This window comes from Pongo pygmaeus, chromosome 17, assembly GCF_028885625.2.
Source record: "Pongo pygmaeus isolate AG05252 chromosome 17, NHGRI_mPonPyg2-v2.0_pri, whole genome shotgun sequence".
Lineage (NCBI taxonomy): Eukaryota > Metazoa > Chordata > Mammalia > Primates > Hominidae > Pongo > Pongo pygmaeus.
The window spans coordinates 76,731,284-76,875,462 of NC_072390.2; the positions used below are offsets into that span (position 1 = coordinate 76,731,284).

Sequence of the window (144,179 nt, forward strand, 5' to 3'; positions counted from 1 at the left end):
ACAGCATTTTATTTAGCTTGAAATTCTGTGGGTCAGCAGGGATTTTCTTCTGGAATGGCTAAGCTAAATCTGTCCAGCACTCTCATGCACTATGGCCAACTGGTGAGATGGCCTCACTCAGATTATTGGCAATAGGCAGGCTGATTGGTCCAGGGTCTTCAACTGAGATGAATCATCTCTGCTCCAGATGGCATCTTTTAAAAATTTTTTTGATTTTTAATTTTTGTGTGCACATAGTATGTGTACATATTTATGGGGTACATGAGATGTTTTGATACAGGCATGCAATGCATAATAATCACATCATGGAAAATGGGTTATTCATCCTCTCAAGCATTTATCCTTTGTGTTACAAACAACTCAGTTATACTCTTTTAGTTATTTTTAAATGTACAATTAAGTTATTATTCACTATAGTTACCCTGTTGTGCTATCAAACAGTAGGTCTTATTCATTCTTTCTATTTTTGTGTGCGCCCATTAACCATCTCCATGTTTCCCCAACCACCCACTACCCTTCCTAGCCTCTGGTAACCATTCTTCTACTCTCTATGTCCATGAGTTCAATTGTTTTGATTTTTAGATCCCACCAATAAGTGAGAACATGTGACGTTTGTCTTTCTGTGCCTGGCTTATTTCACTTAACAGAATGCTCTCCAGTTCCATCCATGTTGTTGCAAATGACAGGATGTTCTTTTTATGGCTGAATAGTACTCCATTGTATATATGTACCACATTTTCTTTATCCATTCATCTGTTGATGAACGCCTAGTTTGCTTCCAAATCTTGGCTATTGTGAATAGTTTGTTCTAACAAACATGGGAATGTAGATATCTCTTCCATATACTGATTATTTTCTTTTAGTTATATACTCAGCAATGGTATTGTTGGATCTTGTGGTAGCTCTATTTTTAGGTTTTTGAGGCACCTCCAACTGTCTCCATAGTGGTTATACTACTTTACATTTCCACCAACAGTGTACGAGGGTTTTCTTTTTTTCACATCTTCACCAGCATTTGTTATTGCCTGTCTTTTGGACATAAGCCATTTTAACTGGGGTGAGATGCTATGTCATTGCAGTTTTGATTTGCATTTCTCTAATGATCAGTGATGTTGATCACCTTTTCAAATGCCTGTTTCCTGTTTGTATGTCTTTTGAGTAATGTCTATTCAAATCTTTTGCCCATTTTTTGATCAGATTATTAGATTTTCCCTGTAGAGTTGTTTGAGTTCCTTATATATTCTGGTTAATCCCTGGTCAGATGGGTAGTTTGCAAATATTTTCTCCTATTCTGTGGGTTGTCTCTTCACTTTATTGATTGGTTCTTTTACTGTGCAGTAGCTTTTTAACTTGATGTGATCTCATTTGTCCATTTTTCTTTTGGTTGCCCATGCTCGTGGGGTATTACTCAGGAAATATTTGCCCAGACCAATGTCCTGGAGATTTTCTCCAATGTTTTCTTGCAGTAGTTTCACAGTATGAAATCTTAGATTTAACTCTATAATCCATTTTGATTTGATTTTTGTATATGCCAAGAGATAGTGGTCTACTTTCATTCTTCTGCGTATGGATATCCAGTTTTCCCAGCACCATTTATTGAAGAGACTGTCTTTTCCCCAGTGTATGTTCTTGGCACCTTTGTTGAAAATGAGTTCACTGTAGGTGTATGAATTTGTTTCAAGGTTCTCTATTCTGTTCCATTGGCCTATGTATCTGTTTTTATGCCAGTACCATGCTGTTTTGGTTATTATAGCTCTGTAGTATAATTTGAAGTCAAGTAGTACGATTCTTCCAGTTTTGTTCTTTTTGCTTAGGATATTTTTGGCTATAGAGAATAGAGAATGCAGAAACAAATCCTAAATTTTGGGATTTTTTTTCTAGTTCTGTGAAGAATGTCATTGGTATTTTGATAGGGACTGCATTGGATCTGTAGTTTGCTTTGAGTAGTGTGGACATTTTAACAGTATTGATTCTTCCAATTCATGAACATGAAATATTTTTCCATTTTTTGGTGTCCTCTTTAATTTCTTTCATTGGCATTTTACAGTTTTCATTATAGAGATCTAGATGTTTAATTTTTGTAGCTATTGTAAATAGGATTACTTTTAAAATTTCTTTTTCACATTGTTCACTGTTGGCATACAGAAATGCTAATAACTTTTGTATGTTGATTTTGTATCCTGCAACTTTACTAATTTTTTTAATCAGTCATATTAGTTTTTTTGTAGAGTCTTTAGGTTTTTCTAAGTATCAGATTATATCATCTGCAAACAAGTGTAATTTGATGTCTTCCTTTCCCATGTGGATGCCTTTTATTTCTTTCTCTTGTCTGATTGCTCTAGCTAGGACTGGCAGTACTATGCTGAATAACAGCGGTGGAAGTAAGCATCCTTGTTTTGTTCTAGATCTTAGAGAAAAGGCTTTCAGTTTCTCCCCATTCAGTGTAATATTAGCTGTGGGTCTGTCATATATGGCTTTTATTACTTTGAGGTATGTACCTTCTATACCCAGTTTTTTTTAAGGTTTTTATCATGAAGGTCCATGCGGCCTCTTATCCTCCAGTAAGCTAGCCTGGGATTCTTCACATAGTAGTCTAAGAGTTCCAAAAAAACAGAAAGAAAGAGCAGGTCCTAACATTCAGTGGGACTACTTTTCTAGTTTCCAATTGTGTCATGTTTGCTACTGTACCATCAGTCAGAGCAACTCATGTGGCCAAACCCAGAGTTAGTGTGGGAGGGTGCTACCCAAGGACAGAAAAGGAAATTATCATGGCCAGATGCACAAACAATCTACTCCAGAATCCCATTGCTAGGGTATAGATTTTTTAGGGGAGAATTCCCCAGAAATTGCTCTTTTATAGGAGAAGTTCCCAGTTTGGTCCTGGGCCCCATATACACTGAGTTCTCATTGTTCCTGGTGAATATAGTCCAGGGAAGATGGCACCTTTCAGCATCACCATCCTTCATGCAGTTCCAGGATCTGGAGGGGCACACCCCCTGCATACCCTAGACCATATTAGTTCCACCTCAGAAACCTAGGCTTTCCTATATTAAAATGGCTTTATAAATTGTATATATACCCCTAATTTCCAAGGAGACTAAGTCACTATGTTTTTAAAAGAAGAGAAATATATTTGTGATACTATTGTGAATGTCCCTATCCCAGGACTCAAACACAAACTGTCTTCTTCTTTCTTCAGCCAAAAGTATGAGTGAGTCATGGTTAGAACCATTTGTAGGGAACTGGAGATGCAGAATCCATGGGAACTGGGTCAAATAAGGAGCTCAGGAAAAAGAGGCAACTAAACCTCCTGGGCAGACTCAGATTGGTGCTCCTGCCTCAAAGACAAGAGGAGGCATAATCAGGTGAAGAAGGCCAGCAGAGTCTCTTCTAGTATCTACATCTCCTTGTTTGGAATTTAAAATTCATTTAATAAATTTTCCTTATCTGGGCTTTGGATATAGAATATAATTGCCACTAATCACTCTCTATCCACGTACAGGAGGTAGCTTAGTCTAGCTGTTAGGAGATTAGGCTCTTGCAAACAGAATCCGTTCAAGTGCTGCTTCTGCCGTGTTTTACCTGCATTTCCTTGAACAAAATGGCCTGTGCAGGCCTCAGTTTCTCCATCTGTATTAGTCAGGGATCTTCAGAGAAACAGAACTAATAGTAGATAGATAGATAAGTAGATAGATAGAGATACAGATAGCTCTAGAGAGAAAAAAAGAGACAAAGAGAGAAAGAGAGATTGATGTCTTTTAAGAAATTGGCTCACACAGTTGTGGGATGTGGCAAGTCTGAAATCTGCAGGACAGTCTAGCAGGTGAGAAGTGAGGATAAGAGTTGATGTTGCCAGTCTTGAGTTTGAGTTCCACAGGGCAGCATGCTAGAAACTCAAGGCAAGGTTTGTATGTTACAGTATTGAGGAAAGTTTCTGCTTCCTCAAGGAACCTCAATCTTTGCTCTTAAGTTCAATTCAACTGGTTGGATGAGGCCCACCCACATGATGGAGAGTAATTTGCTTTACTCAAAGTGTACTAATTTAAATGTCAATCACATCCACAAAATACCTTCTCAGTGATATCTAGACTGCATTTGACAAAACAACTGGGTACCATAGTCTAGCCAAGTCAACACATAAAATTAACTGTCACACTATCGTTAAGGGGAAGAAAAATAGTACCTGTATCATAAAATTAGGAAGCCACAAGGCACACAAAGCAATGAAGATGGCTCCCAGCATTAATCCTAGTCATTATCACTGTTGCCCATCCCCTATAGTTACAGTAAAGGATGCTTGTCCATGAAAATTTGGGGTGAACGGAAGGTTTGGTGGACCTACAGCAGGCAGGCTGTCTTATTCCGTGTACAACTCAAGCAGAGCATTTGGGGTTAGTTTTAAATTGATGTTTGTTTTCAAAAGAAAAGGGACTTAAAAACAGCCCTGTTCCTTTAAGACTGAACTATTTCTTCAGAGACCCATCACCTAGCAACAGGAAGATAATATCTCTCTCTTCCAACAGGTAAACCTCCAGCTTATCTAAATGAAATTTCAGGCTACCTGCCACACTCCTAAAAAACTATCACTTTAAGGGGATCAAATTGTACAAGCTAAACAAAGTCAGATTTGAATGTGCTACTTTTCAAATGGTAGGCTAATGAGATTTTCATTGGGAAAAGAGATACGAAGCTTTACAGCTCATAATTTAAGGAGCTTTACTCCATTGGCATTCACTGAATCTCACAAAAGAAGTCTTCAATAAAATTCCGATTTGACTTCTGTCTGGGGATCAAAGATAAATGTTAAAGCAGAAACAAAGTGTAAATTGGAAGAAAATAATGAATTATCTAGACTTTTCACCAGGTTGAGTTATCTTTTATTCCTCCCTCCCTCTTCCCGGACCCTCCCCTGCCACAGTCATCACAAATGCCATCCATTCTGCCTCTCATTTCATGCCTTTCCATTTCACTGCCACTGCCCTTTTCAGGGCTCCTAATTGGTCTCTCTGACCAGACTGTCCTGATCTAATCTACCCTTCGCATAGTTGGCCAGTGTATTCATTGCAAGACACAGCCTTTCCTCATTCCACCTCTCTGCTCAAAAGTTTCAATAGCTACTATTGCTTGATTTCAACAAAGTTCAAACTCTTTTGCCTGGCATTTAAGACTTCTTGTGTGCTTATCCCAAATTTTCCTTCTAAGCTTATTTGTACCTTTTTTTATCCTCTAAGTCCAGCCAAGCACAAACTTCTTGTCCTCCCTAAATGCATTCTTAAGTTTTTTTTTTAACACACTGCCTCTGTTTATACCAAAACCTCTTTGAATGTCCTCTCCCTGAATCCAAGTAATTCTGCATACAGTAAAATTAGAGTCAAATGCCACTAGTGAGGCCACTTCCTCCAAGAAGCCTCCGTTAATCTCCCTTCTCCTAAGTAGAAGCAGACTCTTGTCTTCCAGTTACACCTTTGTCGTGATATTTATCAGATTTAGACAAGTCAACAGGGCACAATGGTTAAAAGCACAGCTTTCTAGCTGCGTTACCTTGGACAAATCACTCACCATCTTTAAGTCACATCTTATGTTTGTTTGTTTTGAAAAAGGAGGTACCCAGTGGTTGTGAAAGTTAAATAAGTTAAATCGTGGAAAGTATTTAGCCCAGAGCCTGGCAAGTAGCTGACAGTAAATATTAATTCTTATCGTTAAAGAAAATCACATTTAACTTGTATTATAGTCCCTTTGTATATTCCCCATCTCCTTTCTTCATTCTAAAATTCCTTCCTTTGGGGGCAAAATTGATACGATAATCCCATCTTGTCTCACTCCCCACAGTGCCTTCCATACATGAGGACTAAAAAACATTTTAAGTGAAAAAAAAATTTATTCAAAATCACACTAATTGGTGCCACGCAAAGCAAGGACTTCCTGTATTTGACTTTACTAGAAAGTATTAAACTACACAGGGTCAAGACATTGAAACTCAATTTTTGCAACATTTTATTTAGTTTCACATTTTTTCTTTAAATTTCAAGAATGTTTTTCCTATTAATATAAATTACTGTGACTTCTCAATAACAATGAACTTCATTTACCCTGTCTTAAAATTTCTGTTTGTCACAGCCTCCCTTCTTCATCTCTGAGCCACCATTCTTCCTAACACATAAGTCATTATCAGTTACAGAGTTATAATCATAATTAAACATTGATTCACTGAAAATGCTATAGCATGAACTTACACAGCTGCTATCTTCTTTTGGTAAAAATGCCTTTATCATCTTAGGAAGAGCCTCCTTGTGCAAAAATAATCAAGCCAATCCAGAAGCTATGAATACCTCCCCCAGGACTGAAGGATGAATTTGCATGAGTCCATCACACTTTCTGCCCTTTAAACAAGGACAGGTATTGGCAAAAGGATGAGACATGATAATTTAATGCCATCAGATATGGAAAATGCCTTGACTTCCCAAGAGATGAAGTCCATTTCTTCATCTATGCTCTAGCCATTGATAATCTAGCCAGTCTGCACTCATGAGTCATCTTTGTTCTTAAAGACAATCCCAAACCTATTGATTTATTATTGACAACAACCCAACCTATGCTTGGTGCAAAACAAACAAACAAACAAACAAAATACACGTCTTAAGGTATGGTCCACGCACTTGAGGGTCTTACAATCTAGCTGGGGTCATGAGACAGATATATATTCATTGACTATGTCTTCAGAAACAGAAATAGAGAGTGAGGCAAAATAATTAAATTTTCCTTTTTAGAAAATATGGAACTTTCTGGCATGCCTACATTACATCATAAAAAATAATGTGATAAGAACCAAGAATGGTGTAGACATAATAACTACTATAGGAATGAAGAGATACCAAGGAAGGAAGTTGAAAGACGGAAACGTTCTACTGAGAAGGTGAGATAAAGGAAAGGTAAGGCCAGGTGCAGGGGCTCATGCCTGTAATCCTAACACTTTGGGAGGCCAAGGCAGGAGGATTGCTTGAGGCCAGGAGTTCAAGACCAGCCTGGGCAGCAAAGTGAGAACTCCACCTCTACAAAAAATGTATTAAAACAAAAAGGGAAAGGTAAGACTTAAATCTGATATGGGGAACTGAAATGGCCACAGGGGCCAACCAGAGAGCATAAACAAATGAGACTAAGTACAGGACAGAAATATTAATTCTGCACGTCCAGGGCAGATGGGGAAGAACCACTACCCACTCTATGATACCGGTAACACACATCTTCTGATTTTTCAAGAAAAGTTAGAAATCCAGATATTTGTAAGAAATAGCCAGATTTTAAAATATTGGCAACTAAGAGAAACACGTTTGTAGGTCAAATGAAACACAGTTTCTGGCTGGATGGGACTACCGCTTTGCAGCTCTGACCCAGGTCAGCTAAATGAGCAACTTTTCCTCTCACCCAACACTTTGCATTTCAAATGACTTCAGTTTTAGTGTATGCAGAATATATTTAACCCCAGTTACCCTGATATAGACACAGTGCATTTACTCTGGATAATTCCCTAATTTTAAAGAGGAAACTTAAGATATGTTTTTCCCTGCCACATGATTTTGCTGTCAACAGTAATTGTTCTGAGCCTTTGGTGCACTGGTAAGAGCTGGTGAAAAAGGCCTTGCCCTGATTAATTAAACTCTGTTTGCTGAGAGCAAGTGTCAGTCTCTATTACACTTCCCACCTCTTTGGCTGCCTCAGGAGGAAGCTTTGGTCTTATAAAACTGCTAGCATTCCTTCTTATTTACTTTTTATCTTAATTTTTTTTTTTCTTTTTGAGATGGAGTCTCGCTCTGTTGCCCAGCCTGGAGTGCAGTGGCACAATCTCAGCTCACTGCAACCTCTGCCTCCCAGGTTCCAGCTATTCTCCCACCTCAGCCTCTGGAATAGGTGGGATTACAGGCGTATGCCACCACACCCAGCTAATTTTTGTATTTTTAGTAGAAATGGGGTTTCACCATGTTGGCCAGGCTGGTCTCGAACTCCTGACCTCAGGTGATCCACCCGCGTCAACCTCCGAAAGTGCTGAGATTACAGGCATGAGCCACCGCGCTCGACCTATTTTCATTTTTTTTATTGTGGAAAAATAGAAATAATATTTTCCATTTTCACCATTTTTGAGAGTTAGTGCCAAGTCAGTGGCATTAAGTATATTCACAGTGTTGTGCAACCATCACTACCATCAATTTCCAGAACTTTTTCATCATTCCAAACAAAAACTTGGTACCCACTACACAATAACTTCCTATTTCCCCTCCCCTAGTCCCTGGTAACCTCTATTCTACTTTCTATGTCTACGAATTTGCCTACACTAGAAACATCATAGAAGTGCAATCATTCAACATTTGTCCTTCTGTGCCTGGCCTATTTCACTCAGCATGTTTTCAAGGTCATCCATGTTGTAGCATGTATCCCACTTTTTAAAAATATTGTTCTTTTCTCCCGTATTTCCTTCACCATTTTCTCTATTTTAGTTGTAAATACATACAAAAGGAATAATGCTTTTGGCATTAAAACTGCCTAATTACACATTGTTCAAAGCTTTAATTCTCTGAAAAGGAAAGGATATTGATTTATCCAAATCTGTGGTTTTCAGACAGCTTGGATTTTAACCTTGCCACCATTAGCTACCTATAAGGCCCTAGGAAAGTTATTTAACCTTTTTGTGACTTAGCACTCTCATCTGAAAAACCAGGATAATAATAATTCTAATAGCCAATGTCATACATAACGTGCATATACATGTACATGGTAGCATGCATTTGTTCAGAAAACTTAATTTCATTCCATTTCAGGGACTGGTTATAGGATAGAGAACTATTGATCTTTGTAAATATGTAAGTATATTTCAGTACTCTATATAATTTATTTAAATTAGCCCTTATTAGTTAATCCAGACAATTTGCTAACCAGAGACTGAAGATTGATAAGGGATTATTAATGGTAAGGATAAGAGCTACCCAAGTCCAGGCACATTTCCCCGTAAGACATACAGTGGCCTCATTTTCAGCCTTCACACTGAAAGTTGGAAACAGAGGACACTACACAGCAGACTCACAGGGACAACTCTCAGTAGGGAAGTTGACAAAAATATTTGGAAAGAAAGAAGGAAAAGAGGCAGGGAGGAACAGAAGAAGGAAGGTTGGGGAGGAAGAATCCAGCCTGGTGTGGTGGCCTACACCTGTAATCCCAACACTTTGGGAGGCTGAGGTGGGAGGATCGCTTGAACCCCTGAGTTCGAGACCAGCCTGTGCAACATAGTGAGACTCTGTCTCTACAAAAAAATCTAAAAATTATCTAGGCATGGTGGTGGGGGCCTATGATCCCAGCTACTCATGAGGCTGAGGCAGGAGGATCACTTGAGCCCAGGGGTCGAGGCTGTGATGAGCCATGTTTGCACCACTGCACTCCAGCCTGGGCAACAGAGTCAGACCTTGTCTCAAAAAAAAAAAAAACAAAAACAAAAACCAACCAAACAAACAAACAAAAAGGAATCCAAGCAGAACAAGCTGCAGCCATTCAACGTAGGTGCAGAAATTCTGACTTGCCTTTCAATGGCCCCTGAGAGCATCAACTTTTCTGATAGCCAAGGACCAAACAAGGTGGTGTGGACAGAAGGAAAAAATGTGTAAGTAAGATCCTATCCCTCTTTACAGGCAGATCACAATCTAGTAGTGGACAGAGACACATAAGCCAATGAATGCTAAGATGATAAACACAAGAATACAAATCCTTAACGTACTAGGGAACCACAGAGGAGGGACAGCTGAGGTCTCTCTTGTAGGGTCAAGAAAGCTTCCTGGTGCATATGACATCTGTGCTGGATTTTGAAAATTGAAAGAGAGTTTCCCAGTCGACCAGACTGACAGGCAGGGAGAAACAGCATATGGACAAATGCATCCAGGGAACATTTAAAATAGTTTAACACTGCTGGAGCTTAGAAATAGACTGGAGGGATATGTAGATAGGAGGAGTTTCATAAGGAACCTGGGTGTTGTTATGCTAAGCTACCTGGACCCTTGTCTTATTGATGACAGGGAGCCAGAAAAGGGTTTAATGAGAAGGGCATGCTCCGAGATCTGTGGTCTTTGAAGGAACACACAGCTTTAGTAAAGAGTGGGTGGTAGAGACAGAGCAGAAGACAGGGCCATTAGTCAGGAGGAGATTGAAAATTCCTGATGAACATCTAAATCAGGGCGGTGGCCATAAAGAAATAAAAGAAAAATAAACAAATACAGTGTTTCTTTTATTAGTCTTTATAGTCATTCATTTAACAGGCATTTAATGAGCATTCACTGTTAAGGAAAGCATTTCATTAATATATGATACTTTTCAGCTTTTTGAAGCATTTTTGCAAGCTTCATTATATTTCTTGATGCCAGAGTAATTATGTCAGGCAAGAAGAATAGGTTTTATCATCCCCATTTTGCAGATGAAGAAACTGAGGTTCAGAGGGATGAACTCATTTTTCCCAAGGTTAATACAGATAACAAACTGAAAAGTATGAGTTAGACCCAAATCTGCTTGCTGTGGTCCAGGTTTCCTTCCACCATCACACCATGGAATTATCAGCTCAAAACAATTTCCTGGCCAGGTGTGGTGGAGCCACACCTGTAATCCCAGCACACTGGAAGGCCAAGGCAGGAGGATCATTTGTGGTCAGGAGTTTGAGACCAGTCTGGTCAGCACACACAGTGAGACTCTGTCTCTACAAAAAATAAAAAAATTAGCCAGGTGTGGTGGCACACACCTGTAGTCCCAGCTACTCAGGAGGCTGAGGTGGGAGGATTACTGGAGCCCATGGATTGATGAGCTGTGTTTGCACCACTGCACTCCAGCCTGGGTGACAGAGCAAGACCCTGTGTCAAAAAAACAAACAAATCTCCCCTCCCCACAATTTTCCTACTTATGCATCCCCAGAAAATAAAAGTTTGCTCAACAATATGCTATCAGTCATGGGAATGAAAAATTTTAAAGAAAGTTGAAAGTTTTAGCAGACTGTAGGAGTCTCAGAGTTATTGATCTAGACACAAATGGCCTGGCAAATGGGAAGAAATGCAGGAGTCCCTCTGGTTTGCTTTTTAAATAAACAGTGAATCCACTTGCACAGACACATGGCTCTGGCACAGTGAATGAGGATTTATAAGGTGCTTGACAGGATGCCTTTACCTCCTCTCTGCTGCCTGGGTAAAATTTCTGCTTTAGATGGAAAGGCTAATAGGGCTGTGAAGATCTGTCTCCATCACTAAGAAAACCAAAAAGCATCTGGTGACCTATTTAGGCTTAATTTGCCTTTAGGCTTCTCTGACATCATGAGAAGTGTGTTGTTGTTCGGCACATTAATATACACTAATTTTGTTTGGCGTCTCCATTCTCCTGCACCCCAAATATGAGTGCATTCAAAAGGCCAAGGTCACATCTTCCCCCTCTTGCTAAGCACATCATTTATTTGTTGCTCCCAGACCTACTTGTTGAAAAACATTTTCCATTCAGAGTTAAATCTGGCTGATTCTGCCAATGTATTTACATGACTGGGTCTGCATTTATTGCTATAAAAAGGGATTAGTCCTGCTGTAATAATATTTTCCATTTAAAGAGCACTTTGGGCTGAGAGGCCCATTCAAAGCCTCATTGTTCTGAGGCTGTCTTTTTAAAAAATCAGCCGCTTTATCCCATCGAACTTTGACTGTGAAGAAAACAAAAGGCCTTTGACCCACCTGGTAGAGGGAATGAACTTAAAGAAGGGTATGTTGGCAGTTTGTTTCCAGAATCCCTTTGAGAGAAGCTGCCCAAATCCACATTTGGATCCAAACTAGTTAACCAAATTTGTGGGAAAAGACTGGCTAGAGAAAAAGCATAGTAGAACTGGAAAGCACCTTAGAAATCACCAAGAGGAGTGATTTTCACATTTCCTTTTTCCAGCAGAACTCCTTTTCCCAGACAAAATGTATGCTGGATTGGGTGGAGTGCCCACAGCCTTCCCTAGTCATTCCCTGGTGGCTCCTAGGACTCTCAGGGAATATCCTTTGAAAACTTGGGTGACCTTGTCATCTTTCATATAAGAAAAGGGAGGTCCAGAGAGCTAGGTGGCTTGCTCAAAGACTGACAGCAAGTGACAGGAACAGCGTGGTATCCCCAAGGTCTCCTCAGCCCAGGAAGGACTGAAAAGGAGGACCAACAACAGCATTCTGGTTTTATTTCTATTGTTTCAATATCAGTGCTTTTCTCCAAAATGGGAATCTTCAGATGATCTTCAACTCTGATTCCCTTCAACAAGGGAAGAGTTTTGTCCCTTCCTGGCCTCTCTTTAGTGTGGACTAGCATCTTTCCCTTTTTCTCCTTGAATCCAGGTTGAAACTACTAGAGACCTTTGGAGGACACACAATCATCTGCCCCAGAGCCTTTCCCTTATTGAATCATAAAACAAATAGCCCTCCAGGGGAAGAGCCCAGGCCTTTGCAAGGCAGGTGGCAGGTGCCCCTGGCCTCCCATTGCCCTAACGCTGCCCCATGAGGCTCCTCTCTGATTACTCCTCTCTAACCCTCGGGCTTAGTAACACTTCTCTTGTGCATGTCAGTAAAAAGACAAGCAGTGTGAGCCTAAAATGCCCAGATCCAAGAAAACTATAAGACCAACTTGCTTAACCAAGCATTTCTAGAAGGGAAGAGTCCTTTTGACTAATGTTTTTAGACTGTTTGCTTACTCTTCATCTATCACCAGTTCTTGTTTGCCAGTCTCAAGCAGATCATTTATATGTGCCCAGAATCCCTGGGTAGTGGGCAAGCTGTAAGAATCAATGGAATAAATAAATTAGTTCCTAAGCTTCTCAAATAAATCCAGTTGAATTAGATGTATCTAAAATCACTCAGTCTTGAAGAGTAAAGTGGAGATGGTAATGAAATGAGAAACAGGCTGTTTATTTGAGGAAAAAGTAAGAAAAGGGGGAAAAAGCTCACCAAAGGCATGAAAAATTCAAGGAAGTCATATGTGCACAGAGAATCCGTCACTGTTATTTTGGGGGCTTTGTCTCCCAACTGCCTTTTCCTCAGCCTCAATTCAGCTTACCTCTCTAGAACCTCCCATTGAGATTTGAATGCAGGCCTTCTCAAGTAGAGTCAGTTGGTTATTTGATAAATACTGTATATTCCCAGAGAAAAGGGAAGGTTGTTTTCCCTCAAGATCTCACCCTCAGAAAGGAAGAGGTAGCCCTCATTTACATCGTCTTTGCCCTTTCTAGTATGAGGTTCAGATGCTTTGAACAACAAAGTTCTACCTGGGTTAGACACATGGGCTAGAAACACCTACACGTGTGAGCACACACACATGTAGTAATGCTTTGCTGAGACCTCCCAATATGCCAGGAACTGTCCTAAGTCTTTTATTTGCCTTAATTGTTTTAATCCTCACAACAACCCTCTAAATCAGCTACTATTACTATCCTGATTGTAATATGAGGAAACTGCTAGTTTTATTTTACTTTATTTATTTTTATTTTTTTATTTTTTGAGACAGAGTCTCATTCTGTCACCCAGGCTGGCGTGCAGTGGTGCCATCTCAACTCACTACAACCTCTGCCTCCCAGGTTCAAGTGTTTCTCCTGCCTTAGCCTCCTGAATAGCTGAGATTACAAGCACCCACCACCATGCCCAGCTAATTTTTGTATTTTTAGTGGAGACGGGGTTTCGCCATGTTGGCCAGGCTGCTCTCGAACTTCTGACCTCAGATGATCGGCCCGCCTTGGCCTCCCAAAGTGCTAGGATTACAGGTGTGAGGCACCGTGCCAGGCCAGAAACTGCTAGGTTTAGATCCTTATACAGGTCACCTGATATAATTGGTATTTTAAAAAGGCAAATAGAAAAACGTAAGATTTAAAACCTGTTGTACAATGAAGGTGAATTATATTTAAAGTGAATATTTCACATCTACATCTATAAAAGTTTACATCTTCAAGCTGGCCTAAATCATATTTTGCTTTGTTTGTTAGGTCTTCTCACTGGGAAGATAAAGTATCACCTTGTAATTTGGATTATTTTACGCTTTGGCATATGCCATATTTACTGAGCACCTACTATGTAGAGAATACTGCTTTGGCAACTGTTGGGAAAACCAATGATGTATATCTGATCTTGCTTTTGATCTAGTTACAGTCAAGACTAACACATGCTCACACACACTCAGATCTTTCCCCTCCCAGTGCCAGGATGGGGTGAGGCAAGGGAGACCCCCGAAGGAGTGAGAGCCCCTTAAAATGTTCCACCCTAGGCGCCTTGCCTGCCTCGCCCCAGCCCTGCCCCCTGCCTCTTAAACCCATACTAAGCAAGCACCATAATTGATACAACAGAATGGAGTGTAATCATGTATTCAAATTAATGGACTATGGGGAAAATGCACAGCATCTGTAGATGGTCAAAGTAATAGGGCAGATAGAGACTTGACATTAGTTAATTCTGATTAACAACCCAGTTGCCAAGCCAGTCAGCCTTGAGCATGAACGTTTTGAGGAAGAGGAAATGATTTTATTTCAGGAAGACAGCCGAACAGAAACAGCTCATTAAAATGGGTTTGATGGGCGGGAAAGAGAAAGCGAACTATTCCCCACAGCAATTGCAAGACTCTAAGTGCAGAAAATGATGAGATCTGCCAAGAAAAGAGACCCAACCACCCCGAATATTCCAAAACCATTGGTGCATCCGAAGCCTAATGTTACTCAATTGTCTCAGCAGACAATATGACTCAGACATTCATTCATCCAGCAAATATTTACTGAGCAGCAATTACTCTCCTAGGTGCCGCAGGATGCAGTGGTGAGTGGCAAGAATGGATAGATGCAGTCTGTCAATGACATTCCAGGCAGGAGCAGCGGGATCTCTGCTGCCAGTGGTGCCGACTTCAAAATCTCTCATAGGACGTCTTCCCCATTTCACCCCACATTCACTAATTCTGCTTCTCGGCAAAATTTACTATTTAGTCTCTCCTACATTTTGTAAGCAAAACATCACTTACATAAACAGAAGTCATTGTAAAATCAATAACCATTTCCATATAAATATACAAAACTATCAATATCTTCTTTGTGAAGGGCTGGAGAAGCTAGACTGAAACTTAAGGAGGTACAAACATTTTACATAGGAATGAATTTTACCTCTCCAAATGTGGGTGATGAGGCAACAGTATGGGATTTTTAAAAAGTAGACAATTTCTTGGTTGTCTGACATAAAGCTACGAAGAAGGTGTGATTTGTCCTAAATGGTTGGGGCAGGGGTATAATTTAATAGGAAACTTAACCAATGCACAGTGGGATCTCATGTGTTTAAAGTACATAAAAACTGATAGAAATTTATAGAACATGGATAGTTCTTGTCTTGACTATATCCTGAGCATATTTGAAAGTAAATATTATAACTAGTGATTTTATTCCATGAAATTTTATTTCTATTAAAATGATGTTTTATGAAATGGAAAATTGCTTTGTTTCTCGTTTATATGTATTGCCCATGTTCATAAATTCCTTTTTTGTTTGCCTAATCTTCTAGGGAGTGGTTCTCAATGCATGGCCCTCTGCCCACTTGGGAGGGCCAATAGGTTCTATTAACAGGTTGCCCACCAATCCCAAAACTTCTTAAATGCCTGAATGAGATCAACTCTTTAATAACTGCCTACAGATGATCTGCTAAATTTTGCGTTTTTTGAACCAAATGAGTGCTTTTCAGAGCTTAGAGAGTTTAGCGATTGCTCCAATTCTGTATTTTGCTAATTCAATATTTTCCCAACATTGCTAGGCTCCTACTGCATGTGCAAATAGTTGAAATTCCTACAATTTGTGGGAGGGATATTTATTATCAGTACTGTCTTGAATTGATCATGTTTTTCTTAATTGCTGTTCTTCTTGCTTAATAGCAAATTATTGTTGGTTTTGCTCATCATTATCAGTTTAGTTTGTTGTGGGTTATTTTTAACCCCACAATATGCAGTAATGAATATTTATAAATTTTTAGGCTATAATTTTCTAAAACTAGACTCTGATATGTATGCACTGCATTTAAGTATGATTCATCCATACCCTTATTGCTAAAGCAGATGTATACATATTTCCCCCATAATTTGCTCATGTGAGAAAATTTCATTGGTAATGTGTGCAGTACATTTTAGCTTGCAAATTACTTACAATATACCATCAAGGTAAATCTAATATAAGTGTTGCGTTATTTTATGTTTACATGATATTGTTTTAAAATAAAAAACAAACCATGAGCTAATGGTTCAATCTTCTTATGTAAATATGAGCACTTAATTTATAGGTTGGTGGGTTGGTTTGCTTTGGGGCAGCCTTTGATTATCACTTCAACCCAGAAATGAAAGGAGTAAGTCAAAATAGTGAATTATCATTCAAGGTCAGTATTCCCCCAACTGTGTTCTACTAGACATCAATAGACATTCTGCAAATGATGGATTCTTTACTCAAATAAATTGGGAGAAAGTGATACATATTATGTTCCCATTTTAGAGATTTCCAGGGCCCCTTAGCATATTGTGATGGTTAATTTTATGTGTCAATTTGGTTAGACCATAATACTAAAATATTTGGTTAAGCACCTTTCTGAATGTTGCTGTGAAGACATTTTATAGATACCATTAACATTTAAATCAGTAGACTTTGAGTAAAACAGACTGCCCTCCATTATGTGTGTGGGCCTCATGCAATCAGTTGAAGACCTTAAGAGAAAAAAGACTGACCTCCCCCAAAGAAAGGGGAATTCTTCCAACAGGCTGCCTTCGGGCTCAAGCTGCAGCGTTATTTTTTCCCTGGGTCTCCAGCTTGATGACCTACCCTGCAGATTTTAGACTTGCCACAATCCACAATCATGTGAACTAACTCCTTAAAATCTCTCTCTCTCCCCTTCCCCATCCCCACCCCCAACACACACACAATTGGTTCTGTTTCTCTAAAGAACCCTGACTAATCTACATATTAAAGGCTCTAAAAAGTTATGCAATTAAAAAAAAAAAAAAACCTTTTTAAACCAGTATTTTCCCAGCTTATTTAATCACAAAACATTTTTCATAAAATACCTACTGTTAATAATATCTCAAAACACAGCTTGGAAAATGCCCTTTTCAAGACTATACCTTAGACAGAGGTTTATTTTCAGCCTGTGTCAGCAATATTGGAGTCTGAATCTGTCTAATTCAGAAACTAGTGACACAAATATTGGAATAAAAGGTTCTGTGCATTGTTTTCTTCTGCACAGACCATAGGCAGAAGAAAATAATTACATGTTATATGAACATGATGAAGCAAATGTCCATTGCAGAGCCAGTTTCACATGTAATTATGTCTTATGAAAAAGTATCTACCTATAAAATCAATCCTATAGCTGTGCTTTTGCAAAATGCTCTTCTTTGGGTATCTTAGTCTGTTTGGGCTGCTATAACAAAATACTACAAACTGGGTGACTTATAAGCAAAAATGTATTTCTCATGGTTCTGGCAGCTGAGAAGTCCAAGATCAAAGTGCTGAGAGATGTGGTGTCTGTCTGGTGAGGGCCCGTTTCCTGGTTCACAGATGGTGACGTCTAGCTGTGTGTTCACATGGCGGAAGGGGCAAAGCAGCTCCCTTGGGTCCCTTTTATAAGGTCATCAGTCCCATTCATGAGAGCCCTACCCTCATGACCTAATCACCTCACCAAAGTCCTCACCTTCTAATAACATTATCTTGGAGTTTAGCATTTCAGCAAATGAATTTGGAGGGGGACACAACATACAGACCATCGCAATGGATATTCCTGGGGACTGGGATGTCACACTGAAACATCATCAGTTGCAGTGTAATTGGCACAAGACAATGTACAAACAGCAGGGAGGCTAACAAGAGAAGTCAACTTACCCCAGAGAGACATCTCCATGCCCTATGCCTCCTTTTTCTCTTGTGATCCCTTCTTGAGTGTGTTTCCAGAAATGTTCCTCACTGATCCCAATTCATCCCTGAGCTCTTATCCTAGAAGTCACTTTTTCCAAAATGCCTTTTCTGACTCTGCTCCCACCCCAAACCCATCAGGCAAGCCTTCCATCTGTCTTCCTTGTTACATGCATTCAAATCCCCTGCACCTCTGCACTGGACCTGGACATTGTTTATTACCAATGCCTGTCTTTCCTACAAGACTCTAAGGTCCACGTGAAGTCAGGGTTCAGAACATGATAACCGCAATGTGTGGCACCTTGGCATACTGAGTATTTTAAGCTGAAGGAAATTGAGAAAGCTTAAAAAGCAGGAAGGTCTCTCTGACCTTCTCCACCCTCTTTCTCTTGAACTGGGCCATAGAAACTAGAATTCCACCTACCCCTTCTTCTCTGAAGCGGACCTTAAAACCTAGGAAGCTCACGCTCTGATTTTCTTCCTCCTTTCTCCCCTGAAGATCCCTGTGTAACAGATGTGTCACCCTATAACCAGAGAAAAGAAATGGCATGCAGGGATGCCAGGAGGAATCTGAACAAACAGGTCCTACTAAGTTCCCCCCAACCCCCAGTTTATTACCATAAGATCAGAGCCTTTTGTCCTCCAATTATACTTCTGCATGACTGTCCATAAAAATAATTTCTTCTGAGTCTTTGGGTCTTATTTCTGAAGGCTCCCATGTCACATAAAACTTATACTAAATAAATGTGTTATGCATTTCTCTTATTAATGGGTATCAGCCATAAACCTTGTGATGGGTGAGAAAAGAAGTTTCTTTTTCCCCTACACGGTCAGGGACTGTTCCTACCTTGCTCATCTCAGCAGCCATAGTGCCTGGCCGTCATGGAAACTCTCAGTGAAGTAACAAAAGGTTGAAAGGGCTTTCCTTCTCCCTAATTTTCCTCATGATTCCATAGAAATAATCTTTCTTGGCCGGGTGCAGTGGCTCACATCTGCAATCCCAGCACTTTGGGAGGTCAAGATGGGCGGATCACCTGATGTCGGGAGTTTGAGACCAGCCTGACCAACATGGAGAAACCCCCTTCCTACTAAAAAAAATACAAAATTAGCCAGGTGTGGTGGTGCATGCCTGTAATCCCAGCTACTCGGGAGGCTGAGTCAGGAGAATCACTTGGACCGAGGAGGCAGAAGTTGCAGTCAGCCGAGATTGCACCATTGGAATCCAGCCTGGGCAACAAGAGCGAACTCCATCTCAAAAAAAAAAAAAAAAAAAAAAAAAGAAGAAGAAGAAGAAGTAATCCCAAACCAGAGTGTTTTCCTGATCCCTCTTTAAAGATCTTCACCCTCTTAACCTTGAAAAAAATCTAGGCCAAGAGTCCATGAAATGTTCACATATGCACGTGTATACACACATATGCCCACGCACACGTCTATACATTGATTTACTCTTGCAAGTAATAAAAACAAATAGGTGTGTGCCAACACAATAGTGTAAAGAGGGGATTCAAGGAGCAGTAGTTTTGGGGAGTGAGAAAGACTGAATCCAATTACAGCTGTGTCATTATATGGGTCAAGTAAGATTATGCAAAAGTTTTCAAATCTATAAAAAGAAAAGAAGAGATTCAGTCTTGATTCTAGAAACCCTTCCCCTTCTCCCTTGCCATTTACGCAGCCTAGTGCTACATTGTGTACACTGAAAATCGGTTTCTCTTCCAAGAATTATCTCTGAAAACAAAAGCATTAAGAAAAATAATGTATTGGCAGGTAGACAGGCTTTCATTTCAGGAAATTTGGCGGAGTGTTGGAGGGCTGTGTGTGTGGAAGGCCTGAGGGTGAGGATGGCATGCAGTGAATGCCAGACCTGGTTACCCTCTCTCTCTGCACCTTCATATCCCTCTGCCTGATCTTCAGCTACTCACACACATTCCTCCTCTGCAGGGATCCTGGAGCTGGCATGACCTCATCCTCTCCTTCCAGGCCCACATCCAGAGGCAGAAAACCTGTGCCACCACCAGTAGTGTCATCTGAAGAGGTTGCCAGTGTGTCTATTCCCAGGCAAGATGTACCTATAGGGCTTTCCCAAGACCCCCTCTCCTTTGCTGTGTCCCCATCAGGTCTACAGGTGAGTCTTGATAACATAAGACTATAGATACCATTGGCTCTTGGCATGAAGGAGTTAAGACCTGGAGAAGTCAGTGTATCTAAATGCCTTCCTTAAATGCCTCTCTGCCTTCTTCCAATCAAGTCCTTGTGTAGCTGATAGAGAGGTTCAAGCATGAGTAACCAACTCTAACAAAGAAATTCCTACCCACCCACCCACCTCTGCCCCAAGCTACTTGAAACCAGGGAAATTCACAGATCAGAAAAGTTTAAATATGCCAAATAAATTTTGCACATTTAAAAATACAGACTAATACAATACTCCTTGCTTTTTTGGTATAAGAAGTGGGTATTGAATCACAGTAATGTCTCTTATTTATTTATTTAGGAGACAAGGTCTCACTCTGTCACCCAGGCTGGAGTGCAGTGGCACAATCAGGCTCACTGTAGCCTCAAACTCCTAGGCTCAAGCAACTTCTAGGCTCAGCCTCATGAGTAAACTAGGACTACAGGTGTGCACCACCATGCCTGGCTAATTTCCTCATTAATTTTTGTAGACATAGGGGTCCCACTATGTTGCCCAGGCTGGTCTCAAACTCCTGGCCTCAAGTTATCCTTCAGCCTTGGCCTCCCAAAAAGCTGGGATTACAGGCATGAGCCACTGTGCCTGGCCACATCTCACTTCTAAAACTATGGGGATTACTTTATACTTTCCCAGAAAGCCAGAGCATGCTTACACCTGCACCCATGCATATCAGGTCATTGACAGCCCTTAATTAGGAGTAGGCTACCTGCTAAACTAAATTGAAATTCATTGATATGATCCAGTTATCAAAAGATAGGATGCTTTTTATCAAAAAAGTCTCTCCAAAATAACCCTATTCATGAGAACATTTAATTGAAGGACACCTTTCCAGGCTCAGGGCCAAGAGGCCAAGTCACTCTACCCGACTTCACAGGGGCTGCATGAAGTTGTTCTGTATACGGTGCAACAAGTTGTTCTGTATATGGTTCACTTGGGACCTGGGGCATGCAGCACAATTTCTAAACAGTGGAAGATAAAGGAAGGGCCACCAGAAGCCATGAAAACCCAAGTTGCAAAGACAAGCTTGGGCTTACTCATTAAAGATGTGTTCTTTGGCCTCTCGGAGGAGCTACTTGAAAGTCACCTCCACTTAAAATCCTTGGCTCAGGATCTTCTTACTGCTTTATCACCGAAGTCTACTAAAATCCTTAGAATAACTGATGATGAAAATCTCAGCCAATTTTTTTTCTTTTCCTGGGGTTAGGAGTAGGGAAAAAACCAATACGTGAGTCTATTTGAAATCATTTTATGAATTTTAATCATAGCAAATGTGTTTTTACAGTAGTCATAAAATCAACATTACCACATATACAAAGGACAAGACACCAGTTTGGCATACAAAAATACCATATATTAAAATTGGGTTCATTGGAAAACTCAGGACTGGCTAAGACACCATCTATAACAGAGAGAGCAAGCAAGAATGCTTTTAAGACATTCAGATTTATAAACAGCAGCTTGATATCCCCTTTACGAAGTCAATATTTGGCAACATTTGGACAATATTTTCTACACAGCCCAGCAGCTCATTTATCTGTAGGGCTATTTGGCCCTTAAAAAAAAAAAAAAACAAAAAAGCTCCTAAAATAAATAATCCACATAATTGTAAATGAAACGCATCAAGGATTTGAGTTAATAGCCTCTGAGCAGCATTAATATAGCCATTAGACTGGAGTATTTGTTATCAAGAGGGCCAGGGAACCCACCGCTGAAGCCGTAGGGTGGGAGGAACCCTGGGTCGCAGCTACATGGCTTATGTTGGGAGTTTGTAACAGCCCCAAGCTGAAACCAGCTTCTACACCTATGACTGTTGAGTGAGGCAAACACAAACAAGTGGTGAAATGAAAAAATATATGACAGCAACCAGGATATATAAAGTGAAATATTCTTGAACTCATTTTCCCAACAGTACTGACGTACTCAAGTCAGGATAGATCCACAGGAACAGGCCTTGCATTCCATGGTTAAGAGGATTCTAGAGTCTGTCTGCAGTGACGTGGCAACCAACTCTAGAGCGGACTCTGAAATTGCCTAGTGTGCTAACAATCCAAACCACGAGCATAGAATAGGGTGACAGGGAAAATGGTGCCTCCTTGGACCCTCATCAGCTGAGCACATTACCCCACATGTCTTCAACTGAAGCATCCTGAATTGAACTTGGTAGTCCGTACTGGAATGACAGATTGTGCTTGACTAAGTTGTCCTAGCTGTCCTGTGCTTCTTTCTCCAGCTTGTTTCTGCCATGTCTGGCCTTCAGCTCCTATATGTCTTGTTTTGCAGCTATAGTCTTCCTTTATTAAGCATTTTCTCCCTCTGTGGGTATATCTGCCTGTCCCTTGACATAGACCCAACACTTCACATCTCCCTTTCCCTCTCCCTCTCCCTCTACTTAATAGTTGGGTTGTCCCTCAACCCAGAAAATCCTATGAGGATTTGTAAATGAAATCTTCATAGGATTTTCCTAAAGCACAGTGTAAGGTACCAGCTACTGTGTTCTCCCACTATTTAACAGAGGTATCAACTAGATCCCCTTTAAGAGGCATTTGTCATCTCTATTTCCTTCTGTTTACAGCCCATGCTCTTCCACCACTATTATATCCAACTGCCTACTTCTGGATTTTCAAAAAGCAAATGTTGAATTAAAAATGGACCATCCCTTTGGAAAACTCCTGTTAGAATAACCAAATAACTCACACCCCAAGGAGATTACAGAAGACTTTCACATGGGCTACTAGCCCTACAGCCCATGGAAATAAATTTAGAGCAGTGTTCTAGAACAAAGACAGCTACAGGGAAGCACTCCCACGAAAACAAAGAAATGCATGCTGTTGCAGACTTCAAGAGGTCCCTCAGTACTCTGCCCCAAATATTACTGATTGTCCCTAAAAATATCATAGTATGAATAATATAAAAAACCTTAGATTAGAATAATAAAATATAGCTAATGAGATGAGTGTTTCAAGCACCACTACATCATAGGTGAGATATATATAGTAGGATACCCCAGGCAGTAAATCCTGAAAAAAAAAAAAAAAGTCATTGGCTCGACTGAGCAAGAAAATTTGTGCAGAAAAATGGGAACCAAATTGCAGGGGTTTGGGAATAATGGTGCACTCGCCCTAACCACCTGAGCAGATCCAAAAAATAAGGTATTTGGAAGAAATTAAATGCCCCACCTGCTTATGTTCTTCAATGATCAATGGCTTTCCAAAATGTATACAGTAGAACCTACCTCTTCATATATTTGAAAAGTTTCAAGTGTTTACATAGACACTCCCAAAGGTAGTTAGTTTGACATAATATATGCAGCCCATAGCAACAGTTAAGAAATTAGCATCTAATCCAATATTGTATAACTCACAAATTGGAAAACATGACTAATCAGTTTTTTACTGATTTTTAACTCCAATTACAGCTAAATCATGGTGTGTGTGTGTGTGTGTGTGTGTGTGTGTGTGTGTGTGTGTAGTAAGTCAGCTGTGTCAGAAAAATCAATGGCTTGAATTTCCACTTATCTTTTAGAAGCGTTTCATATTGGCTGGGTGCAGTGGTCCATGCCTGTAATCCCAGCACTTTGGGAGGCCGAGGCGGGTGGATCACCTGAAGTCAGAAGTTGGAGACCAGCCTGACCAACATGGAAAAACCCCGTCTCTACTTTAAAAAATACAATATTAGCTGGGCATGGTGGCGCATGCCTATAATCCCAGCTATTCGGGAGGTTGAGGCAGGAGAATAGCTTGAACCTGGGAGGCGGAGGTTGCAATGAGCTGAGATCATGCCATTGCACTCTGGCCTGGGCAACAAGAGCAAAACTCCATCGCATAAATAAATAAATAAATAAATAAGTGTCTCATGTTGAACAAAATCCAGCAACTGAACATCGTTGCTTTTTAAATAAACTACTACTTTCAAAACAGCTACTGAATTATCTTGACTATCTTATGCTTCTCAATAGTTTCTGTTCTGGTAAGAATTACCTTGTAGGTGACAATTTACTGAGAATGATGGAAATGTCAAGGAACAGCTTCTCTATCTAGGTCAGGGATGACAGACTGACTACCTGACACTTCTTATGTGGAAACAAAATGCTGACTGGTGGGCAGCATCATTTTTCTGAGAAAAGATAGAAATTGAAGTCTTTTGTGTATCACTCCTTTTGCACCGATAACTTTTGAACTTCTATCTTCCTATTAAAGCTAAAGAAAGATTACTATCTTGGCAAAAAAAAAAAAAATTAAATGATTTTTAAAGGCAAGCTAAGAAGGAAAGTCTTGCACATTGATGAGTTCCAGAAAAAAAAAATCAACCCATTTCTGCTAGAATGAAGTAAATGTATTTTGTACACATTCCATTTGGAAAACAACGAAAAGCAGACTAACCAATTTTGAAACAACATAAGTTTTCAAATAAAGGGATGGGAACTCTTCAAATCAAAATCTAGACTGGAATAAATACCAGATTATCAGTAAGACTCTGGTCTTTATAGGAAAATATATCTCAAACTGAATTTTCTGCTTCCTTTTATTTAGCTAAAAAATAATTATTGTAGCTTTAGTAACCTTCAAGTCTTTAAATTTCATGGGCAATATTTTTTACTGTTAAAAAAAGTGCTTTTGTGCAAAGCTTCAAATTTTCAACTCTTTCAGGGATAACTGAAATTTTTGCTTAAAAAAGAAAGACATTAAAACAATGTCAAATCTCATTCTAAAAATAGTACCTACATTTTAGTTTGGCATCTGAAAAATGATGCCCACATATGCCCACACCAAATACAATGACAAGCTGGCCGACTTCAAGGACAAACAAAACCAGTCTGAACACTGCAAAACATGCTTGCTCTTATATTTGCACCTTACTAATACAGCAATGAAGTTTGGATAAGATATTGGAAGTGAACAGGGATTTCATTAGGCTTTTTTTTTTTTTCCTGTAACATTTACTTTTTGGCCACAAGACCCTAGACACAATTTCACAGTACAGGTCATGCATAGCTTGCAAGTCAAACGTTTTACAGCTACTGTCTAACTACTATTTTTGGACAATAGGTTAACATGCAGCTAATGATCCCAGAAAAGGGGCTTAATAAAGCATTCTTTAAGCTTCACTGATCATTCCTTGGCCTAAAATCTATAAGCAACAGTTCCAAAGGGCAACAATGAATTTTTACTGTCATACTTGAGATCACATACTTTTTAAGCCCAGAAAGGAATGTTTTGCCTTTTGCCAACTGCATGTCACTAGCCCACAAACTCTCATCTTAGCCTCACTGTTACTCCATTAATACCTTGATGCTGGATTCCCAAGCGCTATCACCCAGAACTGCGTCGTTCAATATGGCAGCCACCAGACACATAGGGCTATTTAAATTTCAGCTAATTAAAATTAAATAAAATTTGAAATCCAGTTCTTCCCTTGTAGTAACCCCATTTTAACTGCCTAAAAGTCAACGTGCCTGGTGGCTACCGTACCAGATGGCACAGGTTTTCGAGCATTTCCATCATCACAGAAAGCCCTATTGAACAGTGCCAATCTAGAAGATCTCACAGGTTATACCATCACATGGTTTAACCTTCAAGGGACCCAATCTGTAAGCCGTGCAAAAAATTAAACTTAAGTCTATTTTTAAAGAAAATATCTTAGAGCTTTCTGATCATTAAGTATGACTGGAACCAAAAACCAAGTTGCCTTTTCATCACAACTTATGCCCCAAGTCATTATACAAAATTTTTCCAAAGACAATGCTTCTTAGTAGCATTCTTGGCTCTACTTAACATATTAAGCATTCTCTTCCTTATTTCAAGATCATTAATAAAGATGAAAATTCATGCTTCTTATAGTTTACTATTTACACAACACTCACTGTCCTTTACATACAAGTGGGGTGGGAGATTTGGACACCAATGTTTTACAATTTTAAAAATTCAAACCACATGGTTTGATAGTTGTCTTTCAACATCTATACTCATCCCTAAGTCAACCCTCCTTTCATTTTCCCAGAGAGGTAGATGCTAACTAAAATGAGTACATAAACCTACAAAAAAATTCTTTAAAGCAATAGTTGACTCAGTAAAGGGTATTCATCAACCCTAGAAAGGATCATAGCCAGATAGAGATGTAGACAGACCTAGGATGGAGCAAGAAGACACTGCAGTGCGAAGTTCATATCCCCCCTTTTCTGCAGAATTACAAAATGGACTCATCTACAAAATGAAGCCACCGGAAGCTGCTTTCAGCTCTTTCTGTGCTTTCCAGTTGTGACTTTTCATTAATGTGCAGGTATGAATCCTGGCCTCTTGTGTCAGTGGACTTTGGTCACATGGGTAGATGTGTTTGTTAAGGGTCATTGGTAAATGCCAGAAGAGGCCACAGCAATGGGATGCCAAGCAACATTAAAACATCATTAAGCCTATAAAATTCTATCTGGCAGACTGAGATTCTCTCTCTCTCTCTCACACACACACACACACACACACACACACACACACACACACACACACACAAGAATGCACACCCTAACAAACAGGTACACAAATAACTGCAAGCAGATCCATTTAAACAATTTAAACAATGTTTCTTAGGTCAGTAAGACTCACAAAAACAAATCTGATTTTGATTGTTATTGTTAAATTTAAGGTCAAGAATCTACCATACAGCCGATTAATTTTGCACTGCTTAATGGCAACTCTAGCACGGGATTGTTTTTAAGTAAAAGTTCTATGGACATTTTTACTCTACAGATTTGCACTAAGAAATACAGGACACTATCATCACACACATTAGTGTCTATATCTAACCTACTTTAACAAGTAGAACTCTATCACGTACTACACTACAGGGTCAGTCATTTCATACTGTACAGAAACATATGCAGATATCACTCACAAAATTAATCTGAATATGGCATAGCTTAAAATTGCAAGGGCAAAGTCTATTCAAAATGTAGCATTCTTAATGCAACACTTCTGTGGTGTGTGTGTGTGTGTGTGTGTCTGTGTGTGTGTCTGTGTTTTCCTCCAAGAGAAATAGAAATTAGGTCAGACATGCATTATGGCAGCCTGGGAGAGTTTGAGAAACTGACACTAACCCAACAGTATATTATGTTATGTAATAGAGGATAGTATTCAGCTAATATGATACCTAAATTATTAATACCAAATAAATCCTAGATTATTTGTTGTATAATGCCCAAGAGCTTACACAATAAAATGGCATTTTAACCTAATTTCTATTTTGAGCTTTCAAATACATTTCCTAAAGGTTTTATGACAAATTTGAAAAATCAGAGCTCACAATTTTATGTTGAATTCTCATGCCAATTAGCAGTATTAGCTTTGTATTCTAGCCATTATATTTTTGTTTTATTTCACATTAATTCCATCACTTTTATATGCATATTTTGTGCTGCTTGAAGATAACAGGTAGCATGTAAATAAATTAAATTGTCTTGACCTCACAGGGCTATTTTCTAGCTTTGCTTTTTGGAATTAGCCCTGCTTGTCTTTCCTTCACTTCCCCCCACCCTCCTTACCATTTTCAGGGATTCAGTGGAACATAAAAACAGTTATATTTATAAGTGGAGTCCTTGTCACATACCACTTGCTTCATGAATTCCATAAAAGAAGTTAGATGAGAACTGTAAAGCTCACAGCTATTTCTGAATGCACATGCACCCAGGGATAGGAATTTATCACTTACTTCTAGCAGATCTTTCTTCATGAGCATCTATAGATCATTACACATTCAAGAATATTTGACAGTTTATGAGGGGCTGGTCCACTTATATTGGGAATTTGAACTGTTAGTTTACCTTGCCACCTTTCTTGGTAAAAACGTGTTAAAACACAGGAGATCTTCTCTCATATCAACAAGAGGAAACTGGAATTCTAACTGGCTTAACTCTTGTGGAAGAGCATCTTTCAAAAAAGAATCACAGACCATCTATTAAAATGCCCACCCGGGTTGACCATCAGTCACAACACTCGTGGCCAGCGCAAGACTCCAAAACCAGGAGAAAAGACGCTCTTCTGTTACTCTCCATTTGCCTCTTACAAAATGCAGGACTTAAATACACAGAAGAGGAGCGAGTGTTGCAGGTGATGTGTAGGAGACTACTCGCTCGGTCAAGATGTCCGTGAAGTGGCCACTGCTTCAGAGACTTGACTCATTCACGCCCAGTGAAGTCTTAATCCCAGGATTCTTCAGCAAAGACTCAAACACCTGAGGTAAATCAAATTAGACACACATACATACACACACAAATACACGATATTTACATTTGAAATTCTTATTTTGTGAGATGGCTTGAGGAAAATCGGCATACAGGTTTCCCATGGGATTAGACATTTCTCATGATTTCTCGGTTTATTGCTCCCCTGTTGAGCTTTCAGTTCCATAAACACGTAGCGAGCTCTAATTACAAGTGAAGAAAATGAAGGTTCATGACAAAACACAACACATTGGAGACACTTGTTCAAATATTTTCTCCAAATAAAATGACTGTCCATTTTGACTTATTTTGTTTTGGTGCCATTCAAAATGTATAAAAAGCCTTAGCAACTAAATGAAGACTAGGTTTCAATAAAAAGAAAAAAAATAAAATAAAGAAGCCAGCAGTGCATGTCTTCACTGAATTTTTACAAGGATTCGCAGGTTTAATTCTACTTGTCTATAGAGCATCTTTGCTTGAATCTACCGCATTTAGAGAAGGTCACATTGTATGCACTTGTACAGTTTAACGTCTAAGTAGAATATGTCTATCTTGTAACATGATTTTGAAAAATCATAAATTACAGTCCATTGAATACATGATTATGAGGATGCATGCAATCATCTTCCAAGCTGTTGCCATCAACACTCAGAACAATTCACCTGGTATCTTGTTGAGACCTCACCTTCTGCCCTTTGTGTCTGTCTTGGGGTAATCAAGAGGCAACCCAGAGGACAGTGCTCAGCACCAAATGGTCAGTGTCGCCCCCCATCTTCTCACCGGGATCTCATCATCAACCTGCTCAACCCCTAAGTTGGCACCCACAAGAGACTTCCCTGCAGCCCTCTTCAGCCACAGGATATCACAGTGAAGCGCTTAGAAATGCAAGACATGTTGTGAAGCACGATGCCAAGGAGAAAGACCAAGACGCAAGCCACCAAGATGACAGTGCACACCCCCGACCAGGTGGAGCTTTTCACCACGCCCCGCCTGTCCTGCTCCTCCTCCACCGCCTCCTGGGGAGCCCCGCCTTGCAGAGGCTGCTGTTCAGCAGGGATGGTCACCACGGTGACAGACTTCTGCTGGCTCCCGGGCAGCAGGCGGCAGCCCATGTCTCCGGGCAGCAGCGCACGCTCCTTGGAGATGGGCAGGGGCAGCATGTAGCACCCATTGCTGGGAAGTTTGATGAAGACCGGGGTGTGTTCAGAAGTGTGTGGAATGGCGATGACAGCCAGGACCTCCGGGTCATCAGGAAGCTGCGACACGGAGAAGCCAGGGGGCAGCTTGGTGACACCGCGGCACCAGGGGCACCGCACATCCTTCTGGCTGGTCCTCATCTGCTGGAGGCACACTGAACAGCAGGTGTGCTTGCAATCCAGCAACTTGGGCCTGCGCCGAGGGCTGTAGTAATTGAAACAGATCTGACATTCTAGCAGAGAGTCCTGGGACAGCGTCTCCATGGTAGACTGTGAGCAAGAAGGGCAAGGCCAAGGGGAAGGGGAAGGAGCTGCTTCTCAGAGGCCACCGCCCTGTGTCTTTGCAGTGCAGGTGATGGCGAGCTCACAGGCATCCAGTACTCGCAGGTGTGTTCATTTCTGAGAGAGACAAATAATGCAAACAATCTTAATTATTTCAAAGAAGTTGAGATGTCAACATATCTAATGGATTTATACCATCTCTCAAAAGTCTTGACACTGGGCCAAAAGCCTAAAAATTTACCATTCTTGAGACTACAGGATTCCCATAACGCCCAGCGAAAGGTGAATGAAAGTTGTCTCAGAGAGCATGTCATGGCAAATACTTTGTTCGTTTCTAAAAAAATGAACAACTCCAATAGTTGTAGACGACGCGTCCGTATTTCATAAAGAGGGAGTCTTTTGTTTCTGTTTTGTACATTTCAGCAAACTTTGGGTCATCCTTCTAAAATATACTGGAGAAACTCTCCCGCTTCCAGTAAGTTCATAGCATTTCCCAGCAGTAAATTTCTCTCCTTAGATCCTCTGACCTTTTTTCCTGACTCTACTTACCCACTTGTAAGTCTTAATTGCAAGATTTAGGCAACTTCACGAACCTAGGTACTTCCTATAACTAGCTCGCTCAGTTTACATATATGGATTAGGATTGTTCCCCTTCACAGAGAAGTAAAGTGACACTGCAGAAGAAGCACACGAAGGCATCTTTCATCTTTCCCAACAAATCATTTGAAGAGAACAAAACAAAAAACCCCAAACAGCAACGAAACCAAAAGCAGCAGTGAACCTTAAGGCAGTGTGGATCACAAAGGCACACTCATCACAAAGGCATCACTGACATTTTCCAGTCAGTTCTTTTTGTTTCATTACTACTTAGGCTTGTACCAAGTAACACAACTAAAAACAAGTACGATTGACCCATGAACAACACAGGTTTGAACCACATGGATCCACTTAAGTACGAATTTTTTGAATAGATACAGTCAGCCCTTTCTATGAGTGGGTTCTGCATCTGCGACCAAATGACATCAAAAATACAGCGTTCTCAGGATGCAAAGCCCCTGTATACTGAGGGCCATCTTTTTATATTCTTGGGTTTTATAGCACCAACTGTGGGCCTTGAGTATTTGCAGGTTTTGGTATACATGGGGGTCCTGGAACCAATGCCCTCAGATAGAGAGATGACTGAACCATTAATTCACTAACTGAAATCAAATATTCTATAATTAAAGGTTGTCAGGGAAGTCTGGCAAGCATTCCTCATTGTAAAAAAAAAAAAAAAAAAAAAATGTTTGCATTCTGGTATGGAGGTGAGGCAGAGAAGCTTAGTTCAACTTCACTGAAGTTTGGGAATGTCCTCTAATGCTCCCTGGCATTTCAATAAAGGCTGCCTGACTCAGTTTCCCATTGAAAGCATCCAAATTATGTGTTCCTGGATGGAGCCATGATGACTCTAGAAAGAATTACTCAACCACTATTGCAGAAAAAATTGCTAGTCCTAGAACCCCACCAACACCTAGAGATGGGAGCTATAACAAATAGATAAGCTCCTTCACATTTTTCTTAAAAGGGACCTTTCTTTTTCCTTTCTAATTTCCTTTGTGAAATTAAGAAAGCACCCCCCCCATCATGATATATAATGTGTTAACAATCAAAATTAAGAATGCACCAAAAACCAACCTGGCCGGCATGGGGTCTCACACCTGCAATCCCAGCACTTTGGGAGGCCAAGGAGGGGGAATCGTTTGAGCTCAGGAGTTTGAGACCAGCCTGGGCAACATGGTGAAACCCTGTCTCTACGAAAAATACAAAAACTAGCCAGGCATGGTGGCAAGCACCTCTAGTCCCGGCTACTCAGTAGGCTGAGGTGGGAGGACCACCTGAGCCTGGGAGGTTGAGGCTGCAGTGAGCCGTGTTTGCACCACTGCCCTCCAGCCTGGATGACAGAGTGAGACCCTGTCTCAAACAAAACAAAAACAAACAAACAAAAAAAAAACGAGAAAAAGCAAACCAGTTCAAAGACAGAAATAACCACTGTTAAAAACTAGTAACAATCAAAAGATCAACATACTTTAAAATATATTACCTATATTAAAAGCACTTAAGTTACTGAAAGTGAAATACAGTAATGTAGCATTCAGAAAGTTCATATCAGGATCAACTACATAGCTATCCACTAATTCAAAAAATATTTATGGAATATCTATTATGCACAAAGCACAATGCAAAATACTGTAGGATATAAATCAGACCCTGATTCTACCCGAAAACAACTTAAACTTAGGTAAGAAGGAACACATGAATATATTTTTTTCTTTCATTCACTCATTCAAATTTTCATTGAATATCTACTATGTGTCAAGCATGATGTTTCTTTTTGTCCCTTGTAACTAAGATCTTGTCATTGCCCATAAGAAAGTCCTGGCCTAGAGATGGGAGTGCTAAGTACTTAGACAATTGTAACATAAATACAAGGTACCCTAAGGGAGCCGAAGGAATCAGAGGGAGTTTAGTGAAAAATCTGGATTATGGAATTAGACACATAAACTCAGGGGACAGGCTATTTTCAGGTTATGGAATGAGCATGAGCAAAGGAAAGAAGGTGAGCGATTACAGAATTATTTCCTATTCTACCTGGGACACTGGCTAGAGGATTGTTTCTAATACTAGAGTAACTTACAGAAGTCTTCTCTAAGAGTTTGATCATTTTAGCCCTTACGGTCTCTGATACAAATGTCTTTTAAAGAAATAAAACTCTCAGAGAACCTGCAAGCACTCTCCCCAGACCCAATCTGGGATAGCAGATCCCACAGGAAGGTGAGAAATGAGCTTAGTCAGGCACAGGCCACAGACTGTGGACTGTGGGCAGCCCCCAGTGCCAGGCCAAGTATTCAGGAGTTTAGAGTGAGCAATGGGAAAACACCAGAAAGGTTGAGAGTAGCAGAACAATTCATTCAAGGGAAGACTGGAAAGACCTATTGGGAGGCTATTACATTAGGCAAGAGTTAATGAGTAGCTGAAGTGAATAGTGATGATTAGGACGGAATGACGAAATGTGAGAAGAGGTTCACAGAATTCCAGCAGGATCTTGCAGGGTACTGCAATGAGGTTGTACAGTGAAAGAAGCCAAAAATGAAGCCTTTAGAGGAAGGTAGCGTCATTATGAGAAATAGGGATCACGAAGAGAAATACAGTGAGTTCTGTTCAGGCCATATTCCATTGGAGGTGCTGGGGAAGGTATTTAAGTTATTCAGGAAAATATTAAAGAGTCAAAGAGAAGGTCAGGCACAGTGGCTCACGCCTGTAATCCCAGCACTTTGGGAGGCCAAGGCAGGTGAATCACTTGAGGCCAGGAGTTTGAGACCAGCCTAGCCAACATAACGAGACGCTGTCTCTACTAAATATAAAAAAATTAGCTGGGTGTGGTGGTGCACACCTGTAATCGCAGCTACTCAGGAGGCTGAGGCAGGAGAATCGCTTAAACCCGGGAGGCAGAGATTGCAGTGAGGCAACATTGTGCCACTGCACTCCAGCCTGAATGACAGAGTGGGACGCTATCGCAAAAAAAAAAAAAAAAAAAGAGTCCAGCTGGGCATGGTGGCTCACGCCTGTAATCCTAGCACTTTGGGAGGCCGAGGCAGGCGGATCACGAGGTCAGGAGGTCGAGACCATCCTGGCTAATATGGTGAAACCCCGTCTCTACTAAAAATACAAAAAATTAGCAGGGCATGGTGGCGGACGCCTGTAGTCCCAGCTACTCGTGAGGCTGAGGCAGGAGAATGGCGTGAACCCGGGAGGTGGAGCTTGCAGTGAGCCGAGATCGTGCCACTGCCCTCCAGCCTGGGAGACAGAGCGAGACTCCATCTCACAAAAAAAAAAAAAAAAAAAGAGTCAAAGAAAGTAGGATAAAATTCTTCTATAATTTTATACCCAAAGTAATACATTTTTTTTTCTTAAAACAAAATACAGGGTTCGTTGGTGAATCCTGCTCTATCTCTCTCCAGGTTAAAGCGCGCAGACAGCGATCGGGTGAGACTACGATTGACTCTACTGAGATGTAGCTGTGCCTGTGGGGAAGGATTGCTCACGTTGAGCTATGGGTGGGTAGGAAAAATAAACTTGAGGCAGGGTACAAAATTTTACAGACTCCTGCAATTTTATGAATTTGGAGAGACTTTTCCTTAACAGGAAAACCCTCAATTGCAAATGAGGTTGGGGACAAAAATGTTTCATGACATTATATCAAAACAGTGACCACCGATTTATGTATTAACCTTCTTTCTTTCCATACTATTTACCTTAACTTCTACATCACAATGTGGGAAGTAGCTCAGCAGAGTGGGAAGAATGGAGGTTTGGGACTCAAAGAACCTTGGGCTCAAAGCCTAGCTCTGTCACTAACCAGCTGTGATACCAGGCCAAAGTCATTTACCTTCTCTGAGCCTGCTTTCTCCCTGGCCAAGCAGGGATGATGGAGTTGTGGCTGAAGGTCAAGTGAGCTCAGGGGATCCACATACTTCCACACAGTGAAAGGTTCAGAGAGGATAATGCTTGTTCTCCACTTCCTCTCCACTCAGTCTAGTGCTCTGCACTGAGGCACAGATCTGTCCAGAGGCACTTCCTGGCTATCAAAGAGCTGCCACTTGGAACAGCTTGGGAGGAGGCATGCAAGTATTCTTCCTGGCCCTGCCCCAAGACCTGCGTACCATCATTTGTCAACAAAACCAATACGCAATTTTATTCATGAATTTATGTTCCAAGTAATGTTCCCTTAATTTGTGTTAAGCTCCCTTAAAATTAGATTATCCTATTCAATTTCCAACTCTATCCAAGTAAGTTCTAGGCCTTACAACTCAAGCTGAACACAAAAACAGAATGGGAAAACAGTTCCTATTTTCCATGCTCAGCCACTTAAGCCATTTTGACAGCAGCCTCTCTGATTTATGCACTGATTTGTTCTACATGCAGCCAGCCTGTACTGCATTCCAGTTTATTTTCTGGAGCATAATTAGTAATGATGATGATTCGTTAGGTAAAGAGAAGGAAGTTTATGAGGCTATGGAGTGAAGCTAATGATGGATCATTCTTTCCCCTTTCATCATAAAGTCTAAAGATATGCGTCAACTATAGAAGAAAGAATGGAAACAAAGTCCATGTAAACCAGAAAAGAAATTCAGAGTTCCCTGTCAAGTGTGTTATAATAAACACATATCAGTGATTACTTTAGGGCAGGGGTCTCCAACCCCCAGGCCACCAATGAGTACCAGTCTACAACCTATAAGGAACCAGGCTACACAGCAGAAGGTCAGCAGCTGGTGAGAGATAATTACCGCCTGAGCTCCACCTCCCATCAGATCAGCGATGGCATTAGATTCTCATAGGAGCACAAACGCTATTGTGAACTTCACATGCAAGGGATCTAGATTGCACACTCTTTATGAGGATCTAACTAACGCCTGATGATCTGAGGTGGAACAGTTTCATCCTGAAACCATCGCTCCCTACCCATCCATCCTGTGGAAAAATTGTCTTCCACAAAACCCATCCCTGGTGCCAAAAATGTTGGGGACTGCTGCTTCAGAGACCTGTGTTTGGCCTTGTTTTCCTTACAGGAAGAGCGAGATGTGATACTCCAAGAAAATACTCATTAAGATTTAAAGGGAAAGAGTACTTCAGTAGAATGCATAAGAACAAGTATATAAGAAAATATATGAGGACAATTTTTAAATGTCACCACAATTTATTTGAAAAAAACTTAAAATCAAGATCAAAGAGAAAAACAGACCACAAAGAGAAGAATAGTGGCCCAGGGAGCGCATTCTCAAAAAATAGATGACTCCCAAGATAGAACTTATTTCAAACATAACCTCATAAAACAGTACATAGTTACATAAATAATATTAATTGAACAATATATAGATAAACAAAAGGGGTCTTTGTGTTGTTGTTGCTGTTGTTATTTTGAGGCCATAGATATTTGGTGCTTTTGAAAGTCCTTTACAATAACGATTTACTTTCACAAAATAAAATTTCTTTTTAAAAACTATACATAATTTTATACATCTTTTGAAAAGGTACAGGTGTGAAAAAGTGTGCCCAGTCATTTGGTAGGTGGTAAAATAGCAAAGATCTCCAACATTGAATTTTTATAATCCCAGTTGCTTTTAGAAGTCTAGGCATATGAGCCCGAGGATAAAAAAAGCCAGTGAAGTAGATAATCCAGATAGTTTTACTCTGCTTACACTCTTAAAGAGTCTTCATACATTCTGCAACAGTGGGGTTAATTATGAAGCCTCTCTGTGGAATTGTGGCCTGAGCTGATATTGATTACATCTGGCTGACCTTGAAGTGTTCCATTTGATAGTCTCCATGAGGACCTTAAATTTAATGGTTGTGTTGAGAAAAAACTCAAATGCAGAGATTAAACTAGGCACTACATTCCTTTTCTTTTCCTATTGAAATAGCATATCCTTCTGATACAGGCCATCTACTTAAATCTTCAACAAAATATAAATATTTGAAATGGGATTAAACAAAATAATCACAATTCCATTTCATCTGGTATTTCAGCCGGCTTGCCAGCCACTTAGTTATATTGGATCTTAGCAAACGCTCCAATTAGTGGCAAGAATGGGAATGCCCAGTGACAGATGTGTCATTGACTTTTTGTCCTCTGGTAGCAAAGAGCAATCCTTCCAGGACACAACTGCTGCATACATGCATAGTCCAATTGATGTAACTACAGTCATTGTTTTAATGGAGCAGGACTTTGACAAATCTCAACTGAGAATTCCATTGGCTCGAGCTCTAATATTTGCAGTTTCCTCCTATGAGCATCCTGGTTTGCTGTATTTGATGAAGCAAAGAATCCAGAAAGTGAAAATTGTCGTTTAAACATGTTTTTTGTTTTTTTGAGACAGACTCTCACTCACCCAGGCTGGAATGCAGTGGTGCAATCTTGGCTCACCGCAGCCTCCGCTTCTTGGGTTCAAGCTATTCTCCTGCCTCAGCCTCCTGAGCAGCTGGGATTACAGGTGTGCACCACCACACCCAGCTAATTTTTTTTGTATTTTTAGTAGAGATGGGGTTTTGCCATATTGGCCAGGCTGGTCTCGAACTCCTGACTTCAACTGATCTGCTCGTCTCAGCCTCCCAAAGTGCTGGGATTACAGGCGTGAGCCATCACGCCCAGCCTTTTGGTTATTTAAGATGTTTAAATATTTAAACAGGGAATAGGGCAGGCGATGCTGACAGTGCTGGAGGCCAACTGGCCCAAGTGGCGGAGGCAGGCAGGATGGGACAGAGAGAATAATACTGGCTGAACCAGACAAAAGCAGCACACCATCCAGAAGGTCAAGGTCACCCCAGGGACTCACTACACAACTGAAGGCCTGGCCCTGCCAGCACAGCCCACTAGGACAACTGCGGGCCCAATTGGCCTGGCTGCAGCCTAGGTGCTGTCCCTGTCTGGATGTGCCATGGAGCCAAGGGCATCCTGTGCCAGGGGACTCTGCTAGGGCATGTGCCAATTCTGTCACTACAAAACTCAACTAACCAAGCGCCATGGTCACCAGAGAGGTATTTACCCAGCCCCAGGTGCATTTTGTTTATGTCAAATTAACAAACAATGAATGAATTTGACCCCTCCATGGTTTGGTGATGCATATTTAAAAATCAAAGTATATTGGAATCTAGACATTTTTAGGAATTAAAGCCACATGTCAGTATTGCAATGAGAGATGATAACTACTGGTTTTTGTTTGGATATCTGCCAATCATTACTATTAGGAATCAGGAGATAAGGATTCTAGCTCTTATTCTGTCGTTACATAGATAGGTTACCTTAAGCAAATAACCTCTAGATGAGCCTCCTATTTCCTCCCCTGACAAATGAGGACTCTGGATTAGATGGTCCCCTAAAGCACCTTCTAGTAAAAATATTCTATGACCTAAATAATTGCTGAAAACACTGCTGGATTTCCAACTGCATGGAAGTACTGCCAGGCCACTTATTCTATGCTTCTCATCCCTAACAGATCATTTACAAATATTATCTGTTAGTGATCCGGCAAGAATGTGCATTTATGTGAGATGGGGGAGTGGACATATAAACTACTTAGAAATTCTCCCTTGATGCCTTCAACTTAATGAGTGCATCTAGCTAGAGCCCATATCCTAACAGAAAATGCTACAACTTCAACTTTTTAGCAACTATCAAAAGAAAAACTCCTTCAAGTCTAATCAGCAGCCTTCCCAGATCAAGAAAGATATTCCTATTACCCAAATTTGTTACCAGATGAAGGGGGTCCCAACTCTACCTTGAAAAGAAGCTGCACAGTTTTCTGGCTTGTGCAGGAAGCCAAGGTTAGCGCCGGCATTCATCAAACACATGGCTTTATCTTCATATGTTCTGATCACTCAGTGACAGTCAAGAAAAAGTTGCTCATGGTCATTAAAGCAGGAAAGAGCTATAAAAGACTGTCAGGAGATCCCCAGGCTCCCTGGAAAGAGGGAGTGATAAAAAGACGCTGACAGACAGACAGACAGGCAGGTAGAGCAAATAAAGATGATCAATTACCCTGACTGCTAGAATTCTGAATAGAGTTGAAATAACTGACAAATCAAGCACACAGGGAAAGCCAAAGAGATGAAAAAACAAAAATCCTACTAAGTCTTACCAGCTGCGGAACAGCTACAAAGCACACAGTGGTGAGTAAGCAGATATTTATTGTGAACTCACCTTGTGTACTATTCAAGGCACTGGGGTTGCCATGGCAAACAAAAGTCCTACCCTCAAGGAGCCTGGATGTACAACCAGAAGGAAAGAACCATATAAAGAGAACCATGGGAAAGAGAGAAGGGTAGACAGAGCACTGGAAGGAGACTCTTCTTCAACTGAGCACGTATGTCCAATTGATCATATACAGGGATTAAATAGAACCTTTAAACAGAACTATCATTGCCTGTCAGAGCCAGAAAGGACATTTGGAATTTAAGGAGCGGGCAAGGTGGCCCACTGTTCTTTCCACTCCAGAGATACTGGAGAGAGAAGAAAACTCAGGGGAAGGACAGTGGCATTTCCTCTATTTGATTAAACATCACAACTGACGCTGTCAGCATCATACAGGCAGACTCCAATCACAAACCTCAAGAGATGCAAGCTATTAAGATGATAACTTAAGGTCTGGAGGCAGCTGCAGACCAGGGAAGCACGCAGTCATCACTGGAGGTGAAGGGAGGGTTTGAGGGCTGAGAGCTGTGCCTCAGGGACTGCAACGGCCTCCAAGTAGCCAGGCTCCCTTGGAGAGCAAAGGCCTCTCTCTGCTACAGCCCTCCAGTGCCCCTACTCTTCATGTCCAAGATATACAGGGCCCCCAAAGGCCCAAAGTTCCCATGTACAAATTTACATTTTAATAAAATGAACTACACATGTTCCCTACTCCTAATTTTTTTTTACCAACCACAAATTCCAGAACAAATTGAAACCTTAAGTCAATTTGTTGGCTTTTTAAAATATTTTCCCATTATATTTTAACTACGTCAGGGACCCACAATCTTTTCCTGGAAAGGGGCAGGTAGTATATCCAGCTTCTAGGCTTTGCGGATCCTACAGTCTCTTTCACAGATACTCAACTCTGCCATCAAAGTGTGAAAGCAGTCATAGACAGTATCTCAAGGAATGAGCAAGGCTATGTTCTGTGGGGACCCACTGGAAACCCCAGAGTTGGTATAAAGACTATTTTAAGCTGGAGGCATTTGAGACTCAATAGATGCAGATAAGGGCATCCCCCAAAAGCAGAAACTTCTGAGAAATGAGAACTGCCATAAATTCCTTCTTTAGGGCAGGTCTATTTTCCAGGAGAGAAACAAAGAGAAACCCACCATAAATCCCCTCTCCAGGATAGTTTCATGGCCACAAAGAAGAAAGAAAGACCACTCACACATGCAAACACACATCTTATCACAAAAACATTCTTATCTCCCGTTTGAACTCCTAAAAACCCATTTGTCTTTCCTAAAGATACCTATTTGTTCTTCCCATAGAGGCCTTTCTCAACCCCCTCCCTTTCGCCTACTAAGTTAGGTATGTAATCCTTACATTCATCTGGGCACATGTATGCACATATAAACTTTTTCTCCTCTTTACATGTTTTTGGTTAACTTTCATTTGCATGTCCGTGATACTGAACCTAACACAAGAACTTTTCCTCCCCAACAGTTCTAATAAAACTGCATTTAGTAAAACAGGCTATTATTTGTTGACCACAGATCTACATCATTTTCCATTAGCCCTTCCCTGATTCTCTTAAGTTTGTATATTACTCTGGAGACACCTACCTCTAAATCAGCTTGTTGCTCTAACAGTGGTTACCTTACCTGAGTTTTCTGTCAAGCTCCAGAATGCAAACTGTTTTCAAAATTATTGTGCATTCTATTTTGGAGATAATAAGGCTTACAGATGCAACTTTGTTTTTAAATAACTGTTTCCAGACAACCAGAAAGAGCTGAGCAAAGAACATAAACAATGGCCATCATTTACCATTATTGAGAACATACAGGAAGGGGTCAAAGCTTTCTTCATTCTTTGAAATATGGATCTATTATTTCAACAATATGGGCAATGACACCAAAAGTCATAATGATAGCTCCAGATTAAAGGTAATTCCTTATTTGATGAAACTTCACAAAGACATGATGATAAATTCCTCCTTATAGTCTGAACTTTGGCCATAATTCCCGTGTTCCTTTGCATAGCTATAGCAGGCCACAAAGTAGCTGAATAAATTTCGATTTGGCCAGGTTAATCTCACTCTACACAGCAGTATCGTATGGTGATTCACCTTGACCATCAAGAAGGGACATTGAATAAATTGCCCAAACACATTCAGTATTCCTTCAAAATACTAAAGAACATGTATGATTTATGATGAGTAGAACTTCATTAATTTGAGGTACCCTAAGGCTGGAAGGAGGTGCAAGGAGGGAAAATCTTGGCTCAATGAAAAAACAAACAACAACAACAAAAACCTACCTAATTGTTAAGACTCATTTACTTTCACACATTAAAAAATATATATTTCTTTAAATTTCCTCACATTTCCCAGAGAACATTCTAGATTAACACTTGGAAAGAATGGTAAAGTAAAAGGCCAGTGGGTTTTATAGATATCTCTTTAAATAAGTCTATTCGAAAGCCATTCAGAACATTATTTTCTTTGAGCACAGAGTGTTTATTGCTGCAATTTCTCTACCTACCCTCAATATTGATGATTCATCGCACGAGTTAAGCCTTACACTGAAGTTGCAAAGAATTCCTAAAGGCATTGGTACTAAAATTAAGCACTACAGAGAGTCAGCTGTCAGTCTGCTCATTACTTCTGCTTTTTCTTACTTCCAGCTGCAGCAACTCAATGAGGGTTGATTATCCATTTAGGCAAGGTAAGAAGGAAAAAAAAAAGTACAAACCTTGAAACTAGATATGGAACAGCGGTGCAACCCGACACCATCCATCATTAATCCACCTTTTCTAACCTAACAAAAAAATCCAGAAGATTTCTCCTCTTGCTTTCTTAAATTTATTTTGTAGTCAACTTTAAGGCAAAGTGTATCAGCAATAAAATGCACATATTTTCAGTGTACAGTTCAACCAGTTTTGACAAATGTACTCACCTGTGTAACCACTATGCCAATCAAGATATTTCTGCCACCCCAAAAGGTCCCCTTGGGCCTCGTGCAGTTCATCCATCTGCCCCTATCTCTGCCACTAATAGCCACTGCTCTGCTTTCCAGAGAATTTGAATTTGTGTTTTTTCTTCCTTCCTTTCTTTTTTAAGAGATGGAGTCTTGCTATGTTGCCCAAGCTAGTACAGTGATTATTCACAAGCATGATCATAGCTCACTGCATCCTTGAACTCCTGGCCTCAAGCAATCTTCCTGCCTTAGCCTCCCAAGTAGCTGGGACTACAGATGCACACCACCATGCCCAGCTACTTTTCCAAAAAACATTTTTTTTGTAGAGACGGGATCTTGCCATGTTGCCCAGGCTGGAGTGCAGTGACACAATCATAGCTCACTGCAGCCACCAAGTCATGGCCTCAAGTGATCCTTCCACCCCAGCCTCCAGAGTAGCTGGGACTACAGGTGTACACCATTGCACTGGCAAATTTGTGTATTTAAAACCCAATCCATAGGTATTGGTTTAGAAAAAAAAAAAAGTGGTAATATTCTCAGTGTACTTTAGTGTGTTTCTAGAAACAAAGTTTTCATCTAACTTCACATTCGTATTTCCCAGAGAAAGCCATAGAGTAACAAATACTACCATTAACATAGGCACATTCAAACACATAATGAGTGTAAGGCACTACTCTAGGTCTGGGGAATCTGAAGAGAAAAAGATAGGGCCCTCTCCTGCTAAGGCCGGTGGGGAATACAGGCAGCCATGCTCGACATAAAGAAACTGCAGTCGTGTGATTGATACTTCACGCGGGAGTATCAGGTTGAACTGAAAGAAGGAGCACCTATGTATGTCTGGGGCAGCCAGGAAGGATTTTTCAAGAAAAAGTACCATTTCAATGTCAAGGGTGAGGACTCAGCAGACACAAAGGCACAGAGACCAAGACGAGGGGAGGCAGTGCCCAGGGTGGTTACGGGTAGGGACCCTGGGACCTCCAGTAAGTAAAATCCCCCTGCAATAGCGTTGTTAAGATTAACATGCATTCATACATGTTGAGCATGTAGGGCAGCACACGGCAGGTGGTTTAGCTCTTCTCCTAGTGAATATCACTGTAAGGGGAGGCGGGAAGGAGACACAGGGCACAGCCTGGAGGATTGACCTGCCCAGTGGTGTGCGGTATGACAGTTCTCAGGATGACTAATCAGCCCGGCCAGAGGAGGCACAGACCCAGAGACAGATGGGGGTTAAGGTCCACTCTGCCGGCCCCAGCGCTCTAAAGCAGGGGTGGTCCCAAGGACCAGAGCGGCTGTCCCTGCAGCCGGGATGGGCCAGGTCACTAGGGGGCAGCAGAAGCAGAGAGCAAAACAAGGCCCAGGGAGAGAGGAGAGAGGGGAGTGAGAGTGAGAGAGAGAGAGATATCAGGGGAGGAAGAGAGAGAGAGAGATAAGGAGAGAGAGAGAGAAAGAGAGAGAGACATCGTAGGGCGGTTGAAGGGGAGTGAAGAGGGGAAGACCAGGAGGTGAAGGGAGAAGAAGCAGGATGCCATCCAAACCTTTCCCCTCCTCTTCCAATCCAAAGCAAGGGGTGCTGAGAAAGGCCAGGCCTCCATGAGTAGCTGGAAGTGGAAGTTCTTATGTTGTGAGAAGAAGTGAGAATCTGAGGAATGGAAGAGAAAGGCCGGTCCCCTCCTATTCTGTAATCTGGGTTTTGTCCTGTAGGCTGTGGGGCTTGTGAAGACTTCAGGGGGGCAAGCGTAACCATTATAACGGCGTTAGTATTGCTATTAATATTCTTACTATTTTAGCCATTTGAAAGTGTACAATTCAGTGGCTTTAAGTCACCATCATGTGTAGCTATCATTCCCATCTATTTCCAGAGTGCTTCTTTTTTTTTGAGACAGAGTCTCACTCTGTCGCCCAGGCTGGAGTGCAGTGGTGCGATCTTGGCTCACTACAACCTTCGCTTCCCGGGTTCCAGCAATTCTCCTGCCTCAGACTCCCGGGTAGCTGGGACTACAGGCACATGCCACTGTAGTCTGGCTAATTTTTTGTATATTTAGTAGAGATGGGGGGTGTCTCGCTATTTGGCCAGGCTGGTCTTGAACTCCTGACCTCAAATGATCCACCCACCTCATCCTCCCAAAGTGCTGGGATTACAGGTGAGAGCCACAGTGCCCGGCCCTTTCCAGAGCTTTTTTATCATCCCAAACAGAACTCCATACTCATTCAACAACCGCTCCCCATTTCTCCCGCCCCCAGCCTCTGCTAACCTGTCACTTTTCCGGCACTATGAATTTGCCTGTTCCAGGTACCTCATAAGAGTGGGATTGTACACTATTTGTCCTTTAACCATTGTCCTAATATTTGTCTGGCTTATTTCACTAATCATGTCTTCAAGGTCCACCCACATTGTAACATGTATCAGAATATCCTTTTTATGGCTGAGTAATATTCAATTGTGTATTATTTTTTCTTTTTAAGCCACTCTGACAGTAGAGTGAGACATGAATTGGCAGAGGCTGAACTAAAGGAAAGAGGGGCAAGGCCGGAATGCAGGTAGGGATGAAGGAGGAGGAAGAAGGCTTGGAGACTAGCTGGAAGTACAAAGAGCTGAGAGTGAAGGAGGAGTATAGAGAAGATCCCTGATTTCTCAGTGAGGCAACTGGATGGAAGAAGCATTTTTGAGGGGCACAGCTGTGACAAAGGTCAGTGAAGAGAGTGGCATCTGAAGGTTACAGAGATGGCCAATACTCTCCTGAATCTTGAGATTTTGTACCTAGCAAAGTCCTGACTTGTATGTGTAATTTAGACAACTATTGGGAAACTAGCTTTACCCTATAATTTTATTTATATGAAGTTATATTTCACCAAGTCTATTATTAAACAATAAAGCAATAGGTATTTCCATTAACAGGCCTTCTAGAAAGAAACAAAGGATGTGGAAGAGACTATGAATCACAAATATTTATGTTTATAGAGATTAAACCTTAACAGCACTCAAATTCTTCTCATCTCTGAAGAGCTGCAGCTAAGTACTTAGAAGCGGTTCTGTGCACCAGGCTGGAGCTGGTCCTTAGGTCCTCAGATCACCACTGTCTCTAGTCCACAGCCACTTCTCGTCTTGTAAATCCCTCCCACTCTAAACCCTGGGCTGTGATTACAGAATCAGCTCAGGGAAATGCTCGGATTCATCATCTTTCCCTTTGCTGCTTATTTAGCTTGAGCTCCTTCCTCCTCTCTAAGTGGACACATTTTACAGACTAATGAAAGCTTGCCCAGCACAGTAGATGGCACACACTGAGCACTAATTTATTCAATAACGCCAGGATGAAAATGCATCCTGCTCTTACTGTCTCCCTTATTATCTCCATAATAAGAATATTCAACTTTCTAAGGAGCCAGGAACTGAAATGTGAGCTTATGGATTATTCACACTTTTATATCCAAGACTACGCACAAAGTATTTAAGATGTAAGATTAAAAAAATAAGCAATTTAGATAGAACACAATGCTCACTTCCTACTGTCACTAACTACCCTCAAAGCAGAACAAACAAACAAACAAAAACCACTGTAAATACAATTTCTATGTCGGATAGAAAGCAATAATTCATTTAATTAAAAATTTTACATGTTAATGACTTCTATTTTAAAAAGTGTCCTGTCAAATGGTAAAAACTTAAAGTCCTGTCATCAATAAGAAACAATTTACTTCCAGAACATTTTTAAAAATTATGTAACCTATTTAAAATGTAAATAATATTATAAATATAGTATTATGTGTGGGGAGGTGTGGGTGTGTGTAGGGGTGTGTGTCTTGATCTGTAATCATACTCACACATATAGGCCAAATAAAATCCAATTCATTTTCTTGAAACTAAGAGACACAGTTCCTAAGCCTTGAACTGGTTTTGTTAGAGTCATTGCAGTTGTCCTTCATAACATCAAATGTATTCAGTTTTAGGGGAAGTAAAATATTCAAGTCACATTTGTAAACTGTTGAGAGCCACTATACATCTGAATTAATCGATAATGACCAACACTTACTAGTAGTTTCTACCAATGCAAAAGGATATATTTTTGATTGGGGTGAATTCATTCTAAAGCATTTCAGATGTGCACAAGTAGGAAAGTCTGTACTGCTGTTATTCATAGTATATAGATTTTTGTTTTTGTTTTAAGTGCACATGTATATATGTACTACCTAACTAAAACTACTTTAAAAATAAAAACGTCTATTTTTACAATATAAAATATTTATTTGTCCTAAGCTAGTCATTTTAGTTAAAGTAATTAAGTTTCATTTGGTAAAAACTGCTATCTTAATTCAGTAAGACAAAAATATTTCCCAAATAGCTATGCATACCCTGTAGAATTAAGCCTGTTTAATCCACAAATAACTTCTTGAGTTTCAGCTTTCATTTCCTTTGTGAAAAAAATTCTCAATAACTTATCTTTCTCAGGATAGTCATGAAAAGTATCTAAAATCAATAAGGTAATATTTTTTAATTACCCAAATTCTACCTATGAATTAAAAAAACAGCCTGATTTAACAGGCATGCATTTTATAAGCAGAAAATCATTACAAGAGTCTTCTGGGCCAGCAAATAAAATTGACAGGATTTTAAAAGCCACCTGTGTTTAGAGCCCACCATATTATTAGGTCTTGCCAGATACAAAGAACATGGTTACAATCACCAAATAGTAATTAGATGATAATACATCTCGTCGGTCGGCATATCATTACCTTCCCTCCACACAGGGATATTGCTATAGCTTTTGTCAGTCTGTTCCCATTTTCTAAGTACCTATAACATGGAAAATCTGTATCTGCTTAATTCAAGATATTTGTCGAAGCAGAAGAAACAGTAAGGCATATATTAATTCAGTCACTGTGCCAGTTAAGGGACGGCAGTGTGCTTTCTTCCGTTCCTCAGCCTGTATCTCTACTAAAATTCACTGACTTCTACCAACAGAAAATTACTGTTTCCTTATTTTATGCATATTCTGACACCTTTCCTGAAGATGTAGCAATGATAGGAGTAAAACAACAAATACAGATTTAAATAAAGACAGATTTCTCACAAACCATTAGCCGATGTAGGTCGCAAGAATCAGATTAAATTGGTTTATTGAGACAGCCAGTCTATTTCAGAAAATAATTCTCTAACAAATACTCTCAAGTTATTGAGTAACTTAAAATAAAACAAGGTCAAATTTAACCTATATTAGAAAGAAGGTGGAGGTAGCAAAGCCTCAAAGAATCCAAATTTAAGGTGATTCACAATGCCTCACTGCTATAGCTGCAAATCCAATTCCAGCTTCTGCCAAGAACTCCTGTCCTTCAAATGATCGTTTTAATTGTCGAAACTCCTCTGCGTTTCCCTCTAATGGAATATCAATGAAACCACAGAACCACAGACACACACAAACACGATTTCCTGAGGAAGTGATTCCAGGGCTAACATAACTGAACACGAGGGCCGTCTGTTAGTCTCGTCTGTTTGTTTTTCTTTAGCTGATGGGAAACATTACAAGAGCTCTCAGGGCCAAAGGGACTATGCATTTTAAAAATGTCATCCATCCCTGAAGCTGGATTATAATAAGCAGATAAAGAGACAAAAGCAATGTGACAACAATTTGAAGAGATTTTTCTTTCTGTCCATAGATCTAGAATGGGGTGATACATCACCTCAGGTGACCTCTCTCAATTATAGCTACTTTCATAATCTGGTTGCCATTTGGGCTTTAAAAAAAAAAAGTTTTATCCACAAGATAAAATATCAGATATGCTAAGAATACCAACTCCTTTAATTATGTGTGGTTAGCAAAAGCTAATGCAAAACTGCTCTTTTCCACAAATCAGCAAGTCGTCATTCATTCAATCAACCATCCAATGCTTTATTAAGCACCTACTATGTACCAGAAACAGAAGCAAAAGATGTGACCCCTGGTTAGTTGTCCAGTCTTATTTTTGTTATGTCCTGGCTTGAATCCCACACTCCAGCCACTCTGAGTCACTTGCACATCTCTAAAAGCAACGTGCCTTTCTCATCTCTAAGCCGTTCTTTCTCTTAGCTTGGGATGCTGTCCTTTTGGTCTGGAACCAAAAAAGAGAAGGACAGCATCCCAAGCTAAGAGAAAGAATGGCTTACAGATGAGGCACATTGCTTTCAGCCCGAATGTCTATCACCTCCTCCAAGAAGCTTTCCCGTTCCCCTCCAGCTGGCTTAGACACCACTTCTATGTTCTCCTAGGAACCTTTCTAGAATGATTATATTTTGTGTCCTTGTGTCTCCCACACCAAAAAGTGAGTTCCTTAAAGGGCAGGTACCTACACACACACCCAGCATCTAGCCAACTGATGGACTCTATTGACCCTTATTTACCTTCATCTCCCTCGGCTACAAAGAAGACCCCAAGGACAGGGATCTGGTCTGTCTTGTGTTCTTTCTGCAGTACCTAGGCAATGACTGGCACTCAGTAAGTGCTCAATAAATGCTTGTAGAAGGGTTGAAAACTAACTGAAATTAGGTCATTTAAAAAAAATTAAGCATATCTGGCTACCAGTATTTGCAGGCAATTCAGAAATCATGAGTATAGTAAGATTCATACATTATCAGTATGCTTTTATTATATCTCCTCACAGAATGGTAAATTAGTTAAAAGAAAGAGTTACTAGGTAGGTAACTAAACTTAGATGTTAAACTAGTACTTCTACAAAATAATCTGAATCCATGCTTCATAATGTCCACTGAAAACCTGATAAATCAGCGTCTGGGGGTAGGGTCCCACTGCAAAGATCTGCAAAAAGGCAAGGTTCCCTGGGTGATTCCAATGTCAATTGAGGGTTGAGAGTCACTGATAATTTCTCACTCTAACCAAAAAGGGTTCTAACAATTTGCCCCAAAATAGGCACTCTCAAACACTGCTAAATGGGAGAACAAAATGGTAGCAGGGAAATGTGGCATTATCTAATAAAGCTACATATGATTTAACTTTTGACCCAGCAAAAGTATTTGTAAATATTCATTCTGAAAATACAGCTCCATAGCACAAAATAGCATATTTACAAAGTAATTCATTTCACCATTATTTGCAATAGGAAAAAGATCTAAATTCCTATCCATAGGAATCTGACTAAACTATGTCTCCACCTGATGGAGTAGTATGTGTTTGTAAAACAAGAATGAGAATGAATGGCTTTGGAATAGGAGCCAGGTTATATCATTACGTGAAAGAGTTCACCTTATTTCAGGTGAAAGAGTGAGAATATATATTTGTTTATTTTTACAAAATAAACACAGAAAGGACAAATCGATTAAGGGAAAGGGTCATGAATAAGGAGGCAGGTGGGAACAGAGAGGAAAGGCATGGGAGACCTCTCTCAATATGGCTTTTTTGAATTTTTGACTTTTGATCCATGTAAATACATTACATATCAAAAATAATAAATTAAAAAGGATAAACAAAATCAAACCCTAAAATTAAATACAAACAGAAACAAGTAAACTGGATACAGCTCAACAACAGAACCACATTCAAATCCCTTTTGAATACAAGCACTCCATACACCTTTAGTGGGGTACATTCTTTAATAATAATAACTGTAAAGCAGTCTTGAACTTTAGCTAGTTGGTTAGTTGTTGGTATCGGTATTGATACTAGTATAGTAGCAATTCTGAAACTATTTTGTATAGACCATATGCTAAAACAAATAAGCAACTAGATTGATATTGTCAGAAAACAAGGCCAAGGCTTTCTCACTGTGGAAGGAGAGACAAAAATTTTAGAATGGGAGAACGTGAGAAGGAACATAGTTGTACTGAATTTAAATTGGAACCATCAGATTACACCCATGATTTAAAATAATACATAAATTTCTAAGCCTTGTCAACCGAAAGGCCTAGAAACAGTGACAGTCTAGTAACAATGAGCACACTTAGTTCCTAGATCTTGGTGTCTAAATAGCATTTCTCACTAAAAAGAAGCTGACATCTTTGGAGAAATGGTTGATTCCAGGTCTGGGGCAGGGAAAATACAAAGTGAGCCTGGAATGTCCTTTTATGCCATCAAGTGGGGACATGGGGATATGTCAAAAGGCCCCAGGAGCCAGCTCACAGTGGAGTGGCCAAATTTGGAAACATTTGAATATTAAAAAAAAAAAAGTGCTATAGACCGAATGTCTATAGACCAAAATTCGTATGTTGAAACCCTAATCCCCAATGTGATGACATTTGGAGGTAGGGCCTTTGGGAGGTAATTAGGTTTAGATGAGGTCATGAGGGTAAAGCCCTAAGACGGGATTAGTGCCCTTATAAGAAGAAGAAAAGATCAGCGCCCTCTCTCTCTCCTGCCAAGTGAGGATACAGCAAGAAAGTGGCTTTCTGCAAACCAGAAAGAAGGTTCCCACCCTAATCTGACCATGGTCAGCACCTTGATCTTAGACTTCCCAGCTTGCAGAACTATGAGAAATAAATGCTTGTTCAACCCACCCAGTCAATGTTGTTTTGTTATGGCAGCCCAAGCTAGCTAAGACAGATGGTAATGTTTTATAAGACACTGAATTTAAAAAAAAAATCCTTGACTCCATAGTAACACTCAAAGGGGGAAACATACAGAAAAAGAAGGGGAAAGAAAGGCAGGAATAGAGGGGGATTACGATTGACTAAACTTTTTGAAAGCCACCATTTTACCATCTCCAATGTAATGACCAATTTAGGCATAAATCATCAACAGATGCTAAAACCATTGGATTAAGGGCTTTGAAAGACAGGATATTTACATGTCTCAAAATATCAGCTCACAGATTGCTTACTAAATGATAAAGAGAGTTATCTTTACAGATATCACCTTAACCAAAGATCAGCTTTAGCACCCACAATAATGGAAGACCTGACATCATGCTTCCCAAGGTGAAGCAATGGGAAGAAGGCAACATCCCTCATGAAGTATCATGCCTAAATGTTCATCTTGCATCCAGTCATGACAGGGATGATGAGACATGTAGGACTAGTACTGGCTCCTCAAAACTGTCAATGTCATGGAAAGGAAAACAAAAAGCAAAGAGATTGTTCTAGATTTTAAGAGACTAAGGAGATGAGGAAACCAAATTTAATTCATGAACCACAATGAGATCCAGGATTGAGTGGGGAAAATGCCCACAGTGATACAAGGCATTTTAAAATATGAACTGCATATTAGATGATATTGAATTAATGTGAATTTCTTAGGTGTGATAATGGTGCGATTATGTAAGAGAATGTCCTTATTATCAGGAGATATTTACTGGAAGTATTCCAGGGTAAAAGGTCATGATGTCTGCCAATGAGATGAAATGTTAAGACTGCTGACTCTGTACCAGTCTCTCCACATTTCTGCATATTTTACATTTTTCAAAGTATTTTTTTTAATTACTATGGACTTATCTGCATCCCCATATAACAAAATCCCTCATACAGATCTCCATTCCACTTTCTCAGTTGTTCCTTTTATTTCTAAGATTCTTGATAAGAGAAAGCCTCAAAAAAGGGATAGCAAGCCTCTTATGCTTCTAGAAAAGCTGCCAATAGCCCTTTAAACAACTTGTGTGAGGATCCACAAAAATAACGCTTCCTAACTTAGTGCTGTTCTTGATATAATTTCTATTTTGCACAGACAAAGTGTCTAGCAGAGTTCCTGGCTCACAGTACCCAAATGCACTCTTTCCTTCAGACTTTGCAGGGATGGCCCACAAGGTCCTGGGGATCTGGATCCAACAAAACCCAAGCCTCATCTCCTGCCCTCCTGTCTTCACCAAGGCTCCACACACTCTTCAACCTCTGATTTCTCACCTCTGGGCCAGTCTTTGAAGAAACACACACATGGTTCCTCTGACTTGAAGGCTTCCTGCCCCTACATACAAAGGTAGAGGTTCTTTCCCTCCCAAACCCTCAGCTCTTTATCAGTCCCTATTAAACAATACCCAAGCTGCATTATAATTACTTGTTCATTCACCATTCTCACCCCCATCAGACTTTGTTTCCTCTAGAGCAAGAAACACATGTTCATTATCTTTGCAAACAGCAGCATCCAAAGCACATACTAGGCATTCATATCCTTCGGTGAATTAAATTAATATGAAACACAAACAATCCTAATTCAATTTCAGACTCCTCTTTTGGCTTTTCATTTGCTTTGGCGTGTTCAAGGGACCAAAGTAGCAATCACACAAGACTCCAGAGACCAGCCCTGTAATCAGAGATGGAGGAGTCATACTTACATCCTCCCATTTTGGATCTGCACTTCCAGCCAGCCAAATTTTCATCAACATTAGCAGAAATGAATCTCAAAGAACCAAGATTCAATGAAATGGACCTCAGTGTGAGCTAAACCAACCTCCTTTTCTAGAATGAACAGTCATCATTCCTCTGAAGTCCCTGGCAATCCTCCAACTTGGTCCCAAAGCATCTATAGATAGCCACAGATGGTCCCCAGACAGCACTAACATTCACGGCCAGGAAGAGAAGGAAGAGCTGCTTTTATCAGGATGGCACTAGAGGGCCGACAAAGATTGATGCACCTCCCTCCGCTGTTCAAAGTGCGACTGCAGGCCCAGCTTTCACCTCCACGTTCAGATCTATCAAAGTCTTCATCCAGCCTTTTTGCATGACTTGACTCCTTGACGCCCTCCTTTTGTCAGCTGATGCTTCTTGACCCTAAACTGGCTACAGCACATCCCACCTGCCCTCTCATCCTCCTTGTCCCTGGAGAACCTGCTTCTCTGCTGACAATATTAGAAACTGCCCATTCACTCTCACCTTCCTTACACTTCTCCAATCCAAGCTGAACTTGGCCGGCATCTTCTACAACTTCAGTAAACATAATGTTCATCAGATCCCACTTTGTGGCCAAAAAAAAAAAAAAAAGTACTAATAACTTTCCCTCCTTGAATGATTTGATAGTAAGCTGCACGCCTGAGGTCCCGTTATCCCCATATGCTCCAAGTATTTTCTACATAACTGCAGTACAGTCATTAAAATCAGGAAATCTACTTTGGTATACTACCACAGATCTCATCCACATTTCACCCAGTGTTCCTCTAATAATGCAAAGGGATAGAGCCTAAGAAAACAGGTTGCATTTACTTGTCATAATCCTTTAGTCTTCCTCAATCTGCAAAAGTTCCTAGTCTTTCCTTGACTTTCATAACATTCACAGTTTTAAAGATTTCCATAAGTTATTAATATTTCATAGAATATCCCTCAGTTTGGGTTTGTGTGATGTTTTCTCATGAATGGATTCAGGTTTACCTTGGTTTTTACTTTGGAGAGGAGGAGCTATTACAGAAGCAATGCTATAATGTTCCCACTCCATCCTAGCAGGTGGTTGTGTTGTAGTAATTTTGATCACCTGTCCCTCCTTGGATTCTCCTCCTCTTTTTACATTTAAGAAGTATTTTGTGGGCTGGGCACGGTGGCTCACCCCTGTAATCCCAGCACTTTGGGAGGCTGAGGCAGGTGGATCACAAGGTCGAGAGATCGAGATCATCCTAGCTAACACAGTGAAACCCTGTCTCTACTAAAAATACAAGAAACTTGCTGCGCGTGGTGGCAGGTGCCTGTAGTCCCAGCTACTCGGGAGGCTGAGGCAGGAGAATGGAGTGAACCCGGGAGGCAGAGCTTGCAGTGGGCCGAGATCACACCACTGCACTCCAGCCTGGGCGGCAAAAAAAAAAAGAAGTATTTTGTGGAGCAATACCCTGACTATGTAAATATCCTATTCTTTATCAAACTTCTGCCCACTAATATATCGTTCTTAAAAATGTCTCGCCTAATGGGCAAGGACTTCATGTCTAAAACACCAAAAGCAAAGGCAACAAAAGCCAAAATTGAGAAATGGGATCTAATTAAACTAAAGAACTTCTGCACAGCAAAAGCAACTATCATCAGAGTGAGCAGGCAACCTACAGAATGGGAGAAAATTTTTGCAATCTACCCATCTGACAAAGGGCTAATATCCAGAATCTACAAAGAACTTAAACAAATTTACAAGAAAAAATTAAACAACCCCATCAAAAAGTGGGCAAAGGATATGAACAGACACTTCCCAAAAGAAGACATTTATGCAGCCAACAGACACATGAAAAAAATGCTCATCATCACTGGCCATCAAAGAAATGCAAATCAAAACCGCAATGAGATACCATCTCACACCAGTTAGAATGGCAATCATTAAAAAAGTCAGGAAACAACAGGTGCTGGAGAGGATGTGGAGAAATAGGAACACTTTTACACTGTTGGTGGGACTGTAAACTAGTTCAACCATTGTGGAAGACAGTGTGGTGATTCCTCAAGGATCTAGAACTAGAAATACCATTTGACCCAGCAATCCCATTACTGGATACATACCCAAAGGATTATAAATCATGCTGCTATATAGACACATGCACACGTATGTTTATTGCAGCACTATTCACAATAACAAAGACTTGGAACCAACCCAAATGTCCATCAATGATAGACTGGATTAAGAAAATGTGGCACATATACACCATGGAATACTATGCAGCCATAAAAAAGGATGAGTTCATGTCCTTTGTAGGGACATGGATGAAGGTGGAAACCATCATTCTCAGCAAACTATCACAAGGACAGAAAACAAAACACTGCATGTTCTCACTCATAGGTGGGAATTGAACAATGAGAACACTTGGACACAGGGTGGGGAACACCACGCACTGGGGCCTGTCATGGGGTGGGGGGAGGGGGGAGGGATAGCATTAGGAGATATACCTAATGTAAATGATGAGTTAATGGGTGCAGCATACCAACATGGCACATGTATACATATGTAACAAACCTGCATGTTGTGCACATGTACCCTAGAACTTAAAGTGTAATAATAATTTAAAAATAAAGAAAAAAAGTCTCGCCTAAATTAATTATAACTATAATTGCCAAATGATTTTTTAAATCCCAGCCTTTCTTCCACATTTATTAGTTGGCATTCTAGTGAAGTTAGGACATTCTCACTTGTTTCCTATATATTTATAGTAATATGGACTCATAGATTTCATATTATTCAGTAAGTTATGATCTATTACACTATCTTTATTCTGATGCTGAAACTGTCCCAGGTTTCAGGCCAAGGTGCTTGGCCAGGGCAACCACCTCCAAGCTGGCTCCTGTGTGCTTTTGATATGTCCCCATCATTCTTTGAGCACTGCCTTACTTTGTGACAGGAAAAAATATTTCAGGCTCAACTTGTATTTCCCCATCCCCAGGCCCAGATTCAGCCATTTCTCCAGGGAGCCCTGGCTCCTTTTAGTGAAAAATGTCAGTTAGAAACCAAGGCCTGGGTAACAGGTGGGCTCACTGCCATTGGGTATCACGGCTCCCATGCACGCCCATGGGCACAGCTAGAAAATAAATGTAACCTAAAGGCCCAGGGGAGCTTATTTGCTCTTTCCCTCATGTGAGAACACAGCAAGAAGATACTGCGTGTGACCAGGAAATGGGCTCTTACCAGATACTGAATCTGCCAGTGCCTTGATCTTGGATTTCCCAGCCCCCAGAACTGTAAGAAATAAGTTCCTGTTGTTTATAAGCCACGCAGTCTATGGTATTTTGCTATAGCAGCCTGAATGGACCACAGTGTCCAAAGTCTTGCTCTCACAAAGCAGGCAAGCCTCAACGTCTGTAAAATCTCCTAGGATCCTGGTCTATCTTTTCTTCATAACCCAGAACCCCAAGGGGCTGTGGTACAGGGCAGAGGATGGGGGTGGGGTGGGTATTCTGTCTCTAAGTGGTCCTTCTTCTCTTCACATTTTAGTCTGGAAACTCCTAGTTCTATCTGATTGCATCATCCTTGCCATACTCTGTGCATATGCTTCTAGCTTGTGGCTTCATCGATGGATTTTCAAAGTCCCTGGGTCCCAGGGAGCCTGAGAACTAGTCCTGCACCTTGCACAATTCCCTTCCAGCTCCCAGAACCCAGCTTCTAGAATGGGGGCCTAGCACTCAGGGACCTATTTGTTCTAGAGAATTCTCCCATTGAAAAATCCAAAAACGATGTATATTTTTAATAGCAATAGTCCATCTTTCCCTACATTAATCTCTAATGGATAGACAGTGTAGCATGTACCTTTCTAGGTTTGTGGAAGTGACAAGGTCTGTTCTCTTCAGCTAGTTTTGCATTTCAGAGCCTTTTTCCATTCCCTACCCGTGAAACCACAGCTTTCTAAAAGCACCATTGTTAGTCCTCCCTTGACTGCTCTTCCCAGCTTCCATCTCCAGAAGCACCTGTCCACCTGGGTAACACAAAACCACATATAAATTATCTGGTTCCTACCACCTACTGCAGGAGGCTGGCATGGGGTGAGAAAGACCCATGGGGCACATGAAGCAGCAGTTCATGGGGAGGCTGATCAGAAGTCAGGCTTGGTCCATTTCCGATTTCATCTTCTTTTTAGAAATTCCTGCAGGGTTCCATACATGATGGAAGTTTAATAACACTGTCAAGCTAACTAGCAGTGATTTCCAGTTTCCCATTAAAAGTCACTACAAAGGCCTAAAATTCTGGACATTAGAGAGCTTTCATTTTATCAAGGTGGGAGAGGCATGTAATAAATATCTCCAGACCTGCAACATAACATGACACTGGTTATTAAGACACAAGGAACCAATATTCATGAAATAGTCCCTTCTCCATTAATAATAGTTACAAAATGACATAGCCCACCTCTGTGCTGTGCTGCAAATTTATACTCTTTATTTAAGAATAGTGAATAAATGAACTTGAGCTGGATCTATTTTTGGTGTAGAGGAGTAAGATCTTTCCAACCATCATTTCAGACATGAACCCATACTCAGTCAAGGCCACTCTTTCTAGTCTAGGGATTCTTAACTTTGGGGGGTTACAAGTCATTCTGAGAAAGTGATAAGGCTCACAGACCCCTCTACCTCTGAGTAGGTAGAGATGCAGAAAAATACACATTTGTACAAAAACAGAATTGTGCGTATAATTTCATGGAGTGCAATCACTTAAGCCTCTCCATGAAACCGCAAGTGAAGAACTGGTCTTAGACTAGTGCATCTCAAACTTCAACATGCCAGTGAATCACTAATCCTGCTTTCAGTGGCAAGGTTGTAGAACATGGGTCAATACACTCTTTGTACAGGGACAGATGGTAATATTTTAGGCTTTGTGCGCCACACAGCATCTGTTACAACTTCTCAACTCTACCACTGTAACAGAAAGCAGCCATTGACAATACGTAACAAATGGACATGACTGTGTTCCAATAAAACTTTATTTGCAAAAACATGAGGTGTGTTGCATTTGACCCCAGGGCTATACTAAAAGGTATCACTTTAAAGCCAGCACAAGGAATCTAATAGCAAATCACAAAACTAAATTCAGCTCTGAGTTTTATTAAGGGTTCACATGTATTTTTACCACCAGTTTATCATATTCACTTTGTTATTTCCTTAACCAGCAATTCTGCTTATGACATTTTTTCCTACAGAACAATTTGTCATGAACAAGCCATTGTTCCATTTTCTAGCCAACACAGTGAGTGTCAGAATAATTCCACATTATAAACATTTCCTGAAAGCCCCTTTGTGGCCTAGTTTTCTAATTCACAGCACAGTTCTATTAATTGACAGCTGACCACACACCAGACATAAAAGCAAAACACATTCTTTCGCATTCCCCAGTGGCCCATTTCTCTTCTGGAGGCTGCTGTCATTGCTGGAACAAGGCTGGCAGCTGTCACACCCAAGCCAGTAGTCACAAGGGCTTTGTTTCCCTGGAGACTTGTTTTCACAAAAGTTAGGACCTGCAAGAGGCTCTTCTCTGGCCTTCATGGCGAAAAGTCAAATGCTTGACTATTGAGCACCTTCATGAGTGAGTTTCTGTCTCTTCCCGTGTATTAGTCTATTTTCTCACTGCTGATAAAGACATACCTGAGACTGGGCAATTTACAAAAGAAAGAGGTTTAATGGACTCACAGTTCCACATGGCTGGGGAGGCCTCACAATCATGGTGGAAGGCAAGGAGGAGCAAGTCACATCTTATGTGGATAGCAGCAGGCAAAGGGAGAGCTGGTGCAGAGAAACTCCCATTTTTAAAACCATCAGATCTCAGAAGACCCATTCGCTATCACAAGAACAGCATGGGAAAGACCCACCCTCATAATTCAATCATCTCCTATCAGGTCCCTCTGACAACCTGTGGAAATTATGGGAGCTACAAGATGAGATTTGGATGGGGACACAGAGCCAAACCATATCATCCTGTTTCATGACTGGTTCTGGTAACCTCTCCATTCACAGCAACCTGACTCTACAGAATGGAAGTGGTTTAAATGTGTTTTCCTTCTAAGTGTCTTGCATTTTAAAGTTCAGAGCTAGCCAGGTATTTGACAACTTGCTCTGTGGGAAGGATTTTATAATGCCAGGTATGTGCCAAGAGCACCTGAACAACTGTTGCTGAATGACTGAAAAAACTATTTTCTTTTCAACTTATGCACACCCTACAGAAAAGCCATCTCTCACTAGAAATGACTATGGTCAATGGTGTGTTTCTAGCCAGTTTCACTGGTTTCTCAACTTAAGCCTCACTAAATTAGATATCAACATTCTTCAGGATTGTTGGCTATTGTTTAAAAATCTATAGCAATAACTGTTGTTTTAAAACAGTATGTCAGTTCCTCAAAAAATTAAAAATAAAATCACCCTATCATCCAGCAATTCCACCTCTGAGTACTTACCCCAAAAAATTGAAAGCAGGGTCTCGATGAGATATTTCTACATCCATGTTCATAGCAACATTATTTACAATAGCTAAAACATGGGAAAATACCCAAATGCCCAAAGACAGATGAATGGCAAAGCAAAATATGGTATGTCCATACAATGGAATATTATTCAGCCTTAAAACAGCAGGAAATTCTGACACATTACAACATGGATGAATTTTGAGGACATTATGTTCAGTGAAATAAGCCAGTCACAAAAAGACAAATACTATGTGATTCCACTTACATGAGGTACTTACGGTAGTCAAAATTATAAAGACAGAAAGAATTAAAAGAATCATGGTTGCCAGGGAATGGGGAAGGAGGACTTATTATTTAATGGACACAGAGTTTAAGTTTTACAAGATGAAAAGAGTTACAAAGATGGATGGAAGTTATGGTTGTACAACATTGTGAATGTATTTACCACCACTAAACTGTATACTTAAAAATGGTTGAAATGCTCAATTTTATGTTATGTGTATTTTACCACAGTAAAAATAAATAAATAAGCAGATAAGGAGAATGAGAGAAAAGAAAGAGAGAAAAAGAGAGAGAAAGAAAGAAAGAAATTAAGAGAAAAGGAAGGAAGGGAGGAAGGGAGGAAGAGAAGAAGGAAGGAAGGAAGGGAGGAAGGAAGGGAGGAAGGGTGGAAGGAAGGGAGGAAGGGTGGAAGGAAGGGAAGGAGGGAGGGAGGGAGAGGGGAGGGGAGGAGAGGGCAGGCCCTATAGTATCTAGGAATCTCAAAAGCTCAAAGTTTAAAACTCTACAGAGCACAGATGATACTAATCATTTTGTATGAAAGCCAAAGTCAAATTCATGAGCAAATATCTTTTATAAAATCTCACACAACAAACCTGAGAGGAGTTATGAGTAACAGACTATTGGAAAATCATAAAAACAATACCTTACCACTATCCTTCACCTTGGCAAAAGAAAACCATCCATTATGTCGATCTGGTGGAAAAAGCCATGCTGGCTCTGGTGGGTTTTATGTGCTTGCTGGTATTATTGTTTGTGTGTAAGAAACATGTTCAGGACTGCAGAATAGTTACAGTAGCATTTTTTTTTTTATCTAAAAGCTAAGCTTCCTTTTTGAAATCACTAGCACAAACAGGCCAACAAGTTATTCATCTTGTGTCTACCCAGTGACTGGGGTTTAGGAGAGAATAAGTGTAACCATAGCGTGGGTTGGTAGGTCATATGTGCTTAAAACCTGTAGCTCTAATGAGGGCAGTAAGATGCATTGAAACTTGATTTATCAAGGGAAGGTGCAAAATGCATTTTAACCTAGTTTTAAAAGGCTCTGATGACCTTTAGATATTCACAATGGCCTTGTTAAAAAAAAAGGCATTTATTTACCTACTCGCCCCAGTGATTAACGATTTATGGAGGCAACTCACAAAGAGCCTATTTCATTCATTTTATTCCTTCCGTTCCTCCTGAGGGCCATAAGTGGACATGAGGGCTGAAAACGCTGGTGCCACTGTAGGATTGTTATACAAGTGCAGAGGCTGAGTTAGGATGATTTTATTTTGTTGGTGGGTGGTGGGTTTTTTGTTTGTTTTTACAGACAGGATCTCACTCTGTTGCCCAGGCTGGAGGGCAACGGCCTGATCATAGCTCATTGCAGCCTTAAACTCCTGGGCTCAAGCTATCCTCCCCCATCAGCCTCCCAAAGCAATGGGATAATAGGCATGAGCCACTGCACCCACCCAAGACGATTTTCTTATTCACTTGTGGAGGTGACAGTTTTGGCTGTGCTGTGTAAGAAGAGCAATGCTAGAGATCTCAAATAAAACCTCATTAAACAATGAAGTCCGCTCAGAGTGCCAGACCTCTCGCCAAGCCCACACATCAGCCCCAGCCTGCTGGGCATGCAGAGCAAACCACTCAGACTGCCGCCACTCAAACTGACTCAGCCACCTGGGAGCTTTTGTGTTAGGAAAACATCAATCTCTCTCCTAGTTAGGTGCAGAAGTTTGAAATTTATGGTCAAAACAGTTGCTTCCCTTAAAGCAGGTTTGGAAAGTTTTTATAACGTTTCATTTTAAAATGGTAGATACATTTGTACTTTAAGACATCAAAGGGTTTATGTGAAGTCAATTTTCCTCCGAAACAAGGCTATAGATTACTGCCCTATAATGCACTTGCAATCTTCATTCTTCAAGGAACTGACCTCCTGTAGCAGAGGCAGCCCAAATAATAGTACTCCTCATTGAAACTCTCCTCTCAAGAATCACTTTTGTTCGATGAACCCGACCATAAGTCTGTTCAAAAATGTAGTCAATGCACACTGCTACAGTCTCAATGATTGTGTCTCCCCAAAATGCATATGTTGAAACCTAACCACCAATGTGAAGATATTAAGAGGTGGGGCTTTCTGTGTGGGGGGGGTGGTGGTGAGGACTCAGCCCTCCTGAACGGGGTTAGTGCCCTTATAAAATAAGTCCAAAGGAGCTCACTTATCTCATTCCACCATGTGAGGACACAGCAGATGCCCTTTATGAACCAGAAAATGGGCTCTCACAAGACACCGAATCTGCCTTGATCTTGGACTTCCCAGCCTCCAGAACTGTGAGCAATAAATTTCTGTTGTTATAAGCCACCCAGTCCATGGTATTCTATTATAGCAGCCTGAAAGGACAAAGATACACACTTCATAATTCTCAACCCAATCAGTCTCTCTTGTTCTTGCCTTTTCCTCTATCTTTTCTTTCTTTTTTAATAAAAAACAATCCCAAAAAACTATCTTTGGGGAGCTTCCATGGTGTCATGTAATAAAAACTCAAAGGTACAACAGTCTCTTATTACCAAATAATAGGCCCCCTTCTCATCTGCCTCTACCCACTGTGCCTGTGCAATCTCATCTCATTCAGTCTCATCACTATATTGAGCCTCTGTTCATGTTGCTTCTGCTGCCAAGAGTTTCTTCTCTACCTCCCTGACCTGGACAATTCACTGTCTTACAGGTTGAGGTAAGGGGAAAAGTGGTCCCCAACTCACAGATGCACACTCGTTGAGAACCTACTCCTTCCTTTCCCCACAACACTCTTCTCCTGAGTGATTCCTTACTAAATATTTGCTAGGGTGTAAGCTCCATGAGTACTTGCTGCCACCAACTCAACACTGGGCAAACACCTGGCACCAGACAGATATTCTGTACATTCTGGGAAATTCATAGAAACATTTATGACAGAAGCGCCAGACATAGAAATATTAATACTGCTCTCCTCACCTTCATTAGTAACAAAGCCAGACAATGCAATGCACTGATATCTAGAAGCACTAAACTGCCTGCAGAGAAAGCTTTGCTTGAGCTATGGAGACTCCAGAGCTTGGAAATCCACTAGTCTGGATTTGAGTCTCAACTCTTGTCACCAATTAGTAATGTAGCCTTATGCAAGTTAACCTTACTGAGTATCTGCTTCTTCATCTGTAACTCAGGGACAATCACACCTCCATCAAAATATTGTTATGAGGATTAAATGGGGGTAAGTAGCAAGGTATCCAGCCCAGTAGTGCACATAGTAGCTGCTCAGCAAACACCGGTACTTCTCCCCCATACTTACAGTCTCATCTCACTATTCGGAGCAACTGTGACATTGCCACCAAGAAAACAGAACTTTCAGAAATAAATAAAAAGCAAGAAGTGCAGAGAAAAACACACAAAAAAAGAGGTACCAGAGTAACATTTAAAAGCAAAAATACCTCTAACAGGGAAGCAAAGCTTTAACACACAAGCAAATTGGGGCTTTGAGAAATGTGCTATTTCTATTTGCATGGGGTCTGCTTTTGTGGGCGACTTGAAACTTTCATTGCATAATGCCATAAAACACAGCTCTGCTCTAAAAAAAGGTTTGGTATTGTTACAGTCAGAGCTGGTCAAACAGTGGCAAAAATCTCTCAACTCAGAAAAAAATCCCACAAGTGTCCTTGAATCTGTTAACTATGCAGAGGTGGTTTTTGAATCAAGGGAAAATATAGGCATTGCATATTCTGCCCCTAGGTTTACTCTCAAAATCACTACCAAAACCATGGTGTAAACATTTATTTTTCTTAAAACACACCTCAGAGAAAGCAAGCCACCAATGGTGATACAATTTGAAACTTAAAACTACTAAACACTGACAATAGTCATGTGTTTGAGATCATTCCTCGGGTTTCTCATAGGCGTCTCAAAGCTAAGATTTCCAAAATGGAATTCCCGGTCTCCCTCCCATCCATTTCCCAAACCTGCTCTACCCACAGTCTTCCCCTTCAGTCAATGGCCTGGCCTTCACACCTACTCTTCCCTCTGCTTGGAATCTCTTCTCTCAAATGCTGATATATTTTTCCTTTTCACCTCCTTCAAGTCTGAGCTCAAATATCACTTTCTTCAGAAGGTCTTCCTTGACTGCCTTTTTACACATTGCAAGCTCTCACCACACTCACGCTTCCCTTTGTGTGATTATTTTTCTCCAGATGCAGATCATCTTCTAACACTTTATGTAATCTACCCATCTGATTTTACTTGGAGTCACCTGCTATCTCCCCAGAACATAAGCCCCGCTGTGTGTTTCATTTGGGGCTGCATTCCCAGCATCTAGAACTGTGCCTGGCACACAGTAGACACCTGATTTCAAAAGTGCCTCTGGGCTCCTCTCACATCAGCTAACTAAAACCCTATGAGGTAGCAGGAAGAGCGGGCTCTTACTAACTCTGCCCTGTCTCTCCCTCTCTCTCTGACCCACCACAACAGCTAAAGTTTTCTAGCTTTCTCAGTATTTTTGCAAGATACCAGTGCTTCCACAATTTTTCTAACCATTAGTAATTATGCCACATTTTTTGAATGATTCCATAGCCTCAAAGAGAAGCTCTAGGTTTATATGTCAAATATAGTCAAAGAAAAAAAAATCAATACCACCCTGCTATCATCACCTTCCCCCAGATAGAACCAAAAGTCAGTAATAGCAAGCAACATCCGTATACTTACTACACACAGCCCCCCAGACTGTACATGGCCTCAGCCTAACACAGTTACCTTCCTAAGTAGTATTTGCAGAGAGGCTTCGGAAGGAACTGTATGTAGGTCTATGCAGGGTTAAGGGTCCTACAAGGCCCCCAGAGACCAGCACCTGTGGAAAGCCCCTACTGACCTCAAGGTGGAGGGGGCAAGACAGCAGCTGTCACCAGAAGCAGTGAAAGTTTGGAGCCACGGAAGAGGCCTGCCCGGCAGGAGCGGATGTACAGATGGGGACAAGGGGCTAAGGCAGGGAGGAGGAAAGTACTCAGAATTCTCCATCTTGTCCTTCAGTCTCCTGCCAGTGGCCTAACCCAACATGAAGCCAGAGGGCGAGAGCCAGGACACAGCCCACAGAGGTCTCAAAAGACTGGAGAATGATCCACAGGGATGTAGAATCTCCAGCACAAACCCATAGCCCGTGGAGATACTGGACTCTGCACCAGCCCAGGGAAGAACAGGGAAGGGGAGCCTGGAGAGGGCCTTCGAGCATTCCTACTTTCCCGTCATTGTCAGCTGTGAATCCCCCGGGATTTGGGAGCCAAGTCTGTGTCAACCCGCACTGTGACTCCCTGCCTCCTCTCTCTCACTCCATTGAGGGGAGATGGATGGAGAAACAGGGGAGTACTGCCCTGCGGGGGCTTTACCAGCTCACAACCTGAGTACTAAATCCTTTGTCTGGGGCAAATGGTCTCCAGTACATAACACATAAAAACCAAAACCAAATCACTATGTGGCATGGCCAGAAATTTTCCTTTTTAGAAAATCTACATTTTTGCTACCTTGAAGTTAACCCTGAGGAATTTCCCTGGACCCATAATTACTTTTGAGAACTTGGCTCCCTTTTCTAAAATTATGTCAAAAGTGTCACAAGTGGCCAATCCCTGAGCAATTACAACGAATACCTACAAAACTTTAGGTGTCATTAGCACCTCTTTCCCCCAACAGCCACATGAAGGGGATTGAAGTAACCTGCCCAAAGTGGCCACTGAGCTAATGCCAAACCCTGTGCACTGTTCCAAAATATGCAGAAAGAAATTTCAAAATTTAACCCAAATGGAAAGCTCTTAAAACTATGGTTTTAGATTATCCAAAACAAAATGGATCTCTCTTCTATCAATTAGTTTGAAAGCATGCAATTATATGGACTGAATCCTCATTGAATGAGTGTTATTGCTGTTGTTGTTTTGGTTTGGCTCGGGTTTTTTTTAAGAGAAGGGGTCTCACTATGTCGCCCAGGCTGGTCTTGAACTCCTGGCCTCAAACCATCCTCCCACCTCAGCCTCCCAAACTGCTGGGACTACAGGTTTGAGCCACCATGCCCTGACATCATCAAATGAGTCTGAGGAGCACCTGGCTTCTGGGTAAGTTCTATCAAGTACTGTGTGACCTGAGGCAATTCTCATTCTCAGTGCTTACTGCCTATCTCTAAGATGTCTAAATATGGTTCTTCTTCATCCAAACCTGGCAGGGACATATTGGGGTGAATTAGCCAATATTTTCTTCCTGTCTCTTTTAGAGCTTCTTCTTTCTCAATCCACCTAACTGTGGATTCTACCCAAGGCAATAATACGGTAGTGTTGAAAAGACGCGAGTCTGGAATAAAATGGAAGACCTTCCACTGACAAGCTGTTTGAACGTGGGCAAGTTATCTAACCTTGTTATTCTTCAATGCCCCTTGTCAGTAAAGTGTGAACACTAAGAAAGCACGACCTCATACAGTTTCTGGCTGATAAAATGAGAAATGTGTGCAAAGCCCTTGACATATCATCTGGCACAGAATAACTCCTTGAAGGCAGAATGCTATCATTATCATCATTACAGTCCTCTCATTTTTCATATGTGGTTTTTAAGTGAAATTGGTGACAGAACAAAATTTCTTTGAGCACTTGCTAGAATTATTCTATACCCTTAAAATAATTCTTTTCTACTCTTGAAAAGCAGAGTTAAAAATAACACATGGCTATTATGATCACCATCAAACTCGGTTAACAGTTCTAATCACTGATAAATTTCAAGTTACTGAGAGCAGACTCAAGCTCCATATACTTGCTTAGAGCACAATAAATATTTACTAAGGGAATCTTGGAAAAAGGAGGATTTCAGTTTGGACCATTTGCTATGAAAAAGATATAAATTCAGGACAACAAAGTAAACCTGCATGTGAATGCTACCCTAAAAACAGGGAGGTTAAAACATAGACAATTTTATGGTTTATCCAAACCGCTTGTTTGAGCTCAGGGAACTGATGAAAGCTCACTCACCTCCTACCTTGCAGCCTCCCCCTCAGCACCTCCCCCTTAGGCTGTGAGGTGTGCACGTACTCAGGAAGCTCCATCCAGGCAGAAAGCACGCACCCCTGAATGGCCAGTGCAGCTCTGGGCACATGGAAATGCCCAATCATCATGTTTGCTTTCATACATGATTGGCTGTGTAGCCAATCAAATTAGAGAATCACGGCCACTCCCCAGGGTACCTACCACCAGGTGCATCAGCCAGTGACCTTTCTCTGTTTGGTCCTCGAGACCATCTGCTGATATCCACAAATGATTTAAAAAAAAAAAAAAAAAAAACTTATGATCTGACTCTGGTTGGTGCAAATAAACCATTTGAGGTCTTACCTTTCTGACCCATCAGAAACAGACAGCCTGTACTCACCCCATCCCTCACTCCCATCACTACTTTGTGTCAATATTTTAAATCAAACTTTATTTTTTTATTTTCATTTTTAAAATCAAACTTTAAATCACTGAAGTCCTTCACAAGGGTGTCCACTTTGCATAAACACTGCATCTATACCATATTCCTACCAGTAGTAGGTGTCCAATAAATGCTTATTGAAGAGAGGAGGGAGGACGGAAAAGAGGAGAAAACACTTACCCAAGCGCCTGAGCTGCCCCAGCTTCAGGGGTGAGGCTAGAGTGAGATACTCAGGAACTGTGCCCAGTTTTCTCCGTGCCTTATCTCATCCTTACAACAGCCCTATGGGAGGGTATCTTATTTGCCCATTTTCTACAGATGAGGAAATGGAGGTACACATAAGTTAAGTAACTACCTGAGTATCCCCCAGACAGTAAGTTTCAGAGCCAAGGTTTAAACTGAGACAATGTAATCCAGACTGTCTGGACACCCAGATTCACCCAGGGCAACCTTAAAAGAGCCAAGCATTAATATTTCCATTTATAGTTGAGAAAATTGAACTCAATTGCTTAAATAGCAAGTAAGAAGTTACACGGCACTAGAGCCTCTACTTGGTCAATACCATAGGATACTAGAAAATAACAACCCCCACCTGTTCTTATACAGCAGTACATGAACATAATAAACTTATTCTACAGGCTGTCTATCATCTTTCCAACCTTGACCTAGAAGTCTCATTGAAAATATAACAACAACATCTTCACAGCACCTTGTGGCTTCATTAAAACAATTTTATCTATAATATCTTCCCTGTGACATATATAAGGCAAATGACGTCACCTACTGTCAAAGGCCAGGGTGCTCTCAGTGACAGGCAGCTCAGAGCCAGCCAGGGGGCACATGTGCTCTCAAAACACCCAGGAATATGACGAGGCCAGCAGCAATGGCAATTTTCAAAAACCATGGCTTCTGGAAACAGTGGTTCCAAAGGAAAACATTCCAATATGATTATTTCTCCTCCAAACTGGAAACATAAGGACATAAGACAGAAGTAAAAACAATATTCCTCAAGTCTCAAGGGACTCGCCCATTTGAGGAAAAGGCCTAGACATCTTCCTTTTCTCCCCTCACTACTGCTTTTTTAAAAACCTCTAGGCAACAAGAGGAGAAAAATGTTGGCTGATTGAAAATGTGTTTGCCCACCAGGACATACGAATCTGTGGTGCTGAACATACTCAAGAGTGTTGGGTAACAAATACTTTTGTATTTCCTGCCACAATTACAGCATCGCTCATACACTGATCTGTGTATATCATTGAAAGATATAAGACAGAGTCCTCAACAGACCACCCACTTCCCCCAAAACTCAAAAGAACATCTAGATTGTCAGTCTTCAAAGAGAAACTGATTTATAATCTTATTCAGCAAACACAATACCTCTGCAGTGAGTCTCACCTTAGCTGCACACTTCCATCACCTGGAGAGATTTAAAAAATTCCAGTGCTGTGGTTTGGCTTCCTGAGGTTCTGATTCAATTGTCTTGGGGGTGCTGCCTGGACATCAGGACTTTTAAAAGCTCTCCAGGTGACTCACTGAGCATACAAGGTTGAGATCCACAGCTACAGAAAGTAAGGCACACACCTGCCTGCTCCCCTAAAAAGTGCCTCACAGGTACTAATGGCCACGAATAATTTCACAATGAAGAAGTATTCAATAACATGGATTTAACATTTTCAGACACAATCTGTTCACTGCCTAATTAAGAAGCCCTTTTTATTGTTCTCCTGGTTTTCCTGACTTATTCTAATCACAACTTGGAAACCTAGATGAACATAAAAAGATCCATTTAAAAAGTGGTAACATCTATGTAGCACTTTGAAATGTATAAATATGTAAGATACAATGTTACATTTAACTACTACAAGAACTGGGATAGGCAAGTTTATTAGTTTCCTATTGCCACTGTAACAAATTACCACAAACTTAGCAGCTTAAAGCAACATGAATTGATTATCTTATAGGTCTGGAGCCCAGATGTCTGAATGGGTCTCCTCGTGCTAAAGCGAAGGTGTTGGCAGAGCTGTTTCTTTCTGGTGGCTCTAAAGGGAGAATCTGTTTCCTTGCCTTTTTTTTTTTTTTTTTTTTTTTGGAGACAGGTTGCCCAGGCTGGAGTGTAATGGCGCGTGATCACAGCTCACCACAACCTCTGCCTCCCAGGTTCAAGCAATTCTCCTGCCTCAGCCTCCTGAGTAGCTGGGACTACAGGCACCTGCCACCACACCCAGCTAATATTTTTGTATTTTTAGTAGAGATGGGGTTTCGCCATGTTGGCCAGGCTGGTCTTGAACTCCTGACCTCAGGTGATCTGCCAGCCTTGGCCTCCCAAAGTGCCGGGATTACAGGCTGAGCCACCGCACCTGGCCAGTTCCTTGCCTTTTTTAGCTGCCAGTGGCTGCCTGCATTCCCCAGCTCACAAGCCCTTTCCTCACATTACTCTTTTTCTGTCACTATATCTCCTACTACTAACCTTGACTCTTCTACCTGTTTTTCATAAAAACCCCTATGATTACATTGGGCTCAACCAGATATTTCAGGATACACTCACCATTTCAAGATCCTTAACCTAATCACTTCCTTGAAGTCCCTTTTGCCATGTAAGGTAACATATTCACAAGTTCCAAGGATGAGGACAAGGACTTCTCTGGGGTCCGTTATTCACCAAGAGTAAGGCAAACATCGCCACCCCTGTTGTGCCCATCCTCCCTGCCAACCTGCCCATTTTCTGACTGAGAAAACTCAGGCTCAGGGTTGCCTGAGGTCCAGGGTTGACTTGCCCAGGTCCACACCTGGAAATGGGCCAAGCTGATACCTAATCTTACAACTCCAAGCTCCACATTCTTTCTGCCACTGCTTATTGACTCCCCGTGATAAGGTGATATTTGCAATATTTTTTTCTTTTCCAAGCTTCCACTATACAGTTAACAAGAAGTGTTTTTACTTTCACTCAGTTATCTCTGCTTCTCAGCCAATGCATAACAAATGGAAACTAACCAAGCCTTTCCCTAAGGTTCAAAGGAACCAGAAAGCCCGCCAAGGCAGAAATTCATTATACAGACTACAATGTCACAACCATCTAAGAGATTGGTCATGCAAAAAAGTATATGGGGGAAAAAAGCAAGCTCTCAGTTTTGAGAGTGCAAAATAATCTGAACTTGCTAAGACATACACACAGCAACAGCCTTGAAGGAAATGCACAGTAGGTAACACCGGTGTTTTCCATGTTCAACACAATCTATTCAAAATTACACAGGAAATCATCCTCTCAGTCATTTTCCATAGTTTCTTCCCCCCTTCCTCTTTCTCAACTGAGCGAATTAAAGAGGGCTGGGAGGTGGTATTTGGAGCCTCAATTAGTCATCTTTTGAATGAGGTATTATTTAAGCCGGGGTAATCAGAAGGTAGTGACTATAATTTTCAGTTTTCTCCTATGATGGTCATACAGCTATTGGTAACCTGGAATTTCCTCTCTCTCTCCTTTCACTAGCACATCAGGGAGAAAAGAACCCAGTGCTGAATCATGGCCACTTTACCAATGAGAGAAGTAAACAAGCCAAGCAAAGCTCGCTGCCAGGCTTATATTTCGCCTAAGTCTGTGTTCAACCTGACGTGAAAATAGCAGGCGGAAAAAAATCAATGTCACATCAAAATGCAACTGGTATAATAGCAGCAAGTTACATGATTTTCCTGAACTACAGATAACTCACAGACTGTCTCAAATGCTATAAAATACCAGCAATAGGGCTTTTAAAGGTCATGTGGAAGAATTCAAACAACCTAAATATTATATTTTAAATAAGCTAATGGTGGTGGGAAGAGGGAACTGCTGGCTTGTGTTCATGCCAAAGCTGTGCTCTGAAGCTATTATCTTACACAATTATAACCAGTGGGAGGAAGGATTTGAAGGACAGCAAGATTCCCCAATATCTAAGAAAGAGTCAATTGTGGTCACTAATTCAGAAAAGTAAAACAATGCATTTTGTAAAGCTTTTCAATAAGGACGTCATTGTAAGAGAATTCTGGTTTACCAGGAGTCAACCTTAAAAGCTTAATAAAATCAGGAAGTTCTGGTTCATGTAATTCATTATTTTGATGATATCATAGTGATGGCAGAAGCGGCCTGTCTGGAGCAGCCACTGCAGGGACGCCAGCTGTAGCGGGGGAGGCGCGGCCAGGACTGTGAGCTCCACAGCCCATACTTAGGGGCTCCCCGAGCCAGGGCTGTGATACCCCCTTTGGGGCTCTGCAGTTCCTGGCATCTCCAACCTTCTGGGTGCCACCGCGTTCTCATCCAGATGTGGATGCCCACAGTAGAAGCCACGTGCAGTACATCTGGTGCAGCTGCAGCTTCGCATGGAGCCAGCACCTGTGCCAGCGCCTGGAGCTGCCTGCCCCGCTGCAGCCCCCGGTTTGCCTGGCTGTGCACAGTGGCTGGACCCCACACTCTCTCACCAAACAACCTCATCACTCCATGTCTGGCTCGCCCTTGGCAGGTGTGGGATCTGGGCTGGTAGCATGAACTGAGCGCAGCTAGCCAGGCCAAGTGGACAGAATGAGCCCAGCAGGTACGAGCAATAACCAGGCAGAAGGTGCCATTGGCCACAGAGGTTTCCGGCTGTTGACTCCCAAAGGATGCCGTGACAAAAGCTTCAAAAATAAACTCAGTAAACTGAAAGAGAGTATACCTGCTAAGTATTCACTACTCCACATACTTTAATCTGACCACGCCATGTTTCCCTACAACCAGGTACTTAAAGGACTCTGTGTTCTAGTCCTGACTCTGACACTAACTCACTAGCCTAGTCTCTGGGTGTCAGGGTTCTCATCTGCAAGGGGAGAGGGCTGGATGAGATGACCTTCCAAGGTCTTTTCCAATTCTGACTCTAAAAGCTTCTAAAAGATCCATTAACAAAATTCACTGGCTGATTTCTATCTGAAATGAGATTCTAATTGAGTTGGTGAGTAAAGTGATGACAATGAAGCCAATGTCGAAGACTCCTGAAAACTAAATACTGGAGAACAAACATAAGCTGGAAAATGACACAGGGAAATACACAATGGCTTCCTGTCCTGGGAACACTACAAGGCTGGGGGTCCCAAGAGTTAATTTTAAAGATGCCTGCTGGGAACTCATCTGCCACAGCACCTACTTCTTTCATGCCAGCTCTAGCACTCAGGGTCCCATGTGCACAGGCACAGAAAGGATGGGAGGGGATGGGAAGACAGTCTTGAGATGCAAATCCCATATAAAGGGTCATAGCTAGGACCCTTCTAGCCACCAAGGACCCAGCATCACCTTCCAGGTCACTCGGATCCAAGGATGGCTATTCCTGGGAGTTGATAACTGGAGTGTTTAGATTTGATACCCCTTCTTTCTGCTGTCCTTACTCATTCCACATCCTTACTAGAGGTGAGGAGTTGGGGGAGGGGTGGTCGAGCAATCTTTTGTACTTTTGAGGGTCTGCAAAGTTAGGCACAGAAAATGAAAAGTGGATTCACAGAGCTGCTGACGTCTCCTGGGATTCAGTTCCCCGAACAGCTAGCTCCATGTAACAAATGTGCTCACTGAAGTGGGAGAGCCCAGGAAAAAAGCGACAGGAAAATTGAGGACTAGCTATAAAGCTCATCTTCAAAAAGCCATAATTATCACAATAGTGTCACCTAAGCATTATTTACAAGCATCTGTACACACAATCCCTCCTCTTCTAACAGCCCTCATTTAGATACAGAGCTATTACCCAGGGCAACATTTTAAATTAATTAAGTAGTAAAACAAGGAGAGACCAGCATTATTCAATCAAAACTCTAGAGTGAATGTAATTAAAATACAGGCAGGGGAACAGGCATAAAAGACACAGAATCTCACTTTTTACTTTGTGCTGATAATTCCTACCCTAACTTGCATTATACGTCAGGGTTCAAGCTCTGTCTCCATTATCCCCAACACTGCAACAGGGAGAAAGTGCAGACACTTTTCTATTTTGCAGATGAGAAAACTGAGACTTAAGGAAATTAAATGATTTGTCCAAAGTCAATTCATGTCAAAAGCCCAGATCTTCAACACTTGTTCCAGGAACCACACACTATGTCCACATGATTTTATTTTCATGGTGAAACTGAAATAATTTTTATACTAAAAGCTGTCAAATATTTTGCCTTGGAACTACTTTAGAACTTTTAGGGCCTCAGAATAGTCTAGTTTGAATCCTGGCAGAATGAAGCAAATTTTCAAAAGCCATAAAAATGGCTTTTTCTCTTCAAACAGCAACAGGCAGGAGAATGTTCCCCACAGTCTGTTGTTATTGCTATAATTTTTCTTCAAACCTACTGTTACTTCCTTTAAATGACCACACCTTCCATCTCATGGTCGTGTTCTGATGATACAGGGACACAAAAGTAGCAAGTAACACAAGTTCCATATCCTCCAGGGACTCACAAGTGATTAAAATAAATAAATAAATAAATAAATAAATAAATAAATAAATAAATAAAAACACTGTGGGTTTTTGGTCATTCTAGTTTCGGATAATAGCCTATCACAAAACATCTTTCAGCCTCAGTCCTGTTAATCAATAGTCATTTAAAGTAAATTTGTCATGGAAGTGTATAAACATCTATATTCAAGAGCATTTTCCAAAATAACCCATTTGCCTTGTGATTATATAAATAATCAGACAACTAAAACAATAACAGCAGGAGCAAAAAACAACTCTAGTCAATCTGAGGTAGTGGGGATGGGTTTAGCTTTATGTTTGGGTCTCCTTTGCTATAATCTATTAAAATAAATGAAGCAGAGCCACCCCAGCAGGGGCTGAAAAAGACAATTGTCTGTCTTTCTGAAATCTCCCTCTGCAACCACATGCAAACCCTCTACCCCAATTTCCAGGACCAGCCCTAAACTTAGTAGAGACATTTAGGTAGTTTGCTATAACTCTCTGGGACTCCACCCAGGTCCCACTGACTGTGGGCTCGGCTGTGACCTCCTGCCCAGAGCTCTGTGACATTGAGTGCTTTCTTGGTTCCTTAGCTCTTTGAATCTGACACTTGTTAGATTCCTGCCAGCCCCTCCCTCCCTCTGGAACTATCTCCCCTGGAACCGTATACTCTAGGATGAGGAATCTGCCCCTGAGATCCAGCCACTTGTTAGATTCCTGCCAGCCCTTCCCTCCCCCAAGCTCTCTGGACCTATCTCCCCTGCAACCATATACCCTAGGATGAGGAATCTGCCCCTAAGATCCAGCCACCCCCAGAAATATTTCCCCTGATACCTTCTCCCTAGACTTCACATCCCAACCTATCACCCTGAAGGATGCCCTGGGCCCCAACTCTACTGCAGCCCCTCCACTTCCCCCAGTGGTCAACTTCCACTCAGGGCTCCCACCAAGCCAGTCCACAGTACTCATTTCTAGGTCTGGCCTTGTTCTTACTGAAATCCTGCATCCTAGCCTAAAACTTCTGTATTCCATGGAGACGAAGCTGGAGAGAGGCCATCCTCATCATCACCCCTAGCTATTTACTTGAGGTCTGCCAGCAGTTTGCATTCAGCAACCTATTAATTGCCTGGCAGACATCATGATGCAGCAAATTTCACTATTTTCACAAAAACAGAGATCCCGTTTTAATAGGAAATGTGCTTAAGTTCGGTCAGCAAGCCTGAGACAAAACAAAAACTAAATTTGGGGTCCCCTGGCTTTGTTCTTACTGTATAAATCATATTTGGGGAAACTCCATGTTTCTTACGCACCAGGTGATGTCAATATGCAATTACAGGAGGGTGAAGGAGGCCCTTTCTAACCCACATGGGCCCATCTGATGTCCCTCAGCCACGACCCCGTATTATAGACGAGGGCTGGTGACTTCCTACAAGTCATCACCACCATTCAGATGCCACTGTGCACTTGTTCCACCTCGCAGACTGGGACAAGTATGCACTTGCTCAAATTTCCACCTCGGTACTCTGACCAAACCAATTGTTTCAAATAAAACTGGAAGGACTTTTGTCCTTCCCACGGGTACCATCAAAGCCCCTCAGTTTCAGGCTTAGTTGACTGAAGTGAAACAGGCAACAGAGCGTAAGAGGGCTATTGTGGCACAAATTCAAACTTGACATGCTTCAGAAACATCATGTCAGTTTCACACACTGTTCCTGGGGCTCCCAACACATGCGTCAGAGACACAATTGCAAGGCTAAGGGTTCCGGAGAGTCAGGGAGCTGCATTCTCCTGCAGAGCAGGAGATGCTGCCCTTGAAGAAGGGCCTGGAAGCTGCAGAGCAAAGGAGCATCGCCCACCTGTGTGGGGCAGGGGAATGGGTTGAGTTGCATCTCCCACAAAGATAGGTTGAAATCCTGACACCTAGGCCGGGCACGGTGGCTCATGCCTGCAATCCTAGCAGTTTGGGAGGCTGAGGCGGGTAGATCACTTGAAGTCAGGAGTTTGAGACCAGACTGGCCAACATGGCAAAATCCCATCTCTACTAAAAATACAAAAATTAGCCAGGCGTGGTGGCAGGTGCCTGTAATCCCAGCTACTCAGGAGGCTGAAGCAGAAGAATGGCTTGAATCCAGGAGGTGGAGGTTGCAGTGAGCTGAGATTACACTACTGCACTCCAGCCTGGACAACAGAGACTCCATCTCAAAGAAAAAAGAAAAGAAAAGAAAAGAAATCCTGACCTCTAGTATCTCAGAATGTAGCCTTATTTGGAAAACGGGTCATTGCAGATGTCATTAGTTAAGATGAGGTTATACTGGAGTAGGGTGGGCCCTTAATCCAACATGACTAGTGTCCTTTAATACAGAAAAGACTCACAAGGAGAGACAGCTGTGTGATGACAGGAGCCGAAAGCCAGGAATGCCAAGGACTGCCGACAGCACGAGAAGCTGGGGAAGGGAGGAAGGGTTCTCCCCATGGGTCTCAGAAGTGCATGGGCCTGCCGACAGCATGCCTGTGGACTTCCAGCCTCCAAAACTGTGACAGAGTTTCTGTTGTTTGAAGCCACCTACTTTGTTAAGGCAGCCCTAGAAAACTCATCTAAGGGGGAAGCAAGCAACTGAGGAATCATAAAACCTTCCCGATTTAGAAGCAGCACCAAATAGAAAAGAGAAAATGCAGTCATGCACCACGTAAGGTTTCGGTCAATAACAGACCACATAGAAGATGCTGGTCCCATAAGATTATAATGGAGCTGGAAAATTCCTATTGCCTGGTGATATAGCCATCAGAGCATTGTTGCACTGCAATGCATTACTCACATGTTGATAGTGAGGCTGGTGTAAAGAAACCTACCGTGCTGCCGGCTGCGTAAGAGTCTAGCACACACAATCATGTACACTACATAATACTTGATAATGATAATTAACAACTATGTTACTGGTTTCTGCATTTACTGTACTATATTTCTATCAGTATTTTAGAGTGTACTCCTACTTATTTTTTTTTAAGTTAACTGTAAAATGCCCCAGGCAAGTGGTTCAGGAGGTATTCAGAAGAAGGCACTGCTGTCACAGGAAATAAAAGCTCCATGCGTGGTCTTGCCCTGAAGACCTTCCAGTGGGACAAGATGTGGAGGTGGAAGGCAGTAATATTGACAGTCCTGACCCTGTGTAACCCTAGGCTAATGTGTGTATTTGTGTTTTACTTTTTAACAAAAAGTGTTTAAAAGGTAAAAGAAAAAAATTAATTTTAAAAATAAAAGCTTACAGAAGAAGGATATAAAGAAAAATGTTTTGGTACAGTTGTACAATATTTGTGATTTAATCTAAGTGTTATTACAAAAGTCAAAAAGTTAAACAAAATGTAGACATTTATAAAGTTAAAAAGTTACAGTAAGCTAAGATTCTTATTGAAGAAAACTATTTTTTATAAATTGAGTGTAGTCTAAGCATACTGTGTTTGTAAAGTCTACAACAGGATACAGAAATGTCCTAGGCCATCACATCCACTCACCACTCACATCCTGAATCACTCAGAGCAACTTCCAGTCCTGCAAGCTCCATTCATGCTAAGTGTCCTATACAGGTGTACCTTTTTTATCTTTTATACAATATTTTTATTGTATCTCTTCCATGCTTGCATAAACAAACACTTATTGTGTGTGTTACAATTGCTTGCAGTATTCAGTATAATATGCTGTACAGGTTTGCAGCCTTGGAGCAATGGCTATACTGTATAGCCTACACGTGTACTAGGCTACACCACCTAGGCTTGTGTAAGTGTACTCACTCCATAATGTTCACACAACAAAATCACCCAAAGATGCATTTCTAAAAATATATCCCTGTCATCAAGTGAGGCATGACTGTACATGTTACGCTCAGTGTCTTAGTCCATTTAGTGTTGCTAGATAGGAATACATGAGGTTGGGTAATTTATAAAGAAAACAGGTTTATGTAGCTCATAGTTCCACTGGCCAGAAGGTTCAAGACTGGGTATTTGGCGAGGGCCTCAAACTGCTTCCACTTATGGCAGTGGGCAAAGGGAAGCTGGCATGTGCAGAGATCACATGGCGAGAGAGGAAGCAAGGGTGAGGAGGCAGGCTCTTTGTAACAACCAGCCCTCATGGAAACTAATAGAGTGAGAACTCACTCACCAACCCACAGAACATTCATCTACTCAAGAGGGATCTGCTCCTGTGACCTAAACACCTCCTATTAGGCCCCGATCCCCCACATTGGGCATTAAATTTCAACATGAGATTTGGAGGGCTCAGACATCCGAACTATACCACTAAGGAACATCCTTCACAGCAGTGGCTTGGTTAAATTGGAAAAATGAATACAACTCCCTGAGGCCCTCAGAAGAACCTTCCTTCCCAGAAGAAGCTGGACATTCTATCTAATTCAGGTCCTAAGTTGGGGAAGGACCATGAGTGGGAAAAGGTAGGAATTGAGGCTTTTTCTCCCTATTTACATGTTAATACAAAGCCCTACCTCCTCCATCCAGACCCCCCTATCTCCTCTCTGCCTCATACGCTTACAGAAAGCCACTAGATGCAGACTTTCATGTCTATCACCTCATTTAATCTTCATGACAATGTGTGTGGCAGAGAAGAAGGCAAAAATTCTCATTCCCATTTCACACACGAGGAAACTAAGGCTCAGTTGGATCAGGGACTGCCCAGAGAGGAGATGACCATCCTGAAAAGAACTTCAGCTGACAAAGCAAGAGTAAGAGGTGAAGTAAGAGCAAGAGGCTTTCAAAAAGGTGGGAGGGAAGATTTCTGATTGAGGGTCTTAAGACCCTCGCATGAGGGGGTCCCACCCTGTGCCCTGGGGAAAGGAATGCTAGTGTCATGAAGCTTCGGTAAAAAACCCAAGCGGACAGGGTTCAAGGAGCTTCCAGACAGCTGAACATGTTGAGGTTCCTGGAGGGTGGCACCCAGGGAGGGCATAGAAACTCCACACCCTGTCCCCCATCCCTCACCCCACATGTCTCTTCATCGGTACCCTTTGCAATATCTTTTACAATAAACCAATAAACATAAATAAGGGTTTCACCAAGTTCTGTGAGCTGCTCCAGCAAATTCATCAAAGCCAAAGTGGGGGTTCTGGGGACCCCAACTTGAAGCTGGTGGGTCAGAAGTTCCGGGGAGGCCCAGACTTATCATTGGTGTGTGGGTAGGGGCAGTCTTGGGGACTGAGCCCTCAATCAGTGGGATCTGACATTATCTCTGGGTAGACAGTGTTGGAACTGAATTAGAGGATACTCAGCTGGTGTCTCTACTTGTGTGCTGATGATTGTTGTGGTTGTGAGAACAAAGAAAAAACAGAGTTTTCCCTACACACAGCCCAAAATACTATCTTAAAAAAATTTTGAAGACACGTTAACCAAAGGTTCTGGAAGCCATCCATGTCCAAAACAAACCAAATATGTTGCCCGTAAAACATCTGCTCTTGAAAAGTAGTCCCTTAGCCAGGCGTGGTGGCTCACACCTGTAATCCCAGCATTTGGAAGGCTGAGGCAGGTGGATCAGCAGGTCAGGAGATCAAGACCATCCTGGCTAACACGGTGAAATCCCGTCTCTACTAAAAATACAAAAAAATTAGCCAGGCGTGGTGACACGCGCCTGTAGTCCCAGCCACTTGGGAGGCTGATGCAGGAGAATCACTTGAACCCAGGAAGCGGAGGTTGTAGTGAGCAGAGATCGTGCCACTGCACTCCAGCCTGGCAACAGAGTGAGACTCCGTCTCAAAAAAAAAAAAAAAAAAGTAGCCCCTTGACTTGACTTTTTTCAGTTGTTCAGGTAACATCACTGTAGACACAATCTGTAGATTCTCCTACTGACTTTTTACATGGAAATATTTAATATCTTTGGGGAAAAAACTAAGCACATTTTCCCGGCTGGGAAAGCCAAGGCTTCAGCTTTTGCATTCTGTCTCGTTTTGTGCTTCTAAATCTTCAAGCAATCCTGTGTAACCGTATGGCCTGTCCTCAACTAGCATGCTGTACAAAGTGCGTTTTCCTGATTCTGGGCTTCGAAGAGTGCTTGAGAGGCGGGGGCATTACACACTAATGTCCGAGGACATCTGATGACTGGACAAATCTCTTCCCCAAAGCAACACCTGACAAGAGTAAGGAAGGCAGAGCCAGGGCGGAGTGGCAGGTGTCCAAGGTAAGGACAGGACTGAAAGGGTTAACCTGAACAGCACTGATGATAAGGAACTTGGGTGGTGAGCTCCTGCTCTAATCGGCTGCCTTTTCCATATATTTTAGTCTTTCTCTTTCTGAAAAACACCCAGTCATTGGTCATCAAGAGAACCTGACTTCATCTTTCCTGCCCCTTACAGCCAGAATCTGTTTCTACCCATAGACCATTTCCGACATCAAACACATGGGTGTCTTCCACCTCAACAACCAAGTCTCCAACTCTCCAACACCAATCGGGTGTCCCAGAATTCAGTTCCATTTTGACCCTAACTACCCAGAGTCAGCACAGACCCCACAGGTCAGGGGCTCAGCCCCACAAGTCTGCCCCCATTTCAGACACCAAGCATAAGTCCCAGGCCTCCTGTGCTTCTGACTGACTGGCTGTCAGTGCGGTTTCTCACAACCCGCTCTCCGGTTTAGTAACTTGAGAGAACGGCTAGCAGAACTCTGTGAGAATGGCTGGCAGAACTCAGGAACAGATTATGACTATTACTGGTTTATGATAACAGATACAACTCAGATCAGCCAAATGGAAGAAATACACAGGGCAAGATTGGGTGCACAGAGCTTCCATGACCTCTTGGGAGGCGTCACCCTCCCCCAGCTCCTCGAAGTGTTCACCGACCAGAACCCTGTCACTTAGGGGTTTGATGGAGGCTCCGCTGTGTAGACATGGTCGATTAAATCATTGCCCACTGGGTACTAACCCCCTCTTTAGCCCTTCTTCCCTACCAGGAGGTCTGGGATGAGGCTGAAAGTCACAACCCTCTAATCACAGGGTTGGTTCCTCTGGTGACCAGCTGGCACTCTGAGGCCAGCTAAGAGCCCACCAAGAGTCATCTCATTAGCATAAGCTAAGGTATGGTTGAAAGGAGTTTATGGTTGGGCGCAGTGCTCATGCCTGCCGAGGCAGGTGGATCACCTGAGGTCCGAGACCAGCCTGGCTAACATGGTGAAACCCCGTTTCTACTAAAATACAAAAAATTAGCCAGGCGTGGTGGCGCGTGCCTGTAATCCCAGCTACTCAGGAGGCTGAGGCAGGCGAATCACTTGAACCCAGGAGGCGGAGGTTGCAGTGAGCTGAGCTCGTGCCATTGCACTCCAGCTTGGGCAACAAGAGGGAAACTCCATCTCAAAAAAAAAAAAAGGAGTTTATGATGAAAAACAAAAGATATTCCTCTAACCTCTATCACTCAGGAAATTACAAGGGTTTTAGGAGCTCGGTACCAGGAAATGGAGGATGAAAACCAAATATATATATTTCTTATTATATCACAATATCATACCCCTAGAATCTGCAGCCAAACTCTCTGGCACATATACTCCGATACCTACCAATAATCATTCTGGGGAAACCACATCTACAAAATGCCATGCCACATTTTGTCAGCTTGAAAATATTAAACACTACTGAAAAAATGTAAGGTTTCTTCTTCAGATTTAAATGTCTGCTTATTTCAAAATGAATTAGTAGTTCTCTGGGTTTCATAATGTTTAATTCATTAATAACTACAGCTCGAGAATTTGAAAGGAAATTGCTTCCAGGATAAAATTAAATGCAAAACTCTAAGCAGTGATTCATGGCTGTTCCTATCTAAATTACTAATCCATGTGACAAACCTGGTTGGCAGCACAAAAAAAGCAATACTATTTGTCCCCCACTGCCTTTAGAGATTTTGCTGAATTGTTTTTGCAAACTTCCTAAACCCAAGTACTAGATAATCCCCTGCTAGCAGCTTCCATCCCGTTGTGGAATTTAGTTTAGAGTCTCTGTTGCCACAGACAGTTTCACAATGGACTTAATACTTTGTACCTCAGAAAAGAATTTTCTGAACATTAGAGTTTAGACATAGAGCCCAATGGACTTCCAAGGAAACTCACTTTAAGTTGAAGGCAAATATTCCCATGAAAGCTGTCCCAATCCCCAAAGAAACCTACAAAAAATCTGCTTAAAAACATTTTTTAAAATGCCTATTTTCTTTTAGTTTGCAAGGAAGGCTAGTCAGCTGAGTGTCAATTACGTATCTCCCTGTTAGAACAATCAGGCACTAGAGTCACCATGTTGTCCAACAGATGATATAAGGCTTCTTAAATTTCACCAAGCCCTGGTTATTCTGTCTCCTAAAATTTCTCTCAGGTCTCTTCCTCCCACTGCCTGGGTTCATTCTTACGGCTGCATGGAGGAACAGGCAGGAATATTTCTGGCCATATACTCCCACCTCCAAGGGAATTTGGAGGGCTGAGTGGCACAGGGCCCCGCCCCCTCTGGTAACCCCTGCCCAGATCATCACAAAGCCCTGCAAACTAGGTTTTCCCTGCCTCTCATCTCTCCCCAGTGCCAACCATCCAACCTACTGCTTCTAGACAGTGAGTCGGGCCCAGGCAGCCCCATGGATGGCTACTCCCCACCAGATGCCTTATACACGGAGACTCCTTTATCCTCAGGACAACTTGAGGAAGTCACCCTCATTGTCTTCTTATTACAGACCAGGAGCTGGCAGCAAAGTTGTTCAAACACTACCCCAAGCTACAGAGTGAGGATCTGTGAAGCCAAGATTCACACCCACACTCTCAGCCCACGTTTCTGTGCTTTGAGCCACCTGATCATGTCATCCCATGGCTCCTTCGTACCAAGAGTGAGGCCACACACCCCAGCAGGGTCTCCGCGTCCTTTGGTGACTTGGTTACGTTTCCAGCCTTATCCGACCCATGCCCTCCATCTGCCCTGTAACTCCATCAATTACTTGCACATGGTGTTCCCTGTGCTTCTCCTCCGTGTCTCCTCTCCCTGCTGTGTGCTCCTACAGTGCCACATTCATCCCTTCATCAAACATTCACTACTTCCTCCCAACATTGGTGGTGACGCTGGGGGTATGACCTCAAAGCAGCGGCTCTGGCTTTCCCCTAGTTGCCTGCTGTCCCTACCACTGAGCAGCACATGACAAGACGGCCCATAGCTTTGGCACCAAGGAATGCTAAGGCAAATCATCAGTGAAACTTTAAAAAGCAAAACAACACAAAAAAAAACAGACTTAGGGGCTTGTCCCAAAATGATTGTTAGATCCCTTATAAGCAGGGGTGGAGGGATGGGAAGGGACTTATGTGGGCTTATTAAACACTGCACATCAGGAATTTTTTTTTCTCACCAAACATCAAACATTGCAATCAAGTGAGGGGAGAACACCTAGATGCTCACCAGCTGAAGTAGGAAGAAAGCCTGTGGCAGATTTTAAATCAGCAAGAGGTGGGAACTCGAGTTACCCATGCATGACAAATACAAAGAGATTGGGGACTGGGTGCGGTGGCTCACACCTGTAATCCCAACACTTCGGCAGGCAGGTGGATCAACTGAGGTCAGGAGTTCAAGACCAGCCTGGCCAACATGGCGAGGCCCCATCTCTACTAAAAATACAAAAAATTAGTTGGGTATGGTGGCATGCTCCTGTAGTCCCAGCTACTCGGGAGGCTGAGGAAGGAGAATCACTTGAACCTGGGAGGCAGAGGTTGCAGTGAGAGGAGATTGCGCTATTGCACTCCAGCCTGGGTGACAGAGCGAGACTCCATCTTAAAAAAAAAAGAGATGACAAACTGAATCTTCAGCTCGGTCTGGTTTTTATAGTTGTTTACTGGGAGGAGGGGAAGCAGGGGCAAAGAGATATTTGAAAGGAGTTTGGTTGTTTTGTTTTTTACTTTTTTCATTTTAAGGAGGGAGAGCACCCACTATTGATGAAACTGTTATGGCAACCCCCAACCCAGGGTGAACCGTATGTAAACCAGGCTGAACTCTCCACATCGCCGGCCTCACCATCCTGGGATACAATTCTGACTATAAACTCAGCATCAGATAAACCTAGATATTGCCAGCAATGCAGCAGGAAAAATAAAAATAACAATTGTATTCACAGTAATCATTTAAAATGTAAAATATTGCTCCTAAATCCTATAAAATGGCCACAAATGTCCAGCGCACACTAATTCTATAAGGAACCCCCACTGTACTATAAAAATACACAAAACGCACATAAAAATACAACTTTACTATTATGTAAATTTAACCTTAAACGAATATGCTAGCTGACACAAACAATATATTAAATCAATTTTGCTCACCTTCTTAGAACTTAACGAGCCTCCTAGGGGCAATTCAGATACCCCAGCTCCTCACTTAGAAAGCTGTCCGAGGAGATTCATGGTAATGTGTGCAGCTGGACTTTTCCTGGCTCCTCTCTCCAGTCATTTTCCTCGTAGCCAGCACAGGCACTCAGAACAAGCTACCCACTGTAGAGGCTGGCCTTCAGGTGTTGCTGTAGACTTACAGCATATATCTGTGTTATGTTTCAGGGATGTTTAAAAGCATGTTAATAATATGTCCCAATATTTCTCTTTTCCTCCCAGCTTATTCCAAGTCTCAAGAGCAGCTACACTGCTCAGTATCCGTTCAGAGACCACAGGACAGAGGTAAACCCAGCCCAGCCGCCCCTCAGCTGATCCTGCAGGGCACTGGGAAGCCACCAAGCTCATTAGAATAAGTACAGGTTTTAGGTCGGGTGCAGTGGCTCATGCCTGTAATCCCAGCACTTTGAGAGGCCAAGGCAGGTGGATTACCCAAGAGTTTGAGACCAGCCTGGCCAACGTGGTAAAATCCCGTCTCTACTAAAAGTACAAAAATTAGCCGGGTGTGGTGGCAGGAGCCTGTAATCCCAGGTACTCAGGAGGCTGAGGCAGGAGAATCTCATGAACCCGGGAAGCAGAGGTTGCAGTGAGCCAAGATCGCCCATTGCACTCCTGCCTGGGCAACAAAAGCAAGACTCCGTCTCAAAAAAAATAATAACAAATAAAAAATAAGTACAGGTTTTAGAAGGAACTTCGAAGTAAATGAATGTCCAGGAAATGAATGAAAAGCATAAATCAGTAGTGTGCCTTGTAGTTATGTGGCGGAAAGACAGAGCAGGGGAGCATGTAGTCAAGTCAGGAGCAGGCATTACAAAGGCAATAGTGCGAAAAGACCAGCAGCATCCACACATCTTCATAGATGACTTAAAATCAAATGGACAACAAATTGCCTATACTTGAGGTTCTTAGGCTTCCCAGTTTCATGATTAGAGTAACTAAAAAGCATTCACCATTTCTAAGAACACAGGTTTTTCATAAGCATTTGAGGTTATCAGAAAAGATTCTGAGAATATTCTAACATCTCAGAGGTAACCTCGATTGTTATATAAAATTTCCTAAGTTCACCATGTCTCTTTAAGTAGGATGAGCTAAAGGAAATCCCAGTCTTAATCATTTCACTGACCACAAAACCCTAATTAGTAAAATCCAAAGAAATAGGGAATGTCTATCCTCAAATTTCAACTGCTAACTCCACAAAATCACCAGGTGGGGGCAAAAGCTGTCAGGGGCCTTCTTCCAATCATACTTCCAAGCAACTCAAGTGTTCAAAGAAAACTGGTCTCCAAGATTCATCTTTTAGGATACATAAAAACAACCCCTACTTCCAAATAAACGTGGGCCATGGAGGTATTGTCTCCTGCACCTGACAAGAGATTCTATTACTGGAAAAGAACTAAATGTGGAATGCCCTGTCACCTCACCACAGACAGCACTAAAGGTGAACACCCAGAGACCCACTTGATAAAGGAACACAAACTTTTGTGTTATTTCCATTTGTTTAGGTTTACTTTACACTCACACCTTCAATAAAGGATGCAGCAAAGTTTGGCATCAAGAACTTAGCTGATCCAGGAGGGTGCCGGGAAGACACCACAGATCATTTGAATAAGTACAGGTTTTAGAAGGAACTTCAAAGTAAATGAATGTCCAGTAAATGAATGAAAAGGAAAACTCATGCAACTGAGTGGGCACACACACATGCACGCGCACACACGCACACACCTGGAAGCTTATCATCTTCATAAACTCACACAAGCCAATTACCCACCAACTTCCTCAGCTTTTATGCATCCATGAACTTGGCACAACAATGATGTAAAGAAAAATAAGAAAGTTGATAAAAAGATGCGCTTTGGACAGGAAACTATGAGAGAAACAGTGTTACTAGGATTTGCTAGAAGCATTTGTATTCCTTGACAGAGGCTTTTACATTGGGCTTGTTGACCCTGATTTTTATCCATGAAGGAAAAGACAGGCAAGTCACCATATAACTTGTTATACCATAAAAAAAGTATTTCCATTTATTCCAAACCTCACGCTCTCTTGGAAAGAAATAATTTGAAAACATGGAAATATTACGTTCCTGCACCCACATTTATCACGAATAGCCTGCTTTTAGGATTATAAAGAAGCTGTGTCGGGGTGGGGGTGTGGAAAGCACAGCAGGAAGCTTTTGGTGGTCAAATCCCATTGCAGCTGTGACGTGGCCTCTGCACTCCAAAGAGAAACAGGTTCTCCTGATCCCAGCCCCTGAAGGTGGGATTGATTACTGCAAACACACACAGGCATGGAAATCTTCATGTCTGATGCATTTCCTGTCCTCATCTCCCACGTAGTATTTTCTTACTCTGGGCTCTCCCCTGCTGCGGATTTTTTCCACTCCAGGAAGAAAGGGGAGACCACGCCTGTCACCTTACCTACTAGCTTGCTGTCCCTCAAGAGAAGACTTCAAATCCCTGCCAACTCTGTGGTTCCAAAGCCCGCTATGCTGTTTGCCTCTTGGCCAAGCATGAATTCTGAAAGCTACCCCCTGTAGGTTTTCCATCAGGGCATTCTTCCTCTCCTTTTTTAGGATGCAGGGAGAAGGGGAGTTCTTTCAAGGTTAACCAAGAAAGAAAAAGGATCGAGGTCCTATTTTCCTACTATGGTTTATGGACCTCACTTCTTTGGGCCCAGGAAGAAAGGAAGTGAAACCCACATAAGGCTCCAGTCCAGGCAAAACAGTTCAGGGGAAACTGAGCGTCCCTGTTTCTCTCTGTTCCCCTAACTCCTTCTCAACCTCTGATGCCCACCTGACTCCTAACCCATCACACACATCGCACCCATGATTCCAGCCCCAAATCAGTTCAGCCCAGCTGAATAGATAATGTGCCACCTTAGTCTTTTCCATATTCCCTCCATCAGACATCCCCGACCCCATCCTGATAATGGCACCCCAAGGCCCTGCACCTGCTTCCCAGAGAGGCTATTAGAATTTACTAGAAGCATTTGTATTTTCTGATAGAGGCTTTTACCTTAGGCTTCGATTCAAATCATCGGCTACTACAACCTCTCGGAGGTGTGTGTGTGTTACTTTCACAAGGGCACTGCCAGTTTAGGATAGGACTCACAGACAGTGAACCGCCTCCCACCCCCACCCACCTCCCTCCCAACCCCCCAAAAAAAACAGAAGGGAATTGATTCACCCTGAATTGTCCACCTACCAGCTTCTGGACTCAGACACATCATTTCATTTCTCTGGTCCTGCCTCTGGATTCCCACCTTAGACTACTATTCTGAGAATTAGGTAACACATATACAATACTTAAAACAGCACCAGATACCTTGCAAGTGCTCCAACACATCAATTACCAGGATTCATCATCTCCATGACCTCTCGAGATAGATATTACTGGTCTCATCTTAAACCAGAACACAGAGGGTCAGCAAGGCTGAGTAATTTACTTAGGATCACAGGGCTGATAATAAACAGAAGGGTTATTGCCCTCAGCTGACCAAATGAACAAAATTCATGCTGTTTTCACCACATCATTAAGAAATGACTCTCTAATGGTAAAACCAGGCTATTCTGCAGGTTGTGGGATTGTATGGCAGTGGTTCATGGTATCCCAATGCCAAGACTTCAGAAGGTAAGGCTGGGCTTTGGAGCATGAACAGCCTGGCTTGTTCTGGTAGGGACAACTCATGGCCCACCTCGGAGCTGCAGAGCCCTTGATCTATCAAGTTACCTCTTTTAGTCTCAGGTTTTCCAACTATAAAACAAGAGCAATTTACTTGAGAGGTAGTAAGCCTCTGATAGCTACGTATCTTCATGGCAACAACTAAAACTACTTGTGAGGGAGCCTCCAAGAAAGGATCCTATATTAAGGGCAGTATATGGGTCAATTCTCACATTGCTATAACGAAATACTCAAGACTGGGTAATTTATAAAGAAAAGAGGCTTAATTGGCTCATGGTTCCACAGGCTGTACAGTAAGCATGATGTTGGCATCTGCTCAGCTCTGGGGAGGCCTCAGGAAACTTACAAACATGGTGGAAGGCAAAGTGGGAACAGGCATCTTACACGGCAGGACCAAGGGTTGGGGGAGGTGCTATACACTTTTAAACAACCAGGTCTCATGAGAATTCTATCAGGAGAACAGCACCAAAAGGATAGTGCTAAACCATCATGAAGGATCCACCCCCATGACCCAATCACCTTTCACCAGGCGCCACCTCCAACACTGGAGGTTACAATTCAACATGAGATTTGGGTGGGGACATAGATCCAAACCACATCAGGTAGCAAACCTGATCGTTGAAGTTCCTTCCAGTCCTAGAGGTGGAAACTTCATAGAGCAACAGGCTAGAGACTAACAATGCTTGTTTAAAAATCTTACTATCAGAGCCAAAACTATTGCTAACAAGCTTGAAAATGTCTGGTTAAAAATTCGAAATTAACTCCTTGCAGTCCAATTTTTAATCACCAAATATTCATGAAACCATGCCCCTCTCCCAACCCCCCGTTTTCATGATATATTATAAACCCAAAGTTAGGCCTCTTTCCCTTCTGGCTTGCCCTACATTTGAAAAGCATTTGCTATCCTACTGTAGTGGACTTCCCTCAAAATAACCTCATTATTCTCTTCTTCCACAACTATGTCATTGATATAATCACTACCATCATGATTTTTGCAGCTATTTGTTGTGCTATAATTTCCAGATGAATTTCTGGTATAGAAACAAAACAGCCATAATAAGATTTTACAACTCTATTATTACTAAAGTACACCATGAGTGAAATTAAAACTCTAAAATTTTTACTATTTCATTTTTAATACCATGCTCATTTTTGTAGTGAGCAAATAATTACTCTAAAGATGTTTATTATTAGTTTATTTTGTTTCTGATAATAGCTTCCTTTTGTTGGTACTTTTCAATAACTTACTGCAAAATTTTGAAAGATTAATATATTTTAATGGACTACAACATATCAATGCTTCTACTTACCAGATTTGGGGTTCTGTCCCGGTTCTGCCACTTGCTAGCACAATCTTGAGCAAGCTACTAAGTTCACTGTGCTTTCTGTCTGCCCATCAAAAAATACAGGGCAAAGACAGAACCTACTCCTAATTATTATGAGAATGAAATTGGGTAACTTCTGCCAAGTTTCACAAAATGCTTAAAAGTTAATTATTGCCAAGTATATCAGCAATTTTTTTAACTTACATAAGTACAAATATCAGAGATATTTAATATTTAAAATTGTACTCAAAATTTTACAGTCTCCTTTCTTTTTTTTGTTTGTTTTTTGAGACAGAGTTTCGCTCTGCTGCCCAAGCTGGGGTGCCATGGCGCTATCTCGGCTCACTGCAACCTCCGCCCCCTGGGTTCAAGCGATTCTCCTGCCTCAGCCTCCCAAGTAGCTGGGATTACAGGCACGCCACCACGCCTGGCTAATTTTGTATTTCCAGTAGAGACAGGGTTTCACCATGTTGGTCAGGGTGGTCTTGAACTCCCGACCTCAGGTCATCCACCCACCTTGGCCGCCCAAAGTGCTGGGATTACAGGCGTGAGCCACCACCCCCAGCCTTAGTCTCCATTCTTAAACACGGGCAGGCCTCACATCTTACAGCAGTGAGGTTACCACCACCATTTGTTTTTTTTCTGCCCACATAGTGAACTCTAATTGTTCAAAAGTCCATTATAAACATCAGTTTACCTGACATATTTTCTGAGGAAATAACACTTCTTTCCCCACAACCTAAGGAAAGTGGATTTGTTTTACGAGAAATTGGAACAGTCCAAGTCCAGGGTAGCAGATCTTAGCTAATCGGTAATAATTACTGGGCGTTTGTTGAGGCTGATGGAGATGAAATTTTATTAGTAAACAAATCTCATAAAAGGAAAAGTAAACCCCTTGCATCCTCTAAAGTATTTTCCTAATTTATCTTAATAAGCATAGTTTCATTCTGTTTATTCATGATCATTCTTCATACTATAATAAGTGTACTTTAATTAATTTAATTTTAGAAATATAAGAACTAATTTCATACTTTACTACTGTTTTACTTGTTTGGGCTTGAGTGTATTTCAGTTCCTGAAAAGCTACCCTGACATCTTAGATAAAACCAAAGGCAAAATGACATAATAATTTCCCCTAATATTACCTCCTCGCTGCCGCAGTTTAACAGCGCATGAACTGACCAAAGAGAAGAATCCATCAAAGTAGTCAATGTCTTTTGAAAAGCAGACAAATACAAACCAAGTCATTGGTGATAGCCAACATATTGTATTTCTGATTACAGATACAGGATTAAGCTACCAAAGTGTAGTTAGCGTGCACAGAGTGGAAATAACGTTTCTTGATGAAACAGCCCTCAATCAACCAACCAGGACCACTGAAGAAATCACATTCAAAATAATGTGGGACTATTTTAAAAAGTATTAGATCACCGCAGTCCTTAAGGAGGCAGAACTAGAAAGAGACATAACAGTTCTCGTGGTTACTTTAAGGCCTTTTTAGGGTTTGCTGAAGGTGGTGGTATATAGGCTGAGTGGCAAGAGATGGTGAGGTATATCAGAGTTTACCAATTATAGAATAGGCTCCTCTAGAAGGATATAAAGCACCGCCAAGTAGTTTTAAGCTGTGGCTTGTAGTTCTCTGGTGAATAGTTTTGTTAATTTAACTACTAGGGTTTAGGGCTAAGCATAGTGGGGTATCTAATCCCAGTCTGGTTCTTAGCTATTGTGTTTTCAGGATATTGAAGTCATTTCCATAGTGTATTTTATTTCAGCTGGGGTTTTTTACAACTTAGATGAAGTTTCGCTTTATTGGGTACAGACCTTAAACACTCTTTATGCTGACCTGGTGAAAAAAAAAAAAGTAAGATGCTTGAGATGCAAAGATGAATAAGCCCAGCCCTCAAAGACCCACCTGCATCACTGGCCAGCACCTGGCCATCCCCAGGGATATGCCATGGTCTGCAAGATGTTGGAGGCAGCAAAGGCCAATGGAATCAGGGATTCAGATATGAGATCTGAACAGGGTATTGAAGGAAGAGTTAGGGTTTGAATAGGATAGAGGAACAAAGGGAAGGCAGGCATTCTAAATTAGGCAACAACTTGGGTAACACCTGGAGGCTAATGAGTTAACTAATTTGTATGAGAAGGGATCTTCCAAACAGATTCCCAATATTCCAGACAGGGTCCTATATGGAACAGTCCTTAAGCACTGTCTGTAAAATCTTTTCAATATTTTAAATCCAGTTGAAATCATAACCAATTTGGGAATAATAAATATAAGTTAAGCTACATCCTAACTTTAAATAAGACATCAAATTTAATAAGACATCAAATTTAATAAGACATCAAATTTAATTGTCAGTGCATGCAAGTGTCCTCTGTTCCAGAAAACAAATCTTTTTTCTTCGTTCCTACAATCCTTCAGACCTATGCCTTTACATGGTCAGCTCTTTAGAGGGCTTCTCTCCCTGGTGGCAAGGTGTTTAAGCCTCACATTCATAAAGACCATTCGGGCATGGATTACCTACAAAGGTACAGCTCTGACCTGTCCACTCAATGCTGTCTCTAAAGCAAACTCTTAATTTCTCCCAAATCTGTTTTTTTCCCTGCAATTTTATATCTGTTACCATTATTTACCCAATACCTCAGACTTGAAAACCTGTGTATGCCTCACCACTCATTCAATTAATCTCCGAACTGCTACTAGTTCTGTCTCTGAAATGTCTCTCGCATTGATTCACCCTCCCATTCCTGCCACCCTCCCCAAGGGCTCAGGTCTTCATTACATCTCTGGACCTCCCCCACCCACCTCCATGGTCTCCCCACCTTCATCCCTTCCTGCTCCAATCCATATTGATGACTGCCAGATTAAGCTTCTAAAAACACAGCTTTATGACCATATCCTCCTCCAGTCCCGAAACCATCAATGGCTTCCTGTCAAATAAATCCCTAAGTCTCCCTCCCACCAACCTTTCCAATCCTTTTTCATACTATTCCTACTCCCATACTCCCATACTACCAGTCCCAGTCATAAAGCATTACTCACTGTCTGGAAGACAGGAGCCACCTACCCCCATGCTGTCACCAATGCCATTCCTCACTGCCATGTGTCCAGACAATTACTGTCTACCCTTCACGGGCATTGTCAAATACTACATTTTTTGTGAAGGCATTCTGAATCCTCTGAATTCCACTACCATTTCATTCCTATACCACCTGACAATTGCGTCCCTTTGTACACATGTTCTTACTCCTGCAGGGTAACCTTCTAAAGGAGCATCTTGGTATAAAAATAACCAAATTAACATGCTAATGAACTACTTTCTGATATAGAAGCATTATGCCAAGAGTTAAGGAAGATACAAGAGCGCCAGCTGACAATGAAGTTGAGAAAGTACACTCAGCCCACACAAAAATTAAGCAGTAATATCAACAACTCTTTTTAAGCATCATATACAGATGTTAGTCAAAGTCATGAAAATATAGGAGATCTCAGAGAAAACACATCTCTTTAACACAATGACAAGGCTGTGGCAGCATACTACAGTGGCTTACAGCATCAATTCTAGAGATGTCCAGACTAGGTTCTCATCTCAGCTCTGGCTTTTACTTGCTTTGTGACCTCAGGCAAGTCATTTAGGCTCTCTGTGCTTCAACTTCCTCACCCACATAATAGAGATATTAATAGAACCGTCTACTCTCCCCCATAGGATTGCTGTGAGGAGTATGCACTCACTGTAAGCAAAACCCTTAGAGCCTGGCACACAATTCATGGCATAAGTGTCAGTCTTATGCTCACTATTGTGCAAATGCTCTATATGGGGGAACAAAACACTAGACTCAGATATTTGGAAGTTAAGACACCTAGCAGGATATTTACTGGAAAAAGAGACTTGACCATTGTCTCCTCAAGCCAGATTTGCTATATTTCCTGGAGACAGGGATTTTGACTGACAGGTATGGTGAAACTCAGTTGGGGTGGCTCTTTGTACAAAGGATTGAATCCTGTGCAAATAGAACAGGCACACAGACCACTGAACCAAACACAAAGCTTCTAGCCATCGAAAGACTCATCCACAAACAGCCATTGTCTCCCACAAACAACTCGGCTGTTGTCATCCAGATGGGCACCAAATGAAACCATTTGACTTACGTATTTTGGTCAGGGGTTCTGCATAGACATAATGACAAATACAATTGATTGCAGCAGAATAAATTTAGAATGGTGCACTGAATTTAGTCTGATAAGCAAGTTCTCGGGTTCAGCATTTTACAGGACACTAATCTATGGCATTCAGCTGGACTAAGCATGTAAGAGTCCATTTCAAAGACTGTCATATTATACAGTGATTTATTTATTAATGGTGTGGGAAACAGCTGTGACTGCAGGGTATCCACATCTGTTACTGTTCCCAAAAAATGTTAAAATGCATTATACATAAATTGCCACAAATATCTCAACTTGAACTTGTGTTGCAGACACATATACATACACAGTGAAATGAAAACTGCCAGTACACTTGAGGTTTTATTACTTTCTACTGAAAGTATTTATAGCTCAAAGCTGCTTGTTAATCACACGTCAAAATTATTAGAGTGGTAGGAATAACAAATTTTATCATCATCTCATTTTCCGATAAAATATAGAAATTACAAGAATTATTGCAATAAGGCTGATGCTGCACAAGAAAAAACAAACAAAATCTGTCCCTTTTTTTGTGTTTGGAATCTCTATTTTTACTCACTACCAGGAATACTGGCACGGCTGCTTCAGCAAGGTCTCTTCATCCCAAATGTCAGGGAAAGTCAGACAGTAGACTGCCAAAATGAACACCCCCAAATCTGAGTGACCAAATGCAGTAATGGTTTCTCTCTTCTTCACAGTGTATTCCAATGACACTTGGCCAGGGAGCATCTGCTCCACAAGGTCTCTTAGGAACCCAGGTTCTTTCTGCCATATCCTAGGACTTCAGACTTCTCCCCTGGACCCTTGAAACTGACCAGCAGATTAGAAAGAGAACGAGGGTAGAAAAGGCATCCCACTCTGAACTGCCTCTCATTTCCAAATACATCCCATTGGTGAGAACCAGTCACATGGCCCCACCTAGGTACAGAGAGTGGTATAGTCGAGTGATTGTCAACTAGGGATAATTTTGTCCCCTAGAGGACATTTGGCAATGTCTGGAGACATCTTTGATTGAACTGGGACAACTGATACCTAGTGGGTAGAATCCAGGGATGCTAGTAAACATCCCACACTGCACAGGACAGTCTTCCCACAATCAAGAATTATCCAGCCCCAGAGGTCAAAATGCCGAGATTCTAGTGAGCATCTAGCCAGCCTCTGCGGTAGTCACAGGTCCATGCTCCAGTCTAACATCATTGTCCACTAACATACACCCTAAGCAATCCCAACAAACTCACATGTTAATCATTTGTTTGTTCATTTGCTTGTTTGAGCCTCCATTCATTCATCCAAACTCCTGAACAAGATAAGATTTCTGCCTTAGCCTGTTTGTGCTGCTACAACAAAATACTTGTGATTGGGTGATTTATAAATAATAAATATTTATTTCTCACAGTTCTGGAAGTTGAGAAATCCAAGATCACGGCACCAGTGGATTCAGTGTCTAGTGAGAGGCCTCCGTTTCCAAGATGACACCTTATTGTTGTGTCCTCATATGGCAGAAGAAATGGAAGGGCCTGGCAGTTCTCTGCAGCCTCTTCGGGCATCAATCCCATTCACAAAGGCAGAGCCTTCATGGCCTAATCAACTCCTAAAGGCCCAGCTCTTAACACCATCATCTTGGGGTTTAAGTTCCAACATGAATTTTGGAGGGACACTTACATTCAAATGATAGCAGTTCCTACAGCTAAAGAACTTACAATAGAGCTGGACAGGCAACCATATGCAGAATTATCACGCACAGGGTAAGTGGGATTAGAAAGAACAAATGGAAAGAAAAGTAAGTCAGCCTGAGGGAGCTGGAGGAGGATGAACAGGAAAAGTAAAATGGGAATGAAGTATCTAAGAAAGTACAGTCTGCCCTCCATATCTGGGTCGCACATCTGTGGATTCAACCAACCATGGATCAAAAATATTCAGGAAAAATAATACTAAATGGTTACCTCCACACCAAATGTGCACAGACATCTTCATTTTGTCATTACTTGCTAAACAATACAGTATAACAACGTACATTTATATTGCGTTTACATTTACATCATGTTTACATTATATTTGCATAGCATTTACATTGTATTAGGCTTTATAAGTAATCTAGTGATTATTTAAAGTATACAGGAGGAAGTGCATAGGTTATATGCAAAAACTATGGCATTTCATATCAGGAACTTGAGCATACATGCATCTTGGTTTCTAAGGGGGTTCCTGGAATCAGTGCCCCATAGATACCGAGGGACGACTGTATATATGGTACTTACAGCTTTCCATCATTATGCTATGTTTTGCGGGAGGGCAGAGAGGAAGGACAGGGAGAAAGCATGTTCCAGGGAAAGGGAACTACACAAAGGAATGGGAATACAAAAGGGTATGATTTATTCCACTTTCTGGTATGGGGTCAGGGAGAAACAGTAACTAGGGAGAGAGGATTGTAAAAACATTTTTTTGAAGCCAAGCACGGTGGCTCACGCCTGTAATCCCATCACTTTGGGAGGCTGAGGCAGGCGAATCACCTGAGGGCAGGAGTTCGAGACCAGCCTGACCAACACGGAGAAACCTCATCTCTACTAAAAAAACACAAACTTAGCCGGGTGTGGTGGCGCATGCCTGTAACCCCAGCTACTCAGGAGGCTGAGGCAAGAGAATCGCTTGAACCCAGGAGGCAGAGGTTGCAGTGAGCTGAGATCGCACCATTGCACTCCAGCCTGGGCAACAACAGTGAAACTCCGTCTCAAAAAAAAAAATTTTTTTTTTGTTCACAGCTTTTTAGTAGTATATTCTGAAAAATCCTAAGCTTCCAGCATCTGACAGAATCTCTCACAAAACTATATATGCTGGTGTTCAATTAAGTGGCCCTTCTAGAAACAATTCACACCCTGACTTCACAGAAACCTGAATTAGCACAGGACAAAACTTAGGTAATAGCCAGAAATCTTGCTGCAAATTTCCCAACAAAACTTGACACCCAAGCTTTCAAACAACCCATTCTCTAAGTCAACATCAAACACATTCAACAGATGGGTGGCCAAAATTGTCCATCTTTGTTCCCAAAGACAGGTCAGCAAAGAATTCAGATCTCTTCCTAAATTACATTACACTGAACCAGTTTTCAAAATGCTTTTGAACCCTAATCACAGTTGTGAGTGTGGCTCAACTGAGGAAGGACTCAAGCCAGACTGCCCAGGGTCACTTATCCCAGTTCCAGCTCCAGTACAAACTCGCCACGTAACCTTGGACAAGTCACCTGGCTTTTCCAAGTTCCACTGCCTCCCAGATAACGTGATTAAAGCACTTTAAACTGAAAGCACGCAAGCATCTAATAAACACTATCTACTACTACATTTATACTAGTTATCTCCCCCACTCTCCCAAATTGTTTTTTGGTTGTCATGAAATACATTGTGGAATCCAAGATAGTTAGGAAAGGAAAATATCTGATAAATTTCCATGTCATTTTGTAAAACATTATTAATAACAACTTCAATTAGCATCAGGCAAAATGTTTTTAATTATGAAGCCAACACCACCATGTAAACAACAGTTGTTCTTCATTTTGACTAAAATTGAATTCTTAAAATACTGTACACCTACACAATTCTTTACCCTTATTCTTCTCTTTACTCACTCCTCCTCCCTCACACTGTTGTCTTTCTCTCCCTAGTTTTCTTTTCTTTTTTTTTTTTTTTTGAGACGGAGTTTCGCTCTTGTTGCCCAGGCTGGAGTGCAGTGATGCAATCTCAGCTCACTGCAACCTCCGCCTCTGGGGTTCAAGCGATTCTCCTGTCTTAGCCTCCCAAGTAGCTGGGATTTCAGGCGCATGCCACAACACCCGACTAATTTTTGTATTTTTAGTAGAGATGGGGTTTCATCATATTAGTCAGGCTGGTCTCAAACATCTGACCTCAGATGATCCACCCACCTCAGCCTCCCAAAGTGCTGGGATTAGGTGTGATTCATCGTGCCCAGCCTTCTCTCTCTCGTTTTCTTATTTTCACTGTAATCAGCTTCGGGAAAACAAAGTGTATTTAGCTGTTAAGTACTATAGATTAGATCTAACGACACCAGTCACCTGGCACTAAAAAGCCTCATAAAAGGAAGAAATTTGTTTCTTTACAAGTCAGAATCTCGAGGGAGAAATAAAAATGAGGGAAGCCGACTCCAGAACCCAGAGGACAATGAGTCTCTTCAGAACTGCTTCCTCTGATGGGAAGAGGAGAAGTGCAGATTGTAGGCAAACAACCCACTTATAGGGTTTCTGTCTCAGTAAAATCACATTCACCTTTACTAAAAGCAGTAACAGAAGCTAGTACTGTTGCCCTTTGCAATAGTCAAAGACATGAAATCAAATGAATGCTGAAGCAACTAGAAATAGGCTGACTCAGGTTTAGAATCCAAAATTGATTATCACTGTCTTCCTAATTTATAAGGAATTCTAAATTATCTAGATGGCATCTAGTTTTCAATCTTCATTGCAAACTAGATTTGACCCCAAGAGAATGTTATTTTAAGAAGCACAAAGAGAGGGTTTAGCATCTCCACGCACAAGTTCTACAAATAAGATGAAATAAATTTGTGGTGAAATCTGACATATTCTTATTTCCTTCTCAGAGAAGACATTTTTCCTTAATTAACAGTCTTCTTATAGGGCAGTGTGGACTGCCTTGAGATGCAATTCTTAAATAACTTATTGTTTTGTTATAAGACGTAGGGTGTATGAACAATTAATTTTAATAGATCTGACACCTCTGTTGGAAAAAAGAAAAGTAAACTACAGTTGAGCATTCAAATTCAAATATCCAAAATCCGAAATGCTCCAAAATCAGAAACTTTTTGAGTGTAAACATGACATTCAAAGGAAATTCTCATTGGAGAATTTTGGATTTTGGGTTTTCAGATGTGGAATGCTCAACCAGTAAATATAATGTTTGAATATTAAGTGTAATGCAAATATTACAAAATCCAAAAAAATCCAAAATCCAAAGCATAGATTAGCCTGTACAATCTGCAGAGAAACGAACTCTTTTACTAATATTTAGCACTTTGTGTGTAAAAATAAAGGCGATTTATTAAATGCATTCTGTTTGCCTGTAAGATTCCCCTTCCAAAAACAAGTCATTTGCCTTTTTATTCGGTGAAGTAATAGACTATGAAGAAATCTGGCTTGCCAGGAACACAGTGAATACAGTATCTTGGTGTGCATGATGATTACATGGGAAAGAAGCAGGCAAGTGTCTGGCAATTGCCTTCAGGAGCTCTGTGCATGAGGTTACAGAACTGGCTACCAACAAACTAATCACTGTTGCTGGCAATTTGCTAAGGTTCCAAGGAGAAAGAGAGCACAAAGGGTTATCATTTGAGGCATCAGCTAAATACTAGAAGAATTGGTGGCTTGGCTAAGGGCCTTATCAGTCTCCATCAATCCCACATGTTAGTAATGGAGACTCAGAGAGAGAGGAAATGCTGGCAAATTGGAGCCCAGCTCCTGAGATCTTTAAGATCTCTGCTATAGGGTGGAGCCAGGCCTGGTTCCCTTCCCAACCCCCACTTGGTATTACAGACTCATCACAAAAACCCTCTGGAATCTTTGGAAAGAAAACACTGGGTGCTGAGTACACAATGCCCCCCTCCACCCAACCCACACTACCATCATGTTTACAACATAGGAACATTCCAGAGGCATCCTAGCTTTGAACAAAAGACAAAGCAACTTGTCTGCTAGCATCATGTGGTTCCACCAGAAAGAAAAAAAAAAACACAGTCATGAAGAGCATCAGCTCATACATAAACACACTCAGATATCAGCACAGGAAACCCAGAGCATATCTAGACACGTGCACTTTCAAATGAGTGATGGAAGGGCCCAGAAGAGTGAGGCGCAGACTGGTTCAAAGCCCACAGTGTTCAGCCCCTCAACCTGTCCTGGAATGCAGGTCTCAGAGGCCCCTTGCACTTCTCTATGCAGCTTTCAAAAGTATTTCTGAAGAATAAATTGATGCCACCATTTCAATAAGACTTTACTGAGTTCTACTGTGTACCAGGCCCCAAGCAGCTACCCCTTTTTAAGAAGAATTTCTAAAAGGTCTCATTAACTTTATATTTATATTGTATAGACTAGAGTCCTTGCCTTTATTAAACAATTCTCTTCTTTTTAATAATAATAATAAATATCCCATTCCAAAAAGCAGATTCCTAAATAAAGGGATGGACAAGGCTACAGTGTTTTTTCACATCTTATTCTGCCCCGTTTGCTCCTCTCTTGTAGGATGGTTGTATCTCTACTAACAATGTTAGATCTCCACAAAGCCTGCTTCAGGATGTCAAACAACAATCACAGAACAAGACTGGAGGGTAACCAGCTCATCCCAATTTTTCTGGGACTATTTTAAAATGGAAAGTTCCATGACCCAGGTATGCTCTTAGTCATGGGGAAATCTGGGGGTCACTCTACTCCCAAGAAAACAGACCCTGAGAAAGAGGATGTCCTTCATTTCACTTGGGAAGAGTGAGGCCACAGGAGAAAGGCGACTCATCTCCTTTAAGGAAGGCTCAGGTTGCCTGTGGGCTAGGTCAGAACCCTTTCTCAGACTCCTCTCCTCCAGTTGCTTCCAGCTTTTTCCCGCTTCCTCCTGAGAAGGCCTATCATTTTAAACTCAGAGCCACTTAAAGCTTTACAAAGACTGTCCAACCGAAAGACTCTGATAATAATGACAGGTAAAAGAAACTCCTATGTAAACGCTGAAGGCTGTAGTTATTTGGACGTCGTCACCTCCTTGGCTAGCTTAAGAGTTTCTTCAGGTTAGACCATGCCTATTCATCCCAATATTTCCAGAACTGAGCCCAGTGATTGGTGGATAGCAGATGCTGGATATAAGGACGTTAGCAACAGCTGCCATTTATTTAGTCTTACATTGTGGAGGGCAACACACTAAGCACTTTATATGTAAGTCTTTCCTATTCTCACACTAAGTCAATGAGGTTGGTTCTCCCTCATTTTGCAGCTGAAGAACAAAGCTCAGTCAGACCTTGTGCACTCAGGTCACGTGGCAGACGTGAAATTTAAACCCAAACCCATCTTACTTTTTAAAATTCCAGTTCACAGTGACTTACCTGAATTAGAGCCATGTAAGGCAGGCATATATGCTAAGGTATCAAGAATTGAGAGAATATCAGATACATTTCTTTTATTCTCTACCCTTTTAGCTTTGCCATTACAAAAAAAAAAAAAGGAGAAAACCAAGTTAATTATGAGTTAAATACATACAGGAAGGTAGGGATTTTTGTTAGAATTATGCCAGGTAAAACACAGGCATTCAACATTCTTTTTTTTTTTTTTTTTTTTTTTTTGAGCCAGAGTCTCATTCTGTCACCCAGGCTGGAGTGCAGTGGCACAATCTCAGCTCACTGCAACCTCCACCTCTCAGGTTCAAGCAATTCTCCCTGCCTCAGCCTCCAGAGTAGCTAGGATTACAGGTGCCCACCACCACGCCTGGCTAATTTGTATCTTTTAGTAGAGACGGGGTTTCGCCATGTTGGCCAGGCTGGTCTTGAACTCCTGACTTCAGGTGATCTGCCCGCCTCGGCCTCCCAAAGTGCTGGGATTACAGGCGTGAGCCACCGTGCCCCGCCATTCAAAATACACTTAATGAATGCAATTGTTTGCCCAATAAGTGGTTTAAATACCTGATGCTCAGTGTTTCAAATGCTATTTTACACACCATCATAGGTGAATAGATGAACCTGTACCTTCAGTTTCTGAAGTACCCGTGCAAAGGAGTGGGAGTGGATAGAGTATTTATCCCAGTTAAGGACGCCTCTTTACCTGCATGGTTGAATTAACTATTAACTATTACTCACTTAAAATGGCAATAATCTAATGTCTCATGCAACAAAGGATAAATTCTCCAAAGTACACAAATTTGTCCACGTGCTCACCAACCACTTCTAATCTCATATTATTAATCTTCGAGGAAGCAATTTGCAAACCTACCCCAGAACAACACAACTGCAAAAGAATATCACAACAAATACTTGGTTCCTAAGACATTCATCTCAGCCCTATTCACTACCCTTCAAACTGAGAGTGGTTTGTTTGTTTGTTTGTTTGAGACACAGCCTCACTCTTTTGCCCAGGCTGGAGTGCAGTGGCACGATCTCAACTCACTGCAACTTCTGCCTCCCAGGTTCAAGCAATTCTCCTGCCTCAGCCTCCCAAGTAGCTGGGATTACAGTGCACACCATCATGCCTGGATAATTTTTGTATTTTTAGTAGAGATGGGATTTCACCATGTTGGCCAGGCTGGTCTCGAACTCCTGACCTCAAGTAATCCACCCGCCTCAGCCTCCCAAAGTGCTGGAATTACAGGCGTGAGCCACCACACCCAGCCGAGAGTGTTATTTTAATATTAATATATTTCTGGTCATTTTCTTCAAGTAGCTGAACATATTTCCCTCTTTCATAATAACACTCTCATAATAATCAAGCATTTTGAGTATCAAAGAAGAGTTTCTATCATGTCAATGAGTATTCCAAAATCAAAAGAAGGGAGGTAAAACAGATGTATATCACAAAGGTATTGAAGCCTTTAATTATAAAGGGAGGTGGGGCGGTCAGTGGTGGGCAACTACACCCAGTCATCACAAATCCAGGCATCAATGCCTGCTCCTTTAGATTGTGGGGTGGCCTGGTAGGCCGTAAAGTCCTAAAGCTGCTTGTTATACGTCACCAAGGAGAGGTTTTTTTTCTTTTCTTTTTCTTTTTTTTTTTTTTTTTTTTTTTTGTGGGCAAAGTAGGAGGCAAATGGAAGTTGGAAAACAGACTTTGAATAACAACTAATATTGTTAGAATGATGACCCTCATTGAGAACATTCACCTCCCAAACACTGGTATACGCACTGCAGCCTGGTCATTCTAATTCGATTCAACATTTAATCATTATTAATGCAAGTAGGGGAAGCTCTTAAAAATAAGTTTCTATCTTCTTAACTTCCTTTAAGACTTCAAGCTAAAAGGGTCTAAAATTCCTTTTAATCACTGTAAGTCAAAATCGTTTTCTGTGTTGTCAAAGAGTCACCAATGATTTGTTTATTGAGCCCTTCCTGTGTACAAACACGGTGGCAAATACACAATGGTGTAAAGCCTCATCCAGTCATCTTTAAGGAGCTTGCAAGAGAACTGAAATCTCTTTGAGTGCCTAGACAACCAATCTGTTTTTCACTTTCAATACAGTATTCAATAAACTACATGAGATATTTGATGCTTTAATACAAAATAGGCTTTTTGTTACATGATTTTGCCCCCATTGTAGGCTAATTGCAAGTCACAATTTCTACATCAGCCAGCCACAGGCCCCCTTGGAAGGAACTGTGCCCCCAACCCTCTCCTGCACTAAGCAGGTCCAGGATGAGTGATAACTGGAAGGGTCCTATTCACTGGAACTCTTGGGAGATGTGGCTTGATGACAAGACATCCTGGGACGTCTTTCAATTCACCTCCCTTTACGCAAACTAGCTTGAGTGAATTTCTATTCTTTGCAATTAAACAGAAAGAAAAAGACACTTCAATCTTAGTTGATAATACAAGACAATCTATGACAAGTGCCCTTTGTAGAATGAATGAATGAATGTTGAATGAAATGAGAGATGGAGGCAATTTTGCCAGAGAACTTTGGATTATAAAGAATTGCTAAAGGCTAACATGATCAAGTTAAATTTTTCAGAAGAGTTCAGAGCTGAACTGAGGCTTCGATGATAGGATAGAGGCAGAGGAAGGAAGAGGACATTTTAGGCCACAAAATGTGCTAGAATAAGAACGAGGCAATGAAAAACATTTTGGGCAACAGTAGATTAACCATCCCAGCTAATGTTCAGTTTTAAAGTCAGGCGGAGCAAAAGTCGAGGTTGGAAAGGAAGTTTGGGGTCAACCTGGAGAAAACTTGAAAAGCGAAACTAAAGAATATGAGCTTCCTCCCACAAGGGCAACTAAAAGTTATTAAGTGAGGGGATGAACGATTAATTGGCCTAATGGTCTAAGAGTGACAGCATTTTCCAAACTGGAGTGAGGGTGGGAAAGCCAGAAAGTGAGCAAGAACATTGTCGTAGCCCAGAGAAAAACAAGGTTCTTGACTAAGATGCGGCAGTGGGAACTGTCACTAAGGGGGAACAGTGAATCTGTTAAGGAGCAGAACAGCAATAGTAAGAAGAATGCTCCTGGCTAGGTGTGGTGGCTCACGCCTGTAATTCCAGCATTTTGGGAGGCCAATGCAGGCGGATCACGAGGACCAGCCTGGCCAACATGATGAAACCCTGTCTCTATTAAAAATAGAAAAAATTATCCCAGTAATCCCAGCTACTCAAGAGGCTGAGGCAGGAGAATCGTTTGAACCTAGGAGGCAGAGGTTACAGTGAGCTGAGATCATGCCCCACTGCACTCCAGCCTGGGTGACAGAGCGAGACTCCATCTCAAAAAAAAAAAAAAGAATGCTCCCTATTTCCACAGTATCTGTCAAAGCTTTTACCAAAATCTCTTCAATTCTTGTCAAACCACAGTGAGGAGCGCACAAAGTGTGATTATCTGGATGTCTAAATCAGAACTGAGCCAGGAAAGTTACACTTCCTCGGTAGGTGGGAATGCGATTAGTGGCAGGGGAGAGGAGGTTGTAGAAAGAGAAAATACAAGCACAGAACACAGCATTTGGAGATTCCACTTCCTCATAACTTTGCTCCCACCAGCAGCACATCTTCATTTGCTCAGCCCCTCCTTTGCATGAAAGGCAGGTAACCAGGAAGTCTATGTGATGTTTGAGTAAGTTTCATCATGCAGGATGTTTGCAATGAGTTTTATTTATGCAGGCATTAATACATCAAGGGGTAAATAAGGCATCCTCTCCACTCCCAGGAGATCACAAGCAGCCCCCTCACAACTCCACAAAGAACATAGTCCAGGCCTTAGCAGCCAAACGTGATCTAGGCCAAGAAATCATGGACATCAAGAACCACCCAAAGGAGATGCAGGTCACAGATACACTATTTGAGGCCTCCCTCTTTAAATCCTACAATGACAGTGAGTCAATTAGAAATAGAAAATCCCTAAGCATGTAACAAGCACAGACGGTTTCCTACTTACAACTGTTTGACCTATGACCTTTGATTTTTTGACTTTACAATGGTGTGAAAACAATACACATTCAGTAGAAACCGTACTTTGAGTGCCTATACGACCAATCTGTTTTTCACTTTCAATACAGTATTCAATAAACTACATGAGATATTCGATGCTTTAATTCAAAATAGGCTTCTTGTAATATCATTTTCCCCCCTTACAGGCTAATGTGCATGTTCTGGGCATAGTTAAGGTAGGCCAGGCTGAGCTATGATGTCAGTAGGTTAGGTGTATTAAATGCATTTTCCACTTACAATATTTTTAACTTATGAGGGGTTTATGAGGATGTAACCCCACTGTAAATTAAGAAGCATCTCTACCAACTTTATCCCAATTGTGATTTCAATCATGGAGTCAGACTGCTGGATCACACAGTGTAACTCTCGAAGCCATGGGGAAAGGAGCAGGAAAACCAACGCCTTCTTCCTTTCCGGTTTCCATGACATCACAATGGGCAGTGCCAGAAACCACTTTCACGCCGCAAGTGTCCTCTACCTGACCAGCCGACTTGGGTATGAAATTAAAGTGGTAGGGACCCAGAGGCCAGAGAAAATATAGAAATGCATTTTGGGGCTTCCCAAATATAGTTCAAGACTAGTCCCTCAGGGCTTCATTTTCCTTCTCCCTCAGTCTGTGCCTGGCCCTCAGCCCAACCCCAGGCACCCTGAATGGGTTTTTGGATGGTCTATATCTGGTTCTTCCTGCTGGTCTCCAAGCTGCTCATCTCCCAATTCAGAAATGCTTTGGGTGCTACATCTTATCACTCAAATGAAGCCAGGTGGTCTCAACCTCCCCAGGTTGATACTGATATCCCCTCAGTCACTGTGACTTGGAGACGAACATAGTTTACCACACTACTTCCTTATTTGGAGAGCTATCTTTATAAAAATGACTTTGCCAAGGTGATTACTGAACCAAAAGCAATATCATTTTGTTAAATTCTATGCTTATGCTTAAGGTATTTATCAAATCTTTAAAATGCTCATCCGTGCATGCAGTTATCACAATGGGAACAAAGATATATGAGTGAACAGCTCTTCCCAAAGGAAAATCTCTGCAAGCCACCAACTGCTGAATCCAGAGCACCTTGCAATGCCTATTCCATAGCATCCAACTCTTTTTAGGGAGAGTGAGGCAAGGAAGGCTTTAGAACTCACCACCCTCCTAGTCAATACAGTTGCTGATGGAAGCACAAGTGTCCCTAAACTCCCTGGGTGTTCTACTAGTCCTGTGACCAGAAAAAGCCTCTTGCCCAAACTGCTTTTTCTAAACATCAAAGTAACAAAAGGGTGACCCAAGGTTACCCTAAACACATTTCTGCCCCCTTCAGATCTTATCTGTTGCCCTGTGGTCTCTGCTGCAGGAGGCCACCTCCTGGGTGGCCCTAGGCCCATTGCCACTCTTTTTCTACCCTGGGCGGTTCCAAACAAACTCAGGAAGCCTTAAACAAGACGCAGATGGTGAGGAAGAGAAAGTCTGTAAGTAACACCTCTCTATTACATAATGCTAAGCTCACAACCTCCTAGAATCAGCCTTGAAAATACCTAATGGCCTTTCACTTCACAGTAAACATGCACTTGAAATAGGCAAAGAGAGGATTATAATTATTTTATTTGATGACCAGTGTACAACCATGTTAGTAAATAACATATCAACATAGTAGTAGTACATTACAGGTTGGGGTAGGACCATATATTAGTAAATTACAGGTTGGAATAGTAAATATACAGGTTGTAAATTACAGGTTGTTGATTCAATCAATACTCTTGTGACATCCAATACCCACCAAGCACTGAGCTAGGTCCCATAGGACACATTTTCTAACCTCACCTAGACCAGATCACTGTGGAAGTCACTAGTGCTACTCACCCATATCCACTTCTCCCTTTTTCAGCACAAGAAATATTGAATTGTGATTAAATAGGGTCATATGCCCAGTTCTGGCCAAAGTGATGGAACTCACCTCTGGGTAGGATCACATAATTGCTAGAGCAAGACCCTGCAGCATTTCCTTCCCAATGCTGCAATGATCTTGCAAGCTCACATCAAGACCAAGACTCCATCAGTTTGAGTCCCTGAGTGACTACGATGAGCAGGGTCCACCTGCCAACCACACTGGATGCAGCATGGGAAGGAAAGAAACTGTATTTAGCCATGGAGACTTGGAGGTATTTGTTACTGCAGCATAACCCCACCTATCTTGCTGGTACATCACTGTTTAAAAAAGAGAAAAATCTGCAAAAGCATCCCATCAATCTGTTTTCTAAATCAGATAATATGGAAAAGCAGCATTTGTTTCAAAATTCAACTTCATCAGGAACTGAACACTATCTTGAAAAGCAGAGGGTGCTGACAGCATAGGTGGGTTCAAACAACTCTGAGGGAATTAGAAATGAAAACAGAATGACCCTCAACAATGTAAGGATCAAACTGTATGGAATTCAGCTAAAAAGACTACAATGAAAAGGCCACCTTCTGACAACAGGAACAGCCATTTATGAAGCAGTGAGCTCCTCAATGAAAGAGGCATTAAAGTCGAGGCTGGATGACCATATTTTCTCTCCCCAGAAGTCCAATCCTACCTCTCTTGAGCTTCCACTGAAGTTAATTAGAATCAGGTCTTCCTATAGGGAGTTCAATTTTGTGTCTCCCCCATACCCAACCCCATCCCCTTGAGTCCATTATCTATCACAGAGTCCATTATCTATCAGGTGCCAATAAACATCTGCTAAATGAATAAATGAGCATTGTAGAAAGGAAGCAGACATTGGAGGCAAAGATCAGTCTAATAGCCTCTAGGGATCCTCTAGCCTAAAGCTAAACACATCTGAGGGTGGGGAACCTCCTTCTTATATAAAAAAAAATTAAGCATCAATGGACACTTTATTATGATTTATTACTGTACACAATTTAAAACCACAATGAAACCTAACACTGCACTGTGGCTATATTTGTTCTTGGACGTGCATTTACATGTGCAGGCTACTGTTTTGCCATGTGGAATTTTGTGTGTGAAGTGTTTATTCTTTCTATTAAAAAAAAAACCACACCCTTGTTTCTATTGCATTATTACATTCCCTATTATCCCATCACATGTTTTTTCTTCTTGCAGCAACACAGTACACACCCTGTACTATTGCTGACATAAAAATTACTTGTCAAAAATACCTCTATCTTAGCACCATATTACTCATCTGATCTTTGCAAAGCACTGGCCTTTGTTTCACCTGGGACTAGATAACTCAACTACTTTTACTAGTGACTCCTGAACGCTTGTAGTAGAAGGATAAATGCTAGTGTCACCTATGTTTTTAAAGTCACCTTCCAAAACAAAACTACATTAGAGGTGAATAATAAATCTTTCAAGTTTTTAACTTCATTTTTCAAGGGATTTGGAGGAAAATGGTGAAGAGAGAATCTGTCACAGATACCTAGGTGCTACTGCAGTGTAAAAGAGAGTATACCAGGAGCCTTTGGCCCTCAGCAATCTGTCTTCCTACAAGAAAAATCGAAAGCCCATTTCCATAACCATTCTTATTTCCTGCTACTAGTGTAGGATGCGCAGGACTCTGCCCTCTAGGAGAAAATGCTAATGCCGGAGTGTCCTGCTAAGTCTGAAGGTTACGTTTTTTCATTGCACTCTTATCAAGATAACCCCAGATCTGGTTAGGCTGACATCAAAACAGAACTATCCTTGGAAAGAAAAGAACAGGCCAGAGTTTTTGGAAAAGCCCCAATAACCTAAAGATAAAATCCAGAATGAGAGTCTACTGGTTCATGGCTATCTAAATGGAAACTTCACTCAAGCTGTTTTCTCTGTTCTCTTTCTGCTGCCCCCAACAGCCCTCCCTTCACCTCCCAGTACTCACTGCTAGCATGTCTCTCTTAATATTGCAAACACTATTACAATGAAGGAACAGAAGACAGTATTTCATAAGCAGGTCACTGCATTTGACCAGTGCTCAATTAGAGCACTGGGCAAAAGTACAATCAGCCTTCAAAGATACCTTTTCAACAAAGGATACCCCACCTCTAGACTGAAGCCTAAATATATTACTACAGATAAGAAAGCAGGCATCTATGGAAACCTCACATTCAGATACAACTGCCTGTGTATTAATTATATCAAAATTCCCATCAAAGGAAACCAGGTGGGATTTCTACAATCCCAAATTCACCCTGCACCTACCTCCAATGGCTTCTTCAAAGGGAAGGTATAAAGTCATTTGCAATTTCTTTCTTTGAACCAGGAGTTTTAGCAGCCCCCACACCTTTTCACAGATAGGAACGATGTTGATGCAGAAACCACCCAAACAGCCCTGTGCCAGCACTATCAGCCCAAATGACCCAGAGACACCCAGGCGGCTACCCAGATCGTGGGGGGTTACCTGTATCTGTCACCGAGTCTCTTTCACCCCTTCTGCGTGATGACATCAAGTGGAAATGGTACACGTTTAGGAGGCAAGAGGCTGACAGGCAGGAAACACAATTGAGACTGAGCTTTCTTCAGCCTGCAGTGAAATACATGCAGGAAGGGTTAGATACACGCCGCGGAGAAGGAAATCCAAGCGCCCTCCTGGGCAGACGGGGCTGGAGCGGATGCACTAGGGAGGTGGAGCAAGGCAGTTGAGGTGTGCAGGGCTGGCGGCCGAGAAGGGGGCGTCACGGCTCCTAATTGTCTCTACAGGATAAATAACCACCTCCCCCCTCCTCCGCAGTCTCCCCCGCCCACGAGTTCCCCTCTGGTGGCAGAGCGTCTACTAGCAACAGTAAGCCCTAGGAAAGAAAGAAAACGGAGCAGGTGGGGAATAAAATCTTGGGGCAAAGACACACTGGTAAAATCTACTAGGTAACCCGGTCATATGGGAATGCGGGGCGCCTAGTCACCTGCGCAGACAGGCACACAGCGCGGCAATCCCGAGCATCTTTCTTTCGTTTGCCCCTGTCCGCCACCTCATCAAGTCACCGTCACTCTGCTTTGGCGATTTCTCTACTCTCTCCAGACCCAGGCAGCGCTCCCCAAGCCATGCCCCGACTCCAGGCGGCATTGGGGACCGCCGCTTCCCGAGCAGCGCCCCCACGAGTCCAGCTGGCTTTGTCCTGCCGCTGTCCTTCCAGGAGCAAGCGCCCCAGGCGCGTGTGTCTGCACAAAAGACCCCCAACATCTGGCCCGTCACAGCGCCCTCTCCTCCCGGGAGGAGCCCTGGGGCAACTTCCAGGGGTGGAGAAGGCGCGAGACAAGGACCGGGAGAAGATGAGCCGGGGTGTGTGCGGGCCGGGGGCGCAGCTGGGGCGGGCGCGCGCGCACGTGCACACCCAGAGGCGCGCGCAGCGCGGGCACGAGGCAAGCTCCCTCGGACCGGAGCTCCAGGGGGCATCCGAGGACTCGGCCGAGCCGCCGACAGCGCCGCTCCCCGCCGCGGCCGCCCGCCCAACTCCGCCAGCTCTCGGGAGACACGCAACTCCCGGGACCACCTCCCTCGTGCCCCGCCAGACCCCGCGCTCCCCTCCCCGGGACCCCTGCGGCCCCGCCACCCCTTCCGCCGTCCAGAAGATACCCCCAGTTACAGCAGGCGGCAGCTGCCCTTTCCCGCTTCCACGGCTTCGGCGCCGCCGCTGTTGGGGCGCAGACATCCCTGCGCGCCCCTCTGTCCGCCCCCGATTCGGAGCCAGCAGAGCAGAGAAACAAACCGAAACTCACTGACCTTTCTCCGCGGCGGGCTCGGGTGCTCTCTACAGAGGCGGCGGCGGCAGCGACAGCATCGCCGGGTGGTCCCGGCGCGCCCGCTCCGTTCAGCCAGACGCGCGCCCCGGGCCGGCGGCCGCCGCTCCTCCAGCCGAGAGCCACGGGGCGGACGCTGACAGCGCGGCGGCGGCGCCTGCAGCCCCAGCTCCCGGCCCGGCCCTTCGGGCGACACCCCCACCTGCCCGGCCGCCCTCCGCGTTCGCGGTCGGACACCGCCGCCAGGCGCTCGGCACCGAGCGAGAGCTTTTTGTGTCACTCAGACTCCGGCACCAAAGCGGGTGGAGGGGAGAGGCTGGGCTCCGCTCCCCGCGGCACCGCCCTCCCCGGCGACTCCACCCCCTCCTCCCCGCCCCCAGCCCGGCGGGCCCGGGACTTCTGTCCATCAGTCCCGAATCGCCCACCTCCCCCGGGGTGAGGGGCTGCCGACCCTGTCTCGCGCGCTCCCTCGGCTTTGCCCTCAGTGGCTACCCTCGGCCAGGACCTCGACGCCGTCTCTCTACGGTGCAAAAGCGGGACCTGAGCTGGCGGCAGGTGTGAAAGGAGGCCTGGGCAGCCGGGAGGAGGGGCGGGGCCGGAGTGGGGGGCCGGGGCCGCGGTGAGCGGGTTGAGGGGTGCCCAGTCTGTGCCTGGGACCCGGACAGCGAGAGGGAGGAGCTGAGATCATCAGGTTTCAGAAGCTGCCCTGCATCCTCGTCACCGAAGATACTTTTTGGCTGCCCCTAAAAGTTCACGTAGTCCAGCCAGGGTGGGGCCCCGCTTTCCAAAGAGGCCCGAATGGACACGCCACTACTTGAATCCCTCGAATGGGGGACAAGAAGCAGGGGAGTAAGGAGATGCAAGTCCTAGGGGTTATATGGAAGCGCGAACCCCACGGAACCTCGGGGCCCACCCTATTCCATACCTTAAAACCTAACTTCTACCTAGGGAGGTGCTTAGAATGTCTTGTTCCCCGGAGAAAATCTCCCGCCTCTTGAGTTAACTGCGAAATAGGAGAATGGAAGAGAAAGGTCCTTGGTAGAAGATTGTTCCATGTCCTTTGGTGCCTTTTTAAAGGATTTCTCTGCAGCATGAAAACCTAAAGCTCTCTTCTCGAGATGAAGTTTAGCCTGAGGACGTTACCCGGTCCCCAGCAGCAGGGTTCAGCTGAGTGTGATCCCCACGGATTCCGGCGGCACTTGCCGCCTTTCCCCACTGCTGGAGTGGAGGCGTCTTTGTCTTAAGGTCTGTAGTATCCGCAAGGAAAGAGCTCCCATTTTCACTCCCCCAAGTAGCTTATTGAAATGCTTCTGCCAAGATTTCTTTTTTTATTTTTTATTTGTTATTTGTTATTTTTTTTCAGATGGACTCTCGCTCTGTCACCCAGGCTGGAGTGCAGTGGCGCGACCTCAGCTCACTGAAACCTCCGACTTCCGGGTTCAAGCGATTCTCCTGCCTCAGCCTTCCAAGTAGCTGGAATTACAGGCCTGCACCACCACGTCCGGCTAATTTTTGTATTTTTGTTAGAGATGGGGTTTCGCCATGTTGGCCAGGCTGGTCTCGAACTCGTGACCTCAGGTGATCCGCCCGCCTCGGCCTCCCAAAGTGCTGGGATTGCAGTCACGAGCCACCGCGCCTGGGTTTTTTGGTTGTTGTTTTTTTTTTTTTTTTTTTTTTTTTTTAGAGGAAGCCCTATGAGCCAGTGGGGACTCTAGGTAACCTACTATAAAACTCACAATGTACTGAGAGCACCCTTGTCATGTCCCACAATTACGACCTGTTGATGCGGTTTCCAAAAGTGCTGTCGTTAAGCACATACATAAAACTGGTCATCTAGAAACAGATAAAGCTTCATGGGTATCAGTTGTCCCTGGGATCCCAATTGCTTCCTATGGTCATCTGACTGATCCTCATCCCTTTGTTCACCCAAGCTAAAACCTCTATCGTACACCTGAAAAGAGTAAAAGCTGTATCCATGTTTTAGAAGCCTAAGGTAATCCTGAAGTAGAAGACTTCAAGAGTCTTTATTTTAAGCCTCAACTTCAGGGCAGGAAGGAGAATTTTTTGTTTGTTTTGTTTTTTTTTTTGAGACAGGGTGTCACTGTGTTGCCCAGGCTGGAGTGTAGTGGTGGCCAAAATCCTGGCTCACCACAACCTCGATCTCCCAGGCTCAAGCATCCCCTGCCTCAGCCTCCCAAGTAGCTGGGAGACTTCAGGAGTGCCACCATGCCCAGTTAATTTTTGTATTTTTTTATTTTTGTAGAGATGGGGTCTCTCTTTCTTGCTCTGGTTTGGTCTTGATCCTGGCCTCAAGTGATCTTCCTGCCTCAGCCTCCCAAAGTGCTGGAATTGCAGGCATAAGCCACCACACCCAGCTCCAGAAATTCACTTTAAGGAGAAGTTAATGAGGGTCTTCAAAACTCTGATGTTGGCAAGGAGCTGGAATAAGGAAGATGAGTTATAACATCCCAAGATTTTACTAGGAAAGTTCAGCCTAGAAATGTTATGATTATACAAGAATGACTTTAAAGACTACTCTTCAGAAGCTAATTTCAGGGATCAGTAGTTGTTCCAAAATTTTTCAACTCTTTTATTCAGCTGCTTTTGAAACAATTATTTGGGGGATTCAAGCATTCAACTCAATGTGGAATAACCACCCCCAACCTTAGTCTTTCGCTTCCACTGGCTGGGATTTTAATTCACAGAGCATCATGGGTGTTCTGCCTTCTGTCCAGTCTTGTAAAGCTGTCACACAGAGAAGGTTAATTAACTAGGGCAGACTGGGATAGGCCAGTTCTTAAGGCTGGTCGTAGGCCAGCACCGGGGCAGGCAAAAACAGTTTGAGTCAGAGGAGGAACAGGCAACAACATGTCCGAGCAGAGCCTTCGGTGAGAAATTCCAGGATCAAGGCCGTTAGGACCAGGCAGTGCTTAGAGCTGCAAGCCAGCAAGCAGCATGGTCAGAGAATCTGGCATCCCCCTGGAGAATGGGCACTGCCCATGTGTGGGAGAGAGAGAGGGAATCAAGGCTGAATCCCAGGTCTTGAAGGACTAGGGCTGTCAGGATGGGATCCCAGCACTGGGGACTGAGATAAAGATCCAAATATTCATGAATTCATACAACAAATATTCGTTGAGTATGGACTATGTACTGGGAACCTGGTCCTAGGGTTAGGATAGAGAAAACACCCCCAAATTCCTGCCCTCACAGAACTTACACTCTAATGGAGGAATCAGACAATACAACAAATGTCGATGAAAAGAGTTGAACTCTGTAAAATATTCGAAGGATTTATTCTGAGCCAAATATGAGTGACCATGGCCCATGACACGGCCCTCAGGAGGTCCTGAGAACATGTGCCCAAGGTGGTTGGGGTACAGCTTGGTTTTATACATTTTAGGGAGGCATGAGACACCAATCAGATACATTTAAGAAATATTGGTCCAGAAAGGTGGAACAACTGAAAGCAGAGGCTTCCAGGCTATAGGTGAATTTAAACATTTTCTGGTTGACAATTGGTTGAGTTTGTCTAAAGACCTGAAATAGAAAGGGAATGTTCATGTTAAGATCAAGAAATCTTATAGCGGCTGCCCTTAGGGACAGTAGGTGACAAATGTTTCCTATTCAGATCTTAATTAATCTCTTTAGGATTGAGAGCGTCTGGAAGAAAAATATCTAGCTATGTTAATAGAGATTCTTTACAGATGCCAATTTTCCTCCACAAAGAACAGCTTTGCAGAGTCATTTCAAAATATGGAAAGAAACATGTTTTGGGGTAAAATATTTTGATTTTCTTTTTTGCCTTATAATGTTATGCCAGAGTCAGGTTGGAAAGTAAATCATGATATATAGGGTTAAATAAAACCCATCTGATGAGAATTTATTATTTGTAGGGCATGACTCCCCAGACCCCTTAGATAGGAATTTGGGCAAGATGAAAAGAAAAATCAGAGTTTAGTCCCATAATAAATAAATAAATCGTATGTTGGAGAGTGAAAAGGGTAAGGGAGAAAACAAAGTGGGGGCCGGGCGCGGTGGCTCACGCCTGTAATCCCAGCACTTTGCGAGGCCAAGGCGGGAGGATTATGAGGTCAGCAGATCGAGACCATCCTGGCTAACACGGTGAGACCCTGTCTCTACTAAAAATGCAAAAAAATTAGCCGGGCGTGGTGGCGGGCGCCTGTAGTCCCAGCTACTGGGGAGGCTGAGGTAGGAGAATGGCGTGAACCCGGGAGGCGGAGCTTGCAGTGAGCTGAGATTACGCCACTGCACTCCAGCCTGGGCAACAGCAAGACTCCGTCTCAAAAAAAAAAAAAAAAAAGAAAAGAAAAAAAAAGAAAACAAAGTGGGGGTGGGGCATTATGAAGTCTGTGTGTTGGGGGATAAATTTTAGATCAGTGGCCAGGGAGGGCCTCCCTGAGGAGGCGTTCTCTGAGCTGAAAACTGCAGGAAGAAAAGGAAAGTGTCATGCTAGTAAATAGGGAAAGCCTGTTCCCATCATCAGAGGGAACAAGTGGGGGGTGTCTGCACGTCCCCACGGGCAAAGGTCGAGATGCTGGAACTGGGTTACAGGGACAGTCAGATCTATAACATTGATTGATGCTGAGTCACCTGAGGTTGTATTAGAGTTGCTTACATTGGAGCAGCGATGAGTTCTTCATCTTTGTACCTGCAGCATGGAGCACAGGTGCCCAATAAATGTTTATTGAGCTGAGCCCTTAAATCTCCGAGAACCTGGCATGGAGCTGAGATTAATGTGATCCCATAATACCCAGGGCAGCCCTTCTGTCAGGGATGACACTTTCACAAAAGAATGTGATGATCTCTTCAGTCGCTTTTTATTACTGTTTTCCTGATCTGGGAGGGCAGAGATCATCTTTCAGCTTGTATCCTCAGCACCTAACACGCTAAGAAGGCGGACAGTGGGGCAAGAAGGCAGAGAGAGAGAGGAATCGGGACGAGGAAACAAGCAAATGCTATTCAGTCCTCGATTATCACTACAGATCCTAATCCAGCCCAATATTGAGGGTGACTTTTCTACTCAACGTGTTTGAATTTTACATGTTAAAATTGCACCTTGAAACTGAATTAGGGTAGTAGTTGCACAACCCAGTAAATCTACTAAAAATCGTTGAATTCTACACTTAACACGAGTGGATTTTATGGTATGTAAATTATACCTCAATAAGTTGTTTAAAAGCATAGAAGTGGGATCCCATGTTTAGACAATTTTCACAAGCTGTCAATAATAAGCCAAAAAGTCGTCTTTAACCGAACACATTATCATCCTTCCTAATAGATATTTAAACCAAATTGATCTGCAAATTTACTTTTCCCTTATGTGATATTAGCCACCTTAAAGTATATATAGTCTTAAAAAGTCTAAGAAGTCTTAAAGTTAGGCCAAGCGTGGTGGCTCACACCTGTAATCCTATCACACTGGGAGGCCAAGGCAGGTGGATCACCTGAGGCCAGGAGTTCGAGACCAGCCTGGCCATCATGGTAAAACCCCGTCTCTACTAAAAATATAAAAATTAGCCAGGTGTGGTGGCATGTGCCTGTAATCCCAGCTACCAGGGAGGCCGAGGCAGGAGAATGGCTGGAACCTGGGAGGCTGAGGCTGCAGTGAGCCGAGATCACACCACTGCACTCCAGCCTGGGCAACAGAGCGAGACTCCATCTGAAAAAAAAAAAAAAGTCTTAAAGTTTATTTAGCCTCAGAAAGTTTACTAGTAATGATTGCTCAATATAGTGCACATTTCAAAACTATTCTTATTTTGGGGCCCTATATAAACCAGTCCCACAGACTTCTTCTTCTGGTAAGATATTCTGAATCCAAAAGGTATTAATTTGACATATTGTCTAATCTCTTTCCTATTTAGAACCCAGTGCTACTTAGGACAATGAAGCTTCATCTAGAACAAAATACTGGAGTATTTTGGAAACCTCAAAAGATTTGAATAGGAAATAATCCAAATTGCTTTTCTAAAAGTAGTGGTGGATTGAACAAAGCCATCTCTATTTTCTTTCTTTTTTTTTCTTTCTTTTTGGTTTTTGAGATGGAGTCCCCCTCTGTCGCCCAGGCTGGAGTGCAGTAGCACAATCTTGGCCTTCTGGGTTCAAGCAATTCTCCTGCCTCAGCTTCCTGAGTAGCTGGGATTACAGGCATGTACCACAATGCCAGGCTAATTTTTGTATTTTTAATAGAGATGGGGCTTCACCAGTTGACCAGGCTGGTCTCGAACTCCTGACCTCAAGTGACCCACCCACCTCAAGTGATCCCAAAGTGCTAGGATTACAGGCGTGAGTCACCACACCCCGCCTCTCTATTTTTTTTAACCTCATCTTCGGTATGCACAACACACATTTCAAAACAGTTGGCTAGAATGATGTGACCATTGCCAAGGGTGATGGTTGGTCACCACGCAACATGTTTAACAACCTGCAGGCACAGACCTTCACCTATCATTTTGGGCAATGACCATACACAATCAGTATGGCCTTTATGGTGTGTGTCCTGGCTAAACATCAGCTCAGACTATGATGCCAAAGTCCTCTGGACACCCTCCTAAGCAGCAGGTATCTGCTGTGTTCTTATCATGTTTGTGCAGTTCGGGGTTGAGTAAGATCCTCACATCCACTAGCAAATTGCTGGTGTCTTTGCTCTAAGTACGATAGAGGAGAATCATCATACACTGAGCTCCATTCCTTGTACAATCAACACAAGACAGTGTTCACCCTCCCTAATGGATTGGAGTGGCCACATGTGATCAGCCAGGGAAGGGTTGGAATGTGGAGCTCCCCTCTCACCCCACTGTCTGCCACCTCCACCATCTGTCCTATTCGCCTTTCCTCCAGGTCACCTTCTGTCACCCATGTGGTTCCAACTGTCTTCCTTTCCTTTCCATTGGCTATCAGTTTCCTGGCATCCACTTGGCCCCTCCCCTCCTGCTGCGCCAGCTGCCAGATCATGGAATGGTGCCACTTTGAGAAAGGAGAAAGGGAACAAAAGAGCCAGGAGGTCCCACCACTGTTTTTTGAGATCCCCAAGTCTGAATCCAATGTCTTGCCCTCTGCTGGTCCGCAGAATCCGGCTCCAGTTTCTCCAGAATCTATTCTTCTGTAATCCACCTGTACCTCATCCAAGTGGACCTGGCACCCCTGTACCTGCCCCAGGTCCAGACCGCGCTTCACGCAGTTCTTCCTCCCCACTGTCTCTGCTTTCAGCCACTGCGCCTGCCCTCATCATTCAAACTCAAGGAATCCAAGCGTCTGTTTCTACTGCACCTGGATCTAGGGGATCAAGCAAGTCTACCCTCTAGTGGTCAAGAGGAGAAGTGGCAGCCTCTGCACATCACCCAGGTCAGACCTTGAGGAGGTCAGCACAGGGAAATGCCAAGTAAGAAGTCTCCACAAACCCACCTCCTCCGACTCTAACTGCAGTGTTTCTCCTCTGCTGTTCCTTCCCTGCCTTCCCAGTGGGTGAAGTGTGCTGGGAGAGGGCATGGAGTAAAGACCCCCTGCTCATTTCTCAACCCTTTTCCTTCTATCTCCACAACTCCTTAAATGTTCTCAACAGATTTGATTGTTTTAAAGGACACAGCTTATTCTGCTACAGGACAAGGGAACTTCAGGATATTAACCATGTCCAAAATTAATAGATTACTATAATTTCTTTTTTATTGGCAGACATTTATTGAGTGTATGTACCAGATTGTGTATTTCTATACGTGTCCTCGCGAGAACACTAGAAATGATATGATTATCCTCACTTTACAGATGAGAAAACAAATGCCTAGAGAATTTAAGCATCTTTCCCAATATGATGTAACCAGTAAATGGTGAATATGGACTTGACTCAGGTCTGCCGAACCCAAAGCAATTTCCCCTAATTGTTGCACTGATTCCTCCCATAGACCAAAGTATCCAGGCAATTGCACTTGATTTGCCTTAAAATGCATCTCAGTCTCTTCCAAGCCATTCCTATTTTAGCTCAGGGTGCCTGACACTGCGGATCACAGTACTTTAGGACCCTATATCTCCCCGATGATTTCAAGTCGATCTGCTCCTCCTTATCCTCACTCTCACAGCTCCTTTGTACCTTTCCTTATGCAGCAGCGCAGCCCACATTTGTACTTGTCAATCCCAAAAGATACGGTAATTTCAAAGTTTCTGAGGGCATTTACATCTCTGCCTCTCACCTTGCTTGACCTTCTTCCCTTCAAAGCTCACTCAAATTTCCCCAACCAGATTCATTTTTACCTTCTTTGCACTCTTATAACACATTGTTTGCTGTTTTATTTTGCACTTGCATTCTGCTTTATATCATAGTTAGCTGTTCACACATTTGTAATGGTCAGTAGATCCTGAGCTGTTATTTTTCTATCTCATCCACCCATGCACACCCACACCCCACAGCATCATGCAGAATAAAGTGCTCATGCTCTGCACGCATTCAGTGCTTAATAAATGTTCATTTAAAATGGTCCGGGCACAATGGCTCATGCCTCTAATCCCAGCACTTTGGGAGGCAGAGGTAGGTGGACCACCTAAGGTCAGGAGTTCAAGACCAGCCTGGCCAACATATAAAAATACGCAAATTAGCTGGGTGTGGTGTTGAGTGCCTATAATCCCAGCTACTTGGGAGGCTGAGGTGGGAGAATCACTTGAGCCCGGGAGGTAGAGGTTGCAGTGAGCCGAGATCATGTCACTGCACTCTAGCCTGGGGAAGAGAGTAAGACTCTGTCTCAAAAAAAAAAAAAAAAAGTTCTTTTAAAAATGACCAGTCAGTACTTTCTATTTTCTCTTCCAGAATCATGTTTCCTATAGCCCCTCTAGGGGAATTATCCCTAAATTTTCTCTTCACAAATCTGTTACAACTCAGTTGCTCCAGGCTCCATGTAATTCCAGCTGCTTGGGAGCCTCAGGTGGGAGAATCACTTGAGCCCAGGAGGTGGAGGTTGCAGTGACCCACCGCACTCTAGTCTGGGCTGGGCAACAGAGTGAGACTTTTTGTCTTAAAAAAAATTATTTAAAATGACCACTTGGGACTTTCTATTCTTTCAGAGTTGTGTTTCCTATAGCCCCTCTAGGGAAATTCTCTCTAAATTTTCTCTTCACAAGTCTATTACAACCCAGTTGATCCAGCTCTGTCAGTGTGAGATTTAGGATTATTTTTCAAATTCATTTAAAACAAAGATTAGAGAAGCGGATTGATGTGGGTAGGTAAAGGGTTATGACATGACATGAGAGTTCTCACTCTTGGTTTTAAGGAATATAGACTTCCCAACGCCAATCTTCACCTTATGTTACAGGTTGAATTATTTCCTCTAAAATTCAGATGTTGAAGTTCTAACCCCCAGTACCTCAGAATGTTTGGAGATTAGGGTTTTTACAGAGATCATCGAATTAAGATCAGGTCAGTAAGGTGGGCTCTAATCCTGTAGGACTTATGTTCATATAAGTAGAGGAAATCGGCTGGGCATGGTGGAAGGTGCCTGTAATCCCAGCTACTTGGGAGGCTGAGGCAGGAGATTCACTTGAACCCAGAAGGCAGAGGTTACGGTAAGCCGAGATCGTGCCACTGCACTCCAGCCTGGGTGAAAGGTGAGATTCTGTCTCAAAATAAATAAATAAATAAATAAGTAGAGGAAATTATGGGCGTAGACAAATACAGAGAGGAGACGATGTGAAGACAGGGAGCAGGCAGCAGTCTGTAAGCCAAGGAGACAGGCCTGGAACAGATCCTTCCCTCACAGCCCTCAGAAGAAACCAATCCTTTTGACACCTTGATTTCAAGGTTCTGGCCTCCAGAACTGTGAGACAATAAGTTTCTGCTGTTTAAAGTACCCCGTCTGTGGCATTTTATCATGGTAGCCCTACAAGCGAATATGTCCTAGGACTCTTGTTGACATAGAATTGGATTCCACAACCTGCAGCGGTTCTTTATCTAGATGTCATTTATTTTCTGAGTGTTTGCCTCCATGGGTAAGCTAAGAAGATAACCAAGAAATTGTGTGTTCTCCCTTTTGAGAGAAGAAAAATAGTAATGATAGTTACTATTATGAAGCATTATTGTGTATGTCAGCAATGAGATGATATTCAGTACAGTAATGTGTATAAATCACTGTATTAGGTGCTTTGCAAACATTCTCTCAATTCTCCCAGCCACCTAATTGGGGGCAGGGGGTATTGTTATCCTCAGTTCACAGTTGTGGAAATTGAGGCTCAGAGATATTAATGCAAGTCACCCAGGATTATGCTTCCAGTGAACTTCAAGGCTTGGCTGTGTCCCGTTGGTCGTCTATGTTGCCCTTCCCCCATGTGGCATATTCCTTTTTCTGTTCCAATGTCCTCCCCAACCCAAGTGCCTCATATGATCCTATGTTATGCAGTAACCTGTGGTGGTCCCATTTCTTGTGCTCATGATTGGTTTAAGGATCGGGATGTGACCAGTACCGGACAATGAGAAATGAGAGGAAGTCGGCTGGAAGGCGTCTAGAAAAAGCATTCCTCTCTATCAAAAAGAGATGCATAAAGTGGCAGCTTCTCTTCTGCTGCTGGATGCTACCAAATCCGCATATGATGGTAGGATGACGGCAGCCACCTCGTAGCAAAGAGCGGAGTTTCCTCCAAGAGAACATTCTATGGGGAGAAGAGGAAACAGCACCAATGACATGACTTTGCCTGAGTTCACAAACCCTACAGGTGTTCCCACCCCCTACATTTTTCGTTTTGTGAGATAATAAATTCCTTATTATTTAAGCCATTTTGTGTTGCCTTCTGCTATTTGCTGCTGAAATCATCTCGATATGCCTTTTCTACCAATATGCTTTGATTTTCCACAGTAAGATCAGTTTTTAGACATCATATTATTAGAAATAACCTCAGATTCACTGCTATACAGAGTTTCAAAGTTCCAACAGAGAGAAACAACATTTTGTGTGTTTTCTTAAGCTGGTTAAAAAATACATATGATTTGCCATTTTAACCATTTTTAAGTGTCAGTTCAGTGGCATTAAATATATCTACATTGTCATGCAACCATCACCACTATTCGTTTCCAGAACTTTTTTTTTTTCTTGAGATGGAGTTTCGCTCTTGTTGCCCAGGCTAGAGTGCAATGGTGCAATCTTGGCTCACTGCAACCTTCCCCTCCTGGGTTCAAGCAATTCTCCCTGTCTCAATCTCCTGAGTACCTGGGATTACAGGCGTGGGCCACCATACCTGGCTAATTTTTATATTTTTAGTAGAGACAGGGTTTCGCCATGTTGGCCAGGCTGGTCTCGAACTCCTGGCCTCAGGTGATTCGCCTGCCTTGGCCTCCCAAAGTACTGGGATTACAGGCGTGAGCCACCGCGCCTGGCCTCCAGAAGTTTTTCATCATCCCAAACTGGAACTCTGTATTCATTAAACAGTAACTCCCTATTTGCCTCCTCCAAACCCTGGCAACCACCATTTCCCCTCCTGTCTCTATGAATTTGACTTCTCTGGGTACCTCATATAAGTGGACTCATAACAATATTTTTATTTTATGTGTGGTTCATTTTTTTCTTCTAATGCTTTCAAGATTCATTCATGCCATAGCACATATCAGAATTCCCTTCTTTTTAAGGCTTATAGTCCGTGGTATGCATATATCACATTTTGTTTATCCGTTCATCTGTCAGTGGACATCTGGCTTCTTTCAACCTTTCAGCTATTGTGAATAATGCTGCTATGAACATCGGTATACAAATACCTGGTTGAGTCCCTGCTTTCAATTCTTTCAAGTGTATACCCATGAGTGGAATTACCAGATCATATGGTAGTTTTACTTTTAAATTTATGAGCAAGCTTCCTACTGTTTTCCATGGTAGTAATGCCATTTTACATTTCCACCAACAGTGCACAAGGGTCCTAATTTCCCCACATCCCTGTCAACACTTGCTCATTTCATTTTTTTAATAATAGCCATCCTAATGGATATGGCACGGTGTCTCACAGTGGTTTTGATTTGCATTTCTCTAATGATTAGTGATGTTGAGCATTTTTTCATGTGTTTACTGGCCATTCATATCTTTTTTGGAGAAACGTCTACTCAAGTCCTTTGCCCATTTTTGAATTGTTTGTTTTTGTTGATGTTGAGTTTTAGACATTCTTTACACATTCTGGATTACTATTCCTTATCAGATATGTGATTTGCAAACATTTTCTCCCATTCTGCAGGGTGCATAGTATCCCTTGAAACACAAAAGAGAAGCAGCATTTCTCTTTGGAGGATTCTCTAAAGAATATGGAGCCCATCCATTTTTCAAATACTCTAAAATCTATCCCTGAATTAAGTCAGATCACCAGAGAGAGACACCTACTTTGCTTCGTGTACCCCATCATATTTTTTCATTCATTCACTCACTGGGCACATATGTGCTGAGCCCCTGCCATGGGCAAAGCTATGCTAAGCAATTTTACTAAATTGTGTGTTGACTCTAGTGTGAGGAAAATCAAAAGAACTGACCCTGTGCCACTTGTTGCTGGGTTCAGGGTGTGGATGTTGCCAGTCACGTTGTCCATAAAGAATATTTTAGCGTATCCCAATTATGAATACCGATGACAGAAATTTCCCTCTGGTCTCGTATCAAGGATATTTGTACTTCTTCCTTAGCCACTGATCATGTTTAATGCACATCTTATAACTGGTCATTCCTTCCTTCTCACCATGGCTGCTGGGATTGCCATGGGCCATCCTGACATGCTTTCCAAGGGAATGAACTCAGTCCCCACTCCATCTTAACTTCCTAATCTTGTTTTTCCTTTGCCTCATTAAAGAGCTACTTTTAAATTTTATTTTTTCTTCCTTCATTTTAGCCATTTTTAATACTGCCTTAAATCCTTTTTAAAACAATAAAAAAGAAAATCGATGAATAATCAAACATTATCACTCACTATCATTGTGTAGGCCCCAATACAAGATGAAAATGGAGGGTGCCTTTCCAAAAGTTATTAAGAATTTCAAGATGATGACAGCAGAGCATTAAACCACACGTTGGACCCTTCTGAATATGGGACCTCGTGTGATTATACAGGTCACATGCCCACGAAGCCAGGTCTGCCAACTATTGTCATCTGGAGAACAGACACAAGTTATTTTTCCATTTAGTAATTGAACATTGTGTCTGTTCATCTTTTAAAACTTTTTCAAGAACTATTCATAGCCAGTGAGCATTGGGTACACCTTGGTGTTAGAGAATACAGAGGCAGAGAGATGGGAAAATTAAAATGACTTCAGGGATTGTATTGATCTAAAATTGATCATTTCTATGAACTTCTGATGGTCAACTTCTTGGTTCATGTGCCTCTGGTTCATCTTTGCATTTTCCCACAGTTCTAGCACAATGCTGTCATATAATAGGAACTCAAACCCTGGTTGTCTGGTTGGCTAGCTGGGTGGTGACGGTTGAAAATACATGGGCCATATTTAGGAAATAGAAAATACGGTTAAAAAAGTTCTTTGGGTTTCAACTTAAGGAGGTGTAGAGTGGTGGAGTTAGTTTGGTAGAAATGAAAAGGAAGATTGTTTTTGAAAAAAAGGATGATTTAGAAAAGCTGACCTGGCCCTGGTATGAAAGATCAGTTGGAGAGCAGCTACTAGAGGCAAAGCATGCAGCTAGAAAGCCATTTCCCCAGTTCCCATGGAGGTGATTAGACTAGAATTAGACCAGGTAGCAGTAACAGTGTGATCATCACAATAGTAGTACCTACTTCTTTACATTTTCACATCTTTTCACATCGCTGTTTCATTTGCTCCTTCAGTAATCCTGCTTGGAAAGTATTATTGCATTTTATAGAATTGCAAATTGATTCTCGGAAAGTGCGAATGATTTCCCAGGTGGGAGTAATTAACAAGCACAGCCAGGTCAGGTCTGCATGGGCAAGTCTTTTTCTCCTCCACCCTGACCGCACATTCCAGTTGCTGGATGAACTTTCAAACAATGAGATGTCTAGACGCCACCCCCAAATATTCTGATTTAATTGGTCTTGGGTGAAATCCAGGCAAGGGAGTTTTTCAAAACTTCCTGGGACTCTCAAATGTAGCCAGGTGGAGAACCTGTGGGCTGTGGCACAGCCTGGCTGTAAGGCAGGGCCTGAAAGCCAGAGACCATGGGAAGGCATAATTGATGAGACTTGACATTGAACTGCGGAGAGACGCCAAGGCAATGAGGTTTTTAGCCTCAGGGACTAACTACCTCTTTAACCTCATCTTTAACGAGACCAGGATGGATACACATATGCCTGGGAGCAGCTGCATTCAGGATTAGAATAAAAGGAAAATTGCTGCTTTCAATATGATCAAAAACAGACATCCATCCCACAGTTTGTAAACAGTGTGGGTATGTGTACGACAAATTTGTGTTCTTCAGTGGGGGCTGGTGGTGGCAAACTCTAAAGGTAGTGATATGGACAATGCTTCCCCTGAAGTGTCCCACAGACTTCTATCCAGTAGTGCTAAATTCTGTCCTTGGAAACATTCCATGAGATTGTTTGCCTCTTGGATTTCCACATCTACACCCAGATTCATGGCCCATGGGGAAAAAACCTGGGTGATGTCAACCACAGCAGGGCCGTTCTTGAGATTGAAGGCAGGATGGCTGGAAGGGAAGATGGATTTAAGAGACAAAGTATTTTAGTTGCTGGTAGCATATGTGGGTGCAGAAGACCAGCAAACCATTGGTGGTGTGAGACTGAATCACTGGGTTGCATCTTAAACAATTCAGTAGAAATTGATTAACATCTTAGATGTGGGGGAGATCAATAAGCAACTCAGTAATGAAAGAGAAGAGGTTCAAAGACCAAACAGGAGAGACGGCTGTCCTTAGGGGTTTGAGTGAGAAAGAGGATGCACACAGGGTACTTTACTTCTGAGTACCACCACCTTTCCTGATCATCTCCCACTGGTTTCTTACTTGTACCATTGAGGTAAATCACTGAGACTGTCCCTAGGCCCTGAGCATGATCTTCACTTTTCCATCTCCTTGTTCTTTTTCCTGAAATGTTACTTCTCTTCTCCATATGCACATGTGGGGTCAGTCCTCTGGAAGACCCATCTCCAATGCCCCCCTCTTCTTTGGAGAATTTTCTGCTGTCTATCCCCCCCCCGTGTGGATATTTCACCTGTTCCTTCTTTAACCCTCATTGTACTTCTCTGTGAAGCTCTTACACACTGCAACAGTTGTCTATTGCTGTATAACAAATTAGTTCCAAATTTACCAGCTTAAAAGAGTCAAACATTTATCATCTCTCACAGTTCCTTGGGGGTTAGGAAGCAGGGAGTGGCTTAGCTAGGTGGTTCTGGCTCAGGGCCTTTCATGAGGTTGCTTAGGTGTCAGCTGAGGCCGCCCTCTTCTGAAGGCTTGACCGAGACTGGGTGACCTGCTCTCAAGATTGTTCACTCACATGGCTGCTGGCAGGATGCCACTGCTCCTCACTGGCCTGACCAGAAGGCTTCAGCTCTTTGCCACATGTGCCCCTTCACAGGGTTGCCTGAATATCCTCACAGCATGGCAGCTGGCTTCCCCCTGAGAATCTGATGAGAGAGAGGCAGAGAGAGAGAGAGAGAGAGAGAGACAGAGAGAGAGAGCAGGAAGTCGTTTGTCTTTTATGACCTAGTCTCCAAAGTTGCCAAAGTTGCACATCAATATTTCCTCTTTATTCTATTTGTTAGAAGTGTGTCACTAAGTGCAGCCCACATTCAAGAAAAAGGGAATTGTCTCCAGCTTTGGAAGGGAAGGGTGTTAAAGAATTTGTGGACATATAAATGATCCCCAATTTATTATTGTTCCATTTATGATTTTTTTGACCTCACAATGAGTTGATGGGGTATTAAATGCATTTTTGACTTATAATATTTTTGACTTAAAGTGAATTTATTGGGGCATAACCCCCTTTAAGTCAAGGAGCATCTGTATTTAAAACCACCACATTCACTTGCCATAATCTTCCCTACACTCAAACTCCTGTCTTTTAATTCAAGACAAGGCTTATTTGGTAAGCCTTTATGGAGCACCTGTCATGTGCATTGCATTGTGATAGATAAAAATAACAGAGAGAACCTTCACTTAATTCTACAAATAGCAAAGAGAGACAAGTAAGTAGGTATTGCTATACAATGCAGTAAGTGCTATAAGAGGGAAATAAGAAAGCACAATGGGAGAACAAAGATAGAAGTAGCTAAATATAAGGGAGTCAGGAAAGGTTTTGTGTAGAATGTTTCACCTTTGTTGTTTCTGCATACTCGGCACCCTTTCCCCTGTCTTCTGGTAATACAGTGCCTCTTTTTATATCATTAGAAGGAGCCCTTTCAATTACACATGTGCCCTGGACATAGTGTCTCTCTGCCATAGACACTGGTTCAAGGATGGGTACATGACGCAAGCTAGGCCAATGCGAACCATTCCCCAGAGACTTCTGCTGGAGCTCACGGAAGAGTTCCTCTCTTCTTCTGAGATAGGGACATGCAAGCCTGGTGGAGCTGCCGGCAAGCATCTTTACCGTGACCTGGAGAGACTGACATCCACATGGAGGGAAGTAGAGCTGGAGAAGCCTGTTCTGATGACCTTACCAGCTCTGGGATTCTCTGAAGCCACAGCACCTCTGCATTTAGTTATTTTTATTTGCTAAAAGCTACTTTGAGATCAATGACTGTCAGTGTTATTCAACAGGGGCCTGACTCCTAGAGGAGGTTGTATGGAGCTGGGTCTTGCAGACCAAGCAGAAGTTTGTCAGACGTAAGTAAAAACAGGCTTCAAAGGCATGTCAGAAAGAAAAGAAGGTGCAAATACATACAGTCATGTGATCTAGAGCCCATGAGAAGTCCTGCACAGCTAGTGCAGGGGCTGCCTGGCTGGACAGTGAGAGGGAAGAGCAGAGGAACCTGGACGGTGAAGGAGCCTTGAACCCCAAACACTGGAAAGGTCGGGTGTCTGAGTCAGGGTCAGAGGGGATGTCTCTTTTTCTAGCCACAATATTCTATAATAGTCAATCTCTGCTTCAGGAGGGCAGGATAAATAAATGTTGTATATTTAGATTGTTGTGTTTGCTTATTTTAAATCAGAAAGCACTTTGGATTATATATAGCAGAGTAGTGCAGTGGCTTAAAAATTTGGAGGTCACACAAGGGATGAGACAGTGCCCAGAAAAACATGATCTGTAACATTAGATCAGAATCATCTGTTAAGGTGGGCGTCCCAGAGTATATTTAAAAGGGTATTGCATTCCTATAAGTAGAAGGAGAGGAAATAGGACCCCCACTCTGAGTGGAAGACCTGACAGCTACAAATTACCAGCCAAACCTCTGGATATCCTTCTCTGGGTCCCACTGACCCCTTGCTAAAGAGACAAAAGCTCTTGGCAGCTTGGTCATGGCACCTGCCTTCCAGATTCATGGAGATTGGTCCTGCTCTCCATATTTCTGACCTCAAAGCCAGAGCTGCTCAAACCTGTCAGCCTGCCCTTTCCTCTCGCCACTCTTAACCTCTCTGGCTAGAAAAGGGTAAGAAGAGGAAAGCATAATGAAGCCATTGCTCAGAGAAGCCACTGTTCTGCCTTTGTTCTCCATTCTTCCTAACTAGCTTCAGAATAAGGCTGTCTCCTACCAAGCAAAATCAGAGGACCTTGATGTGAGCTTTGGAAGTCAAATCCAATGCAAGCTCTTTCAGATCACAGAGCTCATCACACCTTTACTGCCTACCTCAAGTAGATTCTCAATGAATGCTTAAAGTTTTGAATTTTAAGAATGCAAACCTTTTGCTTCAAGGGAGCAAGTAATGAGGTCCTGGTATGTGAAGGTGTGGCCAACACTTCTAAATACAGTGCAGGTAAGGGGAGAGCCAGCACTGCCTCAAAGAAGTACCAGCATTGAGAGAAGATTTTCAGATTTTCTAAGGTCAAATATGTTTATATACTGAGAAGGGGGGAGATACTGTAAATTTACCAAAGAAGCCTAGGAATATTTGACCAATATATTTAATTTAATACCTGTCTGTATTCATTTAAGAATTTACATTTACAGCCAGGTGCAGTGGATCATGCCTGTAATCCCAGCACTTTGGGAGGCCGAGGCAGGTGGATTACCTGAGGTCAGGAATTCAACACCAGCCTGGCCAACATGGCAAAAACCCCTCTCTAGTGAAAATACAAAAAATTAGCCGGGTGTGGTGGTGGGTGTCTGTAATCCCAGCTACTCGGGAGGCTGAGGCAGGAGAATTGCTTGAATCCAGGAGGTGGAGATTGCATTGAGCCAAGATCATGCCATTGCACTCTAGCCTGGGCAACAAGAGTGAAACTCCATCTCAAAATAAATAAATAAATAAATAAGAATATATGTTTACAAAGGGAGGGAAAAAAAACTACCCATTGGGTACCACGTTCACTATTTGGGTGATGGGTTCAGTTGAAACCCAAACCTCAGCAACATGCAATACATGCACATAATAAACTCACACATGTGCCCCCGAAGCTAAAATTTTAAAAAAAATATATGCTTATAAATGTTCATTGGAGATTTATAATATAGACACACAAATACATGTGTATTTGTATATGTATGTTTAATATACATCCTACTGTGCTACTATAAAAATGCATACTATTTAGAAGAAACCAGAATTAGAACTGTATATATTAAAACTTAAGGAATTTGCTCAAAATTGTACTCAGAAACAAATTCAAAGTTTTAAAAGCTTTCACTGTAATTCAAGAAAGGCTGAAAAAAGAAAAACTAATTATTGAACTCTAGAAGCTATAAAAACATCATATATACCTAAAATAAAGAGAAATAAAGAAAATAATAGAGGTAGAAATCCCAAAATAATAAGATTAGGAATTAGCCAACAAATTCAAGAGCTTTATACTTAAGAAAAAATAAGCAAAATAAACCATGTCTGAAGAATTAAATGAAGACAAATAATAATAATAACACAGATTTAGAAATGGTAGAGTATGCAACAATTAATATAAAGGGAATTTATCTAAATAGATTAGTATAAGCTCGTATATGCAATTCTTGTACCATGTTTAACCCTATGCTAATACATTCCAGAATCTGGACATTGTCTGAGAAATACAAATTTCCAAAACTGAAACCAGAAACAGTAAAATATGCTACAGCAGTAACAATAAAATAAACTGAAAAAATAATCTAAGAACTACTTCTCAGAAAAGGATCTGGAACCAGATCATTTTGCTAGTAGATTTTTTTCAAATTCTCAAGGAATAAAAATTTATATCTTCTATAATTTGTTTTAGGGCATGTAAGAAATGAAAATTACTCCATTTATTCTGTAATTTTTCCCCTCACTTTCTTTTGTTCCTATCTTTCATCATTTTATTTATTTTATTGGTCTTTTACACTCAGTTAACCCCATATTCCATCAAACTTGTTGCCTGACCAAAATGGTTTAAAAAGATTTTTGCTTCTAAGGAGCTTTTAATAGGTTATGAAACATGTTTATAGACAAGAAGTAAGCAGAAAAATGTTTTTCTTATCCTCTTCAGAATCCAACATTTCAACAATAAATATGTTTAATATGGGTGACTTCTATCTTGCTTTTTAAACAAAGACAAATGGTTTGTAATTATCATCCTTCCTTTTTGTATTTTAACTTTAACATATATATTTTGCTTAGTTTAGTCTATTTAATGTCATTCCCCTTTAAAAACTCTGCTAATCTTCTTAAGGATCTATGTCCAAATCTTGACTTTCTTTTTTTTTGAGACTGAGTTTTGTCTTGTCGCCTAGGCTGGAGTGCAATGGCATGATCTCGGCTCACTGCAACCTCTGCCTCCCAGGTTCAAGCAATTTTCCTGCCTCAGCCTCCTGAGTAGCTGCTATTACAGGCCCCCACCACCATGCCCACATAATTATTGTATTTTCAGTAGAGATGGGGTTTCACCACGTTGGCCAGGCTGGTCTCAAACTCCTGACCTCAAGTAATCCACCCGCCTCAGCCTCCCCAAAGTGCTGGGATTACAGGCATGAGCCACCACGCCCAGCCCAAATCTTGATTTTCTAATTCTTACATTTGCTGTGACTCCATACTCATAAGCCCTGTTCCTTACCAACGATTTTCTCTAGAATGCCAACTGTTTAATATTCAGGATTAATTCCTCAGTAAACAAGCCAGAGTTATGAGCAATTGAAGGAATACTTCCTAACTCCAGGAAGAAGTCTGCCATCGCCATTGGCACACTTGCTGGAAATTTGAACAGTGTGGAAACCTCAGAAATATTTCCAATTTGCAGAAGTGTGTTCATCAAGTTCAAGGGCAAAACTAGTGAAAGGAAAATTTTGCTACCATAGTTTTTTCTTGCGCCTCTTCTTTAGGGGTGGAGAAGAGGAGAACTTTCTCCATCTGTCCACAAAGATTTGAATCCTTTCACAAAAGAAAGGATGCAGTTTTGCTGAAAGCATTCATAGTTAATTCAGTGTTACCAAAATCATTTACCTTTAAACTCTTCAGCACCAGGAACAATGATAAATGTCCCCTCCCAACTGCCTCCCTCAATTTTGTTCCTACCATGGAACTAATTGCATTAAAGTTCACACACACAAAAAAAAAATGCTTGTTGGAGGGTATGATTCAATGTTTTGTTCTTCAAGGCCTAGCACAGTACCTAGAACATAGTTTACACTTAATAAGTGTTATTTGAAATGAAATGAAATCGAATGAAATTGAATCCAACTAAAATGAAGGTATAAAGAAAAAGCTATGGGAGTAACAGAGGAAAGCAATTTCTAATTCGCCTGGGGGGCACTAGGAAAAGATGAAACAAAAATAATACTAAATTTGTTTTGAGTTATGCAAACATTTTGACAATACAATTTAATTGCACGGAGCAAACATGTATTTAATTGTAATAATAAATATTTACACATTTTTACACAGCATTTTAATCTTCAAAACCCTTCCAGGCACTAAATAATTGAATTTTCTAGACTATATTCTTCAAAAAATCATCCACATTGATTTAATGTTCCCAACAGAGTAGTTAAATTAAAATATAAACAAATTAAATTAGCACAAAGCTCAAAATTTCTCTCCACATTATTCAGACCACCCACCTTCTCCCCCAGAGGTGGTACCAAGAGAAAATAGATGGTCCCAATTCTATTTCCAACAAATGGGGACCACCGTGTCAATATGGACACCAGCATCATCTTACCACGTGCGTGACAGACACAATCTAACGAGACACACAGATCGTCTAGGCCCTAAAGCGAAAAGCAGCAGTTTCTCAAGCTCCATATTGGCTATTCTTTTCTACTCACTAGAGTAGAGTCCCTCTTCCCTAGTAAACTAAAGAACTTCTAGGACTAATGTTTGTCTCTAAAGAGACAAGCCTCTGATTATATAAAGAGAAGTTTATACACTGGCATATATCTGTGCTGTGATATATGCATCTGTAAAAAGATGTTTAATGGGACTTTCCTTGTCACATATTTTGAGTACAGCCCCAATGCTGAGAACTATCGGAGAAAAATTCCTGAAGTCCACCTTCAGCTTATGTAAGAAAGGCCAGATAGAAAAGAGCAATTAGAGAATGTTATCAAGCACCAGTTTGAGAGTTTCTTCCTCCCGCCCTGAGCCGGAAGTGGGAGGCCCCAAGAGACCCCTTCCCAGAGGCCAGAGAGGGCATTTTGAAGAAGATGTCGGAAGGACAAGGAAAGGGAGAAGAGTGAAGAAACTGGCCCTTCCCACTGTGTCTCTGAGCCAAGGTGAGGCCAGGGGTGGGGAGGGAAGAAGCTCTGGATGGAATGAGACATTGAAGTTTTGATTTAGACTCAAGGAGATATTTTAGCTCCTGAAAGTGAAACACAGCTACCTCAGATTGTTCTTACAACTGAGAGCCATTCAAAAGCAATGAGACCTTCCTAAAGTGCTATCCTGGGTCAGGGAACACAGATTGGACAAAGCCATGAAGAGAAAAATAAATAACTCTGTATCCCTTTTGTATCCACTGAGATCATCCCACTTAATTAGCCAGTTACATTTCCTTAAAATATAGCCTCATTTGTCCTAACATAGCCAAAATAAATATAACAGAATAGTCTACTATCTTAGCAGTCATAATGACTGAATTGGCTTAACCACATAGTAATCCAAATAATTGTGCAAAAATCAACCTTAATTATTGTTGAAAAGTCTAAACAATCACACCACACAGAGATTGACTGGATGAATGGCTATGTATACCTGCAGCTTTAAACTTGTCTCCTTTTTTTTTTTTCATAATATAACCACCAATAAAACTGAATTATGAAATTTAGATCATGCTGTCATTAACATGACAGACATTATTACTTGTCTGGGTAATTGAAACCTGGCAGACATTCAGCGTCATTGTTGTTTTAAACAAATAATTTGAATTTTCTACTCAGAAACAGGCTAAGGGTCTAATCTGGAAGATTAATAAGGACAAAGTTTAGCTGGGGAAACAAATTTAGGCTAACACTTCAAATGTCCCAAGCTTAAACTACTTTTTGAGAGGACAAGCTTCTTAAGTGATGTATTCCAATCCCTCAGGTTACTGTGAGAATGGCCTCTTGATTTTGAATCACTGAGAGACCCAGGATTCGTTCATCACCCACAAAGAACCTGGAAGCCCTTTTTTTCACTAGGAACTACTTTCATTTTTACCTTTTGGAAAGGTCTGTAATCCTGACCAAAAGAAAATAAATAAACTGATCTGGAGATGACTACCTAGATTAATAAAATTTGGAATGTTTTGCAATTGTATGATAATGACGGTATTTACAATAATAAAACAGTTTGCAATTTGAATTTACAATCCCTAGTTACTCCACAAAGCACTAGTGTTTTAGATGCAAGATTGGCTATTCACAAGGCTTCTGCCCAGCTCCTGTATGAGGATTCTATTATGGGTAAACTGGAGACAAAATGGGAGTTTTAATATGATTATGGGTCGGTGGTTTTTGAATTGTTAATGTGCAGAAGACCCCAGAGGAATATGCTGAATATACAGTCCGTGAAAGGCACAACTAAATAAACAAAAAGCAATTTACAAGCTGGAAAACATTTTTAGTTCTCACGGAGCATTATAACACGTGTCCTCTAGCATCCAAATTAACAGGGCTGAGCTGACACCACAGAAAAGAGGCAAGTAAATTAATTTCGCTACGTAGGCCCAGAACCTGAAAGAAAATGGCTTGTGGGAAAGCATTTCAAAACGGAAAATATGAATCATGAGGTGAGACACATGATTTCTGGGGGCATGGAAACTCCTTAGAACAAGACTCATCATAGTGATATTAACGTGAAGATGAGATTTATTTATGTGTTTATTCATATATTTACTGCACTTTGTCCATTACCAAAAAAGATTCACAATGAATGAGAAAATCCTAGTGGCTGAGGGGGATATTTTCAGTCTGAATTGGGCAGTGTTTTGCACCTGTCTGAAAATGCTTTGTACTAAGCATGGCACCTGTGGTCATGCGAGGTGGCTTACCTGCAGCTTTGTGTTTGCAGTTCAAGGGTGACCTTGGCAATGGGAACAAACCTCCCTATTTTCTTAACTGTTAGCTCTATCGTTGCTCATCTAGACCACTAATTTGTCACCCTGAGACGCCCATCTGGTAGCAGCAGTCCAGAAGAGAAAGACAGCCCCCCATCAATGCAATTGCACACACACTGTGGAGACCCCAAGAAGAAACACACACACCTCCCCCTGGTCCCAGCTGAGATGTAAGGGGTTACAAAACTTGCCAGAAATGAACCTCAGAGGCTCTCAGATTCTCTGACTTTTCAATACCAAGTTGGTGTCCAAAAGTCATATTCAATTCTGACACAAACCACCCAGAGTCAGCTTCAGACCCTGCAGGTTTAAGAAGTCAGTCCCAAAAGACTGTCCTCACCTCAAATACCAATCACAAATGGAATGTTGTGGCTTTGCTACAGTTCTATCTGGCTTTGCTACAGTTCTGTCTGGCTTTGCTACTAATTTGCAGGGTTTTAGGTGGCCCCTGCTTTCAGGTTCCATAATTTGTGAGAATGACTCACAGAACTCAGGAAAATGCTAACCTTACCAATACAGTTTCTTATAAGGATAAAAATGAACAGCCAGACGAACAGGTGGACAGGGTGAGGTCTGAAAGGGTCCCTAGTTGGGGAGCCTCTGTCCCCATGGAGTCAGGATGCAACACCTCCTTGGAGGCTGGGGAATGGGGCTGAAAGTTCCAACTTCTAATCAAGGCTTAGCCTTTCTGGCAGCCAATTCCCATCTAGGGGCCACCAAGAATTATGTCATCAACATAAACTCAGGTATGGTTGAAAGAGGCTCCTTGTGAATAACACAAGAGGTTCCTATCACAACTGTCACTCAGTAAATCCCAAGGGTTTTAAGAGCTCTGTGCCAGGAACCCAGAGCAAAGACCAAATATCTATTTCTTGTTATACCACACAGGCTCATCTAGCATTAAACCTAAAGGGGCTCTGTGAGATCATCTCATCTGAACTAACTATCCCATCTCCTTTTACCTCCATGAACCCTCCAGCATATATAATGGCGACTCAGTTTTGTTCAATAAACATTTTCTAAGCCAGTTATGAGTGCTAGACACTGCCAGGGATAGAAGAGCAAGACCTGGTGCTGGCCTATCTCACTGGCTAACATTTCTACGGGGCACTAAAGAGTGCTTCCCGGATTTATCTCATTTAATCCTGTTAACTATCCTATGAAGTTGGACACATTTTACAGATAAGAAACATGAGCCTTTGCAAGGTTAAGGAAGGCCAAGGTTATGTCCTAGGAAGTCATGGAAAGAGCACTTGGAGTCAGGTCTTTTTGACTCCAGGGTGCAAGTTCGTTAGGCTGCACCACTCTACTGCCCAGCTATCGGGAGGGAGTGGACTGCTCTGGAACAAAGAGCCGGGCATCTTTAAAAACTATGCCCCCGATATTATGATCCTTGGGGTAATTTCTTTGATTACTATGAGTGAGCACTTTCAGTTAGGGAGACATCCTGAATGCAACCAAAATAATTAATATAATCAAAACAAATTTTTTCAAAAATAAAGTTTCACTCAAAATTAAACCTCATTAATTCAGATGCCCCAGTTGATAATCAGTGTTAAATTAATAGGAGCCATGCTGAATTTTACCTTTCCAAACTCTTTCTTAATAAATCAAGAAATTAATTACACAGTTGTGAGATTTACTCATTATTTGATTCCAGAGCATTTTATCATTCTCGATTAAAATTCCACATTTCTATTTTGACTATGATTATATTAAGCCACACTTGTAAAACTTAATAGAAAGGCAAAATAGAATTCTTACTCTATGTAATACAGCATATAGTTACTAGAAATATTTATACAGCAAAGCCTTTTGATTCAGTTATTTTAAAAATTTGCATAATCAATTTGTTATAAGTTTATGTTGTTTAATGTCTGTATACAGAAAAATCTACACTTTTGTGTTGTATTCAACGTAATTCTTACAAAGAATGTGATTCTGGTGGTTATTTCCTAGGTAATAACATCATTCATAATAAAAATTGCAACTTCTAAGACTTCAGTAGCATTGGGATTTGAAAGTTATTTAACAATAAAGCTCTAGGGAGACCCTAAGGGTTCTTCCAGGCTATAAAATATGTTCAATTGCCTTATAAGTTTGAAACAAATATTTTTCTTTATGGAGTGTTTGCTAGACTGAAGGATTTTTTTCCCCTTATTTCAGGTTCACATGAGATATGAATCTCTGAGTCCATTTTTAGCCAGTGAACCATATGGACATCAGTGTTATCCCCCGGAAGAGTTGGGCTTCAAAAGACTTAGAATGAATACAGACACATTTGAAGTTCCTGTGTGAGCTTTTCTGTTTTGTTTTGTTTTTCAAGCAGTGTGTTTTATCCTGGCTCTTAATAATATTCAAAGTTGCCAATGGGCTGGGCACAGTGGCTCACGCCTGTAATCGCAGCACCTTGGGAGGCTGAGGCAGGGGGATCACTTGAGCTTAGGAGTTTTGGACCAGACTGGGAAACATAGCAAGACCTTGTCTCTACTAAAAAAAAAAGAAAGAAAAATAGCCAGGCGTGGTGGTGTGCACCTGTAGTCCCAGCTACTCTGGAGACTGAGGTGGGAGGATGGCTTGAACTGGGGAGGTCAAGCCTGCAGTGAGCTATGATTGCACCACTGCACTCCAACTTGGGCAACAGAATGAGACACTGTCTTAAAAAAAACAAAAAACAAACAAACAAAAAAAAAGTTGCCAGTAGTAGTGATTGAAACAGAGCTGGACCCTATAGCAATCTACTAAAATGGAGGCAGATTTTGCAAAAATAAAATACGTTCTAATTTCAGTGGTTTGGGAATGAAAGGAAGAAATAGAGAACGTGTTTCGTTGTGAAAAGGGCCTCCACCGTTGTCAGACTGCTGTCAGGGAGCTGTTCCCGGGATACCGGGCAGGCGAACACAGCAAGTGAAGACACCCTGGCTGATCCTGCCTCTGCACGCTGGACGCAGTTCTTTCTTCAGTAGTCGGGCTCCGATTACAGAGAAACCTCATGAATTCAAGTTCAGCATATACGGAATTTGAGATCGTTCATGGAATCCCCACGTGTTAAAGTGGAGGGATCTGGGCAAGCACATTATCCAGTTAGCCAGCATTTCACAGCTGGTACAGATGAGGAAACTGAGGGCTAAAGCTGTTTGAAGGATGCATCTAAGGTCATAGTGCAAGTCCCTGGGGAGAATCTTCTCCTCCCTGCCACCTCCCTACACCATATTCATGATCACTGACTGCTGTGGGTTAAACTGTGTCCCCCACAAAGATATGTTCAAGTTCTAACCTTTGGTATCTGTGACTGTGACCTTATTCGGAAACAGGGAACTAAATCAAGTTAAGATAAGGTCATACTGCAGGACAGGCCCTAATCGAATGACTGATGTTTTTGTAACAGAAGGGAAGTTTAGACACAGATATAGAAGAAAGAAGGCCATGTGGTGACGGAGGCATTGATTAGAGTGACTCAGCTGTGAGCTAAGCATTGCTGGCAACCACCAGATGCTGAAACAGGCACCGGAGGATCCTCCTCTAAAGAAGGGGTCCCCAACCCCAGGGGCCACAGACATAATGGACCGCACAGCAGGAGGGTTGCACCGCAGGGGGTGAGCGGCGGGTGAGCAAGCAAAACTTCACCTGTATTTACAGCCGCTCCCCTTCACTGGCATTATAGCCCGAGCTCCGCCTCCTGTCAGATGAGCGCAGGCATTAGAGTCTCATAGGAGCGCGAATCCTATTGTGAATTACGCATGTGAGGGATCTAGGTTGCAGCTCCTTATGAGAATCTAATGCCTCACGATCTGGCACTGTCTCCATCACCCCCAAATGGGACCATCTAGTTGCAGGAAAACAAGCTCGGGGCTCCCACTGTTTCTACATTATGGTGAGTTGTATAATTATTTCATTATATATTACAATGTAATCATAATAGAAATGAAGTGCACAGTAAACGGAACGCACTTGAATCCTCCTGAAACCATCCCCCACTCAACCGCCCATGGAAAAATTGTCTTCCATGGAACCAGTCCCTGGTGCCAAAAAGGTTGGGGACTGCTGGTTTAAGCCCCTAGTCTGTGCTAATTTGTTACAGCAGCTCTAGGAAGCTAATACAGTGACACTCACATACAATAGCATCAAAACCCTTTCTATTCTAAGATCCTTTACAGTGGCAAATGTCTCTAGTGAAGAGTCACAGCTAACCACAAGCACATGCCACGAAAAGCAGGTTTTTTAAGCATTTGTCATTGCCTTGGATGTCATACCTTACCTCATTTAATCCTCATAACAACACAATGATGTCTAATTCTCCCAGTTTTCAAGATGAAGAAATAGAGGTCTGAAGAACTTCAAGGAACTTTATAGAACTGATAAACTAGCACATGCTAAAGCTGGGAATCCAATCTGGGAAAGTGTACCCTGCAACCTATGCACTTAGCACTAGCTCAGGCCAGCTGCACATGGCAGATCAGCCTGTGCACAGAATGTACCTGATTGTGCAAGATAGCAGCCCTGTACTGGCTGATAAGAATGCAGTGATGACAAACAAGCTAAGAGAAATTGTCAGACATGTCAGAGTCATTTAATATGCCACTAAAACGTCAGGCAGCAATCTGTATTAGTCTGTTTTCTGTTGCTTATAATAGAATACCGACATTTTATTAGTCTGTTTGGAGTCTCCTACGAATTTTATTTTTATTTTATTTTTATTTTTATTTTTTTTGAGACAGAATCTTGCTCTGTCACCCAGGCTGGAGTGTAGTGGCTCGATCTCAGCTCATTGCAACCTCTACCACCCGGGGGTTCAAGCAGGTCTCCTGCCTCAGCCTCCTGAGTACTTGGGATTACAGGCGTACACCACCACGCCTGGCTAATATTTGTATTTTTAGTAGAGATGGGGTTTCAGCATCTTGTCCAGGCTGGTCTTGAACTCCTGACCTCGTGATCCACCCGTCTCAGCCTCCCAAAGTGCTGGGATTACAGGCATGAGCCACTGTACCCAGCCTTCTCCTGTGTCATTTTATAAAGGAATCAAATCTATTTATTACAGTTCTGGAGGCTAGGAAGTCCAGGGTCAAGGGGGTGCATCTGGTGAGAGTCTTCTGGCTGGTGGGGACTCTGTGTAGAGTCCCGAGGTGGTCAGAACATCATGTGGTGAGGGCTGAGCATGCTCAGGTACTAGTTCAGACCTCTGTTCATCTTCTTGTAAAGCCACCAGTCCCACTCCCATGATAATCCAGCAATCCATAACTCCATGACTGGATTAATCCATTCATGAGGGCAGAGCTCTCATGATCCAATCACCTCTTAAAGGCCCCACCCCTCAACACTGCCACACTGGGGATTAAGTTTGAGCATGAGTTTCAGAGGGGACAAGCATTGAAGCCATACCACACTCTAAATATAATAGCTCACCTTCCTACCAAGTATTCGTCTGTATCCATCCTTCATGTTCATTCATTCTTTCTTACAATAAACACATGTAACATGCCTTCCTGTGCAAGCCACTCCCTTGGGGGCTTCAGTGGCCACTCAAAGGATAAAACAGTAACTTTGCCCTGATAAAGCTTATAGTGAAGTTATAGTCGAAGAGGTTAAAAAGACATTACTTCTTGCCTGCAAATGAGTCAGAAAACTTCCCTGTAGTTGCAGACTCTAGCCCTTTGATGTAGAATTTAGAATTTTTCTCTAGGTATTAAAAATGTAGCTTAGAAGGCCCAGGTGCCAGAGGCCTACTAATTGAATGCTTTGAATTTCTTCTCACTCACTCAAAGGCATGCAGAAAGCAAGCTCAGAAACAGCAGACTCAAACAGAAGAGTGCATTTCTCAAACATGCTCCAAGGAAGATAAAATAAATGTGGTTTAATGATCTCCACAACCAGATTTTTGGGGCGAATGAGTGGAGTTTCAATAGGCATAAGAGGCACAAAAATCACAAAAATAAAGACGCAGAAGACATGAAAGTTCATGGAATATTTGTTACTGCAGCTCTAGGAAGCTAACACAGTGACGTTCACATATAATAGCATCAGAGAGCTCTGAAGTTCATGCAGTCAAAGTCCAGTGCATGCATGTGTGTGTGTGTGTGTGTCTGTGTGTGTGTGTATGTGCACACACATACATGCACAGATGTGCACTCATTCATGGGGTCGTAGGGAGGAGTGTTTGTTGCTGACACTGGAAAGGTAGATGGACAAGCTGAGCTCAAGTGTTTACCAAAAAGGCATGCAGGCAGGACCTAAGCTTGTGGAGGAGCAGCTTATGAGGTGGCCCTGGAGCCCTCACAAAGAAAGTAGTTCTGCACTTTCAACAGCCCCCCAGCCCTGGGTGAGGAGGGTAAGTTCATTCTATCTTAACTGCAGTTTCAGTAAAGAGGTGTGCAAAGAATATAAATGCCTTATTTTTAAACCACAGTTTTTTCTCCACTCCTGCTGCAGTCATCACTAACAGTCTGACCTGAACATAGAGAAGCTTCATGGCTTTCACTGCCAAAAACATTTTTTTTTATTTTCAAAATTCCTCTAACTGGAGCAATAGTAGTTTCATTGAGTTCCATATGGAATTAAGACTCTCATGAATTTTTTTAATATAAAAAGGATTTTCTCTTTTCATATATACTTATTACAAACTTCCACAGAGACCTACCCAGCCCAAAGTTTACCTCTAAACTAGGAATTGGCCAATTTTTTTCTGTGAAAAGTCAGACAGTCAATATTTTAGGCTTTGCCAGCCATGCAGTCTCTGTCATACCAACTCTGCAGTTGCAGTATGAAAGCAACCACTGACAATACATAAATAAATGAGCATGGCTGTGTTTTAGTAAAACTTTATTTACAAAACAAGGCAGGGGCAGATTTAACCCCATAGTTTGCTGACTCCCTCTCTAGACCAACATAAACTTAGCCCTTTGCATTCAGAGAATGTATAACACATTTTTGTAACTGGTCAATTTTGATTTTGTCTTACTGTTCAGTTTTCTACTCATGCTGATTAATATTCAGATTAATAAATTATCATATGTATTCGTATTATCATCAAATGCCTTGCATCCCTGGGGCAGTATTATGTAAATATGAATGCATTCAAAAGAATATTTTTACCATTTAATTTTATTGTTATTAATAATACACTTACAGTGTCTCTTTAGTTTAGAAAATTCTTTGTGGAGAATGTGAGTAGGCATCCAAAATGATCCCCCTAGCAACCCCCCAGGAGGACAAGAGAATAAAGACAGAGAGAGATAACAGAGGGTCTCTTCAGCCTTGGCATTGTATTCTAAGATTGTATATAAAGATGACTGGGAATTTTCTCTGCATTTTGAGCTAGAGGGTCACACATCTCATTATTCCACCCCACAAAATAATCCTAATCAGATACATCAAGAACATGGTTACTATGCAGCTCCTAGAATCAAGATTCATGACTCAGAATCTCAGAACCAAAACATACCTCAGATAGAGGTGGCTCCAGTTAAATGTGAGCCCCTGTAAATAAAAGAAACAGAGAAGAAGTATCATGCATGCAAAATTATGAATGCAAAATTAGGTATAAAACTGAATATTTATTTCTAAAGAGAAGAGAGATCTCAACATTATAAATGTTCGAAAGCGGACGAATACTACAGCCATTTTCTTTCAGGTTACATTCTGGGTTTCCACTAAGATACTTCCTTCCTGTCATATTTAAATTTTTGATTGGTTCATAAGTATGAAAAAAATATTAACAATCTAAAATTAAAGAATGCACTAAATTAGAATACTTTTGTAATTGCTGTTACATTGTATAGAGTGACATAATTGTGTTATCAAGTTACTCTTAGTGCATGAGTTTTGTCATTGAAACTTCTTTTTCGATATTGTCACTTTTTTTTTCCGCTATTTTGCTGTGTTAGTGGCAATTTTGCATGCAGCTTCATCTGGAACCACTATGCTTTGTCAGGACAAGCTGTGTCAGATACACTAAAATTCAATCTGATATGTTGAAATGCATAAGAACATGCAACTCCACAAAAGGTTGTATCCATTTCCAGCGCTGCTGTACGCATTACCTACAAGCCCCAGAATTCTGATCAATTTTGTTTCAAAAGAGTCACAGAATAAAACTAAGTTGAAGTAGAAACAGACAGTGGTCTTCATAAATTGTGATTCAAAGATCTGCAAATTTACAGAAATGATTGTCCAATAAACACGTTGCTAGGGACTTATAAGGATCCTTTGCATGAGTGGGGGGTGGAAGTTTCCATTTCATTTGCTTGACAGGAAACCTCCCTCTGACCTTAGAAGTTTTTTCGTTTGGGCTCCATATCAATCACAGATCTCTGGTGGCTAACCGGCCTCTGTGATACTGAGTATATTACCTTCCAATGCAAGGCAGTCCATCTGTAGACATATTGAGTTACTACAGAATAATAGCATATGCTAAATAGCAAATAGCAATAGTATATGCTAAATAAGGATATAATAATAATAGTATATCCTTATGCTAAACTAAACCCATCTTCTAATAACTATTAATATTATCTGGTGGTCCTAAGTCTCCTCTTTGACTGATAGATCTAATCACTCTTCCACAAGACAGTCATCCAAACATTTGAAGACAGTGGTCATGTCATTCACTGTCTTAATTTGGGTTCCCTAAAAAGCAGACTCTGTCTCAAGGATCTGTTCAAATGCAAGTAGTTTATGTGATAGGTGGTTCTAGGAAACATAGTAAAGGAAGGAGGGCATGGAGAGAAGAGAGAAGGCAGCTGATGAAGTGTGCGTGGTCAAGCCAGTTACTGATGCGGGCAACTGGAGCTCCATCCCACTGGGAAGTGCTGAGGAACCACCATAAAATGCATGCCTCTGAGTCATCCCACCTGAGGGACAAGGGAGCTGGGGATTTATGCACCAGCTCTCATTAGGTATTAGTTGAGGGCTGCTGTTGAGAAGCATTAATATAAGCTGGCAGATCGGGCTCCAGCTTCTAGAGAAAGCCCTCAAACAAAGACAGGCAGAGGTGACCGCTGGAAATCAGCCAGCCTGCACTGCAGTGGTAAGGTCCGAGGGGACATGGGCAGCACATTCTCCATCTGCGCTGGGGTCTTCTGGGGAATCTGCATATGGCACAGCCACAGGTCTCCATCCACGTCCATCAGATGGGCTTGGCTTTGTTTGTTTTGTTATTGTTTTTTTCCTCAGCACTGAACATGACACTCCATGTCTGGCCATGCCTTCCCAGTTCCCAAATTTCTGGTCCCAGAAAGTACATACACAACACAGAATAGACACCATTACTGATCAAGTGTAGAAGCAAACACAATCAGGTTCCACCACCAAGTGGCCAAGAGAATTTAATCAAACTATGTGGGCATGGTGTGGCTCTGATGCAGCTTCTCTACTGGGAATCCTGAATGGCTTTTGCTAGAACCTTGCCCAGATAAGTCAATTGGGAAATTCCAATTTTTGTTTTAAACAAGCCAGACACATTCACTCTTTCCTAGTCACCTTTCACCTAAAAGGAGGTTCTTCTTTAGTACCTTTATCAGTCTGTTCTCACATTGCTATAAAGAAATACCTGAAATTGGGTAATACATAAAGAAAAAAAGGTTTAATTGGCTCATGGTTCTGCAGGCTGTACAGGAAGCATGATGCTGGCATCTGCTCAGCTTCTGGGGAGGCCTCAGGAAACTTACAATCATGGCAGAAGGCAAAGGGGGAACAAGCGCTTCACATGGCTGGAGCAGGAGGAAGGTGGGGGAGGTGCCACACACTTTTAAACAACCAGATCTAGTGATAACTCACTCACTCGCTATCACGAGAATAGCACCAAGGAGATGGTGCTAAGTCATTCATGAGAAACTGCTCCCATGATCCAACCATCTCTCACCAGGCCCCACCTCCAACACTGGGGATTATAATTTGACATGAGATTTGGGTGGGGACACAGATCCAAACCATATCAGTACCCTATTACATAAGCAAAGGGAGATCAATCTAAGGTTAAATGATGGAGAATAAATGAACACTTTTTCACATTAAATAATCAAAAATAGCTTTTTGGTACACAGGGATAGAATTTTTACTTTGATTCATTACTGTAGTAGTTTTAAAATATGCCCACAAATTCTTTGCTACTCCTGCCTTCAAAAGGTGGGGCTTAATTTCCCTCCCCTTGAGCATGGTTGTCCTTCAACAGAAGTGAGCATGTGAGATTCCTGAGAGGTCATAAAAGGCCTTGTGGCTTCCTTCTCACTCACTCGCTTGAATCACTCTCTTTCAGGAAAGCTGGCTGCCATGTTGTGAGACATTACAGCAACCCCATGGAGAAGCTCACATAGCAAGAACCTGAGGGCTTCAGCCAAGAGCAGTGTGAGTCAGGCACCATGAAGGCAGGTCCTCCCATCCCAGTCAAGCCTTCAGGTGACAGCAGCCCTGGCTAACATCTTCGGGCAACCTCCTCCTGAGAGATCCTAACCCAGAACCACAAAACCATGTCTGGATTCCTGACCTTCAAAACTGTGTGAGATAACAGATGTTTGGAGTTGTGTGTGTGTGTGTGTGTGTTTTTAAGACACCATGTTTTGTAGTAATTTTTCTCACGGTAATAGATAACTAATACATTAAAAATGCATGGATGTGCAATCCCAGCACTGGGAGGCTGAGGCGGCCAGATCACGAGGTCAGGAGTTTGAGACCAGCCTGGTCAACATAGTGAAACCCCATCTCTACTAAAAATACAAAAAATTAGTTGGGCATGGCAGTGGGTGCCTGTAATCCTAGCTACTTGGGAGGCTGAGGCAGGAGAATGGCACGAACCCGGGAGGCGAAGGCTGCAGGAGCTGAGATGGCGCCACTGCCCTCCAGCCCAGGTGATAGTGTGAGACTCTGTCTCAAAAAAAAAAAAAAAGCTTGCGTGGCCAATTGGCCTTGTGAGATCATCAAACATTATCAGCTTTTTACCTCAACATGGAAGAATTCTTTCTTGTGATTCTTTGACCCCAAACCTGTTTTCCTCTAGTTCTTAATGAAATTCTAAATTGTCTTTTGATAACTTTCCATTGCCATTTATTTAATTGCTTATGTTTTTGCCTAGCTCACCCCACCACAAATCTCAGCAATGTAAATGCCATCTAAGCCTTCTTATAGCTGTGCTACCAGGACTTAAATTCTATCAATGGGTGGCTCTGCCACCTTTCCCTAAGAGGTCCAGAAGAAATCTCTTACTTGGAATGGGAGGCAGAGGCATTGAATGTCAGGGCAAGGCTTTATCTGGTTATGTTTTCATGAATTATCCACTCTAGCTTTCTTTTCCCAGCCCCTTTCCCAAATGATTCTGTAACAATAATATGTGAAACCTACCTGATTTGGCCCCATGAGAGAACGCCTTTCTGTCTTTGATGCCTTTTGAGCAAAACAGTCAGGAACAGCCCCAGCCAATCCCATTGACTCTGGCCAATAAGTGTTTCAGCAGAGAAGTATTTCTGACATGAGACATGGGTTCCTGTGCCTTCCAGACTACTATGGGGAAGTTATTAAACAGTAAATTAGGGCTCGGTGAAGAGTTACCTTTTGGTCCGTGATCTTGCTTTACTGACAACAGCCAATAGGCTTCCTCTTGTGGTGGACTGAACTTGCATTGTCTTCTTTTATCCACAAACAATGGAAACAGCTGCAGTTGCAAGTTATTGCTTGCCAGAACTTACCTCTCATACCTGTTCAAACATCTATGAGCAGCAAAAAAGCTGATGGAAGGGAAAGTTTACTTTGCTGTCTTCAAATTATAGGTGACTAAAGAATTGAATTTGTGC

General features: G+C 42.0%; 1 protein-coding gene and 1 long non-coding RNA gene across 3 annotated transcripts; one reads left to right on the forward strand and one right to left on the reverse strand.

Moving 5' to 3' along the window:
• Nucleotides 1-25,027: 25,027 nt before the first annotated feature.
• On the reverse strand, nucleotides 25,028-109,110 carry RNF152 (ring finger protein 152). 2 transcript variants are annotated; one of them, XM_054461276.2, is made up of 3 exons: nucleotides 108,815-109,110; nucleotides 107,498-107,620; nucleotides 25,028-29,915 (listed from the first exon to the last, which is right to left on the reverse strand). In XM_054461276.2, the coding sequence occupies exon 3, from the start codon at nucleotides 29,778-29,780 to the stop codon at nucleotides 29,169-29,171; it is 612 nt and encodes a 203-aa protein (XP_054317251.1). In that variant the 5' UTR covers nucleotides 29,781-29,915; nucleotides 107,498-107,620; nucleotides 108,815-109,110; the 3' UTR covers nucleotides 25,028-29,168. The 2 variants fall into 2 exon arrangements, with proteins under 2 accessions (XP_054317251.1, XP_063509850.1); XM_063653780.1 differs by lacking the exon at nucleotides 108,815-109,110 and adding an exon at nucleotides 107,997-108,519.
• LOC129019031 (uncharacterized) lies at nucleotides 38,569-51,548 on the forward strand. Its single transcript, XR_008495481.2, has 4 exons — nucleotides 38,569-38,695; nucleotides 41,191-41,231; nucleotides 43,947-44,170; nucleotides 51,179-51,548. It is a non-coding gene; the product is annotated as an uncharacterized LOC129019031 (long non-coding RNA).
• Nucleotides 109,111-144,179: the final 35,069 nt, after the last annotated feature.

Excerpts from the sequence above, each read along its gene's own strand:
- RNF152 (XM_054461276.2), bottom strand. The coding sequence starts at position 29,780 with ATGGAGACGCTGTCCCAGGACTCTCTGCTAGAATGTCAGATCTGTTTC.